Source organism: Parasteatoda tepidariorum, chromosome 6 (assembly GCF_982258835.1).
Source record: "Parasteatoda tepidariorum strain Cologne lab strain chromosome 6, Ptep-v5.0, whole genome shotgun sequence".
In the NCBI taxonomy this organism is placed as follows: domain Eukaryota; kingdom Metazoa; phylum Arthropoda; class Arachnida; order Araneae; family Theridiidae; genus Parasteatoda; species Parasteatoda tepidariorum.
The window spans coordinates 63,247,581-63,369,476 of record NC_141760.1 but is presented as its reverse complement, the minus strand read 5'-3'; the positions used below and the strand labels follow the sequence as shown (position 1 = coordinate 63,369,476).

Sequence of the window (121,896 nt, the reverse complement as noted above, 5' to 3'; positions counted from 1 at the left end):
GGAAATTTCGTTCTCTGAGCTTCGTATTAAAAAGCAAACTTAATGAAGAAAAGGTACTAATACGTTTAGAAGAAACGGGGGGGAAAATAGCCATACTATTATTGACTTCAGTTATGCCTAATTAATTTTGGTAATAGGCACTACTGGTATTATGGCAATTAATGCAGCTAATGATGAGCTAGGTAAAACTGCATCAATATTGTGCTATTTTAATATAAATATTGTGGAAAGAGGTTTTTTATGACTTTTCAAAAATGATACGTTCCAGCGAAGATTGCTTGATTGAATTGGCCTCGAGAAACAACATCATGCCGGTGTTTATTTTGATGTGATGAATTATTGAGACATGCTTTGCTTCGTCTAATAAAGTAAAGCCACCGGATAGAACACAAAAATAATAATAAATAAATGGAATTATTTTATTGTTACTAGTTGTATTAACATAAGTCTTTCAATTTTGCGCATGATTCCGTATCGTTATTCAATACAGATTTATTGATTATTTACTTTATTTTCACCCCGTACGAAGAACGGACAGTCAGCTGGTAGGAAATGAAATGCAACATGGCATAATTTAAAAGTGTTTATCGTTGATCTATTCCGTTTATTTCAAATAACAGCTGTTGTTTAGTTCTTGATGTGAAATAAAAGAAATTACAGTATTATTTTTATTATTTGTCATCATTATTGTCTAGGAAATATCATCTTCAAATCAGCAAAAAGAGTACCAAACAGCAAATTTTGCCGTCTTAACTACATTTTCCAATATTATATTATTAAAATAGGAAGAAACTTCAAGAAAAACTCAAAAAATTATTTTATTTTTATAAGATAGTAATACATTAAAAATATCTATACAGCTGAAATATAATATTATATTTCAGCTGGTAGGAAATAAAATGCAACATTGCATAATTTAAAAGTATTTTATTGTTGATTAATTCTGTTTATTTTAAATAATAGTTGTAATTTAGTTTTCGATATGAAATAAAAGAAATTACGTTATAATTTTTATTATTTGTCATCATTATTGTCTAGGAAATATCATCTTCAAATCAGCAAAAAGAGTACCAAACAGCAAATTTTGCCGTCTTAACTACATTTTCCAATATTATATTTATTAAAATAGGAAGAAACTTCAAGAAAAACTCAAAAAAATTATTTTATTTTTATAAGATAGTAATACATTAAAAATATCTATACAAACAAAAAAATTCAAACACTCTCAACATTTGTAAGTATGTGCTATTGTAAACGATTGAAAATACCACATTCTTTTATAGTTCTTATTATTATCTCAAAAATACACATATAAAACAAATTCATCAATAAAATAACAAAGAACAGATTTCGACAACAAAACTGGATTTTAGTCTTCCTACAAATAAAGAATTTAACATGTTCGTACTACTATTCCAATTACATAAATCACATTTGTTCAAAATTTATGGAGACAAAAACTAAGATCCCCACCGCTTCATCGGTGACCACTCACCAAATCCTTCATCAAATATATCACTATCAAAACCTCTTGAATCAACTTCAGAAAATTTTCGTTTTTTAATATTATTCCGCCTTGCAATGTCTCCATGATGGTTCGTTACTGCATTTGAAGATAAAAGTCGCAGGAATTTCGACATTTTCGGATTTGTAGTGATGCCGTTCTGCTTGAATTCTAGTTCTTTTGCCAATTCCAGAAGCTTAGGAAGAGAATAGTATGAACTTTTTTCATCCAAATATTCAGTAATTGAGTCCGGTGGTAATGAATCAGTTTGAATGTCTCCGACAGATGTCGCCACTAGATACAAAGCCGCTGTCACTAATGTTCCAAAAGGAAATTTAAAAAATAGCCTGCAAAAATATTTAAAACATTAGTAAAGAGTCAAAAAGCAAAACAATTCTAGTAACTAACTTGTAGGAATGAAAAAAAAACTAAAATTTGAAATAATACATATTTTATTTTGCAGGCTGAACTTATAGTAGTCGGAAACGCAGCATTATTTGTTTTTATTTCGACTTTATTTAGTTATTTATATTTAATAATTTTTTCATTTTATTTATACATTTTAAATATAGTTTTATAATATATAAAAAATACAACATACATAATACGAGCTAACATAAAATATATATCAAAAAAATAAAACAGAAATTGAAATCATATGGAATACATAATGAATGTGTTTATAAAAGATTTAAGAATGAAAAATTAAATACGTGACAATTTCATATTTTAACAGATTAAGAAACTTTTTTGAAATTTTTTTATTTAAATTATAACTTGCGCCTTCAGAAAAAGAAATAAGAATTTTATATTGAAAACAGAAGTATTGGGTTTACAAAAGACAGTTTATAAAAGTTTGTATTTAAAATAATGCGATTCATCGTAACAAATTATTCCACAAATAAGTGATCTCTCACTAAAATTTATGAATTGAGAATGTCAAATGCTTTCAAAATAAAAAAAAAATTAAAAATTTCATTTGCCGAAAAAATATGCTAAAATATCGAAAAAAAATTTATTATTTATATTACAAATTCAAACGATTCCAATCAGTCTGAAATAATTTATATCTTTATCGGCATTATTTAAACAGATTTGAACAATTTTATTCAAAAAAGCAGCGCCTTTTTTTTTCCCTAACTAAAACGAAATTTTTTCTTGCGAAAGATGCATTAATTTCTTTGTTTTATTTGTTATTGGAATTACTGTAGATATTTTCTTTTTAAATTAGATACTTTCTGTAGAATGATATTATATTTATAAAATTCTACACTAAAGAAGTACTTTAAAAATTACTGAAAATTTCACATCGTGTTATGATTGAGTCAGATTTCTTTTCTTTTTTTTTAATTTTCTTTTTCTAGAAATTTATAAGTGAGCAAATGAATACACAGTTTCATAGTGAGGATCATTGTAACCATTAAACAATAAATAAATAAAATATGCAAAACAAATTACACTTTTTTGAAAATAATTACTAATTTTTGAAAATAAATTATCGATTTTTAATTAAATACGTCTGGAAGGCCTCTAAAAATGTGCTTGTTATTAAATATTTGTTTTTAAATATCTGCTTTAAAAAAATTGTCTTGAAAATACTATGGCCCCTGAACAGAGATTAATGATTGCTATTGTCTTTTGAACATATATGGCAGTATTTTTACTTTCGTTACTTGTACCGCCGGTACAAGTAAAAAGTACGTACTTTTACTTGTACTACGTTACTTTTTAAATTTAGTACTTTTACTTGTACTTTCGTTTCTTTTTTAGAGAAAAAGTACAAGTATTTGTAACGGAAATGTCGAATGAAATCGTTACTTTTTTCTAAAACTCGGTAAGCTTTCTGAAAAAAACAAAAAAACAAAATGCTTTGGAAATGCAATTATTTTGCAAAATGAATAAAAATATTAATTAGCAAGTTATTTTCATTAATTTTCGAGTTTTATGCATTTGTTTAATACATTTTAAATAAAAAATTTTGTATTTTGTTATTACGTTTTTCAATTTTCTGTTCGAACTCACTAATAATACATTTTTTGTCTTAATACATTTTTTACTAAATACATTTTTACCTAGTGCATTTTTTACTAAAATTATGTTTATGCCCGACCTTGTCAAACAATGCCCAGTCAAATCTCTAAGAACTTCAGAACTATTTGTGCTACTGAAAACTATTATAAATACTATTTTAACTCTTGAAAACTCGAAGGTATTAATTTAGCCGCTGATACTAAAATTCGTTTACAAATTTTAATTATTCCGTTAGGCAGAAATGTTCGGAAAATGATTTTCTTGCATGACTTCAGCATTAGCCATTGCTACAAATAAAATTGTAGACTGTTCTGCTTCAACTTATACTGCACATTCAATTATTTTTTACTAGCTCAAAGATCACAAAGCTTTCTGAAACCCCATGTTTGCTTTGTTTATGTTTGTGCTTTTAAAACGCGTTTCTATAAAGTAAAACAATTTGAAATCAATGGTATTTTAAATAAATAAAAATAAACTCAAAATTAAAATAAATAGATAAAATTTCTTTCTTGAGCAAATCCATAAAAAGTTTGATATTAAAATTATATTATACGATTATATTATGAAATTATATTATAATATTCTTCCGAATTTAAAAATAAATAAATGTCCATAACTTTCAAAATTAAAAATAATTAAATAAATAACAACAATTTTGCAAAAACATTAAAGAACATAAGAATATTATTCAATAAAATTTTAGGTGACTTTGAATTTTCGATTTCCTAGAAATGTACTTTTAAATCGTTACTTTTTTTGTTTAGTACCTGTACTTTTACTTGTACTTTTTACTCGTTACTTTTTAAAATAAGAACTTTTTACTTTTTACTCGTTACCTTTTTAAAAAATGCTTGTACTTTTACTCGTTACTTTTTAAAAGTAACGTTGCCATGTATGCTTTTGAATCAAACATTTATGAATAATGTTATTACCTCTAATTCATTTTACAAAAGTAGGATTTCGATTGACAACATAAAAAAATAGTACTATTGCGTCGTAGTTTAAATTAAAAAATATTTTTGTTTAAAACTTTATTCTTTTAGTATAAATAAAGTTTTATTTTTGAAGTAACTCGTACAGTGTAAGGAAAAAAATTAATTTTACATAAGTAGGATTTTGATTGACAACATGAAAAAATAATACTTTGCGTCATAGTTTTTGTCAAAATAAAAATATTTGCATATGATTTCCTTGTTTTCTTTCATCCTAAATAAAGTTTTATTTTTGCAGTAATTGGTACAGTGTAAGAGAAAAAACGAAGCATTTTAAATAACTTATGATACAAAGATTGGATTTCTACATACTGTGAGATACAATATTTATGGTTCGTGGAGTAGAAAAGTTTGATAATTAACTAGTGAAGCACATGTTTTAAATTATGAAATCAGATACAAACACGAATTATGAATTCTATTATATGAATAACATTTACATCGTTGCAATACCCGCGACGCACTTTTTAAATTTTTAATACAATTTGAAATTTATAACTGCATTGAATTATAATAGCATTCTAGTCTGCAGCAACATTAATAATGTGAGGCTTTGAACCATGATATCGATCTTTTTAAAACTTTTTTTACTTTGATTACATGATATTATGGTTAAAAGACAGTTTATCAAAGTTATCAAAGTTGCAGCAATTTTGCTTGGTAATGTAGTTCAAAGTAAAGGTATAGTTGTTTAAGGCACCAAAATTATTGAGGTAGTACATGCATATTAAGAATCCGCTATGTTAGTCTCATCAAGTCACCGGTAAAAATTAAGTAATTAAGAAATTAGTAAGTAAATTAAGAAAGTAAATTAGGTAATTTCCTATTGCGAGTATAATGCTGAATTCTACGTATTAAAATAAGTTTATCAAATAAGTGAGAGAGGAAATACATCTATGAAAAGTATGTTTTTTAATTAAAAATACAATATATTTCTTAAAATTCTTTAATTTGTTTGAGGTTGACTCAAGCAAATGGAAGATAATTGAGCATTATGTAAGGGTTTTTACAGATTAAAGAAAAAAGTATTTAGTAATTACGTAATTAAATATCAAAAAAATGATACTTTTGATCCACGTACGTGCAGATATTATTTAAATTAAGCCACTTTTAGTGAACCAAGGCAATGTGATTATGCCTTTATCATTTATTTTTTTTAATGTTATCATGGATTTTAATGATCATAAAAGATTATTATTTTACTGCTATAGTTGAATGTTATAACAATTACTACTAAGATCAGATAAAAAAGTAATAATTACTATAAAATGATAAAATAATATAACTGCACACTTCATATAGAACAATGAGAGAAAAAAAATGTGGTCAAAACTACCGGAATATGATGACAGGGTGCGTTGCCGAAGTTTTCAACAAAAAGTAAGTACTTTTCAAGCACTCAAAAAATATATGTAATCACTTTGAAAAATATTATAATTAGACAGGGTTGGCAGGTTTTTGACAATTGATGGTTTTATCCGGTTTTGTTTACAATAACGAAGACGATAGCGCGTCACAAACGATGAAATTAACAAGAGAAATGAAATTTTCTATCGCTATTGGAGAAAAAAAAATGACAGTTGTTTAGTTGGTCCCCGTAATCAGCAAAAATTGGAAAGATTTTTCGATTCTATTACAGAGGGCGGAAAATGAAGTCTGAAATTGAGAATCTCTTGCAAAATGCAGCAGGGATGCACACGAGAGACAAAAATCCTTACCACTGAATCCATCTCAGTAAACGCAAGTGCGGACTCGCAAGTATTTCATCAAACATGTAAAACAAATGGTGTTTTCTACAGACCGATGGTACGCCGAAATAGATTGGGGTTGAATTAATTGTGAAAACGTTGAACAATGTCTTTTTGCATAATTTTCGGCGAAAATCAACATGGTAAAGAAAAATATTACATTTCAGAAAAGGGAAAATTAAGCACTTTTTAAGAACACCCATGGAAAAAGGCACCTTTAAGAGCTTTTAAAAAACAAAGATCAAAAATAAGCACCTTTAAGCACTTTTTAAAAACGCTACGCATCCTGGATGATATTTGCTTTGTTTCTGGCTCTATATGAATCTTGGTAAGTTTTACCAAAGTACTTTGGTAATGATTTTGAAAAAATTCACAATAAAACAAATGTGGTAAAATTTGATAATTTTATCATGATACGGCATAAAAGAAAAAACAATTATTCGGTTAAGCTCCCCTTATGTATTTTTTATTAAATGTGTGGTAATAAGAAATATAATTTTGAAAACCAGAATTTCCGGAAAACCGTTATCATAAGAACGAACGAATTACGTAATAAATGATTTAAATACCGCATATTTTGGTTTTTATTACAAGAATTATGGTTGGTTTTTACCAGAAATTTTATTACCATACAGTACGGTAATTTAACCAGAATCGTTTCCTCCCTATAGAATATCTGGACACATACTGCTGTTATATTTAGAAAAAAAAGGGAAAAAAACAGTATTTTAATTTCCATCAAGTATTCCATTCTTTTCTCAAAGCCACACGAAGAAACTAAAAAACCTTGCATTCAACAAATGAATAAAAATTTATTTACAAGAGGCATAAATTTTTGGGCTTTCTTTGTAGCTTTAATGAAAGAAAAAAAGGGGGGGAAATGTATAACAAGCTCTTTGAATACAAGCATACATACGAAAATACTTGAATATTACCTTATAGCATTTATATACATAGTTTCTTCATTTTCTGCTCAAGTTTGCTCAGTTCTAAAATTTTCAGTAAATTTAAATCCATGTGAATGATGGTTTTAAAAGATATATTATTAAAACTATTATATTCCCATTATATTTTGCTATTTATGCTGGATCGTGAACATTTAAATTCGCGGGAATAAACAATATAACGAATTGCATGTACATTTAATAAAACTGAATATATTTTGTTGATGTATGTTTTTTTTTAAAAAAGTTATTTGTTCACGTATTATAATTATTATATTCTAAAAACTAGGTAAAAGTAAAAATTTTATAAATAAATAAAGTAATTATTTTACACGCAAACGCACATACAAGTTGTTATTGTGTTAATTTTTTATTTATGTATGTATTAATTTTCAGTTTCACCTGACGTTTCTTTTTCTTTATATTCCCGTCCATGTATGGCCAAAGGTCAAATTTTTTTGAAAATTAATATAAACAATAGCTTTAAAATATATTTCTCAAAAACATAGCACCCAACTTATTTTGGTATTTATGAAGAATTGTGAATACTGAAATGCGAATGAATATAAAAAAGGCACCACATTTTCCGATACATGTTAGACTGCAAACATTTAGTGGAACACGTTAAAAGGGTTCTCTTTGCATAGTTTCATACAACAGGGGAAAAAATCAATTTTTCCCTCACTTTAGAAACATGCAGACTTGAAGCAGACTTTTCTCCTCTGCTTGCATGAATATTCTAGATAGGCATGTAAATTTATAATTTCTAAATAAGGAGTACTCAAATAATAACAAAAAGGGAAGCTCAACAAAAACTAATTTATTTCCTATGACAGAAAAATACCTCAAAAAATTCTATAATAAGATCAAACATGAACAGTCAAACATACAGACAAAAACAACTGATTACAGAATCTTCTCTGCTATTGTACTTAAGAAATTCATCAAAATCGTACGCACAATAAGCACTTTAAAAGGCTATTGCGATATCAATTTCCAAATTGAAAAGGAAATACATAGTAACGACTGGAAAAGATGGTTGAAATAATTATATTCGTTTTAAGAGCGCACATCTGAAGAAAAATGATTTTTTCAAAGTTATCACCATCGCTTCATCGGTGACCAGTCACCAAATCCTTCGTCAAAAATATCGCTGTCAAAACCTCGAGAGTCGACTTCCGGAAATTTCCTCTTTTTTATGCTGTCAGTCATTCGTTTTTTGGCATAATGATTCAGAGCACTATTAGAAGATAGAAACCGCCAAAATCTCTCAGTTTTTGGGTTCGGAATGTTGGACTTATATCCACTTTGCTTGAAATCCAACTCTTTGGCAAGTTTTAAAATAGCTGGGAGAGAATAGTGTGGATTCTTTTCATCCAAGTACTCAGTCATGGAATCCTCAGACATGGAATCGACGTGAATTTCTCCAAGGGATGCTGCTGCCATATATAAAGTCGCCGTCAAAAAAGTTCCAAGAGGAAATTTTAAGAACAACCTGGAAATAAAATACACAAATGAACTAACAGAAGTGCGAAAGTATCATATGCGCATTCGCTAAAAATAATAGTGCATAAGCACAATGAAATAATACATATGACAAAATAGTGCATAAGCACAATAAAAGAAAAGATATAATAAAACAGCGCATTCGCACAATGAGATAATAGGAATGGCATAATAATGCAGAAGCATAACGAAATAAAAGATATGGTATAGTAGTGCATAAACATAATGAAATATAAAACATGGTACAAAGGTGCATGAGCACAATGAAGTAAAATTACAATTTTTAATTCAATTAGATTTTTGATTATTTAGGACCAAGCCCGATCAGATTATCAAGCATTCGGATAATTGGAAAAATATTTATTTTACGCGGAATAAAGCAAAATCTGATTATGAAGTAATACTTTAATGACTACAATAACAATTGCTTTATTTGACATTTCTTTTTCAGATTTTTGTTATGGAATATGCTGGCCTTAATCATGTGGCTTTAGGGAAAGGTTTTGAGTCATTTAAATAATAGCACATAGGATAGATTAATAGTTTTAAATATCAATCTTTAAATAATTAAGAACTCTTTTCTTCAGTTAAGGTTGATACATATCCAAATTCTCGTTATAGAGATTATTTTTAAATTTAATGCGTAATAGTTCTTGGAAGTTAATTATTGATAGTTAAAGATTTTCCCCAAAAGATGTCTGGCACCCTTTAGCGAAACAGTGAAAACAGTTAAATTTTTCCTTTTTAAAGTAAATCTCTTGCAAACTACCACTTCCCTAAAGAAGTCAAGAATATAAAACTGTGGAACAAGCAGAATTGTATGCTTTTTTTCCGATACTATTACTTGATTAAGCACTTGAAATTCTGCCCTGTCTTCTACGCCAGCTTCAGAGCAAATAATACTTCGATCATTATAATGAAGAACTGTGGCGAAGTAATTTGTATTGAAATTATTTATTTAAATACTCTAAGATAATATGATCTTACAGAGTAAGTATGTTTTAAAGCTGTTTTTAAATCGCATTTAAGTGAATAATTTATGCAATATAAAATACTAATGACGAACCATCTTAAATTAAATCGTATTTTAAAAGTATTGAATAAAATACATGAGGGTAAAAAGAAGGTAAATAAAACAAAGGAATATAAACATAAATACATATTTAAGATAAGGAAAAAATACCATTATACACCGAAAGTAGTTTTCTAGCTTTTAAAATCAATATATATAATATTTAAATTTATCATACATTTATACTTACTGGTACGTACTTAAAAAAAAACTTTTAAAATCATTTTTATTTCCTATATAAATTTTGGTTCAAAAATATTTTAGAATTATTGACAATGATATTTTTGATGGATTGCGAAAAACAGCAGAAACAACATCTTAACAAACATAATAATTTATTTTGTCAGTACAACATGGATTAAAACTCAAATACTTTGAAGATATAATTTCAAGAAGTGGATAAATAATTCATTTCTATCGAAGTATTTTAATTATACTCTTCAAAATATTTCAAACATCTGAGCAAATTTTTGGATTTTCGATTAAAACAAAATTGCTTAATAAGTATATATTGTCAAGCAATTAATATCTTTAACATTTTCAAATCGAAAAGAGGATTAGAATAAAATCAAGTATGAGCTTATTAACTTAAGAGTTAATTACGCGTAGCAACTGCAAAATGTTAAACTTGGTTGTAGAGAGAAATTTAATAAACAAAGATTTTTACAAGACTATTCAGAGAAACTAAATTTAATTTTAAAATGAAACATTTTGCTCATTTTATTGAATTATTTTTATTGCCAGGGTAAGGTTTATATAGTTATTAAAACCCATAAATGTTGCGAAAAACTTCTGGGGGAGGTACGGCACATCATAAGGATTGTGTAGAATTGTATAGGAACTCATAACCGCAAAAGTTGTCTTAGGCCGCTGAAGGCGCTTTCCTATTATGAAGCAGATATGTTGAAGCAGATCTAGCTAGCTTAATGCAATATATTGATTCGACAAACTTGTCCAATTGGTCCTCTAGTCATTAAATTACGGATAAAAACCTAATACTAAATTAATTTAAATACAATATCCGTTTCTTAGGAAATAATGGAAATCTAAACTTGTTTTTTAGCCAGATAACATATCCATACTCTCTAGCACAAACGAACTAAAATCCGTTAAAGAACCTTGGGTAATTTTGATGAAAAAAAATATGCAAATAACTGTCAATGAAATAATAAGGATGAATTGCTACTAGCAATGTAGATTGCTTTGAGGAAAATAGATTTAGAAACCTTAAAAGGATTTTCTACTGTAGTATGTCAATAAAATTATTTCATGTAATTAATCGAAACGATGCATCATGCGATTGCACGGAGAGAAAAATTCTGATAAAATTACCGTACTGAATGTTAAAGACACTTCTGGTAAATAAAAACATATTTCTAGAAAACAAAATCAAAATATGCGGTATTTAAACCCTTCATTTCGTAATTTTTCCGCTTATATGGTCACGGTTTACCAGAAATTCTGGTTTTCAAAATTATAGTTCATGTTACCAAACATATAGTAAAAAATAGAAAACAGAAAATTAAATTTAACTAAATAAATGGTTTTAACGCCAGACTAAGGTGTCCATGCCATAAGACCACCATACTAAAATAAAAATTACCAAATTTTACTACATTTTTCCAAACATGTGTTAAATGCATACATTTTATAACTTGTGTTAAACACATGTTATAAAACCATATTTTTTCTACTAATTTTACCAAAATCAATACCAATGCACTTGTACGAAAATTGCCGAGCGCTTTGGACCTACAATAATGGAAGAGACACTTTCAGTTTTTTCAGTTTTTCAGTGATTATTTTATATTTTTAAAAGTGTAGTAGATTTTTCATACTTAGCAATAAGGTTTAAAACATTCAGAGGGTTGAAGGACCAACAATAAATTACAAAATGAATCAAGTAAAACACTCAATATCAGAAAATCAAGCAATAATCTTGTAACTTGTATCGATTACTTTATTTGTTATTTGCAATAACTACATAAAATTTGTAATCTAACTTAATTATTAATGGAGACATAGACATTTTTATAAAAAATTAATTTTCTGTCTAATATTTTTTCTGCTATAACGCCAAAAACATTCATTAATGTTTTAAAATATTATGCGAACAATTTAAAATAATTTACAAAATTTTTGTTTCAAAATTTGAAAACTATTCATGGAAGATATGAATATTTAAAGTTGCTCTTTTATACTGCACATGCATGAAAAAAGTGTAAAATAATATTTTCAAACTTTTGTGGTGAATCGTAATTGGCAACTAATGAAAAAAATCTTTGAATATCTTAAAAATTTTTAAAAATTCAAATAAGATATTTAAATCAGATTTTTTTTTCATCAGTTGCCAAATATGACTTCAAAATTATGAAAAAAAACTTTCACATTTTTTCGTGCAAGCGCAGTATAATAGAGCTAATTTAAATACTCAAATCTTGCGCAGTTTTAAATGATTTTTTTTCAAATTTTAAAACAATAATTTTGTTAATAATTTTAAATTGCTCCAGAAATATTAATAAATTTTATTGAATAATTTTTAAGTTATAGCAAAGTTATAGCAAAGTTATAACAAAGTCTATAATCTCCATAAATATTTAAGCTGGGTTTACAAAATTTTATGAAGTTATTGCATATAATTTACAAGTTACAAGCTTGTTGCTTGATTTCCTGGCAGAGGGTTCTCAAAAATACTTATCTTTTATACACTACCCTTTGTAACAACTTTTTAAATGTTTTTAAGGTGTCAATCTTTAGAACTATTTTTATACCTAACATTTTTACAAACGTTACGTATTTAATACCTAAATTTGATGGATTATGCTGCAAGAGAATGTTAAACTATATGTACCAGAATATGAAATTATTTTCTGTGTATATTTTATAAATATGTGCATACTGCATATGTTAACCAATTTTTAGAGGCTAACACAAGCAATAAATTTGTGCAGTGCAACGAGATATATCCGAAAAGCAGACGACATTTTTAGATTCCAGTTCATCAGATAATTACTAAAACTATTGCTTGCATATTTGGAAGATTAAAGCGGAGTTATAAACGTGTACCCGTTACGGGAAAATAAAAGTAGTGGGGATTACTCATTACGGGACTATAAGGTTAAAAAGTTTAAATATATTTCATTGCCTAAAGAGTTTTCTGCTGTTATAATTGATTTTATCTTCTAAACGATTGTGTAAAATCCGAATTCCGTAAAATAATAAAAAATTTTATGGTCTTGTTAAGTTAGAAAATCATAAGAGCTTCTTGATATATTTTACTTCAATGTCATTTTTGTATGAGCTGGTCCTTCACCTAAGCACCCGAAATATCTTTAGCGATACGGATACTCACTTTCTGAAAAGTAATTATCAAGACTCAACTCTTTTAGAAAACATAATCATCATATTTATAAAATTTAATTTATTTACATTTTATTCTTTCTTAATTGTTATGATATATAATAAAATTCAATGAGCTTGTTAAATAAACAAAATGGGGAATTCATTTAATATGCCAAAATGCATGAAAATTGCTATAATTAAATTAAAATTTTATTATACTACTTCACGCGTTTTAAAATTATACTATTACTATTGAAATAATACTATTACTGTTCGTTAATAACTACGTATTTCCTTTTTTCATAATTAATTAAATGAAAGTAGTTCTAATTTTCCTTACAGTGTATTTATTTCCTTTTATTAATTAAACAATTTAATCAAAGGCAGTAATAACGAATTCTTTTTTTAATATAAATTTTTCTAATAGAACTTTTAAAAAAAACTTTCTTGGATACGTGCTTTATTATATAAAAATAATCTTTTTCAATGTTTTTTTATTTAAATTAAAACTGCATTGTTTTGTGTTTAAGAGAGAAACAAACATTACACCTCTACTTTCAGTTAGACCAATTAAAATATGACTTATTTATTTTAGAGAAGAACTGAAAAGATTATTCTTCTTTGTTTACCGACTACAAAACAATTAACTTTTTCAACTGAATTGAAATTCTCTCTGGGTTTCCTTTTCTAAAGTTTTGTTTACATGAAAATGTGTTAGATATGACACGCATCTAAGTGATACAGATGAAGTTATTAAAAATAATTTGGACAACGCTTTTCAGTTTCGCATATAGTACAACTACAGATTTTATGCAAATTTAATATTAATGTCGATCATAGATTTTTATCTCTTTGACAAGACAAAGCTTCTTCAAAAGTAAAACTATTGATTTAAATTAATTAGTATAACTATAGAATTTATAATAGATCATTATTAAAGATTATTAAGAAAGGAATATTAGATTCTGAAGAGATTTTAATAACGTTTATTTCATATATACATTTTACTAATCTTATACATTATTATTGTTTACGAAATTTTAGATGACATGAAGACAATACTGTTTTACCTGTAAATATAAGTTTAATTTTATAGGTAAATTTTAAATTAATATTCATAATTAAGCTTAATCAAAATATACCAGAGAATAATAATATATTAAGAATAATAAAAATATTCGGATAAAATTACGATAGATAATTTTAGGTAAAAAGTACAAACGCTCAGTGTGCCGGTACTTTTTACTTAAAAAAATATTTTAAAAAAAGGATGCAAAGATTTTGAAAAGATGACTTTTGTTAAAACGTCGAAACTACCAATGACATAATTATTAATTCAAAAGAAATGGAAGTCAAATTATCAATTCAAATGTTTAGATGCAAATTTTGATTCCAAAGTTAAATACGTTTTCTTTTTTGTTGCACTAAATACTTGAAATTTTAAGCATAAACTTTTTAGCCTCAACAGTTAATACATTTTAAAACATTTTTTTCTTGTTTTTCGTTAAAGATTTTAAATTTTTAAGTATACTTTTTTTTCTCTGACTTATTTTAAAAAGATAAGTTTTGGCAAAACGTCGACAATCTTAATTATGTAATCGTTAATCCAAATGCATTATTTCCTAAACTATTTGGCATGAAGATTAGCTAATATAAAGTTGATTAACAAAATAATATTTATGTATAAAGCTAAATTGAGAAAAATATAAGTTATAACCATATTTCGAAACTATTCCAAATTTTGAAAAATCATGATTACAATAGCAAATGCATTTTTATATTTAAAGAATATTATTTTCTATTAATATGAATCAGCTTACGATAGATGTACATTAGAAACTTATCCTTATTAGGAACATAACTTTTCCCTAAGGTTGATTAACACTAAGTGTTATTAAAAATAATGAAGCCTTCCTTGGTTCAAAATGTTGTTAATGAACACTTATTTTAAATATTAATTTATAAAGCTTGCAGGAAACATTCATCTTAAGTGGCCTGTTTTATGTATAACCTGATTAGGTCATGTTTGGAAATTAAATAAGCTTTTTAATAGTAATTATAGATCCATATAATTCAATTAAACTTGATGCGATAATAATTGCACTTTAAAACACTTTATTAGAAGTGTTGAAGTCAATTTTAATGGATTAATTACATAGCTTTATATTTATAGTTTCTTGGATATTATATAATTTAACCATGAAATTACTGAACATTTTTTCAGCCATAGTTCCGGTGTTTCCCTAAAACATCTTTACACTTTATATTTTGTATATTTTGTAAGGCATAACTTATAAAATAGCTTGGGAAATTAGTGATTGAAATTTTATTTAGTATACTTAAAACGACTTTAGAAAAGTTTTAATAATTTATGTAATTTCACATTTATATCAGAACTATTAGAGGCAACATTTACATCAGAATTTCGTTATTAGCCTTTTCAAGTTTAAAAACGAAATGATTTTCAATTTATTTATAATGCAGCTTATATTATACTGCATATAGAACCTCAAACAAGGCAAGAAATTCTTTTAAAATGATTGTACTGCATGGTAATGACGTTTTTGGATTAAAAAAATAAACAATAATTCTGATTAATAAAGCTAAAATACACAGTATTTGAACCATTCGTTAGAAAAAAAATTTCATGCATACAGTAACGGTTAACCAGAAATCCTTTTTTTCAAAATTGCAATACTTATTACCACATATTTATTAAACAAATACAAAACTTAAAAGTAATTTGAACCGAATAAATGGTTTTTATGCCATTCTTTATGATATCCTGATAAAATTACCTAAATTTACAAATTTTGTCACACATTATAAAATTTATTGCTATATAAAATTTCACATTTTATTGTAAGTTTTACCGAAATCATTGCCAAAGCACTTCGACTAAATTTTCCGAGGTTTCAGTGCTTTTCCAAAGAGCTAAGAACTTGCTGTAAATTTTACCATATTCTGATAGTTTTAACAATACCTTTTCTCAACTTTAAAGCAGTGATTCTAAAATTTTGATCGAGAAACCAGAATAAATCAATAAGCAGTCTGATAAAAGCAGTGTAAGCAAGCAAAAGATACAGGTCTCTAGAATTTAAAAACAAATGTTTTAAATTTTAGAAAAAACACTGTTTGGAAATTAGAAAAAAATACTTTTAAAAATTGCTTACGACAAAACGCTGTGCATGTATTTTCTAAAAGAGCAATTTTTTAAGATTATATGTACATGTTATTTTTATTATATCCGTGATATGTATTTCCTATTATAAAGAAAATAAAAAATAAAAATATTTAAAAAAAACATTAAAAGAAAATAATACAAAAAAGAAAATTCATTAATTTTTCGCACCTTATTTATTTTGAAATTTCAAGTAATTCATGAAATTTTTAATTTAAACTAGATGTAAATATAGGTAAGATGTTGAATATAAATAGGGTGTTCAATATAAATGGTATAGGATAATATTCAGTAATCCTAAGGGGGTAATAACCCCCAAGGATTCTGGAAAGTGGTGCCTTCATATTTGCATATGGCATTTCAATATTTATTTCCTAATTGCATATAATTAAATTTTTAAAAAAAAACATACGCATTTATCTGTAGAATCTTAAAGTTTAGCAAAGTTCATTTAATGTTACAAAAAAAAAATAACTTCGATTCAATTAAAACTTCAAATTTTTAAATTTAACTTTATTTTCTAAGTAAGGTGCCTGATTTTATGACTTGAAAAATAGTTACTGTATAATTTTATAGTTTTAAAAGTTTAAAATTTAGTTAAAAATCTTCAGGGTATTAACCTTTGGATGATAACTAATTCCATATTCTGGAGTTTTTTTAAAAAATAAGATTATAGGAAAAGCAAGCAAGAACAGCCGTAAACATCATTAAATAACACGCTTGTTGCAATGAAGCTTAATTTAAATAACAATAAATTTTCAGAAAACATTGTCATTTTAATCATCTTTGATAAGCTACTAAATAATAATTTCAAAAACCCCATTTGAATAATGAATACGATGCACGCAACTTGGAAGTTTTTATTGTACTGGATGATATCTTTAAAATTCCTATGCCACATTTAATTTTTATTTGTCTTCAATATACTCTAGGAATATATTTTAAACTAGAGAAAATTACAGTTTTCTTTCATTAAACCTTAATATTTTAATTTTAAATGCAAAATTACCAACGACTTTTTAACAGATACGTTTATTTTGTATTTTATGCTTTTTTAAATATTTGATACACATGGTCGCTATAATTTTTCTTTAAGGGCATTAAATTTTTAGAACTTTTTCCATATGGAAAAAGTTCCAAAAATATAAGCATATTGCAAAAATTGGAAGAACCGTAAGTTAAATTAAAGGAAACGTAAAAAAAGTTTTTCAAAAAAAAGGAAAGCTTGAAAAACTGGTTGAAGTATTATCAAGTAGTAGACTTAAGTGAAATGGATATATTTTCGAGAATTCAACGAACTTAGAATAGTGATGATAGTAATGTAAAACTATGCAAGCTTAGAATGACAGGAATTTGACGAAGAACAGATACAAGAGAACACATTTAATTGCTACATTATATTCAACGTAGCACTTCTAAATAACGAAACAAGCCATGAATTCTGCAAAAATGCAGTTATTTAAAGGAAAAATGTTTTCGAACACAATTGAAAGTTTTTGTAATAGAAATAAAGTTGCATTTATAAATTAAAATTAATTAAAGATATCATGTGTAGAGTTAGTAGAGACATTAATTTCTGATACACTAAATATGATTTTAATTGAAATTTCTTGTTGCCAATTCTGCAAAACATTTAAAAATGGCTATAGAATATTAACTTTAAATTATTTTAATTAATTTCAAATTAATATTTAAATTATTTAAATTAATTATTTTTAGAAGATTTAAATTCACTAAAATACTAAAATATTTCATTGTAATAAGCAAGAAAAAAAATCGGAGTTCTTTTTAATTTAATTTTTAATATCGGAGGCGAAAATTTACAGTAGCAGCCACTGTGCAAATTTCAGTACACTAGAAAATTCGATAATAGAGTTAAGAGTGGCCCACAGATTAGAGACACACACAGATTTTTTCTTATAGATAGATATCCTTGATAATTGTAGTAAGCAGGAAAAATTAACGTCCTAAAAACTTTTTTCTAGCGAAATTGCAATTTTTCAAAAGCAATTCCAAATGCTTATATATTAAATAAAATTGAACCATTAAATTTAAAATTAAGTAAAGATAATATGCGTAGAGTTAGTGGATACTTCTATATAGTATGCCCTAAATCTGATTTTACACGTAGAAATTTTTTTACAATGCTTGCAGAAAAAAATAATAATAATATTAATCATTCCGTTAGAAGTAAAACCAAGTATACGGAATTTAAGCCATTCATTTCATAGTTTTTTTGTTCAGATGATAACGATTTACCAGAAATTCTGGTTTTCAAAATTATGGTTTTTATTACCACCAGATTTAGTAAAATATACAACACTGAAAACTAAATTTAACCGAATAAAGGGTCTTATGCCATGTTCTAAAGTATCATGATTCTAACTTTTACTAAATTTTATCACATTTGTAAAATTTTATCACATATTATTAAACCGCAATGTATTGTTAATTTTACCGAAATCACTACCAAAACTCTTCGGTAAAAATTACCGAACTTTTCAGTGTTTCCATAGAGCCAGAAACATGATAAACTTTATTATATTCTGATAGCTTCTTTTAACCAATAAGTTTTCAGTGGACATGCCTTTTCCTGTCTATGGGAAGATTTGGTACCGCTAAATTTTGTTTTTATAAACAATTAAGTTAACTTAATTTCAGTGTATGAAATTTAAATTAATCTTTTTGTATGAAACATATCGCTGAATTCCCCATACAAAAATAAAGAAGAAATTAGTTTCCTGAACAAATTAATAATAAGTTCAATAGCTGTACTTATTCGAAAAAAGTTAGACAATCGGAATATACCAGCAGGAAAATCATAAACAAACTTTTTAAATGTGTCTTTTTTTAAAAACTTGTAGATCAAGGGTTTACCCGAGAGTTTAAATAATAAATTATTGCATAAAAAAGGTCAATATTTCTTTGTAATTTTACTAGGTTTAAAATTAGTGTTTTGGTTATTTATTTGATTACTATCTTTGTACTCAATTCAATTGATAACGGAAAACTTTATAAAATATGATGTTACTATTGAAACCGATAAGTAATCAGTACAATGCAATTAAATATTTTTTAATCATTATTATCTGCATAGACCATAAAATATGCAATTACCACTGATAACATCAAGCAGAATTTAATTTTTATGTTGGCCTTAACAGCGACTTCATTTAATGTTGTTATTTTCTAATTATTTCTAGCTTGAGGTGAATGACTTTGGACATAGTCTTAAATCATAATTACTTTAAGGATAGTTTAAAAGGATCTGAACTGTCGTGTGAACTTAGGCTCATTCATTTAATGAAAATTAATGGAGAGCGTTTTTTACAAGACCTTTTTCTGAACAAAGATTTCACTAGATAAAAAAATTATTCTTAATTAATTTAAATATTTATTTTGTAGTGCGATTGAATTTTATGCTTATCCGCTAAATAGGATTTTTATTTCGAAACAATATAAACTGTACACATGCATTTTATATATTTGAAGATTTTTTTTTTCAATTTCGAAAGAGAGAGTTTTTTACCACTGTGTTCATTAAAATTATATGATTTTAATAAACTGATACTTTTTTGATAAAATATTATTGTCTCCACACATATTTAGTGTATAAGCATTCGGTGTATACTTATTTGAAGTATACGTGTTCTATGTATATGTATTCGGTGTCTTCATACACTACAAGACCCATTTTTCATTCGAAAAGTGTTATTATTACTAGTAGTAGTAGTATTTTAGATATTCATGGAGAATCTTTTTATATGAAGATAGATTACTTTTTTTACATTTTTCCCTTTTCCTTATAAAAATGTTTTGATTATATTGTTTTCAAAATATAGATAGTGCGGAAAAGGATTTTGTCTGGGACCAATTTTAAATTTTTATTTTTTTTTTATTCAGAAATAAGTAATTAAAATAAAGTTTTGTATGAAATACATTATAAGTAAGTCGATTAATACATTTTTTTTTCGAATTAAATGAAATTTATTCAAATAAAATTTGAAATGAATGATCAAAATCAATCCATAGTACGGTATATTTTACCTCAAACCACCCACCATATGCTATGCTACAACTACTAGATAGTATCTAGCAGTTACTCCTCCTTGGCTAACGCTCATTTTGATTTTTTCAATCCCTACTATTAGTTCACACTCTCCCTATATCTTGTTCAAAATTTCAATCGTTAACAAAATACTTTTTATTCATAAACTCAAGTTCAAATGCATTTTTTTCTCAAATTGTAGTTTATGACACTTGATGTTAATACAGATTTTTTTCAAATATTAATTCATTAATTAAATAGGGATGAGCAAAAAACGAAATTGAATCTTCTGATTGGTTGCAAAATTTTTTTTTTCTTATTTGATGATAGTTCTCTACAGAATGGTTTTTTACGTCTGATTAAGAACTATAAGAATAAAAAAAAGAAGCAATATGAATGCTCTTATTTCAGTATAAAGAATCTTTAAAATCGTATCCTAAGAATTCTTTATTTTACGTTTTTTAGTTTATAATTTTTTGATAAAAATTGTTGTCAAAATACTTTTTTTTTTAAATTAAATGGTATAACATTATGTGTTTATGAAGAAGGGAAGCCAAGGGTGCCAATTTAAGTAGTGATGATGAGTGGATCATTAAGGTGTGGTTGGAGTTTGTATTGGTATAGTGGGCCAGTTGAAGATATTGACAAATTAAAGATTGATGCTGAAATCAGGGGATGATGAAAACAATACTTGAACTGGATCAGATTTATTAAAAAGGCTTTTATTTTATGTATTTGTAGAGCTCGAGTTACAAAATATAAAAATCATTCATAAGAATTTCAGTTGAATCAATTTTGCATAATAATATTAATAAGGACAGGCCATGGGAGACAAAACCCCCACAACCTGCCTAATCAAAAGCCAAATTAAAAAGTACGTGTAATTTGTTCCGATCGGACACAGGAGAAGCATGGGTAGGAGATCCAAAATTGGCGATTTATTAAATTATAACATAGCCAAAACAAAGCCAACTAGCATATCCACATGGATGTAAAAGAATACCTTGGCGATCACGAGTCGCCAACAAATTTATGTGAATTATTATAACTAAGCAACCGAAACATTTAGCCGTTGGAAAATTAGAATAAAAAGTTATAAATAGATTTTTGTTTTCGATTAAAGGCGACAGTGAACATATAAGTCTGCATTAGTAATGAAATAAAAAAAGAAAGTATCCGTTACATTGATCTGGAAAAGAAGAAATAAATATTTTATGTTTGTTTAAAAAGATTAAGTTTGTGATTTATTTTAAATATAATTCTATTAATAAAAAAATCAGCTTAAGTAATGAAAGATATTTTAAAAGATAGAAAATAAATATGTGTATGCCAATTGTGGCATCACAGTGTTTATGTATACTTCTCGGATATTCTTATATTTGAAGTAATGTGATTCAGAAAAGTATGGAATAAAAATTCGGTACTTACGTATTAACGCCACCGCCACTACAGATTTGGTTGTTTTTAAGTGCCGCCAATCTACACTTAAAATTTTTGCGACAAATCATAAAATAAAACACTATATTCAAAATCAAAGTAGTCAATCAGATTTCGGTGGAAAATGGACCGATATAGAGTTTAGCATAGATTCAAAACAATCATATCGCCATATGAACTCTGATAAATAAGATTCCAAATGAAATAACCTTACCAAGATAAAGTTTCATGTCGTGGGAATTGGTACATTTTCGTTTTTTCGGTAAAATATTTCGCTCCTGAAAATATAAAATTACATCTTGTTTTGTTTTCGGCAAATCCCAAAGACGAATTTTCGTAACACTAAGAAATGGCGACAAAAAAAGAGTTGTTTTTTTGTTTCGTCAGCATTCTTTATTTTACGTTTTTTAGTTTCTAAATAATGATTATTATTGAAACTTGACATTTTTTGATAAAAATTGTTACCAAAAAACTTTTTTTACAAAATTAAATTTCATAAAATTATGAGGTTTATGTATACTTTTTGTTCATTTTAATTTTTGAAGTAATATGATTCTTAAAACTATGGAATGTTAAGTTTAAATGGGCCTTTCATGTTATATCATTAAATTTAGTAAAACTATTTCTCGGGCATTAGGTTTCAACTCTTATAAGAATATACATATTTTTTTCTGTTTATGAACAAATATTTTTCCGATGTGTTTTGGATGTTCCTTCTCTAAAAAAAAAAGAGATACCATTTTGTTTTCGTTTGCATAAGAAAGAATATCAAAATTTTTCTTTTTTAAATTTAATTAGCCACATTAAAGAAGGAACGTTGCAATGCTACACGCTACATTAAGGACGTCTCTAGAGTAACTGAATGACTGTTCATATAGAAATCGCAGGTATTCGTCTCATACAACAACGCCCCCTATAGTTCGTTGCGATCGCGAATAGTTAATAAAATATGCTTTATTCAGCGATTCAAGTTCAAATGCATTTTTTAAACTTGTAGTGGATGACATTTGATGTTAATACATTTTTTGAAATATTAATTCATTAATTAAATTTAATTAATTAATATTAGTTTTATATGGGAGAAATTTTTTTTAATTATTTAGTAAAAAGTAACTAAAATAAAATTTTTCTTTGTTGACCTAAGTAAGAATTGACTTTAAAAAATTATATTACTTGTTTTGCTTTAAACTTGTTCAATGACTAAATTTGGATATTCATGCAATTAAAATTTATATTTCTTATTGCCTAATTGACCTAAAGGAAATCAAGTCAGTCATAAACGTATTGAGAATGCCTCTAACAATATTGATTTTCTAAAAATAAAAAATAATTTTACATTTTATGAGCAGCATACTCCATTTTTGTCCTAACTGGACCAGTTGCTGATATGTTTGAACGATCCAAGGTACAATAGCAGAGACTAATCCAACTCTTGTTGCAAGTCCCATTTTATGATTTTGTTAGTCCCAACAAAAGTACACTGTTTTACAATTGCTAAGGAACAGTTAAACTTTTAAGAATAATTAATAATAGACGTTGATTAATGAGAGGAAACTAAGTACATATTTAGTAGAGACAATGTGCATTTATAACTGTGCAAAATAATTCAGATATCGACATTTCGGATAATAATAAAATTAAAAATAAGGAAGATGCTCATTGGGTGATTCCCAAACAGCCATGAAAAATCAATCTTCTTGCCAGAATGAAACAAACAGAAATGAGTACCTCAGTAAGATGCATGATTATCTTAGTATCTGCATGATTATCTTAGACACTAATGCACATTTTACGTCTGTTATACCTGTTGTCGACTAAACTATCGAAGAGTTCTAGGAGGATATTTTCCTACTCTTCTCTCAAGCCCGTTTTCTGCTCTTTGCACAGTTTGGAAAGGGCGTATTCTTTTCGAAACACGTCTTCCAAGGGCATCCTACGTATGCTCCATAAGATTTGGGTCCGAGGAGTACTCATGTCATATTATACGGTCAATATCTTTACTTCCTATCATGTCCGATACCTCAGCGCCATATATGGCAGTACTTTTACTTTCGTTACTTGTACCGCCGGAACAAGTAAAAAGTACGTACTTTTACTTGTACTTCGTTACTTTTTAAATTTAGTACTTTTACTTGTACTTTCGTTACTTTTTTAGGGAAAAAGTACAAGTATTTGTAACGGAAAAGTCAAATAACATCGTTACTTTTTCTAAAACTCGGTAAGCTTTCTAAAAAAAAAATTTATTAAAAAAAATGCTTATGTTTTTTTAATTTAAAATTAATGTGCAATATAGTATATGTATTCACAGCTAACTTCGTGTTTAAATACCTTGATCTTTTAAAATTGTCATTCCTGAAAGGGAAAAGACGGCTCTTTTGATCTTTTTTTGACTGCAACTATCATTGTGAATGTGGTGTTCTCCAGAATATTCATCTTCTGAAAATTGCCTGTGATAAAGGATGACATGAATAGCAAAAGTTTTGAATACCAGTGGTTATCGTCTCAAGGGGGGTTGGAATGAACAAATGCCCATATGAATACTGCAGGGACTAATATAGGGAATTTATATCTATGCAATACTGTTATCACCCCATGGGATGGAATGCTTTTTTTCCTCTTGAAAAATAGTTTTGTCTAAATAACAAATGAACTGTATCTTTGATGTCTTATTGACACAAAGATGATTTTTTTTTGGTTTTTGCTACTCCTCCAAAAAGTAACCATAAAGAAGAAAAGAAAAAAACGTTTCTCTTTTTATTCGCGGAGACCTATACTAATGTGCATAGTTTCTCTTTTCTAGTTTAATTAATTCCAATGGGTTATGAAATACACCGAAGATTTATCTAAACTATTAGTGAATTTATCATTTTTCTCGTTTTCTTGAGAAACAGGAAAACTACTCAATAACCACAAAGGGGTAAGTAACAACAAAAATATATTATAACATGTGATATACAGGACAAAAGGCTACATTCAAAATGCGTAGATATCTCTTTTTTTAACAATATCTTTTTACAGTTGCTGTTACTATTTAATTTACAATAAACGCTGCCATCTATCGGTGGTTCAACAAGTATTTCTACACATAGATTGAGAATTTTATTTTATGAAACTTTGCTTTAAGAAGACTCAGTAGCCCCCATCCCCCCCAAGCTCTTGGGCGCATTCTTGGGTAAATTCTAAATCCCCCCCCAAACTATTCGTTTTACTTAGTGTAAAAATCCCCCCCCCAAGCTTTAAGTGGGCGCATCGTGCTCCCACCTTCCCCCCTGATGGGGGCCCCTGAGAAGACTTCATCTATTTTGAAAAAAGTAAGTAATATTTTAATATCTAATTATTCTCTATTTATAAAATAACATTTAATATTAATTTGAATCATTTTTCATTCATTTAAATATGTTAATTAAAAATTTTGTTATCATTGTGTGCGCATTGGATGCTTTTTTAAATAATTTAAATAACTAATTTCATATTACTATTGCAAAAAATTTTGGCACAAGTTTTACATTTATCTTTTAATATCTTTTAACGTTAAAGTAATTAATTATAAAAACAATGCTTTATTTAATGGAAATGTAGTATGCATTAAAAAAAATCTAAAATATTATAATTTTTTTTATTTTGCAACAAAATATTTTTTTTGAATTATATTAAACGTAACATATATACTATTGCGTAAACGTATTAGTCATTCATACCATAAAATTTTAAAATCAAACTTTTGTTCATAATTTTTGATTATGAGTGGATTTAGTCTTGCACATCGTTATTACAAATCCGAAAATTGCCATTATGAAATATTTTAAAATAAAAAAAAATTATATTTAAAAACAAAATATAATTTGTAGTTTATTGGATTTATAGGGGTTTCCTGTATATGAATGTATTTTTTTAAAATTTATTTTCTAACATAAGTTATAATGTTTATCAAATTTGTCGAACAAGGTAATTTATTTATAAAATAAAGTTTCCGAAAATAAAAACAAAATGTTAAAAAAAAATTCTATAGTTCTAAAATTAACATAAATCTAAGCTCCTTGTTGATGCCAGAAGCACCATCTATGAAATTTTAGTGTGTGTTATGAATCCGAAGAGCTCGGATGGGAGAAATGAGTTATGTGAATAAAGTATTGTGACTAATAATTACGGTCCATTTTCTGAGTTTTGAGAACTTTTATTTTATCGAGAATTTATGTAAACTGAGCTATCGTCAGAGCCATTGTTGGTCCTGTCTATCAGAGCTATCAGTAGTGAAATTAGTGGATAATATACCTAATAAAAGGTACGTGATTTATTATTTAGTTATTGAAGTTCAATATGTTTAAAAGTGCTAAAAAAAGGACTATGTTCGGCTTGCTGTCGAGCTTAATGTAGACATTTCTAATATGAAAACTATTGTTGATCTAATTACAGCAATTCAGAGTTGTGATACGTATAAAAATAACATTGAGTTAGTTGAAGAGTTAGCAAATAACATAATCGAAGAAAGAAAAAGTGATGAAATCCGATTAATTGAAAAATTAAAAGCTGAAAGAGTGAAATCGGAACTTGAGCTCGCTAAATTGCGAATCGAATCTAAAAGTGAACTACCTGTTGATAGTGTGAAAAACGAAAGTGTAGAATCTTTTGACTCTCTCATTAAAAGTGTGAGGACTTTAACTCATAAAATCCCTAATAGACCAAAAGGACGGGGATATTTCTTTTCGTCTTAAGAAAGAGCTTTTATTTCAAAAAATGTCCCTGAGAAATTTAAGGCTGAAATTCTTCTAAAACTGTTAGGGGAAAAAGCCACAAATATAATTACATACATTAAAGATGACGAATTAGGAGATTATTCTAAAGTTAAAACTGTAGTTTTGAGAGAATTCGAGCCATCCCCCCCCCCAAAAAAAATCTGTTTAGAAAATTTTAGGAAAGCGTAAAAAATGACGAGTGAAACGTACGTGCAATTCGCGTCTAGATTAATAACGAGTTGGGAATATTATTTAAAGTTAAAAAATGTAACTGACTTCGAAACTTTAAAGCAATTAATAGTATCTGATAAAATTAATCAAACACTTGATAGAGAGGTTATGTGCTTTATAAATTTAAGAAGCAAGTTCTTGGTTTAAACCTGTAGAATTAGCTAGGGAGATTGATTTATTTTATACATCTAGGGGAAAACCCGTAGTTGATAATGAGTTATAAAAATAACTCGAAAACTATGTCAAAAGCGTTTCTAACGGATGTAAAAAATACTAAATGTATTTTATGTGATGAACTTCATCCTTTGTATAAATGTACTATTTATAAAAATATGTTCGTAAGTGATAGAGTTGAGTTCGTTAAATCAAAATATTTATGCTTTAACTGTTTAAATAATCATAACGTAAGTGAGTGTAGAAACAAAATCTTTTGTAGTATTTGCAGAAAAAGGCATCATATTTCTCTTCACTTTCCGCGAGAGCAAAAAATAAATAGTTTGGAATCAAATGAATAATGAAAATAGGAACATTCAATCGTCCTTGAATTCTTCGGCACCAATTTTCCAAATGCCTGTGTATTACGAGACGCTTGTCGTATGTGAGGGTGGGGAAAATATATTTTCTTCTACTACAATGGGAAAAGAATTAAAAACAATCTTACTCAGCACTTTTATTTGTTTAATTAAAGATGAATCAAATAAGTGTTTTGAAGTTCGAGGATTATTAGACGTGGGAGCGAATTCAAATTTTATGAATAAAAGGTTAGCAGATTCTCTTAATTTAAATAGGTCAAGTTCAAATATAACTGTATCGGGAATAAATAATATGTTTCTGAGCATAAAATCGAAAGTTAATGCTACTATTTTAAATAGAGATAATAGTTTTGATTTAAACTTAAATTTTGTAGTTATTCCTAAAATTACATAACTTACACCAGCTAATCCTCTTAATGTAAATATTCTATCGCTAAACAATATTTATTCCGAGTCCTATTGATTTGTTGTAAGGAGCAGAACACTTTTGTGAAATCTTAAAATCGGGTCACATTTTCCTTCAGGATACAAAATTTAAGATTGCAAAATAGCGTTTTCGGGTATATTGTCAGTGGGAGTCTTCCGACCAAAAACGAAAATAAAATATATTGTGGGCTCGTTACAGATAATTTTGAGTTGGAAAAAACATTAAAAACTTTTTGGGAAATAGAAAATGTAGAGAGAGAGAGAGAGTCTAAAATTTCTAAAACTAAAAAAGCTGAAATTTGTGAAGAGCATTTTCTTTAAAATTATTCAAGAACTGAGAGTGGAAAATATGTTGTTAAAATGCCCTTTAGACAAGATCCGTCGTGTCTGGGTGAATCTAAGAAAAAAGCTTGTGTATGTAAAAGTAAAGTGTTTGAATTCATTATGGAATCGCCTTGCTAGAGAACATCAATTTTGTGAACTTCACAAAGCATTTATGCTAGAGTATTTAAATATGGGTCATATGGAGGAAGTACAAGAGTCTGAAGAACCAGATGTGCAGTGCAGTACAGAACCCGTTATCCGGAAATCAGAAAACCGGAAAACCAAAAAACCGGAACGAAATTCCATAAATTTTCCCGCAATATTTAAAAAAAAAATTTTTTTTTTCCTCATAAGATTTTAGGATTTTTCTTTCTTTTTTTAAAGATGTTTACCTTACCATCATTTTGGAAATAATCATTAGTGTTCATTATTTTTTCTTCTTTTTAAGAATATTTCTAAACATTTTTTTAAATTGGGTTTAACAATAAAAAAAATGGCTCTTTGTAGCGATTCAGAAAACCGGAAAAATCAGTTATCCGGAATAACGATGGTCCCGATCGTTCCGGATAATCGGTTCCCTACTGTATTATATTCCTCGTCATTGTGTGTTTAGACCTGAATCCAAAAGTACCCCTTTGAGATTTGTGTTTAACGCAAGTGCATTAACTTCTACTGGAACATCATTAAATTGTTTACAGTACAGCGGAGGTATAATTCAGGATGATTTATTGTGCATCATGCCTAGGTTTAGAAAACATCAATCTGCCTTTGTTGCTGACATCAAAAAGACTCCTTTTTATATGTAAACAGATAATTTTGGCTTCTGGGTATTTTAAATGTTCACTATTGAAGGAGCTTTGTAACATCCGAATTAGATTTTATTCCGTAATAATATGATTTCTACCACTTTTATCTTTTTTTTACTTAAATAAATTAACAAATATATATTTTTTGAATTAGCAAATATAAATTTTTATTTAAATAAAAAAAAAGACTCTCTTTAAGTTAATATAAACTAGGGTATAGTTAATAAGACTAGGGAAAGAGTAAAGAACTGTCATTTCCGTAAATTTTGGTATTCGTTTCTCATTAATCAACAATATTGAGGTTTATTAATTACAATTGTGTACTATAAGTCGCGCCAACGATATTTTAAAGTTGAGGGACTTGCTTGTTTGTAAATATTTAATCAGTTCATTTCTTTTCTTTGAAGCACTTTTTAAATTTTAGATTCAATAGTTTTAATCTTTCTGATTAGCATTGATGGGGAAGATGAACCTTGTAAAAAATCAATGGATTTGGGATGGAGGTATTGTACTAGCGTCCATACTCAACCGATATTGCGCTATAGGATTTCCACTTTACTTTATTCCATATAGAATAGAAAATATGAGAGATGTCCAATATGTCATCTCAAGAAATTTTGCTTTAAAATAAATTGATTTTTATCAAACTGGCATTGAAAATTTATGCACTAGAATTGAAAAAGATTTTTAAATAACATGAGTGTAACACTGACTAAAGATGAAACTTATTAAATTTTTTTTGTTGAAATTTAACGTTAAAAAAAAGAAAGATATTTTTTCCAAGTTCCTCTAACGAAAAAGAAAACAAATGGATCAAAAGTAGAAATTAAAAAAATTTATTCGACTTCAATTTATAAAGAATACAGTTGTATTATGCTTTGAAAAAAAATACCATTTAAAAGAAATTAAGCATTTAAAATCGACGTATTCTTTTAAATAAAATTATTACTTTCCATTCTGGTTTATTGTGACAGATAATAATTCTTTCCATTTATCCAATCAAGTTCAAATACATTTTATTTAACTTGTAGTGGATGACAATTGATGTTAATAGATCTTTTCCAAATATAAGTTCATTATTTAATTTTAAATAATTAATTTTTAGTATTTATGGTGAATTTTTTTGGATTGTCAATAATTTTATTTTCTGATGAATTTGTTTGAGTTTCATTTCTAAATTAATTGGTTCTTTGTATTTCATGTTTTTTCCTGGACTTCTATACAAAACTGTGGTACTGAGGGTGTTACTTTAGACAATTGCCTCTCCCTCAATAGAAAAGGTTTTGTTTTATGGCTACCGGGGCCGGTACCCCCTGAAGACGTCGGCTTCGGTGGTCATATTTTTATTTTTATTTCCTTCATTTCCTTTATTGCTACAAGTTATTTTCATTCATTTTTGAGTTTTATGCATATATTTAATACATTTTAAATAAAAAATATTGGATTTTGTTATTACGTTTTTCAATTTTCGTTTTGAACTCACTAATAATACAATTTTGTCTTAATACATTTTTTACTAAATACATTTTTACCTAGTACATTTTTTACTAAAATTATGTTTATGCCCGACCTTGTCAAACAACGCCCAGTCAGATCTCTAAGAACTTAACTGTTTGTGCTATTGAAAACTATTATAATTACTATTTTATGATACTAAAATTCGTTTACAAATTTTAATTATTCCGTTGGGCAGAAATGTTCGGAAAATGATTTTCTCGCACGACTTCAGCATTAGCCATTGTTACAAATAAAACTTTAGACTGTTCTGTTTCAACTTATACTGCACATTCAATTATTTTTTACTAGCTCAAAGATCACAAAGCTCTCTGAAACCCCGCGTTTGCTTTGTTTATGTTTGTGCTTTTAAAACGCGTTTCTTTAGAGTAAAACAATTTTAAATCAATGGTAATTTAAATAAATAAGAATAATAAACTAAAAATTTAAATCAATAGATAAAATTTCTTTTTCGTGCAATTCCATAAAAAGTTTGATATTAAAATTATATTTGATTTTAAATTATATTATACGATTATATTATAAAATTATATTACAATATTCTTCCGAATTTAAAAATAAATTAATGTCCATAACTTTCAAAATTAAAAATAATTAAATAAATAACAACAATTTTGCAAAAACATTAAAGAACATAAGAATATTATTCAATAAAATTTTAGGTTACTTTGAATTTTCGATTTCCCAGAAATGTACTTTTAAATCGTTACTTTTTTGGTTTAGTACTTGTACTTGTACTTTTTACTCGTTACTTTTTAAAATAAGAACTTTTTACTTTTTACTCGTTACTTTTTTTAAAAATACTTGTACTTTTACTCGTTACTTTTTAAAAGTAACGTTGCCATATATGCTCAGCGCACCTGTGTGGATGTGCGTTGTCGTCTATAAACAGAAAATCTGAACCTACCACACCCCTAAAAAAAGAAAAATGATCCAGAATAATCTCTATGCAATGCCACAGCGATGTAACGCTAAAGATGTGAAGCGGTCTTCAGCCATGTGCATGATGCCTGCCCATAACTGCACATCTGGAACATACCGATCCCGTTTATGAACTTAGTCTTATGCGCAGCGTGTTTCCCTCTTTATCCAGACTGGTAGTCAGAATCCCTTGTCACTGAGAATTGGGATTCGCGGGTGAACATCACTCTGAACTACTGCTGATTACCCCAACCAATACATTTTTACACCAACATAATCTTTATCGACAATGGCATGGTTAAAGTGAGATGCATCGAACATTTTTCCTTACATGCAAACAAACTTGATTTTATCGACGTGAGATGCTTCTGACAGACACATGTGTGCCGGTAGTGGTTGCAAGGTCTGCAGCTATCTTAAAAGGAGTGACATTTCTGTTTCTTTTTCCACTAGGGATACATATTCATATTAAGTGCATACATACTAACATTGTGCACTGAATTATTGAAACACCACACTGAATTTTGTTTAAATACCTAACATTATGAATTTTCGCATGAAGGAAGAAATTATGTGCACTCTTTTTACACAAATAACAGGCACTGTTCCACCTCGACTTCTGCACTTGATTTTACTGTGTGACTGTCAAGAACTATACTTTACATAAATCAGTTGCTCCTAAGCAATCTTCAAGCAGTTTAAATTAGTTTTCTTACAAAATTAGTAAGTTATCTTAAAAAGAATGACACTTTGGTACTTATCTACTAAGTTCTGCATCCAAAAACAAGCAACATAGGGCTCTATTTCCCAATAAAATTTATTAAAATATTTACTCAGGAAATAAAATTTAAAAAAAGAACTCTCTAGTAGCAAACTTGTAAGCCTTGAAATGACCACCACTGCATTTCTGAATTCCTTAATTAGAGACATAAGTAATTGCATAGGTTCGAGATACACGCTATCTAACGTGCACAAAATAAATACACCCAGAATAACTTTTTATATATTGATGGGATCTTCACGTTCTAAGACTCTACCTTAATGGTTCCACGGGGTATCCTCAAATAAGCTAATTAAATACTACAGACGATATTTTGAGGGAGAAAATCGGTCACAAAGAAGTAGTTTTCTCGTATTTTGCGCATTTCATCATATCTCAAGAATTTTTTTAATGAATAAAAATTTGCATACATTTATATAATTCCCTTTTCCGAAGATAATTCCACACAAAAACTAATTTTTAGTAAACATTATATATTTTTTAACTTTATGCAACAATAGTTGAAAAAATTTGACTGTGCGGTTCAGAATTTTTAAATAATTTTAAAGAAAATAATTTTACATAACTAAATACAAAATTTGAGCAAAACTAATCTATTAGTTTTTGAGAAATCGTATTTTAAAAATACGATTTTCTTGAAAATTCGATTTTTCAGAGACTATTTGACAAATTTAAATCAAATTTTGTATTTTGTCATTTAAAATTTCATCCTTTAAAGTGATGTAAAAAATTTTATACCTTGCAATACCTTGCATACCTTTTTTACTAGTATTAAATAAAATCACAAAAAATAATAAAAACTAACTAAAAGTTATATTCTGCATGGAATTATCTTTGGATAAACGAATTTTGCAATTGTGTGCCAAAATTTCCAGTTCGATTACAAAGTTTTCTCTATACGGGGAAATACAAAAGAAAAGAATTAAAATTTTGGACTGCTCTCCTAATCAAACTATATTTCTCAGATTGCAGCCACACTTACTTTTACACTACTTTGGATGTTAGAAATCCGAATCTGTCAAAAGAAAAGTTATTTTTTAATAATTATTAAAACTTTTGCATGGGGTTATCTTTCAATAAACGAATTTTAAAATTGTATGCAAAAATTGTTAAATTAGTTTTGGAATTTCTCGAGATATGGCAAAATGCGCAAAAAGTCAATTTAACATTAAGGGGTCCAAACTTTAGACCGCACTCCTGACAAAATTATTGAGGCCATAATTCCCAAATTGCGGCTACCCCCTACGCTTTTGGGGTCTGAAATCGGAATCCGTTGGAAAAAGGATATGTTTACTCAGAGAAAGTACGGTTTTCTGTCTAATTTCGTAACTTAAAATATCGTCTACACTAATTAATTGATATATTTGAGAGCCCCTCGAACCTTTAAGATTGAGTCCTAGAACATCAGGTCCGATCATCAGATCAAAATTTATTTAGAGTTTTAGGGTAGTCCTATTTTTTTTTTTTTTTTTTTTTTTTTTTTGCACACTGTACAACACCATCTCCTTTATCCTTACAAAATTAAAGGAAGAGAATACGAGTTTCGGATAAGTACATCTTTCAATTTAGGATATTACATATATATATATATATATATATATATATATATATATATATATATATATATATATATATATATATATATATATATATATATATATATATATATATATATATATATATATATATATATATATATATATATATATATATATATATATATATATATGTATAATTTGGTTCAACGACACGGCAGACGGCAGTCCTTACTATATTTTATAACTGTCACTTTTGAGAGTATTATTTTTCTCCCTAACCCCTTTAACTAACATGAAATTTACTTTTGTTAAAAGGAAATTTAACATTTATACAGTGTCACTTTACAAATCACATTCTAAAAAAATAGTATTAATGCAAAAAGATAAATAAAAAAATTTGTTTTTATAAAAACGTTTGATTAATATTTAATTCACTTATGTTTCCTGTACATAAATAACTAGATAGATTATTTAAATATTCAGAGATGTTCCTTCTTTAGTTTTTATTCTTCGAAGTGAGGCAAACCCATGTAATAATCTCTGGAGAAATGAAATTATGGCTTGATATGATGTCAGGCAAGATGAGCAGAGTTTATTATAGCTGGATTAACTAATTCAGACATAAATTATTTTATCTAAAACTCTTTTTATTATATTTAAGTGTTTCAATTACGTTAAAAAAATTTAATAAATAAGATAAGTAGATATTCGCTTTGGTACTTACACAGTTTTTTAATTACTAGCAACAGACTTGCTTTGCGAGAATTATAATTTTGCTCTCCTGTGCTTACCGTTTTTTGAAACATGCTTTCTACCTATGTTCTGGAAAAGTTATAAAATAATGTCTTAAACTTAACGTACATTATAAATTTTGGAAATATTATTTTTTTTTAACAAAAGCAATTTTGAACTATAATGCTTTCTAATACAATAGGAGGTTCCACCACACTTCTGATTCGCTCATCAAGCCATGTAGTTGCTTCTCAGTCATCAATGAAGATCATTACCGATTAAAAGAATTGCACTTGGATTGAATTTTCAAAAAATAGCGCTTGAATTGCTACACGTTGCATTTTGAAGATTTTTAAGTTTTGGCGAATCAATGACATGGAAAATTAGTTCCCCCGAGAATTATTATATAGTGAAGATGGTCCATGATGTGGAAAACCAGTTTCCACGAATTCATTTTTTCTCAGAATTAGCTTTCATGGGCGTAAACTTTGATCTTTTTAAAGTCAATAAAAAATTCAACTTTTTATATAAATCGTGAAATTATTATGATTTTAAGCTAGAGCATTTCATTGATATATTAATCTTAGGAAATAAAAGAATAGCTGGATTTGAAAACTGATCAATTATACTTGAGAAAAAATGAAATTTAGGAATGCATAATGTGCAATACACTAAGAATTAAATTTACTTCTTATCAATATATTATAACGATAACTTTATATTATATAACAGCTCGCATTGGAAAAAGGTTTCAGTTAGCTTCACTATTCTTTTTTAAATTTTAAATGTTGAGATTTATATCCGGAAGCATCTAATCTCTCTCTTAGTTTTTATTTATTCATTTTGTTACGTTTAGCATCGTGTCAAAAGCGATTTTATAAAATGAAAATCAAGAGTGAAATAAATTTTCCTTTAACAATGAATAAATTATTATTATTTTAAAAAAAACTGCAAAAAGACCGTAAAAGTGCAATAACTTTCAAACAAATAAGAGTTCAAAAACAAAAAAAAATGAAAAAAAACTCTCATCAAGTTTATAATAATTCAGAATAGCAAATCCTATAAGCACGTCTGTAGTTGCATTTCAGCGGAAAGACAAAACCAACTTATGTTTTTTTTCCAGAATAGCAAATCCTATAAGCGCGTCTGCAGTTGCATTTTAGGGAAAAGACAAAACCAACTTACGTTTTCTTTTTTTTTTTTTTCTTTTCTTTTTTTTAACAATGCGTTTAAAAGTTTAACACTTTAAAATTATTGAACCATAAATTGAATCTTACTGATTTCATCGAACTCCTTGTACATTTTTCTACACACCCTTCTAATTTCTAAATCTAATAAATCTCAAGAAACAAAGCAAAATGTAATGTAAGTAAAAGAAAGTGAGAAAAAATCGTAAAAAAGCACTTAGAAATGCAATAACTTTTGAACAAATTGGGATTTTTAAAAAAAAATTCTATGCTGAGTTTATAAACAAATATGCCCCTTTCAGCATGCCAAATTTCAACTATGTAGTCGCATTCCTGCGACCTGTTGAGACGCCAGTTAGTTTAATAGTTAATACTTTTAAGTTTTTATAATTTTAAATTTTAACAGACAAGTTTAATAGTTAATAATTTACGAACTCAAATTACTTTAGACATTAATTTGACTAGAATTTTTTACAGTGTATAATATATACATGTGTAATCTCAAATAATTTTGTTTAGAATCAATTCTAAACAAAATAGAAATTAAAATAATTTACATTTCTAATGCTTTCCTGTGCCTAAAATGCAATACAGTAAAATTAAATCCGAGGCAAATTTTCCTCAAATATTATTCAAAACAAGAGAAATCTAAATAAAAATATTCCATTTGAGGAAATACAACTGCGGCAAAAAGCTTTTAAAATTTATTACAAACCCAGAAAGAGATGGGCTTATATTATTTATAAAAAAAAACATAACATTTCCAGGATTAAGTTGAGGGTTTTTCTGTTTCCAAAATTATTATATTCGCAAGTTTCTTACTCAGTACTCATGATTTTAAACAAGTTCTTAAAATATTTGTAAGAAATGAATAAAATATAGAAACTTTCAGGTTATGTACTAAAGATGTCTAATAAAACAATGGCTTAATTTAGAGAACTTAAAAACTTATCTTAGAGAATTTTTGCTTTTGTAAGAAAATTACTAACAGAGTTTTCGCTCTAAGAAAGAAATAGGTGAAAGAAAAATTCCGAAATAATACAAAAATTAGAGCAAAAAATAATTCCAAAATCGGTAAAATTCATTAATTTTTTTTAAAAAATCCGAAATTTATTATGATAGCTTAAACCAAATAAATTATTAAAATATTTTTCTTAAAATACACATAATCTAAGATATTTATAAAAAAGTATACATTTCTTAGAATAGATAAGTATAATAAAATATACATATCTTATTTGAGTTCTACACTGTAAAAAATTCCTGATTAAATTATGGTATAAGCACTCTGGGTGCAGTATCCATAACATTAATTTTTATCGCAAAACATTACACAGCAATTCTTATAGTAATATTTGTTTAATTATAGTATTTCGGTGATTTTACGGTAATTATTACAGTAAAAATTATTCTATATCATATTTCCTTCCACGTAACATGCTTCGGTAAAAATGAATTTTACACTAAAAAATGACAGTACTTTTGTTTTGTAATTTGATCGGAAATATTTTACAAAGTAGGTTAAGGAATAGCAAGCAATATGCATTGTCTCGAAAATTTTTGTCAATTCCTTTTTTAAAAAATCAAACAACAGACTATAAAAGTTTTTTTAAAAATCCATTAACTTTATTGGCTTAAATACTATTTCAGTTTTATTAACTGTCATAATCAATCTTTAATGCAAAGAAAATGAATGTTCAAATGCTCACATAATCAAGTCTATGCATTTTTATTATCAATCAACTAAGCAGTTTACATTAGAGCCGTAACTGCATTAAAAAATGTAAATATTTAAGAAAACAAACAAAACCGGAATACCAAGACTTATTGAATTTGTGCTCATAAATTACTATCCAAATTACCTTGAGTAAAATAAAGGATAAGGTAGGATTATTGAAGGAGAGAAGGAAGATATACAAAGATGATAAGAAAGATGCAACGGTGGGTAATAAAAGCTTTCATAAGCCTTTTACTCACTTAAGAAAATTGGAGTTTTGAAATTGTTTCTTACAAATGTGATTATAGAAAGATTAATAAACTGAAAACTCCTCTGAGAAAAAAAATGACTAGATACCCAGCTGCTATAGTTTTTATACTACCACCTTTATTATATTTTGTTTGTTATTATTTTTAACTTTTAAGTCTTTAAATATGCATGGTTATTCAAGCAGGCAATTATTACAGCTTTAAATGCATTTTATTCGTTTCAAAGTTTTATGAGTTTAAATAACATTGCTTTGTGTTTTCTTCCTTTAAGATATATAAAAAACATTATCAAGTTTAAGGTCGTAAATTTTGTTTTAAATGTCATATGCATATACAATGTAAAATGCCTCATAACTAATTTTACTTATAGTTAGAAAATAAAAATAAGTTACAGAAGATTATTATTTAATATCAGTCATATATGGCGAATGGTTAAAAATATGAAAAATGAGGCTTCAAGCAACTTCGCCAAAATTTCTTAAGGGGGGGGGGCATATTGAGTTTAAGCTGCCGTATATATAATCAAGTGAATGTACAAAAGCAATTTCCTATTTTAAAGCCGTGCAAATCAAAGTTTAATGGCCTAAAAAAATTACAGTTAGAGAATTTAAATAAAAGCAAAAATGATTAAAATACTGACTTTTGTTTATAGATAACAAATACTGGATGATGTCATAAATTTCCGAAATACTTTCCACTTTCGCAATTGCCAAAAGGTATAAATTTGACCATGCTTCTGAAAGCAAACTATAAAGCATTGCAAATTATGTATATGAATGCGTACGGATACCGATTTTGAATACCGATTGGCATACATTCGAAACAATCTGCATTGGAATATAACTGATGCAATTTTCTGAAACATTTTTGAGGAATTATTGTGATTAAAATTTGATAGACAAAATTTTTAATTAATCTTGTATTGCATAGTAACTGTGTTCCAGTTTTATATAACTATCTTTTTACTCGTAAAATTTGAATTTGTTTGCCAAAAATTAAAAACTATCCTTTTAGGAAGTCAGGTTGACTAACTTAGAAGTTGATAAGTAACCTAATAAAAAAAACTATTTACTTTTTATCTTTTGCCTAAATAAATTTTATATTTCCATTAAAAACAAAGATCTCAACCCCCTACTTGTTTCACTCACCAATACCCGTTACGACGAGCACTTTTTTTGAGAATTGTTACAACACAAATTAAAACTATTCAATAACAAATGCCAAAACTTGCATTTAAAATTGTTTATCAAAAAACCAATTTTAATGCGAAAGCATTTTTAAGGGTTTGCACAACTGCAAAAATTCCAAATCACATTACCGTACTAAGTACCATCCTTGAAATTCAATTTTACTGTAAAATATTATACTTTAATTTGTACAGTGATATTTTTTTAATTAGAGTGTTTCGGTAATTTTACGGTCATTATTGCTGTAAAAATTACAATATAGCAGATTTTTTGTTTAGTAAAATTTTTCAGGTAAAAATGAATTTTACTTTAAAAAGTACCGGTTCCCTGAGTGCCAGTATTTGTTACCGGAATTCGATCCGGTACTTTTGCAGTGCGTAGTGAGTACTTTTACAGTGCGTAGTAGTACTTTACAGTGCATAGTGAGTTGCCCCCACTAGTATTAGTACATTATTTAAACATTTCCTTTAATTTCGCATAATTTCCACACTCTAGTATTTCAACAGATTCTGAACTGTAAAACAAAATGAGATGAGTACCGTCTAACTGGTAGAAGTTATCGAGGAATGGGCCCATCCAATTATCTTAAGCGAGCTGCGAGAATGCAAAGGGGGCAAAAGTTAGAGCGTTAAAGTTGCCATAACAGCAGGAACAAATGCAACGGCATTTTAAAGTTGAAGTAAAGTGAAATTGACCAGATGGCTGCCAGTAGATAGGAGAGAGCATTGTTATATAGTCAGAAAACCCAGATTTTATAACAAACCATGAACGCATAACATTCCGAAAAAGATCATTAAAATATAGTGCTGATTTTATTTTGTATTCTTTCTTACATTTACTTGAAAAACCCATGCCATCTCATGATAATCTTTATTTTTCGGGAGAATTATTGCGAAAACTTCAAAAATAGTTTTGCAAAAATACGCCGCTTTAAAATTTTTATATAATGAGATATAAAGCTTTTGCTTTAAACTATCTCACATGTTATATAATAAGCCAATAAAATATATGCTTAAATGGTTAAACATGAGGTTACTGATTTTAGTTTACAGGGCAATAAACAATTTTCTCTTCAGAGAAGTTTTATACGTTGTTGATGTTGTACAATTTTCAAAGTTAGCACGGAATTAATAAGCAATTGCGGATTAAATATTCGACATGCATCTATTGATGAAGCGCACAGTGATACAAATGTATACTCTAAGAAAAACAATTCTGAAAAAATTATTGTACTGTATAATAATGACATTTCTAGAAAAAAATACTCATAATTCTTATATTGAAAACCAAAATATATAAGGTATTTAAACCATTCATTTGGTAATTTTTTCATTCAGATGGTAACGGTTTACCAGAAATTCTAGTTTTCAATATTATTGTTTTTATTACCCCACGTTTAGTAAAATATACAAAACTGAAAGTAAATTTAACAGAATAAATATTTTAATGTCCTACTCTAAGGTATCATGATAAAATTGGCTAACTTTACCATGTTAACCAAATTTTATTACATATTATAAACCATGTTTTATTCTTAATCTTACCAATGTCATTACCAAAGCACTTTGGTAAAAATTATCCAAATCAATCAATTCATTCGATATTTTTGGTGCTCACATAGAGAACAGAAACACGAAAAATTTTACCATATTCTGGTAGTTTTGACCACACTTTTTTTCCCAGTGTATAACATAAATAAAATGAATTTATTTCATTTTCTAACATTGCTAAATACAATAATTTTTTATCCAATTTATTAAACCTTATCAAAAATACAAACTAATTACATCAATACTATTTATAGAGTGTTTGTCAACTATCCAAATAAAATAGTTATAATCCATGGTATTCTGTAATTGATGCACACATAATTGATTAAAAATTTTAAACACTTGTTTAAATAGCTACGGAAGCATATGAATATTACGTACTGTTATTAATAATATTGTTTTTCTTAAATTTTTACAAAGACCAACTATTAAAAAGTCATAAGACAAGTGCACATGCGTAACTCGCATTATATTGCTTTATTTTCTCTGAATTTTTTTCCTCACTACTATCCCCGTTAACTTATTTACTATACTTCCTCCTTGTACTTTTTTCTGTACGTAGACAGGTACTGTTTTTTCCAAGAATCCAAGAATGGTCCTATTTCGCTATGTGATAACTCTCGGGGTGTTTTATATGTTTATATGTATATATATATATATATATATATATATATATATATATATATATATATATATATATATATATATATATATATATATATATATATATATATATATATATATATATATATATATATATATATATATATATATATATATATATATATATAGATAGATAGATAGATAGATAGATAGATAGATAGATAGATAGATAGATAGATACCCCATCTCCATTATGCTATAAATCAAATCTAAGGAAGAAGCGATTCGTATTGATTCATTAAAACTTAGTAAACCTCGAAATGCAATAGATGGTGGTCCAACCGTCGTCTGTGTGAAACTTAACTGTTTTTCCCTTTGCCCTTCATACATCAAGAAGCCCTTCAAAATGCCCTTCATACAATATTATTTCCAACAAAATCAGTTTAATCAAGAAGATAAAAGTTATACCCATATTTTAAAATGCTAGTGTTTAAATTAAATTTAAGTAAACCTAAATACCGATTAAAGAATGTGCCACAATACTTATAAAGCTTTTTTAGGCAACAGAATAACACTAACTAATCTTTAAATTCACTTTATTCTGTACAGTATTTCAATCTGTATTTTCGTTATACATTATGTTATATACTATATATTGTATTTATGCTGTAAATAAGTTTTTTATGCTATATATTATAGCACATTAAGAAGAGAAAAAGCCATACATTTAAAAACTTCTTTTTGAATAAATATATTCTTTACCAAAGAAAAAATATCACAAAACTGTAAAAATAATACTTTTAATCTGTGAAAATTTAATATTTTTAAACATTTCACTTGAATTTTAAATTTCATTATAGAATTGATAATTTTACAAATAAATTCATAATACAGTTATATAAGGCCTCTAAGTGATGTGCAGCTCCGATTCCGTGTCATAAAATATACTTAAAGTATTGCTGCTGAGGCATAAATTAAGAGAATTACTGAATAATATGTATAATGTATTAAATTGTGAGAAAAGTGCTGCTTTCTAGAAAAATATGCCGTATTTGATTTCAATATTCCCAGAAAATTCTGTTTCCATATCATAAACTGTGCTTAAAGTAATGCTGCTGCAAGGCAGAAACTAAAAGGATTACACAATAGTATGTATAATATATCAAATTAAGAGAAAACAGCTTCTTTATAGAAAAATATACCTTATTTGATTTCAATATTCCCAGAAAATTCTGTTTCCATACCATAAACTGTGCTTAAAGTAATGCTGCTGCAAGGCAGAAACTAAAAGGATTACACAATAGTATGTATAATATATCAAATTAAGAGAAAACAGCTTCTTTATAGAAAAATATACCTTATTTGATTTCAATATTCCCAGAAAATTCTGTTTCCATACCATAAACTGTGCTTAAAGTAATGCTGCTGCAAGGCAGAAACTAAAAGGATTACACAATAGTATGTATAATATATCAAATTAAGAGAAAACAGCTTCTTTATAGAAAAATATACCTTATTTGATTTCAATACTCATAGAAAATTTTGTTTCTGTTCCATAAAGTATTTTCAAAGCAAAGCTGCTGCAAGGCAGAAAATACCTCACTTGAGTTGAATAATCATAGAAAATTTTAATTGGTAAAGAGAAATAATATAAAAAAATATAGATCATTGCGTCTCATTCAATTAAATAAAATATACAACCAAAATGATATTTTAATAACATAAAGATTAAATTATTAATTGTATTTCCTTTATTTGTGCAACCTTTACAGATTTTTTTGTTATCCATTAATTAAATAGTTATAATTGATATTTTGTCAAATAGCATTTGAATATACAGCCAATGGCAAGTTTAATACGCAGCCATAAAAGAAAAATTAAAATTTAATCATCTTTAACTTTTAAGGTTTCTTTATAATAAAAAAATAATTTGCAATTTCTAATCTTTAAATGAAATAATTTTATTGAAACTTTCATAGTTAAAATTGGCCTACTTGGAAAGCAATAAAACTCACTTTAAAATGAAGATGGATTGCTCTGTTTATCTATGCTCTATTTATACGAAAAGATCCAGATGTATTTTTGAAATATTTCATCTTTAAGACATATTCTTTACTTTTTTCAAGATTTTATCAGAATATATTGGTGTCTGAAACTTTTTGGTTTCAATTTTTGTTTTGATATCAAAATGAAAGTATATTACTTTAAAAGGAAGAGACTACTTAAAAAGGCAATTTATTTAAAAAGTGTCAAATCATTTGAAAAGAACGAAGTAATTACAAGTATGTCTAAGAAAAATAATAGATTTCTTTTCAAACTGAAAAAGATAGATTAATATATAAATACTTCAAGACAAACTGTTGTTTTGGAAAATATCTAAAAGTCTGCTTCATGTAATGAAAATATGTAATTTCTAATATATGTGATGTTTTTTTACTAAAATAACAAAATATATCATTATCTTTGAAGAATAGTAAAATATATCTGTCTTATAACTATCTAAAAAATACTAAAAAATGGGTTTATTATAATTAAAAAATATATGTGCAGCAATATGTTCATAGGGCATTTATATCTTCTTTTTTCTTAAATGACTACGTGTTTATAACTGTTGTCAAAAATGAAGTGAAAAAGTGAAGATCAAGTCAATATTTAGGAAAGGAAAAAACATAAAAGCGTTATCAAAATCTTGTTAATCACTAGTGATAAATTTAGGATGAAAAGTATCGGAACCAATGATTCTCTTATGTATATATGTATCTACATGTATCTGCTTCTAATTCTCGTCTTTAGTCGCAACTCAGTATTCTCCGTTGGTAAAACGGGTCACTTTAATAGTCTTTAATCGAATTTCAAAAGCCTTCAATAGCAGTCCTTATTGACCATGTTTTGTATTACGTAATTTTTCAAGAAAATATATATCAAGTGAGATTACAGAACACCTTGCATAGATTTAATTTTAAGGGTATAAAAATCAATTTTTTTAAATCACTCCTTAATAAACAGCTGTAATACTGAAAATTTAGATTTTTTTTTAGTATTAATGCATATTTGCATAATATACACGTATTTATAACTTTAGTGTTGGATATAACTTTGATTAATACTTACGCATTAAAAAATAACAAATGAATGAGTTGCATAGCGCAATTTGTTTCATAAATACGTGCCTTCTTAGTACACATGATAAGACAAAATGCTAAGAAGTCAAAATTTGCCCTTTTAAGGTTGCGATATTAATTAAAGGTTAGTTTATAATTTTACCTTAATTCTTTTGAATGAATTAAATATTTTTAATAAAATTCAGTAACATTTAAGAAATAAAAATATCGTAGTGTTTTTTGCAGTTATGAAAATATTTTTTTTTACTAAGGCTAACTTCGTTAATGTATTCCTTAATTCGCAACTGGTAATGAATTTAAAACCAAATTATTATGTGATGATAAAACTTAATTCTTCCTTTACGTAAAAATTGTGCAAGAAAAATAATAAGGAATAGTTTAAAAAAATATTTATAAATCATATTTGACATGCTCAAACAAGATATAATTTGTGATCATACAACAAATGCGTTTTAAGCCTTTATAATTAAGTAATAAAATCACCGATATCCTTACCATATTTTCCACAAGATCATTTTAAGTATAAATAACATGCATATCTATAAAATTAATAAAATATTTAATGCAGATATTTACCCCATATGTTGTTACTATGCGTTTAATATATTTAAATAAGTATTTTTCTGTATTGACTATATAAACTGTACGATTACGAAATTAATTTGAATAATAACATAGTTCTACATTATTTAAACATTTCATAATTACGAAAGCTGTTCTAAGTCATTGTTTTAAAGTAGATACACAAGCCAAAAAGGTAGAAAGTCGTATTTGAAGTTAAGTTTTGTAAGAAAGAGATTAAGCCGATTTTGTATTTTTTTTTACTAATATATGAAATTAAATTATTTATTGCAAGCATATTTTTTCATAAAATTTAGAAACTCTTTTTCTTACTTTTTAAATGCCTTTTCAATTATGAATGAATAGGTTTGTAAGTAAATTTGAAATGTTTTTACCATCCATTAAATTTCATGATGATTACAATGCACTAAATATAATAAGAATAAAAAGTTTCTAAAACATGCAATCTCACGTTTTTGGGCTTAAATGCATTTTTGAACTGCATACAATGAAAAAATTTATGTATCAATTTCTTTGGTTATAAAGCTTTGAACCAATTATTTTTAATTGATAAATTCAAAAATATATTTACTAAAAGGCTAATTAGCATTAGCTCAACATTTAAATTTTTAATCACTATTACAGCTTCAAAATTGATCTGAATTATTGTTTAAATTACAAAAATAAAACATTAAATATGAAAATAAACTAAGCAATTAATTCAAAATCAATTTTATATATTAAGATACTTTATAAGCTTCTATTACCTAATTAAATTATTCATTTCAAGCATAACAAATTCAGATATTTATCATAATTGCACAACACAATAATGATGCATTTTAAATTCATTATAATCACGCGTCTAATTAGATAAGAATAAAACATATTTAAGGAATTCACTCAGATGGTAGTAAAAGGCATATGCTTTTTTACTACTGCTCTGAGTATAAAAAATTTATATTCCAATTTCTTTCGTTAGAAAGTTTTGAAGCAGAATCTATTTTAAGAGAAATCTACAACAGCCCCTTTTAGAGTTTTAAATAATCAAGGACAACCAAGTTATGTTACAAAAACGAAGCTAACTTGAGACCATAAATTACTTTAAGCATAACAACATTTGCGCCCCAAAACTAGATTTTCAATCTAAAGAAATAACTCCATGTTATAATTTTAGAAAAAGAATTCAAAGGTACAAAATTTAATGATAATAATAATAAATTTTCATTACGTCTAGAAACATGAGAAAAGAATAAACTAAATTTTGTAATTTTGTTTTGATCAAGTCTATGGATCAGAAATTCATAAATAATGTGAACCTTTCATAAAAAGTTACAGGAAACTAAATTTTAATTTTTTCTTCCCAAAATTTAATTTGATAACATGGAAATTATATAAATTATTATAGTTTGAAGCAAAAACTACTGAAAATTTGTAAGGAAACAGACTAATTGAATAGTTTTGTTTAGAAAAATTCAATTTCATTCCTCTTTTTCAGATCGGAGAACTTCTTTTAAGTCAGATACGAAAAGGATGATTTGGTTTTCTCTAAAAATCCTTTTAGGTTTTTAAAAATAATTTTAATTTCTTAAAAAAAAAACTTTGAACTGTCTTTTTTGAAATAACTTTAAGTTGATATGTAAAACTTTCCTGAACATATTTGGAGTTATTTAAAAAATTTCAAGAACCTCCTCCTTAAACATTTCTTACAACTCTTATAAGCATTCTTAAGTTTCATTAAAATAACTTTAAAAACCAATTTAAAGAAACTTTTATTTCCATTGAATTTGCCTACATCCATATATGAAAAAAATTTTGGAAAAATCTGATGTTAATAAAAAAATATTCTGAAATATACTTTATCTGAGTTTTGTTGTCTTTTTTACTTAAAGCACTGACGTTGGTTTTTATTTTCACAAGGAGAAAGATCTGAAAATACTCAACTATTAAAACATAAATTTCTTAAATGTTCACAAAATGAACTTTACAAAAGCGCGACATTATTTCATTGTATGCATATTTCGAAATACCAAAAAATAAATTAAATGGATAGCTTTCGACGTTTTCTTAATAAATAATAAAATTTTACTATTAAAAAAATATTTTGTTAGTTAAGAAATATTTCGGTTGCTACATTAAGAAAATTATTCGTTGGATTTTATTTATAAAAAGAGTAATGATTAGAATCAACCTATGAGTTTATTTACATTTTATAAATCCCTGGATTACTTGAATTTTGGAAAAACAATAAGCTTAATAAAACTTTATGTTTCAATAATAATTAAATTAATGTACTTAATAAAATTCAAATTGGAGATCTTTCACAATAGCTTTTTTTCCGCAGACTTATTTGTCGAGTTTCAAATTAAAATTAAATTACAAATACATAGATTTAAATTAGTCTAATCAATTAAAAATCTAGATGAAGTGAATTTATTAGCATTAAATTTTGGGGACTGAATCTTAATGCTTTTCTTTAAAAGCATCATAGTTTAATAATTTTATCATTTTTAATTTCAAATAAATATTAATAAATTGAATTATTTTCCTCTAATTTTTGGCGAATGAGCGTAAGGATATAGCTTAATATTTTTGAACCTGAATAAAATTGACCCAACAAGACTTCTTCCAGGGAACTCATTTACAAAATTACACAATTACATCATCAGTTATAATATAATTTATAATCAATTATATAATTAATGTATAATGGTTGCTCAAATGAAAACAGAATGCGTAGAGACAAAAACACAGTAAAGATAGTAACGTCACCATACTTGGTAATTAAGGAATGTAAGAAGAGTGCAAAGCAAACTAAATATGATCAATTTGTCTGATCAGATGAAGTCATTTCAAGTTATTGTAAAGTCGCACCAAAATAGATTCCTGTTACGAAGGATGCTCTTAAAACAAAATAAAGCGAAGTAGTATGATTTTTAGAGGTTGGTGGGGTTTATGTTAGATAAAGAGCTAAAAAGATATGAGGTTTTTTAATCATAATCTTAAATCTTAATCTCTTTAATTTTTTCAGGAACACCAAATATGCATTTATATAAGAGCACTGAATATGCTTTACTTGGTCTTGACGGAGCTACTATTGGTGTACAGTCCGCAAAAAAAAAGACATCACTCTGAATAACTTTCGTTCTAATGATCGGATTTTCACGAACTAAGTGTTAATCTTAATGGTTCTTGGGGGTGACCTCAAATATGCTAATTAATCAGTGCTAACTATTAATTAAGTTACGAAATCAGACACAAAAACGTACTTTCTCTGAATAAACATATATTTTTTCTTACATAATTGGATTCTTAACCTTCAAAATATAGGGGGTAGCCGCAATCTGGGAAATATGGTCCCCATAGTTTGGTCAGGAGAGCGATCCAAAGTTCGTACCCCTTAATGTTAATTTCACTTTTTACGTTTTTAGTCATATTTTAAAAACTAATAAAGCAATTCGAAGAAAATTTCACCCAGTCATAAAACTCATTTACCCAAAGATAATTTCACGAAAAAAATAATTTTTAATAATTGTTAATTATTTTTTATTATTTAATTAAATTAAGGATAAAAAATATTTGAATTATAAGGTATGAATTTTTTTATACCATATTAATCTACATATTTTTCAATTGAAAAATCTAAAGTTTCAACTGTTTTTATTTATTAGAAGTTGAGAAAAATTAAAATTAATTATTTTTAAAAAAATAATTTGGCGACAATGAAGAAATGATTAAATGAGGCGATTAATATTAAAATGTGATAAACTTACGAGGAACTTGACTTCGCGAGCTTAGCATAAAATTTCATTCATATTTTTTTCGCTAATAATCGTTTGCTTATCTTTTCATTTTTATTTTTTTAAGCTATAAAATACGATGTTTCTTTTTTAGTCGTCTAAAATTCTACTTGCAATTTAGTAAAGAAATTTGAAAAAACATTTTATTGAATAAAATACATTTTATTCAGAGAATGTGGAGTTTTATAAAAGCATGCTTCTGATAGAATATGATTATACTTCTTTAATGTGATTATTTTTTATTTTTTAGTTTTTTTTTTCTCAATAACTGATAAAATTTCAATAATATACATACAAATGAATAAATTTGGAATAAAATATTCATCAATTTCTTGAATATATATTTTATAAATATTAATAAAAATACGTAGTCAACATTTTTAAGCATCTCTCACAACATCGCAAATTTCTCAAAATCTTATAGGGTAAACTAACCAGTGATGGAATACTTAAGCTTAGCTTGTCTTTAAAAAAAAATCATAAAAATTTCAAAATTTGTAATTTTAGCTAAATGACGTATTTGTTATTAAATGCATGTCGACATATTTGTTATTAAATGCAAATTATGTAAAAAAAAATTTAGATAACTTACATAATATTGTTTTAAGCTTTAGATGGTTTAAATAATAAGTAGTAAGATAACCAAGTGAAGGAACAGTTCTTAAATTGAATAAACACTAAATTTTCCAGTGAATGAACACTTAATTTTGAGAATGTTTGATGCTCGTTAGGAATCCTTAGGCCACACAGATATCTGTCGCCCTGTAGATGCCTGAATTGACGGATGTTAACACAGGCGGGCATTAGGAAAAAAAATCTTTTAAGTTTTCGTGCCCCCATTTCAGTATCTTAAGGGCCTTACGAGCTCTGTTTAAAAAGAGAGTATCATATCAGATATATATATATATATATATATATAAGAAAACAAAAATAATCATAGTAGCAGTATTTGGTGGTAAATGTAGCTTATCGTAATTGAAGAATATGCTGTGCGACATTTTATGGTGAATTTGCGAACGTAAGTTTCAGAATGCATCGAAACATGTGGATGCTATTTGCTAATCATCTTTATCCAAAAAAAACATGCAACGTAAATATCTAGCAAAATGAAGCAGTTTTTTAAACAATGAATCATACAATATGCAACATATTATTTCAATATCTTATTCTTAAACATAAAATATTTCAATGTTTTTAAAATGTCACTAAACATTCAGCAATTCATTGAGTTATAGAAAAAAGAAATATCGTAAATTATAGAAAACCTTGTGAATGTGCATTAGAATTACTATACAATCTACATTTTATTTTTCAAGCACTTTTTTTTTCTTCAAACTTTCATGCCTAGAAGACTCGATTAAAGCTGTAAAAATCATTATCCCTAAAATTTTGTATATAGCTAATTTTGTATATAGCTAAAATTTTGTATAAGTTATGTTAATTTGATTTTAGTATGAAATCCTCGAATAAACATAGCAAAAATAGCATAATCTAAATAATATCAGATAAAAAGTTCATGTATTTAAATTCTAAAAACTTATAAATCGATTCAAATTTTCTTTTCAAAGGAGAATAAAATAATTTTTTTTTTTTTTTTTTGCTTTTTTGGACATAAATGAACTTAAAAATTGTTTATTGCCTAGAAACTTCGAAATGTTTTCTATTAACTATTAATTAAACCTCTCAGAGCAATCACAAAACATTATTTCAATTTTTTTACAGTCAGAAATTGGTTGCCTAGCAACCTAGTAAAATTAAGCATTTCTCTTTTGAATCAGTCAATGGGTTATCTTAAAATATTTATTTGCGCAGGCGACTTTTTTTGGCGGTTTTCTGGACTATCGCCAAATATATAAACCTTTATTGCAACCCAATTTACGACCCAATTGTTTTAAAATTTTGTCTACCCCCCCTGATTCAAGTGTCTAGATTCCAAATATGTGAAAAAAAATATATGTTTATTCAGAGAAAGTACGTTTTTGTGTCTGATTTCGTAACTTAATTAATAGTTAGCACTAATTAATTAGCCTATTTGAGGTCACCCCCAGGAACCATTAAGATTGACACTTAGTTCGTGAAAATCGGATCATTAGAACGAAAGTTATTCAGGGTGATATCTTTTTTTTTTTGCGGACTGTACGGTGTACATAATAAAAACGAAAAATTTCGATAAATTTTGTTCAATAATTTATTTGTCATAAACTAAAAAGCACTTTTCATAATTCGAGAGTTTTATCTTAAAGATGCTAAAATATCTGTGCCGACATTTTTTTCAAAAATTTCGAAAGCAGAGACTTTCTCTGAATAAATGTGATTTTTTGACGCAGTTTAATTCTAAACCCTCAAAATATAAGGTTGCGGTATTTTTAAAAAGTTGAAATTTTTTTTAATTACAGTAACACAAATTTTTACATAATTTTTAATTGAATAATTTTAAAAAATATCAAAAGTTGAAGGGAAAAGGTCACAAAGTTCTCGAAGAATGAAAATTTTAAAATATGACAATTTTAGTATTATTCAGAGTGAAAAACTGAAATTAACATTAATTTTCAAAATTTTTAACTTCTCTGACTTATTTTCCAAATTGCGGCTATCCCCACATTTTGAGAATTAAAACTCTAAATCCATTGAAAAAAAGATATGTTTATTCAGATGAAATACGCTTTTGTGTCAGATTTTGAAACTTAAAATATCGTCGGCATAAATATGTTCGAATAATTTTGATCCCTTGGACCATTGAAATTTTATGAAAATCCAATCATTAGGTCAGAAGTTAAGTATGCGCTCTTTTTTCTTCATTTTGTGCACTGTAAGACCTTTAACTTTTATACTATTTCCAGAAATTATATCGCACTACAGTCTTGTTCTATCATGAATGCATGCGTAATACATGCGTATAATATTACATATTTATTAATATCATATGGTTTTTTTGATGTAACTCAATCATTATATTAGGAGTCGCGATGGCTCAGGGGATCGAGCGGTTGTCTTCCAATGACGGTTATAAAATATAAAAAAATTATAAAATCATAATATTATCAGGCATTTTTATGTGTTTACAAACTACATTTGTTTTTCTGTTATCTGAACAGTAAACAACTATGGATATCTTAAGATCTGCGTATGACACACTCTTATCCATAAATGATATACTGTTTCTGTAAAAGAGTAAGCAAAAGTGAAAGTACACAAACATAGTCTCATTTTTGATTAATTATTTGAAACATAAGATTTCAATTCTAATTCAAATTTCTACCCTAGTTATTGATTAAAAAAGCATGCAGAAAATTAATGATCCATTTATCATAGATTATCTAAGACAGATTATCTTTATAATTTTTTTGAGCAAAAAATGTTAAACAATCAATCGAGTTAAAAGCACCAATAAGTGTGTTACTTCAAAAGATATTGATTGATTAAACAGTATTGAATAGTTAAAATACTACAATTCAAAAACTACAAATGGATTTTGAAGAATATCAATAAATCAAAATATAAGGTGTATTTTCTGTCGGCAGAAGATAGTATTTAACATTTGGGACTAGCAAAAATATAAAGTTGTTTTATTTCCTTCGGTATTTTTTATTCTTTCCAAAATTCCAGAAATGCTTTTTAATCATGTTTGATTGCTGGTTATAATGTGAACTATTGGTTGATGTTTCATGTAACGATTTCAGAAAACCTGTATATTATGCTAAGATAATGTTTGTGAATTTGAAAGAACATTATATTATTCAAAATATCAAAATTTTAGAACATCTATTTGAAATAATATTAATCGTGTAAGTAGGGGATAAATGAGCATACACCCACTTTTAGGATTGATGACCTCCCTTACTATAGTGCTATGGGATGAAAGCTTCACAAAACTTTGGATCAATAATCTTTCATCCATAGGATGAGTATTACGCCCACTTCTTCAGTCAGGATTAGAGTTCAACCCTTCTGATACGCTCTTAGTAGGGATGACATTGTATGGCTCTTTATGTAGCATTATTTGAACTAAACAAATGCTTCTTAAAAATTTTGAGTATTTCTTTCTTCACAACTATGGGTATATTTAAAAATTTTGACGCTAACTTTTAAATCTGAAGCAAGTTTCAAATGAATTTTTCATTGCAAATAATTATAAAAACTTTGCAAAGTGTCATCCAATATGTTAATCGCATCTATGCTCTTAACGTCACATTGTTTGGACTAAAAAATACTTCTTAGCAAATTTTTAGTATTTCTTTCTTCACATCTATGGATTTTTTGTAAAACTTTGGCGCTTACTTTGTAATCTGGAACAAGTTTAAAAAGAATTTCCCTTTGGAAAAAAAAATTTAAATATTACGCATCCATTTCATACAGTGCGTTAATATTTTTTTTTGTTAATTAATTTATTTTAAATTTATTTCAACTTTGAGAACATAGAATTATTTATTTCTATTTATTTCAATTATTGCAAACATCGTACACAAACCTCAATAAGACTTAGATTTATTATGAAATCGTTAACTAGTCTAAACTATGGACTAGTTAAAATCTTTATTTCAGAAGTACAATGTCATTGAATGAGTTACAACGTAATCATTAGTTATAACTATTACATGAGAAATTCTCCATTTCTTTTCCTTTTCACAATTTTCGGTGATGGATTAGTAATTTTAAATAAGGTTAGGGTGACAGAAAGTTTTCTTAATTTTACTCAAATAACGCGATTTAAGCAATTGTGAATAAATTACTAAAGTAAAAGCTTTGTAAAACTTTGCAGAGCGATTTGAATATATAAGAAAAATAATCGCCTAAATATGTCGCTATTTTACGAAATTTTAGCAGCTATTGCTGCTTTTATCCCATCTAAAAATGATTATCTCAATCTGTGCAGAAGAGGCTTCTTAAAACAAGAGGGAACTTATTTTGAAAAGCAATTCAACATAAAGGTCTGATTCTAATAATTCAAGTCATGATTCATTAGTATGGATCATTGAGGCTTTAGGTCTCTCATTGCTATCATAGAGAATACATACACAAAACAGTTTAGATCATATCCTCTCATAGTCAATGATTTATAGGCAATGTCGTTAGTCAGTAGTTCTATCTGAATATTTTACATTCTCTTTTATTATGATCCTATAAACATGATGAATTATTTTGATGCAAGGATGAGTGGTTATATTTTTTCCTACTTGTATATAAGTTAGAGGAGACTGAAAATAATATTTAAGTGATAGAAATACATTTTGACAAGCATATATTGTATTTATGCACTTTATGAGTATATTTATTTAGAATATTAAAAAAACTTGTTTTAAATAACACTGTTTACAATAAAAGAATTACTTTTATTAAATGAAATCATTTTTGGTTTATTGGGCTACATTTTAAATGCCCATATATATCTCAAATTAATATTTTCTAATACAACTTAATCCCCAAATTTTTGGAAAAAAAACTCTAATCTATCCTATTTTTGGTTCCAAGGTAGTACAATGTTTATAATTTTCAAACTCATTTTATATTTGTCATTGTTGTAATTTTAACACAAAAAAGTTTAGACAAAATTTTGGGCCCTTAACTTGAACCAAATGGTAAATAAAAAAAATAAGAAAACAATAGTGCATGTCTAACTCTACTTAAAAGAAAAATTACTGTAAATAATACATAACTAAATTTAACCAAATACAATCTATAACTAAAAAAACACTTTCACATAACTGGTTTCAAATTGAAAAAATTGGAAAACTCTATAAGATTCTTTTTAAAGTTTTAAAACTCATATTTGATCAATAGATAGTTTAGCAAAAATAACAAATTCAAAAGATGTTTTATTGGTCCTCAATATAAATATTTGATAAGGAGACCACAAATAGTGATTATTTTTTTCTTCAACATACAGGATGTCTTCTAAACACTATAACACTAAAAAAAATTATTTCATTTTAATTCGTCTGGTAAAACAAATTTTCACTCACTATCCCAGTGATTAGAGCTTTCTATAAGTGTAGACGACTTTTGCTTAAACCAAAACATTTAGAACAAATTTAAAGATGAAATCGAAAAAGTTGATAGTTTCGATCGAGGATTTTCCGTAGGTAGAATCTTTAAGCGATTAAAATCTCTTGGGTTTTTTAGAACATTTATATATAGATCTATAAATCGATTATTGGGTACTTAGAGCAGTGAAGATCACTCCAGGTCTGGTCGTCCACGCTCTGTTCGTACAAAGAGCATTAAAAGAATTTGAGAAAAAATACGAAAAAATCCACAGCGCTCTGCTTATAAAATAGCTTCAGAAGAAAATGTGAGTCGAAGAACTGTGCAAGTTATATTAAATGAAAACCTGGGTCTTCGCCGCTATCGCAGAGGAAAGTTCAAGGTTTGACAACTGTACAAAGATAAAAAAGTTTATAACGATGCAAGAAATTACTGAACCGGCACGGTAACAAAAGTGTTGACAGAATAATCTTTTCTGATGCGAAAATATTTTGCACAGGACAAAGTTATAATGCTAAAAATAATGTTGTATATTTAGCAACCTTCGATGATATACCTGAAAGTGTAAGAACTGTGCAACGCTTTCAGAACAAGAATTCTGTAATGGTTTGTGTTGTAGTGTCAAATAACGGAAAATTTCCTCTGAAATTCATCGATGAAGGGGTAAAAATCAATGCTGATTATTAAAAAAAAGGAAGTATTGACTGCACATTTATTGCCGCATGCTGACAGATTATATCCCAAAAAGGATTGGATATTTCAGCTAGTTTCTGCACCCTCACACTGAGCCAAAACTACACAGGCTCGGCTTTATGTCATTGTCCGAAATCTATTAAGCAAGAAGAGTGGCCCCTTTCTTCACCGATCTAAATCCTTTACACAATTCTGTTTGGGGTATTCTAGAATCTAAAACCAGTGCAAAACAGCACAGAAGAAAAATTAAAGTTACGGAAGAAGTAATACAAGATTAGGTTTAGTAAAGAATTTTTAGTTATAAAATGTTAAATACTAGTTAAAGGAACTGACTGGTAAAATCCTTGAAAAAGTTAGTTCCAAAAATTGTGGACTGAGCTACTTTTCAAACTCAAATCAATCCATATATCAATTGGATGATGCGTACTAAAATATAATTGTAAGAAATATTCGATGCTATGAAATATAAACGAAGTAAAACACAATTTCTGACTCGATGATAAATTTCTTATAAAAATAATTTAGTTATTGAATATTCTGCAACTTTATTGGCTAAAAGTTACATAAACGTTTAATTTTTTTACACATATTTATCAATGTACCAAACATATTTCCCATATTTAAAAATTTTTGCAATTATATTTCCGCTTACGCTGCGAATAAAATTTTGGTAAAATTAACATACTGAATGGTAATTACATTTCTGGTAAAAACGTAATTTTGCTTAATAGTATATGGTCAAACCATTCATTTGATAATTTTCCTGTTTGTATGGTAAAGGTTTATCAGAAATTCTGATTTATTGTCATTATTACCATCTATTTGGTTAAAAATACAAAACTGAAAAGAAAGTTTTACTAATTTAATGGTTTTTATGCCATGCTCTAAGATATCATTATGCCATGCATTTAAGTAGCAAACATTTACCGATTTTAGCAGATTTTATCACATATCATAAAATTACATTTTATTAATACTTTTACCAAAATCGTAAAATCGCTAATAAAGTGCATGCAAAGTCCCATGGAACCAGAAGCACGTTAAATTTTACTATGTTCTGGTAGTTGTGACCATACTTCTTTTCCCAGTTCTAATTTTTTTTAAATTTCTCCATTACATTTGTTCAGTACAAATATATGTATTTAAAAAACTTTGATTACCCATGTACAAAAAACGTTTTTTTCGCAATAGATTTTCAAGAGAGATATCACAACTCGAAGCGGTAAAAAAATATAAAATGCCATATTTCGATTCATTCGTTTTTGTTCACGGTTTCAAGAAATACCTAACGCATTTATAGGTTCCGTATACCTGATTGTAATAAAACCTTCTCAAAAATTGTGTTAATGTACTGTTCGCATCATTTCTAAATGTTGGATATCACGCGATTTCATCTCAAAATCAATAGCACATTTTTGAAATAGGTATGTATTTTTCGTACAGTTTTTGATTCAGACAAGCTTTGATTTATATTGTAAAAGTTCTTTACTGTGTTTCAATTTTCGTATTTAAAAATAAACATTTTTTTTAAATATTTCAGGAAAAATATTTCCTCAAAACGTAGCTGACACTTCATTTCATAATGTAACCTAAAGGGGAAATTTTTTTGATATTTTCCCAATTTACCATTTCTTCTCGCATTCAACGTAAATTATAATGTGAAAACTGTATGAAATATTTTCAATATTCAGAATATTTCCGAAAATTAAATTAATGTTTTTATTTACTTCCTAAAATCTTCCTAAGGATCTGTTTTTCTACTAATACAATTAAACTTGTGCACGACTAAAATATCTAATGAGCATTGCAAAAGTGTTTTGCGATAGTTTCGAGTAATATAATGCTAAAATATTGTGGCGTAAGTGATGCGGAATACATTAAAATATGATTCGTAATCTACTAAAACGTTATTTAAACATCAGATTACTATTAGTTAGATTATTAGCGTCTCACCAGTACTACATTCATGGACATTTAGCAACGATCAGAAATACATTCCTGCTGATGATCCAAAGACAATACTGGCTCATGAGCTCACTGCACTACCACCTCTTAAACAAAGAGCAGAGCATGGTAGCAATCACCAGACCTCCGCACCACGCTCACCAATCACCCAAATATGCTTGCACTTTTCCGAAATAACCAAGCACATTACGTTAGAATGAATTCCGAACTACTAAGACACGATAAGGGAATTTGTGGTCTTTTCTGGCATCTAATGGGGAAACGAACCCTGTTCCATGAAGCAGTAAGAAAAGAGTGAACCCACTACACCAATCCAACTTTGCAGCCATCAGAAATTAATTTGATAACATCAAGAAAACATCTTCGATATCATAGAGAAATTATGATATATATTGTATGCCTAAAAATTTTTAATCTTCCTCTCCTACGTTTGAAAAGATAGCTGAAAAGCTAAGGAAAACACATGAAAAATTAAGACTACAACAATGCATAATACTGTTACTTTTAAAAACAAATTATTTACAAAATTAGGTATTGATAATATGCAATTTTGAAAAAAAATTAACATAGAGCAATGTTTGATAGCAGTTTTACTTAAATTCTAAGAAACTGTCTCTATTTAAACTAGTAAACTTTTTTTTTACTATTTTAGGTAAAAAATGATATGAAAAGTAAATATAGTTTTACCTTATTATTAAAAAAAGGGTTGTTTTATAATTTCACCGAAGAAATTTTATTACCTAACAAAAAAATTTCTAAAAATCATTTTAATACAACTTATGATTAAAACTATTTTATTCAATTTCAAAGAAATAAATTAAGGCACTTATAATTCTTAAAAAATTTTTCATTTAAAGCTAAATCTGTTCAGAGAAGCGATATATAATAATAAGCAACTAATGTATAATTTAAAATCGAAACTATCTTTTTTTTCCAAAAATGCAAGATAAAGAAAGTTTACATCATAATTTCTCAATTTTAAAAATAAAACGAAATTTTAACAATCTGTACTAACGAAGATTCTTTACACATTTCTCAACTTCAATATCCAAAATTCTTTTTATTGACTGTTAAAAATTTTACGCATCAACTGTTTATTGTGCTGTATTAAGTAAGAAAAATCAGTCAAGCAATAACTTCGAACAATTGAAAAAAATCTTTGATGCATTTTCCATTGACTTATTATTTACAAGTATCCTTAGTTTGTTGTGTTTAATGTTTATATAGAGGGAATATTCATGAGACTGATTTTATTTTTCCTCTTTAAATTAAGTTTTTTTTTAAATAAAAATTATTATACATTTTCTCCCTTTTAAATACGGAATATAAAAGTCTTTAAAATAGTGTTTATTTTTATTTTCCAAAACTGTAATTAAATTAAATACGACTACAAGAAGATAAACTATTGAAGGAATAAGACTTTATATTTATGTTCTTCAAATCAAATTATGTTGAAAAATTTATTTATTTTTTAACCCGCGTTGAACAATTGACCTAACTCTGAGTTTAGGCCTGTCAATGTTCAACTTCGTTGCCTTGTAATTTTGACAAAGGAACTCTTAGATCGAATATTGGGACAAACTAGTCTTGGTGGAGAATTTTTTGAGGGAACTAACCCACATTTGTGTCATGGGCAGGAAAACCGAGAAAACCTCCCACGATTAGCCCTAAGGCAAGGAGACTGTAACCCGTGATCCATCTACCACCGAGGCAAATTTACGTCAGCACTGTGGTTGGTGCGAGCCGGGAGCAGAATTCGTATCAATCAGCCACTAATTCGAGCTTGGATCACCGATGGTTATTCGATGGGATTCGAACTTGTGTCACCTCATTTGGAAACAAACGCTCTTTCTTTTGAGCTACGATGGCTCATCGAATCATTAATGAAAAAAATAATATGCAATTTTAAACACTTAACTTATGTTTAACTTTAACTTATGTTTAACTTTAACTTACGTTTTATGTTTCTTCTAGTAGATTTTTTGCAAGTCATTTACTGCACACTAATACTCAAAACAAAAGTTTTCAAAAAATGAATTATGTAGGAAAATAGAAAATGAATTATTTAGGAAAAGATGGTGTTAATGAAACAGCTGAAATCAAATTTTATTAAGACCACCATTTTCATAAACTGAAGATTAAATTTTTGAATATTGTTCCTGCCTTTAAAATTCTAATAATAATACATTTTTTTTGAAAAATGTTTTATATCTAATAAAAAAGTTCCTAAGCAATGTAGATTTTAAGCATTGTAATGATATAGTTATATTTAAAAAGTAAAAGGGTCTGCTAACATATTTCACTTTTAAAAAATAATTGATAATTTATACAATGATAAACAGTTTAAATTATGATCTTTTTTGAATATATGTGTGTGATAATGTCCCTCAAATACCTACAATACTATATATGAAGTTTATTACCTTATTAAAAAATATTTAGCTGTTTAAATGTTATTACAAACAAATATGAGACTTCTAAATTTAGACATACAACAAAAATGCATTTTTAAGACAATATGTAAGTGCATTTCTATACACTGTTTTGTAGCTTTTAAATATATTTGACATTTAACAATAAAAAACTTTTTACAGTATATCTTTATAAAACTGTTATAAAATGGTTTAAACTACCATTAGGAACATAAATAATTTAAAGAAATATGTAGGATTCCTATTATCCATTCGAATCCAATTTTAAATTAAAATGATTTAAAATTAGTTTTGTTTATTTAATTTTTATACCGAAGATTTTTGCTGTTTTATTTTAAACTGGCTGTACTACTTGCAAGTGTTATAAAGTTCATATGAAATTCTTATTTTAATATAGTCTTCGTGAAATGATTTTGACTACCATTGAATGTATATATATATATATATATATATATATATATATATATATATATATGCACATGTATAATAGTGTTCTAATCAATATGAAATATTTTAGCTAACTTGGTGAAAAGCAAGAAAGCGCGTCAAAATAAATTCACAGTACTTTTTAAAATATTTTCAGTACTGGAAATTTGTCTTTTCCTACAGACTTAGCACTAACAGTGAAAAATAGAATGGAATGAGTGATGTATATTCCCCTCGAATAATACAGCCTACAGGTGAAAATGGGATTTGCTGTAAGTGCAGAAAAACTTATCTACTCATCTTCTAGGCGTTGGCCACAAAAAATAAATATAAAATGTACACAATTCAATATTCTCTATCGAATTCTTACTATAAACTTGAATATTTTTCTTTTAAAAAAACTCTCTATTTCTTATATCGTATACAAAACAATATTACATAAAAATGGAAAGGCGAAAATATGCATTATGAAAAAGAACTTACGTAGTATAAACGTTGATTTAAATTCGATTTATATTCGCGAATAAGGCATGATTCTCTTGTCGACGTAAAGTGAATGTTAGAGTTTTTGACTTCGGTTAAAATAAAATTCCAACACTTCATTGCAAAAGCTTTTTATAGCGTATAATAAATAAGTTTTATTCAGTGTTTAAAACTTTGCTGTGTCATGTCTTATAAAGCTCTAAGGCATCAATTCAAACAATTTTGTCAAAAGCCGTTAAGGCATGTGTTATCGAAAAGAATAATATACTTTTTGTAAAGAATTTGCTGAGCAAACATATTATGAAAACATAGAAGTTAAAATATTTTTTTTTGTTTTTGAAAACAGCATTTCCACAAATGATTTGAAAGAACTTGCTTCTTCAATTTTTCAAAACGCATTAGCATATTACATTTATAAAACTAACTTCGAACTTACTAACTTTTGGAACCTACAGGAAAAGTAACTTTTGGAACGGACAAGAAAACTTACTTTTGGAACCTACAAGCTACATTATTAGAAAAAAAGTTGAATAACTATCAAAAATGAAATGAATTACATGGTAGTGAATTAATTACTCCAGATTCGAACCCGACAATAAAATACATGATGTCCCAAGATTATTGGAATAAACTTTACGGGGAAATAAGGGACATCACAAGGATTCCTATTTGCATAGCAATCTGTGATCGGAAACGTTTTTATTCACCCCTATTTGGTGTTGTCCACAAAATGGGTTCGGCGTGGTTACCGGTTTCCTGGCCATCATGCTCTCCTGATTTAAGCAGCATAGATTTCTTTCTTTGAGATGCACTGAAGAGTGCTACGTACAAACACATGTGGGCGTCTGATTGCAAAATATTCTGTACCGCTGTGGATATCCCACAAAATCCAGATGTGTTTGAGTGATTCGGTCAATCCATCCCTCGACGGTGTAATGCGTGCATCGCTATCAATGGTGGAAACTTCGAACATTTTTGTGACATTCTCTCATATGACCTACCAGAGCGCATGCAATATCTTTGATCAATCGATATTTCAAATGATCTCAGTCTTGTGCCTCTTGTTTCTTGTGCCTCTTGTTTTCCAGTCATACCAGTTTCCCATGATGTCTATGATAATGGGTAGCTATGCAATTCTGTCCCCTACCTTAAAGTGGGTGTCCCAATTACCCAAGAACACCCTACAAATAAAAATACATCATAATCACCAGCTTTTCAATCTGACTGTGCTGAAATAAAGATTAATATGGAATCTCCAATAATGTTATGCCAATAATGTCTCTAAAAATAATGTAAAATTTAATTTCAGTAATATTCAGAAAAAGGGTATGTAAGGGTTAGGTGTTAATCCTTGATTTCTTGATATACAGAAAAGGTACAACGGGCAAAATGCCTAGAAATAAGTATTTTTTTTTAAAGTAATGATATTTATTAGCTTCTAAGTGATAAAAATCAGTAAATTTATTATTTAATATCAAAATTGTAATCAAAAAACTATTTTTTTTTATTTTACGCTTTAAAAAATTTTAAGAAGATGGCATTAATAAGCATGCATTTTTTTAATCAAATTTTCATGCAATTCATGTAAAGCAATTGAAATGATAGAACATTATAAACAAGAACTCATACCCTTATATCGCATTTATTTCGTCTTATAATTATTAGTATTTATCTGGTGTAACACTGGATGAATATGAAACCATATGTTAAGACAGAAATATCATTGAGTAAATAAATAATTGAAAGCGAAACTAAATCAGACCTACTATCGAAGGGATTAAAAACTATTTCATCATAAAGAAATAAATGGGATATTTTTAATTTTTTACAGAAATCCGACTGAGTGAAGACAGAATATAAGCGTTGTTTGGCTACCAACTATGTTAAAAACCTAAACGCAAAACTTACATTTTCTTAAATCTTTATATCTTTCGAAAGTGAAGACTGGTTTAAATTTTAGCATCTTTACATTTCAGATTGAGCTAAATTATTTAACCCAACTTGGACTTCGAAGAAAATTTCTTCTACCTTGATAACTGAAACAAGAAACGTATTTAATAAATATAATTAAACAATAAAATAATCATAAAAACTAACTATTAGTGCTTAAAAAAGGATGATATAAAGGTTTTTTTTTTCATTTTTATACCGTTTATTTTTAAAGTTTTCCTGTTGATAATGCCTTCATGTTTTTTCCAGGTGCGGAGGGCGTTTAGTTGGATTAATGATCTTTTATATTCTTCGTCTCAAATCAAACTTTATTTACTCTGCCGTTATAAATTGTAAACATGATTTTTAAATCGCGTTTTATATACTAACTTTCATTGAAACAAGATACATTTCAATTGTGAACATGATTTTTAAATCATATTTTATATGCTTTCTTTCATTGAAACAAGATACATTTGAAGTATAAACATGATTTTTAAATCATGTACTATTTTCTTTAAAAACATGTTACATTTTAATTGTGAACATCATTTTTATTTAATATACTATTTCCCCTTATTGAAACAAGATACATTTCAAGCTCTTATCTTTTGAACTCTAAAACCTCTTTTTTTCTCTTCAAAATTTCGATAAACTCCATGTTCATTCTTTATTGTAATAAAAAACTATTACTGATATTTTTTTACTTATTTTGTAAAGACTTTAAAACAAAAATATTAAGCTACTCTTTCATAAAAGTAAAAGTCTCACTGAAACTGAATATTAATTAAAATATTTCTCCTAAAGTTAATTCAAGAAGTTAAAATATTTAGTAAAGTTCTTCGATGAAAGCAAGAAACTTCTTGAACATCAATCTGTAATAAAATTTTAACTATGAAGTTTTGATATTTATAACAGCGTTTTAATAAAATAAATATTGAATTAATTCCATATTATTTTACAAAATTACGTTAGTCTGCAATTTTTATTATAATTTTTATCAACTACATTATAATTTTTTTCAACTCATCAGTTATATCTATTTTTCCGAGAAACATAACAATACAATACTTTGAACCGTGGTTGCTCAGGGGATCGAGAGTTTGCTTTCCAATGAGGTGCACCGGGTTGATCCCAGCGATGTCCGGTCGATACGAATTTTGCATCCGGCTTTCACTGACTACAGTGCTGATGCAAAATACCATCAAAGGTAAACGGATTATGGGTTAGAGCCACATTGCTGTCAGGCTAACCATGAGAGGTTTTCGTGGTTTTCCACTGCATGTAACGCAAATGCGTATAAATTCCTTCAAAAAGTCCTCCACATCGGCGAATTTCTCTCAGTACTTGATCCAGGAGTTCCCTTGTATTTCGGATTGGGCTCAAAATTTGAGGGCTATGAAATGGAATATCAGTAGACGTAAGCCGAAAATTGGGTAGGCTGCTCAACGACAGTTATAAAATACAATGCTTAAAAATTTGGGATTTGAAAAACTTACAGCATTATTAGTTTTAATAGCATATTTGGTGCGCAAATATACGTTCAATATTCTAAAAATGAATTTTTGCCGACATGAAGAGTATTGAAAAAGAGCTAATTTGTGTAAAAGGAAAAAACATTATTAGAAATTTTTTATGTTTCGTATATAAATTTTGATTTAAGGTAGCAATTTGGGAGTGCAATTTTCTAAAGATTAAATCTTTTACTAACAAGTTTGCTTCGTATGGAGTATAAACTAAATTATAATTTCAACTGAAACATATAACGAATTTATCATAACACATTTGTAAAAGGTCTTTCGTTAAAAGTTTTAAATTAAGTTTATGTATTTATACTAAAATTAATACTTATCTTTTAGACATTATTTACACTCGCTATTTTCCAAGCATTAATTAGTAACAAAAACATTGAAATTAATTAAGACAAGTGCCAAAAATTGTGTAAAAGCTTTCAAAACAATTACACTCTTTTAATATTTTCTGATACTTGGAAACATTTTTATCAAACTAATATTGATATATTTACTTACATGCATATGGAACTTATTAAATAATAAGAATATTTATTTCTGAGCATTTTTTGCATGAAATTTGTTAAAACGAAGGGATAAACAGATTTTTGCTTACAATTTTGTAGATTCAAAAAATATTTAAAAAGAATAAATATATATTTCTAAGACCGGTCATCAAAATAATATACACCAATCATTCTCTGATCAATTAAAATTTGAATGTAAAGAATAAGAGTAAAAAGGTAAAACTTTACTGAATAAGATATTTATCATATTTCTGAAAATAAGAGTTTTTTGAGAACATGATCACCATTGAAGCTTAGAAGAAGTATAAATATTTCGATAATTTACATCATTTTATGTACCTTTATCGTTATATAATAGTTGCGTATTTCTTTTATTTTCAACTATAATATATTTAATATTAAAATTTATATTGCACTTTTAGCAACTTAAGAGTTCATAAAATCTCTTTTTTGTAATTTTAAATTTTACCTTTAACGAGTGTCACTAAACTCCTTTGAGCGCACTTTGATTATATTAAATTATTTAATCAATAATTTTTATCTTGAAACTGAGACTTAAGTCAAACAATTGAAAATTGATACTTAATACTTCATCAATGAGTTAGAATTAGAAAAAGAAGTATTATAATAAAAAAAAGAAAACTCACAGAGTTTGTTGAAATTCTATAATAACAATTATCGAATCAAAAATACAAAAAAAAATTTAAACTTTTTTTCTTTAGAATTTTTAAATATTGTTTAATATTAAAAATATTATTTTAAGAAATATACAAAAAGATAATATTACTTTCAGTAGAATTTTTTTTAAAAATATTGAAAAAACAATAAAAAATAAGATTAATTGATAAGAATGTAAATTACATACTCTTGCATGTTCTTTAACAATTTTATTTATGACTTTAAATTGAAACTTTTATTTCTCAGTATTTTTTTTTTTGTTAACATGATAAATGGCAAAATAAAAAAATAGCTCCATTGTCCTGTTTTATGTTTATTCAAGATAGTTTATTTCTTATTCGTCGTTCAAAAGTTTTCTATTTCGAAACCTTCTTTCCTTATGACAACATATCTTATTTTCAGATTCACATTTACGTATGCATTATTTTGGTTCAAAGTTGCAAACATAATATAATTATGCCAATTACTGAGACCAAGTGGCCATTTTGAAATTCTCTACTTCAAATGCTACCCCTAAATTAGTTGAAAATCAGTTATACGAAGTTGCTAAATTGCACAGATTAGAATTTCAGGCTAATCTATTCATGAAACTTAAAATGCTTACTGTATGAAATCTGTTTTCTACAAAAAAAACACTTGTTTTTTTTCTTTTAATATAAAAAACAAATACTCCCATAAAATATATTTTTACTCACTTACAGTAGAACTAAAACGCAGTCTTTTATCTTTAGTTAAAACTTTAGAGCTCTAAATCAGAAGCCTTAAGAAAAATAAAATTAATTTTATGTATTCATAGAAAAAAATACCCTAGAAAAACCCATCCACTGCTCGCTGTCCTCTCCAAATAACAATTCACAGCTTCGTAGTTTGACCTAGCTGTGGCTCCCTATTTGGATTTTTATGTATTTTAGTCTACCTTTGTATAAAAAGTGATATTCTAGACGTTTTTTCTAGTATAACGTTATAAAAATATGTATACCTCTTCTAAAGTGTGTTTGTAATTTGATTTATAAATATTTCCATTAATTTATGCCCATTAGGATTTTTTATATGCATTTTAATGAAACTTGTAAATAATATTTAAAACAAATAATTCAAAGAACTTCTCTGTGTACTCACTTATTAATATCGATAATTGAAGACACAACAGTTAAGTCTTTATTGCAATTTAAGTTACTATTCTAGCATAAATCCTTAAAATCTATAAAAATCGTAAAGAAAACTGAAGAGAAAGTATCATTCGCGTTAAAGAAGCAACACTTAAACTAAAATGTAGCCCTAAATTATTATTGAACTTTCGTTAATTAATAAATATAACTAAAACCAAAATATTACTTATTGATTCACATCAACTTTTCATTTTTGTCCAACTTAAGGCTCAGTTAGTTTCAGCATTTTGTTTCGGATTTTTAGTAAAAATTACATAGCAGAAAAGTAATTTTAACCGAATAAAGGATTTTTATGCCATGCTCTTAGATACCATAGTCCCGCAGGGGACTGATCGTTAAGACACGGTTCCCAGCTGATCACCGAAGTCAAGCATCACTGACTGCGGTCAGCGTGCGGATGGGTGACCACTTGGATCAGTCTGCGTAGGAACCGAGGGTGTGCGGTATTGGTCCTCGTTAAACTGTTCCACTGTAAGGTGCTCGACTTCACGTGCAGGTCGTTGGGCTACCGAAGCAGGGGTGCCATCCCCTCTGCAGAGGATCAAAATTGTGATGGTTGTCTTCGGATCATCCTCAGATATGTTTCCCAGACCGTCGCCAAAAGCCTATTGTGCAGCTCTTGTGCGACGTAAATTAACTACAGCAACAGCTTAGATATCATAAAAAATTAATAAAGTTTGCCACAATCGCAAATTTTATCACATATTATAAAACTCTATTTTGTTGTTATTTTTCCAAAATCATTACTAAAGCACTTCGATAAAAAATTTCCTGGCTTTTTAAAATTCCAATAGAGTCAAAAACACAATAACTTTTACCATACTCTAGTAGTTTTGACCTCAATTTTTTCTCAGTGTAACGTCAATAAGCAAGACTTTTTTTACAATCATTAAATTTAATTCAAAAAACTATTGCATGTGACTTAAATTGATTATTGCGAAATATTTTATTGCGCAGAAAATTTTTTCCAAACATTCCGATTCGTAAATGAGCCCAAAAGTTGATCTTTTTTTTCATGAGTGGTAAAATGTCATGGAAATTGCACGTACTCAAACACTCGAATTCAATAATTCCAATCTTTTTCTTGTTAAGAACAATGATGTGGTTTATTGCAGCAATGAAGCACTTAAGAATGGATATGACTTTGGCTTGAATTAAAAAGCGTTTAAGTATTTTGACTTTTCAGTATTAAAAAGAAATCAATGCAATCTATTGAAAATACAGACTTAACGCCTACTCTCCAAGCAGTGTGCTCGAATAGTGTTCTGCGTTTTGCAATAAACAAAGAAAACAACACAATTATTTTCTTTTTATACAGAATTAACATTTTTGACATCTAAAATTCGACATTTAACTTTTTCTTCTTTTTAAAATAATAAAGCATGCTCGCTTATTGTGGTAATCCAGTCTAGATTTTTCATTTATGGTTATTGAAGATACATTTAAAGATTTTTGATATCAAAATTATGAAAGGATTTTTAATGTTAATCATCTATCCTCTTTAATTTCATATTTTCATTAAAAATAGAGGAAACAACGTCATTTTAACATTCCAAATATTATTGAAAAGATTTATTTAAAGTTTGCATTTCACAAAGAGTCTTACCTACTTGTTAACATAATTACAACAATTCCTGAAAATAGTTTTCCAGAAGCGAATATATTTTCTGAACCATACATTTCTAAGATTAAAATCTCCTCTTTAGAACTAATTTTCATATTTTTATAAGCATGAGATAAATTTTTCTAACTAAGGCTTCTATTTTATTTAAAAAATTTCTCCACGAGATTGATGCGCTGCCAAATATTGAATAAATAATCGTTTTTAAGGAAAAAAACTGCTGCTGACTTAAAAATCTCTTAAACCTAATGAGAATATACATCAAACAGATTTCTTTTTTTATGTCTAAAATAACACTGTGTTTGAATTTTAATGTCAAATGACGGAAATTGCAGAATTCTGCATGTATCCCTGTTTAATATTTTTACAAAAATATATTGTTTAAATAGTTGCTACATCCAGTAGTAACTTTTATTGTAGTTCAAAAAATTTATTTCCTTTGACTTCTTTGACAAACAAGATATCTTTGTCTAGTGTCACTAGCAAATTATGAGAAATGACTCAGTAGTATCTTTTGATGTTTTGGGTAAACTCTACAAACAATGTTTCAATTCCCAAATATTTTTCCACTAAAATGAGCGTTTTGTTTTATTATATTTTTTTTTTCTCTGTTGATAAAAGAACTTTGCTAAGTTGCTCGTAACTTTTTTTTATTGCCAATGGATATTAAAATATTCATAGATCTCATTTACGAGTTTATTTTTTACAATAAAAAAATAAGCTTGTCAAACTCTTTTTAATAAAAGTAAAATGAATTTTTTCGTAGTTTAACTTTTCTCTTTTAAGCACTAAGTAAAAATGTATGGTTAAAACTACCAGAATATGGTAAATTTTACCGTGTTTCTAGTTCTATGGAAATTCCATTCGCTATGGGAATCTAAATGATTTGGTAAAATTAACAATAAAATATGGTTTTATAATATGAAATGAATTCTGATAAACGCTGGGAATATTTAGTAATTTCAACATGACACATTAGAATATGTCATAAAAACATTTATTTAGTTAGAATTGCTTTTCAGTTTCGTATTTTTTACTAAATGTGTGGTAATAAGAACTATAATTTCAAAAATCGGAATTTCCACCGTTACCTTATAAACGGAAAAATTACAAAATTAAGAGATTAAATACTATATATTTTGGTATTTATAACCAGAATTATTGGTTTTTTAACAGAGATGTCATTATCATACTGTGCAATAATTTTACCAGATTGTTTTGTCTCCGTATATAAACTTATTTTTCAAGTAAACAGAATTTAATTTGAATGTAAATAAAAGTCCAAAGAATTACTCATTGCTTGACATGAATATAATAGAAATAAAATATAAAATATGTGACCGGCAGATAATTATCTTAAGTTTAATTGTTATCAAACAGATCTTCATATAATTGCCACAAAATACGCAATAAATGCAAGAAGAAAAATTTTTGTGCTAATTAAATATTTTTTATAAAGGAAATAAAAATATAACAAAATAATTAAGTTGATTCTCGGAGAAAATAGAGAAAAAGGCATTCTATCTTTCTATTCCTTGTGTAACAATACAATTAACTAAAACTATTTCTTGCTGAGTCGTTAGTTCATTGTCATTATAGTTTAGTGGTTAATTTCTCCTAAAAAGTCTCCCTTCATTAATTATTTTTATATATTTTACTTCTTTAATAACTGTTGTCTGGTACCAAAATGCACACCCGTCACTTCTTTCAAATATCAAAACAGCCAGAGATGCTTTTCTAATTTAAGATCTGTAATTCACATTTCATTTAGCTGTTTCATTTTCGATGTTAATGACAATGTTGCATTTTTATAACTTATTCAGTAATAACTCAAAATCCCTTAGCTCAACACTTTTTGCTTTTGCTTAGTATTAAGTATATACATAAAAATGAATTAGTTTCTTCATAAAATTATACATTAAGGAACATTCAGCCACTTATAACTATTTAAATTAATTAAGAAAAATTTCCCTTTTTTTTACTTACGATAGTATATCAAACAAAGTGTATCTCTCTTGATTGCGCAGTCAAATTAATATTTTATCTGTCTCTATATAATTCCTGTTTCGTCTATATTTCATATAGGCATGGGATAAATTTGGTGAAATTCAGAAAAATTCTGTAGAAAATGTGGTGTTAGAAACAGATATTGTTGAATAAGATCCAAAGATGAGAGTCTTGTGCATTGTGGGATATGCCAGTATCTAAAGAAATTTGCTAAATTTCAATTTCTGTGGTACGGAATATAGTTATTAAAAAAAGTAAACTCAAGGAAAACCAACTTCTCCCTATGGATTTAAAAAAAGTGAAGAATTACTTACTAAGATCCTGCTGTTACTGTTAAGATTAGTTATATTATAAAATACTCACTAACCGGGTATTTTTATAAATGTTGGTTATATTTAAATTAATTTACTGTTTCTAAATGGATCATTACTATTCAAAACATTGACTATTTTTCATGTATTTTTTTTTTTAATTGAAGTATTGTATTAATTTTTGTTGTCTCTTTTACTGAAGTAATGAAATATACATTTTATTTGGAAGCAAAATGAATTTTTGACTAACTTTAAATTAATGTTTCCTATTTTAAATTTTTTTTTAATAAACTTCTGTCTTAGACCTAAATTAACAGTCACCGCATGGCACATAATTATAACAAATGGCAATTTAAATATCGTCAGCCAGTCTCAGCCTGATAGCCGAAATGCGCACTTTTTGGAAAATGCACCCTATGTGTATTTTATTATTTTTTAATAAAAAATCAAATTTTGAATATTTTACAATAATTTGAAAATTATTTTATTTCGTGCTTGTTTTTTCAGTTTTTTCTTCATTTTAAAACCATACCATACTTTGAGGTTTGTGTTTACCATATTTTGAGATTTGCTTTTACCCATTGACAAAATGGGTCTTGGTTTGTATTTCATGGCGTCCTCACTTTTCAACAATAATAATCAAGAGTAATAGTAAACTGTGAGCATGCGTTGCTATGGCGACCGCTGCTGTTTGATAAGTTTTTTTTTAATTCTTTTTTTCACTTTTAATTTTGTTATGCATTAAATTGGTGAGTTCATTTCTGAGATATATGCAACCTGCGAGATCCCATAAATACTTCTTGAGTTGTGAATGAAAGAGAATTTCATCATTTGAACGTTATTTTTGTTTTTATTGTTTTAATTAAGAATCAGAAATTCTGACCTACAGTTCAAACTGGATCGTTTTCAATACTAATTCAGGTGAATATCACAAATAAAGAGGATCCAAATTTATTGACGCGGTCCCAAAAGTTAGAATTGAAGCAAGAAAAAAACGATGACGAGGCCTAAACTTACCAAGGCTGAAAAAGTCAAAGAACGTACGAAAGGATTCCGTTCGCAAACGCAAGCATGAAGCCCATCCCTCACAAAAGAGCCAAAGTGGTTGAGGGAATTGAACCCTACCGAAGAGTGAATGATGACTATCCGAACCCCTTTGATGCAAGTACGAGAACTGGGTGTTGATCCCCAGTTAGGGGTAAAAGGATCCATTGTAAAAGGATCCATTGTGCTACTCCTGAACATATACTTCAATACCTAAATATCTCTAAAGTGGACCTCTTTTCAGATCCACTTTTTGTTACAGACTTGCTCAGAGTCTCTGGAGTCATGGACTTGGTTTAGCTCCGCTAACCGTGTGGGCCAGCAACAACAACAACAGGATCCATTGTCAACGTACCCAATAACTTGCACATGACCGTAGACTGTCTTCCACGCAATATAAATGATTCATTTACTATTCATATAAAGTTTAAAAAAAACTCAGCTTTCAAATCATATTTCATGTATGAACTTGTGAATCTGAAACAGGTGCATGATGCAGCTTACAATCTCCATCAAACATCATTGTACCAATCCGAGAATGCTAATATTGATCTCGATTGGCTGTTCAATGTCTATTCAGTCATCAAAAGAATTTCCAAGAATCCAAGATGAAAACACAATAAAGTTTCTTCTCCAAAAAAAAAAAAATAGACAGCAACCATTTTGCCAGTGGGTAACCTATGATCGCCTTACGGTTATCACAATTTTCTTCATTTTATAGTGAATCGTATTTTTTTATTTTGCATTTTTTTCAAAATTCTCCAACCTTGCTATTTAAACTCTATCCGCTGCAATATGTATTTGTTTGGTCAAAATATTGACATTTTTTATGTTTTTAACAATTAACATACATAGTTAAAGAAATTAACATTTTTAAAGATTTGAAATCATTTTTTCAAAGAGCTCATCTCTAACAAAACTTTGGCGAATCATAAAAAAATAATTTAGCACAATTTATGAGTTAGTTTATCCTTGACACACTCCCACCGGCAATTTAAAATTCGGTGATATAACTGGTGAGTTTTTGTAAAAAGAAACTGTTACGAGCCAACTGAAATAAAAGAACTGAGAGGAAAAGATACATTAAAGTTTTCTACACTGCACTAAATAAATTATTTATATTAAATAATTAAAATATAAATTTACAAAACATTAATTTTATTTTACCTAAAATTTTTTAAGTTAACAGTTTAAAGTTTTAAATTTTTGAAAAAGTTGCACCATGTTTTAAAAAGTGGCTACTGTTGAAAATGCTACAAATAGTCAATAATATTTTTATACTATTTTCAGTTTTTCATACTATTTTTAGTATACTATTTTCAGGATGATAGTTTATACAATCTTAAAATATTCGAAGACCATAATTATTCTAACATCAATGTACTATTTTCTTTCTCACCCTGTCCTGTATGAATTATCTCTGTGTGTATATGAGTTTCGGCAGCTTGCATCTACAAACGTTCTTGTGTTCTTCTTGGAAATATTAATTAGTAATAGTTGGTGGTAAGCCACGGGGGTGTGGAGCTAAATATTCTTTGTTTTATGAATTTGGATCTTTGGTATCCCTTTTATATAGAACACGTTTCTTCTCTTAAAAAATAGGTTTTTAAGCAACCAATTCAATTTGATGTCTTATTGTTGTATTTTAATTTATGCTACGCCCATAAAAAGAGAAAAAGACCATAATTTCCTTTTTTTTTAACGCGAAGTCCTAAACCAATAAGCTTAGGTTGAGATTCGCAGTTTATCTTATATTTTTTTATAGTTTGGTTTGAGATGAATAACGAGAGTAGAGTGAATCTAAGTTAAAAAGGTCCCAGTGAAAAAAGTATTTTTTTTTTTTTTTTTTGTCGTATGCCTGCTTTAGACAGTGGGGGTGCGATTGTTCCTGTTTTTCAGTGGCGCCATCTATGGCCAGGAATTCAACTTCTGCCACGCCATTCACACAACCACAACTCGTTTACAGGGCGGGTCACATTTACACATAAAGGAGAGAAACATCCATGCCTGGCCCGGTATTCGAACACAGGACCTTTCTGATGCAAGGACAGTTCCCTGCCCCCTACACAGGCCGGTCGGCAAAAAAAGTACCTGAGTAGGGAAAAACATTTAAATGAGAAGATGAGATTGAAGTACCTTTTTGCTGTATTATTCAAGATCGAGTTCTTGTTGTGACGCTGACTCATTGTGTAATTTTCCTTTAATTTTTTGCTTCCTAATTGTGACATTCATTCATTTAAAATTTATTAATGTTTGATGTGAAAAAAATAATTAAAAATTTATTCTCAAATTAATAAAATTTAAAAATTGAATTTTATTAATAACACATCTTTTTCTCAAAAAAATTGTTCTTCTCTTTTAAAAGAATTACAAAAGAACTAAAATAATCCTCTCCTATTAAAAAAAAGAACGAAAAGAATGCGTCCCACCCAAAAACCTCTCTACCCTTACCTCAATCATTGAATCTAAGTAAATGAATCAGTAAATCTGTTCAAATAGTGAGAAAAGCTTTCACGATGCTGGGAATACCTAACAGGAAATTTCCCTACAGTTTTTTACCGTTGAGGCGCCTTTTTTACCAGGACTTTTTTACTTGGGACACTTTTTACAGGGACATTTTTTTCGAAAGGAAATTTATGTTTATTTTTAATTCCTTGAAATGTACATTATTATCTCTTCTCTTTTTTGTTTTGTATTTGTACTTTTTACTCGTTGCTTTTTGAAATCAAAATTTTTTCTTTTTACTTTTGCTAAGAGTACTAGTACTTATACTCGTTCCTTTTCAAAAGTAGCAGTCCTATGAATGCTAATGTAAAAAGAATAAAAACATTTTGTTATTTTCAACTCTTTATAGTTTGAAAATTATTTTTTCCTCCTAATTATTTGAATATTCTATTAAAATAGTGATAAATGCTTTTTTATTTTTAACTTCGTCTTCTCTTGATAGGAAGTGGGACAAGTTCCTTCTATATTTTGGAAAAAGTGAGATATTTTTAGATGCAGTAGAAAAAAGAAAAATCCACGATTATTGGTCAGTAAAACAAATGCCAGTTATTCCTAATTTTTGGTCGAAATCATAGAATCACATTGATAATAATTCTGTAATTCATGAACTACCAGTTGATAAAAATTTTATCCTCTTAATTTATTTGGTTATGACAATTGCTTTAAATTGTAAAATATGTAATTCAACACTATAATTTTACTCTGACATTTAATGAATCATTAAATTAGTAAGAGTTAATATAGTAATATAATTAGTAATAGTTAAATTTAAATTTTTAAATTATTTTTGAAACTCAATAAAGTTTTATTTGTTTGTCTGTTTCTAAGAAATTAAGTTGTTATTTGCTTCACAAGTCAGATTTTTATCTGCATCTTAAAATATTTAAATTAATATGTATTATTAAAGATATTGCACAATGCTTAGTATTCCTACAAATCCATATAATTAAACTTCAAAATCCTTCATCCATCATTTTTTGTTAAATTTTCTACTCATTTTAAACGCAGCAAAAGTCGACAATTTCTTTCAAAAATAATAACATTTATTTTATTTCAATCTACGTAAGTATGCTCTACCACGTAATATGCTCTTTTATATAAATATTATGGAAACAAATTACACAAATTAAATCGACGCACCAAGAACGCACTTAGACGCGCAAAATCGACGCTCGATCAGGCTGGAATGATGCCGACTGGGGACGTATAGTGCCACACCGGCCCTCAACAAGGCATTATGGTCTGGGGTGCCATTTTCTTTGACAGCCAGACCCCTTTGGTCGTCATTAGAGGTACACTTACTGCACAGCGGTACGTCGACGACATCCTAAGACCTGTTTTGCTACCGTTCCTTTTGCAGCGCCCTGGGCTGGTTTTTCAGCAGGACAATGCAAGACCACATACGGCACGTGTTGCTATGAACTGTCTGCAAGCTTGTCAAACACTTCCTTGGCCTGCCAGATCACTAGATCTCTCTCCCATCGAGCATGTCTGGGATATGATGGGAAGGCGATTGCATCTGGCACGGAATGTTGATGACCTCGTTCGACAATTGGATCGAATTTTGCAGGAAATACAGCAAGAGACCGTCCGGAAGCTTTATCGGTCTATGCCACGCCGTGTGGCAGCTTGTATCCAGGTTAGAGGTGCGTCAACACCTTATTGAACTTGTTACTGTAACTCTGCCATAAATTATTCAATTGCTCTGAAATTTTAATCATTTACTATTCTGTACATTGTCTTCCTATCCACTAATTTTCGTTTCAATCGGATAACTTCTTCTTGGTGCGTCGATTTTTTTGTTATAGAGTGTATTTCAACTGCCACAACGATACAAATATTCTTCTATTTACTTGACTCATATTCGGTAAAAACTGCTAAAACGCACCATGTATAGAAATATTTTTTATTGTAACTGTGATGAATATATTTCACTAAATTTATTTTTCTGCTATTTTCAGGGGCTCTGAAACCACCTAGAAAATATTAGCAATTGAATTGGAATAAACACTTTATGATGAGGAGTTTTCAAATTATGCTAGTTTTTAATTTAAAGTGGTTTTTGACTACCTGGACTTTTGGAAAAGACATAATTTTTACCCTTTGAAATTAATCATATTTTTAAGATAGATTAAAGTTATAAGTTCTGTACAAAAAAAAATAAAAAAATTTATAGAAAACTAGTGTTCAACTAATTAATTTGTCCATCATTGATTTGACAATTTTATTCCTTAAACTAAATATCATTTTTCATGCATGAACTTTTTATTACTTAATAAATGTAATTTAAGCATATTTCAATGGAAATAGTGCCACATTTTATAAAATGTCTATGCTTAGCCTAAACTGGGTGAACTTCAGCCATCCTGAAATTAAGACTTTCATGTTTAATAATAAAACTAAATAAATATCATATTTTAATGTTCCCAGAAATTCATGTTGGACAACTTATTCCTGTTCCGTCATTTGTGATTGTAATTTAAATAAGAATTATTCATTAATAACATAAAATTTATTGATATTCTTTATATATTACAAAAAATTACACTTTAAAGTGTTAAGAGAAAGCAGTTTTTTTTTTGTTAAGCATCTTATTTCTGAAAACATTTCCTACTTTTTGGTTTAAAATAAATCGAATTTAAATATTGTTGTCGAATATAAAATGTAATTTTAGGCAGAAAACTATTATGATAATTAAATATTGATTAATTAAATTTAAGATATATTGTCAGCCATGTCAACATTCGCATCATTTTACATTTTAAAATGCATCTCATAGAATGCAGAAGAGTCTCTGAATTAATATAAAACAGAACAGCATTTAAGTTTGATACCTCAAAAAAGTACATTCTATTTAGTTCACTGTTGTTTAGAAACTCGCGATGGCCTTTTCCAGATGAGCAGAGTTTAACACCATGGCAACAATGTCGAAGAGAATGTGAAAATTTCATTAGCGTTTCATATAATAAATACTCAATTACATAACTGTATTGAAATTACTGCGGACCCTGCAATTTTGTGAAAATTACGAGCCTGTGTACCAAATGAATAAATGACTTTTATACATTTGGTATTTTATTAAAGGATTTCGAATTACTGCTGACTTTTATGAACAGTATTTTTCGTAGAGTGAATCCATGCAATTAGTCACCTAATTTAATTATATTTGAATTGATATGAAATCAACTTATTCTCACTACAACGAAACAACTATTTTTATCTTAATGAGGTCTTATGAAACATTTCATTAATTTTTAGGGAAATTTGTTAAGCAAACATTTTAAATGTGTGCTGTATTCATCTTGGCAGAAAATGATGATTGACTATTGTACTACATGAGGAGCATATCTCTTATGCTTTTATTAAAATTAAGAACTATTTTAATCGAACAGCCATTAGGCTGGGCTATAATTCTTTAATATCAATCATACCATTTCAGAATACCATTATCAAATATTATTTTTATGAGTATAATTAATCGAATCAGATTGTAAGCTTTTTAAATTTTTTTTAACTTAAAAATTAATCCATCAGGATTAAAATTAGAAACGGTCTCTATTGTCTCTAATATCTCTCTCCGTAAACTAGTTTAATTAACTATATTTTAATGTTAAAAATAAAATGAAAATCTTATTTAAATTCTGAAAGACTATTAGGACTCGTTAATTTGCATTTTATTCAATACATTAACAATTTACACAAATCTACAATCTTATTCAACATCCTTTATTAATCTAGGAAGGAAAATTAAGTAATCTATTTATTCTATTTAGTTAGCATCCCACTTATTGCTAGTTTTGGAGGAGAGAAATATAAACACAAATACTTCTCTTCAATCATTATGAAACCATACCAATAGAGAATTCACGAATTTAGTCTATCATATTTTGCAGACATCATGCATTTATCACTTTTACGTTCAGTAGAAACATCCCTTCCAAACGAGTTTCAAACAGAAATTTCCTTTGTGAACGCAATAGAATTCACGAACTAACTACTTGGCTTTACCACCGTAGAAACGGTTGAAATCCTTATGATTCAATCGTTTGAAACATTTTAAATGATATTCATTCATTAAATTCCTTCTCTGAATTTTAGGTACACAAGTGAATTGGTTTGAAATCAGTATGAGATCTTCATAAAGTTATTTTATAGTAAACCAGCACATTTAAATTGTAATGTAAATATTTGGTGACAACATTTTTAAGCATCTACTAATTTCATTAAAAAAAATTCCCACCTCTGTTCTTTACAACAAAAATTGGAAGATATATTACAAATATAAAGAAAACTAAAACAAAAAATATTTTCTAAGAAAAATTTTCATTTTCTGATTTATTTACCTTTGATGATGAGTTTTATGAAGAAAAAAAAACGGGAAAGATGGAGAAATTAGCATATTAAAGGAGATATTAAAATTAAACTAACAATTAACTAATTATGTCTTTATCTCCGTTACTGATCATGTATAAGGTAGGCATTCTATAAAATGTCTGGCTTTTGAAGAGCAAATTATGAAACATTAGAATAATAATTGTCATACTATTAAATGCATTAATTCCTAGCTTTTTAATTCCACTTATTTCTTAAATTTATGTTATTCAATTCTTTTCTCAAAAAGCAATTGAACTTTTTTATTAAATTCTATCAAAGAAAAGTGGATGTCAATTATTTATGGTTTTCATCCAAATCATTTAAGATAAAAAATTATTTTTCAGTGTTTTGGATATTGGTCTGCGTATTAATCATCTTAATTTTCAATATAGGTCAATTTTGTAAATTGATAATAATATATCTCAGCCTTAATTGGGTGGCTTTCTATTATTTTTATGCAAATTCCCTCTAATTAATTTTTATACTACAATTATGAAATTTGAACTAAGTTTATTAAAATACTTTTGTTTATAAAAGCACTGTTCACGAAGCATTCCGCTTATTCAATTTTTTATATTTTCTCAAAAGAATGATATGTCTCTGTATTTCAATTTGAAGAATAAAATTAAATAATTATATATAGGTTTTAAATAAAGCTTCCTGATTCATCAATTTTTTTCTTAGAAAATTCATTTTTAGACTCAAAGTTATGGTTTTAATGATTGAGGACAAACTGGATATCAGATAATATATTTAATCCCTCATTAATCATCAGTCTATCATAAAGAAATCATCACAAGGTGAAAACACAACGTTCAAATAAGTATGTAAGTATTTTTTTTTAATATTGTTCAAGGGATATATATATATATATATATATATATATATATATATATATATATATATATATATATATATATATATATATATATATATATATATACATAGAGAGAGAGAGAAAGAGAGCGCCGATTATCCGAACTGGTTGGGACTGAACGTGGTTCGGATAACGAAAAGTTCGGATAATTGAAAATTTGTTTAAAATCTAGTTTAAATGATTATTATTTATGCACTAACTTCCCTTTGCACTTTTTCCAGAGTTAGGACTGGCAGTACTATCTAAAATAACTCTGACGTGTTCAAAAGTTTTTTTTTTCATTTTTGAATATTTTTTATTTTTTTTTTTTACTTTTTTTTTATTGTGAATTTTTTTTTAATTATATTTCAGCTTTTTATAATTTTTTTGTGAATTACAGATTTTACCACATTTTTCTTTATTTTCAATACAATTTTCTAAAATAAGTACGTTAAATTAATTTAAATATTTAAAAATAAGGTAAGATAAAAAATTTTTTTTTGAAAAATTATATTGGTTCTACAAATTAGACTTAGACTATTAACAGTTTATATATATATATATATATATATATATATATATATATATATATATATATATATATATATATATATATATATATATATATATATATAAACTGTTAATAGTCTAAGTCTAATTTGTAGAACCAATATAATTTTTCAAAAAAAAATTTTTATCTTACCTTATTTTTAAATATTTAAATTAATTTAACGTACCTATTTTAGAAAATTGTAGTTACGACAAAGTTTATTGTTGGAGAAGGTAAAAAATATTTTGCTATTTACTTTAAGTAGCTATATCTTTAGTTTTTATAATCATTTATGGAATGCCTAAATGTAAAAACGTGTTTTCAAATTTACACTGCGTCGTTTTTTATCATTATTCTACATAAGATGGCGAAGAGAAGGGATGTCTTTAATAAAAGCTGATTTAATGAATTTTTAAAATAGAAAGTAGAAAAAAAATAATAACTGCAATTATTTATTAATTTTGTCAGTTTGAAACAGTGAATGAATGAGGCTTGCGTTAATGAAACTAAAAACTTTAGCAGTGAAGCGTCATATAACCGAAATTATTAACCATTAGCACATTAGCATTTATTATTAATTATAACTATAGTCAAGATAAAATGGACAGCTGTTTTAAAATATGTCGAAAGTTAAAAGTCTTGTTAAAAAAATTTTTAAAAAATAGTTATTAAACTATTATTATTTTTATTTTAATATTGGTTCTTTTAATTTCTCCTCTTTATATCATTGTCAAAATTCTTCAGATAAGTATAAGCGTATTATTTGAAAACTTTTGTAACATTAATGTGATAAGTGCTATATACTAGATTCAAAATAGTATGGAAATGGTCAAATCAGTTGAAAAAATGAAAATTGATGCATTCCTTAATTTTTAAAAACTGTTCAAATATACTAACTCTCTTTCATCCTACCCCTCAGCATGGGAAGGTAACTTTGGAATCTTAAACATGAATTTCTATTATTTATTGCAAATTTGAATTCGGAAAAGTTAACCCAATTCAACTAAGCGCTGACGTAAAATATCTTCAGTGGTAGATGGATCATAAGTTAGTCTTCTCCATGTAACCCAAATGTGGGTTAGGTCTATCAAAAAGTCCTCCAAGAAGGAAACTTTCTTCCAATACTTGATCCAGGAGTTTCCTTATCTTCTGGATTGGGTTCAAAATTACACGCCTACGGCGTTGAACATTGCTAGTCGTAAACTGATAAATGGGTCAGCTGTTCTACTATGCTTATAAAATAAAATAAAATAGGTCTGAGTATTTTTCTTACCTGTAACCAACAACAATTAAAATTAGGTACAAGCTTAAGTAAAACAGCAATATTTTGATACCCATCAGATTGTAAAAAAAAATGAAGAAGAAATGCTTTGAAATTTCTTTATTTCGAAAAAAAATGGAGAAAAATATTGAAATGTGTCTATTTTAATGCTCTTCATCCATGGGCTTCGAGAAATTGCCGTTTTAAACAGTTTGTAGGCTGTAAAAAATTCTGAATCAAATTATAGTAAAGTATACCCAACCGACACTCAGGGTGCCGATACTTTTTACTGTAAAATCTATCTTTGCCGGAAATTGTTATGGAACAAATAAATATTACTGTAAAAATTACGGTATAATATTTTACGGCAAAAAATTGATTTTACAGATGAAGCGCCCAAAATTTTGTACCTTTATTAGTTACAGCCCATCAGTAAAGCAAAATGCATAAACTTTCCAATTGGATTAATTTTTCTGAAGAATCCAAATCTGCTATAAAAATGAGGGTTTACTTTTAAATGTTGTTTTCTTCTACTCCCAGCGGATGTGGGTGCCATCTTTGAATAGTTTTAAAAATTAATAAATGTTTTTTTTCATTTTTTCGTTCTGATACATATTTTTCGAGATATTCAACAGTTTTTTTGCTTTTTCACACCCAGTATACAGCAATTTTTAAAGAGAGTGAATTGTAGTTTAATTCAAAGTAATATGAATTTTAAATAGTAAATATGGAATATGTTTTTCAATTAATCGCTTCATTAAAATGCAATAACGCGTCAAAATTCAAGACCTAAAATGCATTTTTCTTTATTACCTTGATTTAATTTTAATCCAGCTTCATGAGAAACAGATTTATTTGAGAAAAATAATGGGAAAATATTGACTTGCACACACATTATTATTCGAATTTGAATAAATTAACATTAATCTAATTATCTAATTCAATTAGAAAACTGAATATAGTTTTGCAGTCACGAAAAAAATAGTTTTTTAACTCTTAAAAATGCTTCCCTTTTAAGGTGACTGTCGACAACTATGTGTACTTAAAATTCAAAAGTTTTTTAGTCTTTGCATTTACATTTATTATAGAACTGACAAAGAAGCTCCGGAAGTAATACTAAGTTGCATTTTGTTCTTGATAATGCATATTGTTTAATCAATAATATCAATTTATAATTTGCAAAAAATAGTAATGTATGAATAAATAAAACAAAACGAAGGAATTCTACTTAAACTATATATTAAAATAAATAAATTAAATTAGAATTCAAGGCAAACTAATGTTTTCCATGAATTTAGAGCAAATAAGCAGAAAGCAGAACCTTAATAACCCTCATTAAAATTCAAAAATATTATTTGTGTTTCTTAATCGATAATGTTTCTTACTTTTCCTTACAATGAAGCTTTTAATAAAACCGACTTAATTAAAAATTATGTTGTTGGCACGTAATAATAAACATAAAATTAAATATTTTTATGTAATATTCATTTATCTTTTTAAATAATAACTTAAACCGAAAGAGTTTGTAGCAAATTTGAAGCAACATAGCTTAAAGATATTTTTTGTTTATCAAGATGATACAGTGTTTGTCATAATTCTGTTGATTGTTCTATTGATTCTGTTTTAAAATCCACATCCATTAATTCTGTTTTGAATATCATCCCCTCACTGAGTATAACGTTCAGGACACACGGAGAAAAGAATTCTGGTAAAATTAACGCATTGTATGGCAATGACATTTCTGGTATAAAAAACATAATTCTGGTTAATAAAACCAATATACACGGTAAACCATTCATTTGGTAATTATTCCGTTCATATAGAAATGGTTTAGCAGGAATTCTCGTTTTCAAACTTTTTAATTCTTAGAACCACATATTTAGTAAACAATACAAAACTGAAAAGTAAATTTAACCAAATAAATGGTACCATATTTATACCATTATTAAGATAATATTATTACATTTTACCAGATTTATTAAATTTTATCACAATTAATAAGCCCTATTTTATTGTTGATTTTACCAGAATCATTACTAAAGCTCTTCGGTAATAATTATCGAGCCTTTTAATGCTTTCATAGAGCCAGAAACACGGAAAATTTTATCATTTTCTGATAGTTTTGACCATACTTTTTTTTCTTGCATAAACTACTTATTACTTAAAATCTCAAAACACAAATGCATGTCATTGTCTCATAACTGAGGCTCACTACATTTATTAAATTTTTATCACAATTAATAAGCCCTATTTTATTGTTGATTTTACCAGAATCATTACCAAAGCTTTTCGGTAATAATTATCTAGCTTTTTAGTGTTTTCATAGAGCCAGAAACACGGTAAATCTTACCATATTCTGATAGTTTTGACCATACTTTTTTTTCTTGTATAAACTACTTATTATTTAAAATCTCGAAACAAAAATGCGTGTCATTATCTCATAACTGAGGCTTAAATAATAAAATATGAGATCTTCTTCCAATGCCTAATTTAAGCAAGTATAAAAAATAAAAATTATGGATACTATAATACCGACCTAAAAGTCAAAATCCATCATTTTTAAGCATAGAAAAAAAATACATAAACTAGAAAAATCAAAGAAAACTAAGACAAACACTTATACAGTTGTTGAATTGAAGAAACTTTTAACTTAACAAATAAAACATTTTCAATAAAACTTATCTAAAGAATTTAATTTAATTACAGTTCATAAAAACAATTTCCAAACTTCATTTCTTACTAAATTAGTACTTATTTAGTATTAGTTTTCAGGGAAATTACGTTTAATATTAATACTAAAGAATCGTAATTGAATGTTTATTTTAATTTTGAACCGTCATTATTAGTTTTCTTATATAAATAATTTATTATGTCTTAATTATGAAAGAGACTTATAAAGTGATTGAAATTCAGCTCTCTGATTAAGTGGATTTGAAAAAATTATTTCTGTTTCGAATAAATAATATCAATTTGTTTTATTTCCTTACCTTATTAAAAGTATCATCCTTAGAGCGAGAATAATTTTTCTCTCATTAATGTAATTTAAAAAAATTAAAAATATTAATGTATTTCAGTCATTATTGTTTCAATATAACGAAAACATGGTAATTTAATGAATATTAAAACAAGGTAAATGATGTTTTCACGATTGTTTGAAATTTAAAAAACTCAAGCTAGAAAACTTTGAATCTTTCATAATCTTGGTTGCTCGAAGCCATTAGTCTAATTAGTATTTATGCCTGTTGGTTTGATATAAGAAAACACAATGTGTGAGACTGACAAATTTAATAATAGCTGAATTCCGAAAAGAAAGTGACAATTATCTCACTTTTCTGTAGGTCTAAATTGCAAAAAAACTCAACTTCTGTCATAAAGTAAAGCTGCTAAATTTTTAAATACATTCGTAAAAAATAAAGACATGGGAAAGGATATAATTTTAATTAAGATACAGTGATTTATTCATATCAAACATTTAAAATTCTAAAAATTCTAAATTAGTAAAACTCTAAAATAGTAAAAATATTTTTCCACTTTGTTAAAAATAAAACCAGACTAGTATAGGCCTCATTATTTTATAGAGTATTTTTTTAAAAGAAGCAATCGAAATCAGAAAAAATGACACAAATGACGCTTCTTAAACGCGTTTTTCTCGTAGCAAGATCTCCATTCAGACTTAATTATTCTATGTAATTTTTTTTCAACTAATTGAAGAATATTTATTTATTTATTTTTAGCAATATGTAAATGTTAAGTAATAGTTATATATTTAGTAATAGTTAAATATTTAGTAATATTTAATGACTTAGTAATATTCAAATATTTAGTATCTTTAAAATATTTACAACTATATGCATTTACACATATTTGAATAGTTACTTACATTAAATATTAACAATTATTTCAAGGAGGTAAAAATGGACGAATGTTTTTGTTTTAACCCAGTGACGAAATGGACGGTTACTGATATTGACTAAAAGTATATGTTTATTTTTTATTCCAAAATATTTAAATATTACTTGCACACCTATTATTATCAGTCTTGGGAGTCAAAGCTTCAATGCATCAACTAAAAGTTATGAAATTTTCATGTTGCAATTTAATAAAAAACCCAAAAAATGTCTAAATTAAGATTTTTCGATACCCAATCTTTTTTAAATTTCAAATTTTTTAAAAAAAAATCAGTTCCTTTCTTTATATTTTAAACTTTGATATTTTCACTAATACATACTTTACATATACTTTAATATTTTAAAAAATAAAATTTTAAATCACAAATATTTATAATGTTAACCAGCAAATACAATATGTCAATCCAATATGTCAGTTCTTAAAATTCCCTCACTTCATTCCCATTCTATCAATATTTTATTGGTTAAACTTTATGGTAATTTTTAACTGAAACTTCACCAAATTACGTTAAATATTTTATTTGTGAAGACATGATTCTATCTCTAGATTTTTATATCATAAGAGTGTGACATAGATAATAATTTCAATGTTCCAACTTGCCTCTTGATAAGTATGCTTTACACAGCAAATACAAAATAATTAACCATAAAAGAAATTAAAGTCGTTTATTTTGATTAAACTTAGTTGTAAGAGAACAAACACAACTAATATTATCATTTAAAAATTAAAGAGAAGAATTGCTTGCAGCTTTATATTTAACAATATTGTATGCAAAAACAATAAGAAAAATAAATTCCTCTTGAAATGACTTAATGAAATTTAAATTTTTAAACGATTTTTAATATCGGGGACAAAAATTTCCAGTACTGGAGTAAAAAGAGATTGGCAGATTAGAGAGAGAGAGAGAGACCCACAATCTTTTTCTTATAAATAGATATCCCTGATAATTTTAATAAGTAGGAAAAAAAAGTAGTAGTAAAAGTATAAATAAAAAAAGTAAAAGTATAAGTAGAGTCCTTAAAATTTTTTTCAAGCAAAATTGAAATTTTTTAAACGCAATTACAAATGTTTATATATAAAATAAAATTGGACAAATAAACTAAAAATTTAAATTAATTAAAGATATTTTGCTTTAAAGTTACTGGAAACTTTAATTTCAGATGCACTAAATATGATTTTAATTGCACTGAAAACTCAGCAAAATCACGATTTTTAAAACGCTATTGCAAATGTTTGTACATAAATTTAAATTGCATTTATAAATTAAAAATTCTATTTAATTAAAAACATTATGCGTAGAGTACGTAGAGACATTATTTTGAGACACACTAAAACTGATTTTACACGGAGAAAAACGTTTTTAGTAAATTTGCTGACTGTATGGTATTGAAATTTCTGGTAAAAGAGAACCATAATTCTGGCAATAATACCAAAACTACGGTATTTAAGTACGGTACCATTCATTTGGTAATTTTCCCTTTAATGTAGTAACGGTTTACGGAAAATTCTGATTTTAAAAATTGTACTTCTTATTATCACACATTTAAAACTACGAAACATTTAAACTCTAACTTCTTTTTCAGCACTGTACATATAAAACTAACCTTGATACTTGGATCTTCTCATTTTTTATTAATGTTACCTTTAAGTGTGTGCTAGATGATCAACACTATGCAGTCCCCTTAATGATTGAATTTTACAATTTTTGTTTCACACGAAAATCGAAAATTATCATAAAATAAATTTTGAACAAGAAATTTCATAATTTTACTTGTCTGAATCTGCAAAAATTCCATGAAAATGTTTCCATATAAATACAACCGTAAATGCAGTAATTAAAAAAAATTGTAAGAGTCACCGGAATTGCGTTTCAAACTTCAAAGTATTGATTCAATTTTATTACTTGTTACGGCATTTGTTATATCAAATTCTTTTTCCTACTACATAAAGGAAAAAGCATTCATAAAATTTTAAAGCTTTTTTGTGTTTGAAAAAATCGCTTTTTGGAACCAGGCAACAAGAGAATATAACGAATTCAGTGCCAGCAAATACCACGAACGTATGCACATTGTTGTCTCACATTAACAAAGCACGCAATACTTTATTTATAAACTCTTACTTTATAAACAACAATCAGTCAGTTTCAGTTTTGCTTGCTCATAAGTTAAACATAAACGAGGAGATATTATAAGCAATTAGAAAAATAAATGTTTAATTCTCTGAGACTAAGCTTTTTGAAAAACTATTGAATTCTACGCATCAAACAAATATTACAAATTTATAAACTTTAATACTGCTGTGGAAAACAATAGTTTCTGTCACTTATAATTTTGTAATTAAACGTCTTGATTAATTAAAAATTTTACTGTTTTTTAATATTTTCATTTTTGATATTTTCCTGAAGAATTTCTAATTTCAAATTTTGCACGAGTTAAAATATTCTAGCTCAAAATATTCTAACTTAACTAATTTATCTGTTCAATTTTAAAATTATTTTACTCTTTCATGCCTACAGTGTCGAAAATTCTTGATAATATTGCAATTAAAAGTACAGACATTCTGGGTACTTAATAACGTTAAATCCATTTTTACCGGAACATATTACGGAACAAAGAAATCTAGTATGCCATAATTTTTACAGTAATAAATACCGTACAACCATTGAATAACTTTAATTAAATAAATATTGCTGTTAAAAATACGGTATAATACTTTACGATAAAAACGGATTTTACAGTAAAATGGATTTTACAGTAAAATGGATTTTACAGTAAAATGGATTTTACGGATGATGCACCAAAGTGCTGGTAATTTATACCGTAATTTGATTGATTTTTTTAAAGGTGTAAAGTTGCTTTTAAACAATACAATTCTGATAAAATTTCCTTTTTACTTTAAATGATTTTTTTATTTGAACTGTAACTAAAAACGAAATGCCTTTCTAACAATTCAATAACATTTTAATGCTGCTTTTTCTTTTAACTATTGAGATTTTCTGTTCACTCTATCATTTAATAAAAAACATTGCGCTTTTGGAAAGGAATTAGTATCAACTAAATTGGTGTCTTCTTTTCACAAAAACATCAACATGTTATAGAACAAATTCGTAAGACAGGTAAAAAAAAAGTTATCTTACCATTTATCTCTATAATAGAAATGTCTATTATTGACATATGACTCATAATCTAATTTTCTTTTAAATTTAGTACTTCTGATAATACTTTTATGTTATTAAATGTAAAAAGTTCATTCAAGTTTAGAAAAAATTCCATTTTATTTCGTTATTTCTCTGTTGATAAATCTTTTTTTTAAGTTAGAATAGTTTAATAATCTTATTTAGGATATTTAATGCGTAACACTTCGATCTTAGTTACAGTAATAGTAAAAATATTAAAGACATCAAAATGTGCACACTAGCAGCAACAGTTTATGTGACATGCTTTACAAACATCATATACTATTTTGCAATACACATACCCACTTAGATTTCTAAGATATTGCACCAAATATTTCATACATTTTTAATTAAAAATGCCCAAGTTCTTTTGACGAAATTTAAATGCATTTCATATCATAAAAACCAATTAATATTGACAACAAAGAAAAATTCCACAATGTACAAATATTTGCCATATTTTACGACTTCCATAATTTTGCCTCTTCCATTACAATAATGAAAACTTATATAAAAACTTGTATGAAATATTAAATTAAAAAATTAGTAATCTTATTGGTGCAATTAAGGCAAGTATTTTCCGGGATAGTTCCAAGAATAGAGGGCTTGCTTCCCAGTAAGACAATCTAAGTTTGAATCCTGATTATAGCTGGTTGATTTAAAAACTTTTCCGGCTCACACTGGTCATACTGTTAATGTAAAGTTTTGCAAGTGGAAAAGGAATAATAGGTTGGAATCCCCTTGTAATTACTCTAACTACGAGATATTTATGTTGTTTAACTCACTATGTAACGCAAATGCACTTCATTTTTATCAAAATTCCCCCTATGCAGACAAATTTGACTTAATGCTTTATCTTCACCGTAATAATTCCGAATCAAATTATAGTATAAAGTACCGTCACTTGGATGCATCAATTCGAAAATTCCATTTTTGCTGTAAAATATTATACTGTATTATTTATAGTAATATTTAATTCATTAGAGTTATTCAGTAATTATTACGATAATAACTGCGGTACATCAGATTTTTTCGTTCCGTAACATTTTCCGGTAAAAATTAATCTTACAGTAAAAAAAATCCAGTTCGTTTTATCGTAATTTGATCCAGAATTTTTTACCGTGCAAAATTATCTATGTCTTCTGAATTAGATTAAGGATTACAACTGATACGGGGTACGCAAAATGATAATGTCAAATCTAAAATTTATTTGCGTGCGAAGCCAGTTATAAAGTAAAATAAAAAATATTTAAGCACACCAGCTAAGGCAGACCCAGTATATACCTAAACTAAAAAGCAATGTAATTTATGAATTTTATTTCTATAATTTATTTACCTTATTTTCGTGTTTTGTTTTATAAACAGTCATTTATAAAACACAATACACAAAAAACAATACAATACACTTTTGTTCAAATAGTTTTGAATTGATGTTAATCATTAGTTTAGTTTTTAATCATTAGTTTGATGTTAATCAGTTTGGTGTCAATCATTCAAGTTTCTTCTAAGCATCAAATGAGTAGGGGAGAGTGGGGTCAATTGTAACATTTTTTACTTAACTATTTTTAACTAACAAAAAATCCAATATATTATTAGTATTAATTGACAGACGAGTAAAGTAGACTATCCTCTACTAGAAAAAATAATAAATACCTAATTTTAAATGTTATTATATTAGTTATTAACAATTTTTGACAGTCGAGCACTTGTTACAATTGTCCCCACTTACGGGGTCAATTGTAACAGTTCATAATTTCAACTAAAACATAGTTAATTATACATAGTATCATAGTTGTGATATATTTCTTTATTGATCAAAATAGTAGTGATATTTTAGGAGTAAAAATAATAATGAGCAGAGACCTAAAGGGTTAAGCTTTTAACTTTAAGGGGTTAAAAATTTTAATTTATGCTGTGAAAGGTGACAAATAAAATAATGCACATGTAACATAATATAAATGATATAGGAAACTATTGGTGGTTCTTAAAGACTTAAGTAATGGTTTGTAAACATAAGATTATTTATTTTCAGCTGTTACAATCGTCCCTTTACTTATTGTTACAATTGTCCCCAAGACGCCACTTCAGCTTCATTTGTTAAAAACAATGCTAGTTAATTAGCAAAACTAATCTTTTTTTTATTGAAATGTTAATTAAGGTGTCCACTTACATATTCGGTTACTAATTTTTATTTGTTTAAACAAAATTACTTTGTTACAGTATAATATTCTAATACCAAAAAAAGTACTTGCGTGGCGTGAAAATATCTTTTGTGATCTAACTCTTTCAAAAGTACATTAAAATGATTGCCATCAGGGGTGTACATGTAGATTTATTAAATACACCTTGTGCGCCACCTAGGAACCAAATATAGAACCCGACACTCGAAATTTTTGCTCTGTTACAATCGTACCCTGTTACAATTCACCCCACTCTCCCCTAATGTTCATGTTAATTCGAGAACTTTGGGAATTTTTTTAATATCTGAGAATTATCTTTTAAAAAACCAAGTACCACATTTGAGCTATTAAGAGCGGGGAAACTACACTGCATTTATTTGTCAGAAAAAAATAGTGGAATGAATTAGGTTATAAATCATCCATTAAAATTTGAAAGAAATCCGTTTAGAACTTCGATTATACTCCAAACATATGTCCATGATATGTGATCAAAGACAAGAAAAAACATTTCATACGATTTTAATATCCTTCGTAAAATAACATTCAATGTCAATCAAAACAACCTAGATATATTTTCATATCTTTCTCTCTAGCTACTATAAGCTTTCATATATTCGAAATCTTTCTGCAATTGTAATCAAAATTTTTTCTTTATCCAAAACATTTAATGTGTTAGATAACTATTAGTTCTTTAAATCAGAAGTTCTTAAACCACTTTTCGTAATGATATTAATGCAATGTTTTTGAAAAAAGAAATATATATAATAAATATGTTTGAAATTCCCTTCAAATCTTTGGTAATCCTTGCATTTTCAAATTCGTTGAAAATAAACCGAAAGTTGAATTGTTTGTTTATGAATAAATAAAGATTAAATTTTTTTATGATTTTAGATTGGAAAACAAAAATAAAGTATGCAAAAATTGCACGCTAATAAAACTAAGACAATGGTTGCAAAAGATGACGATGAAAAATAAGAAATGGTATTGAAAATGATTTTCCTAAAAGGACGAAAACACGTTCGCACACTTATTTTTAAGCTTATTGTTCTTTAATGCTTAAAAAATAATAAAAATCATCTAAGTATTGATTATAATTTTAAATTACTTGGTAAAGAAAATATTTCAAATTTTGCATTTCCTATTATGATATTTTTTTGTGTGCTTCCTATTTGGGTAGCTAAAAACCTCTTACTAATTCATTAATTATAAAAATATAATAATTTATTCCATGTTTCTAAGAGATACTCACTCAACATAAATGAAGCCAGAAAAAACGTTGATAAATTTTTAAAAAATATACTTTTAAAATGCACAAACATGTCTTGAAACATTTTAGAAACCTAAAATTATTTGTTCTTCTCTAAATGAAATTAAATCACACATGTTTTTCTGCAAATACGTTTCTAATATTTTAAAGTGCTGATATGATGTTTATAGTATAAAAAAGAGAGTGTAAGAAAAGCATAAGTAGAATAGTATAGTGCAAGAAAATAACACTTTCTAAGTTCTAAATGTTTTCGAAGTGTCGACAGCTTTTATATTCCAGTTGGTCAAGAAGGTACAGTCATTTGTATACTGCTGTTTTACTTTCTTTATCACTGCGTTGCGTCCCCATTATTTGCTCTAAAAATATGGTTCTCTATTTACTTTAAGCTTTTCATTCAGCAACATAGGAAGAAAATAAGATGGTGAAATATGTTTTCAAATTTTAAAACTGGAACCTATGAAAAACGTATAATAATTTTTAACACAATTTTTAACACACACCTTTCCTTTCCTATTTTTCCTATGTAGAAAATTACTGTACCCTCGAATGTTACGCTTTGTCATACATAACACAGCATATATATATATACTAGGAGGCTTCGCCCCCTGCTCGCTGGTGCTCACCAACCCCCGGAACTGCCTTCGCAGTTCATTTCGGATTGCTTCGCAATCCGATGCTCGCTTTACTCGCTCATTGGATACATTCTTAACGTCTAGCTTTTGTATACTTTTTTGAACACTGAAGTTCCGAAAACTTTTCACTGTAGCAAATTCTAAACCTGTGCATTTCAATATTAATTTGAAATTGCAAACAGTTCACATATTTTTTTTTAATCACACTATTTTAAATTTCAGTTGTTGAGAAAAGTAACTGTTGTAAGTTTTGTTTTAAAATCTTTCCCACCAGAGGGCTAAAACCATATGTTGTAAAACAATATGAAACAGTACTGAACGCCGGATGTAAAGCATCGGCTTCGATGAAGATAATTTTGTGAGAATGTTTTTGATAATTCGGTGAGAATTCCCCCGATTAGACATATGATGCTCACTACGTGCTCTTGCGCGCCGAAGCCTATCAATTAAAACGTATTAGCGTTTTATATAATATAGATTAGCCATATAATGCTCACTACATGCTCTTGCGCGCCGAAGCCTATCAATTAAAAATGAAAACTGTTGCCAACGCGAGAAAAGAAATATCATCAGTTTTATTGATACATACGTATTAGCGTTTTATATAATATAGATATTAAATATTCTTTGTGACAAATTGTTATTTATTGTTCCAATCTCATAAATCTTCTTCGCCATTTTAATTTAAAAGGTTTTCTTTTCACGTTCATTCTTAACATTTCTTCATTTACCTGTATTCTTTCTTAAAAATTATATGTAAATGTATTTAAAAATGCTTATTTAATTTTAAAAAATCAGTTTTTCAATCACAAAACCATAAATTTATGGACAGTCTCATATAAGCAATTTAAATATCTTAGTTACAAATTCGAGATTCGAACAATAGAATTCATGGTAGTAATTAAACGATAAAAATCAAGAAGAAAACAACGGTAAAAATCAAGAGCAATAAAAATCAAAAAGAATCAGTAGATAAAGTTTTTATAACAACTATTGAAAGTGTGCTTGATATTATATAAAGTGTGCATTGTATTATTCTTTAATTTAAATTACCCAATCACTCATGAATAAGTTTTAAAAAAATTAAGAGATTGATACAAATATCTATAAACTTATTCTCTTATCATCTAATGTCATAAAAACCTAACAGTATTGCACCAAAACTTCTTTGATTTTTTTTCTATAATACCCGTAGTGTAAAAGTTGGAACAAAAAGATATCCGTAGTTTTCCAATATTTTTGTAATCAAAATCAAGTTTAAACCCAATGAATATCATTTTCTAACATTGCGGCATCGAAAACATATTTAAAATAATGACCGCTTCTTGCCATGAAGCATTGTAAAGATATGTAAACGTTACGGGATTCCGTTTAAGCCGATTTAGATAGCATACTAGTCAATTATTTTCGTGTAAAATTGTTTTGATTGCTTCCCTATTTATCACGCTATCTTTTAACAAAAATTTCATGGAATAAAAGTTTGTTACGTAATCCATACTTTAATAGAAATCTTCTCCTATCTCCATTAACTGTTCTTAATCTTTTAACTGTAGTCTTACCCATAAACCTCAACACATGCTTAATGATAAAATCTAAAGAAATTTCGGTACAAATTACGTTTCATTTGTAAAATAATAAATTCCTATTAGTCAAAATTGCATAATTTATTTAAGTTTCAGAGTTTCTCACAAGCAGTTGCAATAATCATAAGAGAATTTTCAGCACATGAGCTATCCATTTATGTTGCAAAAGTGTTGCAGCGTTAGAGCGAATTAGCATATTAGTTAGTGATAACCATCAATTATGGTATTAAGTCAAATAGAACTATTTTTCACAGAAATTGCATTTAAATTACGTTACATTTTATTTCGCATAATAATAAATTCCTAATACCCAGAATTATGTAATTTAAGTCTAAGTTTCAGAGTTTTTCGCAAAAAGTTGCTATAAACGTAAGAAGACTCTTAGCATATGATAATAAGAGTGCTATTCATGAATGTTGCAAAAGTATATTCCACGATTGGGTCTAATTAACATATTAGTTAGTGATAGCCATTAATTAAGTTATTAAGTCAGATAAAACTATTTTAGCGGAAATTTCTGGACAATTACGTTACATTTTATTTTATATAATAATAGATTTCTAACAGCCAGAATTACTTAACTTATTTAAGTGTCAGAGTTTACAAAACAAACTAACTGTAAGTAGTGACAACCATTAATTAAGGTATTTAAGTCAGAGAAAAATATTTTCATGGAAAAAAAATTTGTATTCAATTATATTAAAAATTTTGTTCTAGTGAATCTAGTTCCGATAAATTAGTTATTAAACTAATTTACTGTTTTTACATTTTAAGTCTTTAGCAATCCATATCTAACCGACTCTAATGAAATATAGAATTTGCTTATTTCAAGATAATTGCATGCAAAAAAATACTTCTTAGAATTTAATTAAATAGCTTAACTTAATTTTTTCACAACATTTTACACAATTATATTTTTATTTTTACATTTTAAATTTTTAACTACCCATCTTTAACTAGCAGTTAAACATCTTAGAATTTTACTTTCATTTTTTTTAAAATATAAATTGAATTAACGAATAACATGTATAATTTTTTCACCATTTATTATTTTTAACTCTAAATTTATTTGGAATAACATTTTAATTCAACAATTTCAAAGGAAAAATGTTTTCGCAACTCTTACCATTATACATGTACTTTAATACAAAGAGAAATAAATAGCACATCTGTGAAGATTTGAATAGTTTTTCTTCAGAAAAGTTTACCTCAGACAGCCATGCTTGTGCCTTAACTCTTTATTTTTTTAGGTGCAATGATCCTCATAAAAAAAATTCTTTTCAGTTACTTCTATATTTTATGCATGTTTCTTCAAGGGAAAATTATTCACTTCAACAAGAGAATCATAAAAATTCTTTGAATCACGTACTAAGTTTTCATATGTATATCACGTTATTTTATATTTATGCTCATTTTTGTGGATGTTTTATTGAGATGTGTAGAATAGCGTATTTTTCTATTATTCATATTACTTTTGACGTATTTTAAACTACTCAATTAATATTTTACAAAAAAAGTGGTCTCAAAATTATCGGTCTTCGTATGATTAATTTAGCGTAGAATAATGACAAAAAATATAATATTTAATTAAAATAAGCTGCGTAAAAGAAAACAAAAAAATTCTACAGCTCTTCAATCTCCCCTATAAGCTTATGATGAAAAAATTTATCTATACAGCATTGCTTGGATACTATTCATTACAAATTTGATCATAATAGCAAGATCTTGATTAAGTAGTCTCAATTAAATAGTTTTAATATCTTAGTTAAAAATTCGAGATTTAAATAATAAAAATCTTTTTAAGCAAATAAGTGTCAAAAGGTGCAAATTTCGAAAAAATCACGGAGTGTGAAGCATTTTCTCACTATATTCTTATTAAAAACAATACAATAAAATTTTCCTTCTTTCTATTAAAAATGTTGACTGGTTTCTTTTTCTTCTTTTTCTTTGTAAATGAATGTAGTTTTGTAATTAAATGTAACTAGCTTTTCAATATGTTTGAAATGAAATAAAATAATTAATGATAATAATTAGCAGTAAGCAAGTTATAAGAAATATGGGAAAAATAATCTTATGTCCTATAATCTCAAACTGTTGGTTTATGTTCAAACAATTTTAGTCACAGTCAAGACATAAAATTTAATACAGTAGAAAAGGTTTAAAAACAACAAATTGAATACTAAGTATTAAATACAAATTGAACATTAAGTAAAAATAAAATCTTATAAAATATATTAAGCGCGAGAAAACAAACTGAAATTCAATATCAAAAGTAGAATATGGCATTTTTCTACTTTACTTCGTTCATAAAGTTTGGGGCAAAACTTTGGTTACGCAACATTGAATAATTTATTACTTGGTAAAGAATATAGCCCTTGAATTGGACGGGCCGACTTATAATTTTTTTTGGAGCAAAGAGCTAACATAAGCACATAACATAACTAATACTAGCATAACGTTAACTTGCGAGCTTGTTTGCTCCAATATTGCTTGATAGGTCAGCTCTGATAGTATAGGAGCCTTAGTAAAGAATAATTCTCTTTCATTAGAAAAATTGTGGTATTATTGCGTAATACAGAGTAACACAAAGCTGTTTGACAGAAAGAGTATTATCCTTATTTTCCCTTTTTAATATTTTTAGATTTCTCAAAACACATTACATATAATTGTCTTTAACTCTGTAATGTGACTTATTTGCGTAATTTTGAAATAATCACGTTATTAAACCAAAATATTCTATCAGAAAAATAATTTTAGTTTTATAATAAACATATTAGAAACATTATAAATCCGATGTTTTTAAAAATAATTATATTTTTATAGTATTAATTTGAGTTAGATAGATATGAGGCTTCAGCGCAGGGGAATTTAATGTTACGGGAAATATGTTAAGGGTCATCAAAAAAATTTAAAAATATATAACATCACCTTTTCAGTATTTGGAATTAGTTATATAGTTATGCAGCCATGAAAATCGATTTTAAAGCAACTTTCAGGGAGTTAAACATAATTAAAAAGTTTTAAAATATGCAACATTATTTTTTTGTTATTTGAAATTAGTGATATAGTCTTACAGCAATGAAAGTCAATTTTAAGGGAACTATTAAAAATTTAAGAATAATTAGGAAGGTTTTAAAATATATAACATCATCTTTTAGAATTTGTAATTAGAGATATGGTCATACAACAATGAACATCTATTTTAAAAAAATTATGCTACCTATTTTCAAACTTCCCTAATTATTCTTAATTTTTTTTTGGTATTTGGAATTCGTGATATTGTCGTACAATAATGAAGCAAGATTTTTAAGGGAAAATAGATTTTCATGAAAATGTATAATCAAAATGTAATTGAAGTAAGGTCAAATATTAAAAAGGGATCATGCATAAAAAATACCAATTTTCAACAACTTCTGTAAACTTTGAGGGCAAATATCTTTATAACCAGAATAAAGTACGCACAATATCATTTTTGCAAACTGACTCTACAGTTTTATCTTTATTTAACAAACATGTGTTTAAAATTTATAATTATTGAAACTGTGAGTTAGTCAACGTAAAAGATATAACTTTTCATCCAACGTCAAATATTTTTATAACACGAAAAAATTGACAAGAATATTTTTATCTCAAATTTTATACATAAAAAACAATAGTTTTTATCAACTGTTCCATAAACGTAATAATTTATTTGCTTTGTGTATTTTTATAACTAAAAAGTAATTCAAGTACATTTAGGTAGTGTAAAATTGCCATGAATAAAAAAAAACAAATTTCAGCTAATATTGCAAAATTTGATGCCTAATAACTTATTATATTTGACATAAAATATTTAGATTGTATAAAATGCTCTTATATCAAATACCTAGTAAGTAAACTTTTTTTTCCTTTTTCATAAATTTATAATTGATGTACATTAAGCATATACATTAAGCAATTAACAATGCATTAAGCGTAATTCATATTTTTAAGTTCAAATTATCTGCTTTTGGATTCAGAAACTTTACTTACATTAATTTCAATTAAATCATATTTTATTAAAGCGAACTCCACGGAGGAAGTTTGCATTATTAATTATCTCAAATATGCTTGATTTAAAAAAAAAATTTAATTCAAACTACATCAAAGTTTTAAGCATGTGTAGAGTAATTTTTCATTATAAATTTAAATAAATTGCTAGTACATAAAAATCAAATTTGCGTTAACTACTGAAAAAAAAATTTTTTACTAGCTATAATAAGTGATTAAAATTATTTATCTTCTTTATGTTTAAGTAAACTAGAATAATGCATACCATAATAATGCTTGTTGTGGATAAAGAAAAACTTTATCCACAACATTATTAATTATCTTAGTTATTAATTTATTATTATTAGTTATTATTAATTTATTATTAATTTATTATTATTAGTTATTTATGAATTGTTAATTTATCTTAGTTTTAACGTTTTATAAAATTTAGATTAAAAATTCGTATATTTTAAAGAATTATGAAGACAATGGAAGAGTTTGAAAAGCGTTAAATTGTACAAATGGAATTTTTTTACGAATGGAGAATTTTTAAAAATAAATTAAGTTCAAAGACTCACAAGCAGTGACTTTAAGAATAATGAAGAATTGTTTTCAACTCTGTAAGAATTTTTTTAATAAGCACATTTTGTGACAAACACTTTGTTAAAAATGACTTAATAGAAATTTATTTTAAACAAGCAAAAATTTTTCGTTAATTATCATTATCTTTGATAAACAATTCTTGTGTTCCTAATAAATGAAACATAGAACCAAGAATAATATATATTTAGAATATTTTTAAGCTCTTCGTTCAGTACATTAATCTCTTTGCATTCTCTGTTTTTTCGAGTTACTTTTTTCGAAATAGTGTAGAAAGAATATTTATGAATTCAACAAATCCATTTATTTAGAAGGTTGTCAGAATTACCGCAATGGATTGTTAGTTCTATAACAACTTGAAATTATTCAAATCATAATATATTTTTATTTAAAACCCACTAACGGTTCTGCATGTAAAAAGTCGTATTTTAACCTATAGTCTCTTCGTCATTTCAAAACCGGTTTTTCCATGTTAATAGATAGGGGAATAATGCATAGGGGAGGAACAGTCTCTCAATTTTACCCAATTGCTAAACCGCCAGTGGGTTAAAATCATGAACACCGCCTGCCACAAATCCAAAATATTCAGAATTTTGCAGTCCTATTTTTAAAAAAATTTCTTTTCATCAAAATAAAAGTGAGTTTCATATCGTTAATAATTAGATATAATTTAACAAAAACATTATATTGTTGACTTCATTTCTTTTAAAGCTTGAATAAATTCTGAATTCTGATAATTCTGAAAATTATTTCAGAAATTGAGAGAAAAGTTTTTAAAATATACAATTTGATAAAAAAAAATGCTTCCTGAAAAGGAAATTTCTTAAATCTGGCTTTAACATCGATTTTAAATTATTGATTTGAATTATTTTAGCATTTGAATAGTTTATGCTAAACATTTATATGTATTTTTTTCTAAATTCACTTATACTACTAAAAATTTTAATTAATTTAATTAATTTCGATACTAAAAACTCCGTAAAACGTATCAGTTGTAAACTCATTTTAAAAGTTACAATTTTATTATACTAGATAAACTTCCTTGATTTTCATGTAATAAATATTAAATACCTGCTTGGACATAAGTTTTTGTTGTCCTTTTCCCTTGAAATGTAAATTGGAAATAATAAACAAAAAATATGCAATGATGATTTCAAATTTATGAGTGGCTTTTCATTAGAGGAGGTAACAACATTTTTTTTAAATTTCAATGAATACCAATATAATAATGAGAAATAATTTTCTTAATTTTCACAAAACGTAATAAATATGTTTTCAAATATGAACAGAACTATTTCATCTTTTCAACTCAAACATTTCTTAAAAGTTAATTGTCGCATTAAGTACTATTGATGTTATTATTTTAATTAAATGGTAAAACTGTTTAACATCAACTCTTATTTAAACATGTAAGAATGCATTTTATATGGGATTGTGCATAATATCTCTAATTATTATTTCAAAATTTCTCTAATAATCTGCAAAAAACATTTGTAATATATCTATTTGAAAATTATTTTCTTTCATTTAATTTAATTTTATTTTTTAGTTATTTTATTTTACTTTACTTTATTTTATTTAGTTTTATTTTATTATTAAAAATAATTCCTGTTTTACACCACCCCATATTAATACACTTAAAAATGAATAAAACTATTACTGTTAAATCTCAATAAATATAATGATATTTTTTGTTAACTTTCTAGTATTTAAAATACATTAAAAATTTCCCACTTATGTTTATTTTTTTATTTATTTATTATATATTTTGACATTTATAATAATTTTCTATGGAGCATACATTAAATGAACCAGTTTGTTCTAGTGACAATTTGAAAACACCCTGTGCTTAAATAAGTTTTTAATAAATTTTTTTGTTGATTTTCTATAAGAAATTACATTTAGTTTAAAATTATCTAGAATATGGGCTGTAATAATACAATACAGCTTTTTTTAATTCATTTACTAAAAAAAAACTATTTTTGGAGCACATATACAAAAATACAAACTTATCAAAAAATTATATGAACTTTGGAAACGAAACATAAATATTTTACTTTCAAAATTTAAAATTTGAAATAGTATAGTAAATGCGAAAACATAACCATTTGTAAGGTGGAACTTTTGTAAATAAAATAAATAATTTCATTGATAAAATAATACTAAGCATCAGAACAGACACGAAAAGTATAATGCATTTTTCGTTCAAACTAAAATAAATATATCCTACTTGATTATGATATTCTTCTGAGTTATTATCTTAATAAATGCTTGACAGTACAATCTTCAATTTAGCAAAACTAAAGTTAGAGGTAATCGGTTAAAGTTATCGAACAAACACAAGAATGTTATACTATGTACTACTTTTGTATTAAACCTATGAAAGTAGAATGCTAGTATATAAAAAGAGCTACAGTTCTAAACCACTGCAGCATTTTAAGAATCATTTTGTTGTTTTAGAAACCAGTCCAATCAACCAGTTTGTTCCAGAAACAAGCTGAAATCCCCATGTTTTTAAATTAAATTTATTTATTTATGTATTTTATTTTTATTTCATTATTTTATTTTATTTTATTTTATTTTATTTTATTTTATTTTATTTTATTTTATTTTTATTTTTATTTTTATTTTTATTTTATTTCATTTTATTTTATTTTATTTTTATTTTTACATTTATTTTATTTTTATATTTATTTTATTTTTATATTTATTTTATTTTTATATTTATTTTATTTTTATATTTATTTTATTTTTATATTTATTTTATTTTTATATTTATTTTATTTTTATTTTATTTTATTATAATTTTTTATTTACTTAGGCAATTTCTGCTTAAAATTATATTAACAATGCGCTGAATTAATATAATACGTAGTTGCTTTTTTTTATTCATTCCAAAAAAAACTATTTTTAACGGACATATACGCAAATACAAATCTTTCAAAAAATTACATGAACCTTGAAAACAAAACATAAATATTTTAGTTGCAAAATGCAAAATTAAAAATGCTACAGCAAATACAAAAATATATCCACTTCGTTGCGTGGAACTTTTACAAGTAAAATAAGCCATTTAATTTATAAAATGGTATAAAACATCGGAACAAACAAGGCAACTAATGCTAATTTTGTTTAAATTGAAATAAACATATCTTACTTGATCATGATATTCTTCAGAATTATTATCTTAATCAATGCTTGACAATGCAATCTTCAATTTAACAAAACCAATGTTAAAGAGGATCTATTAAAGTTATGGAACAAACACAAGAATGTTATACTTTGTAGTATCTTTGTATTGAACCAGTGAAAGTAAAGTACTAGTATACAAGAAGAGCTACAGTTCTAAAACCACTGCCGCTCTTTTAGAATCATTTAGTTGACAGCGCCACACGCGAACTACATCCATTTGTTGCGCTCTTTCTAAGCCCCACCCCCTGCGAAATGTGCGCCTGTGTAGAAGTTTTCCCTAAAAGACAGTTTGTGCTTTCTTTTAATAAAATGATGAATATTCACTTGTAAGAAGATAGTTTTCAGGTAATATGTCATCTTGCCAATAAAACTATTAGCTGAATTCTGAAATTTATGATCAGAAGCTGAGCTTGTATAATATAAAATATAAACGGTACACTAAAGCATTAATTTTAGATGAATTAGTATTTTAAGGAGTAAAATCGTCTAATGTCTTTACTTTACCGAACTTTTAATGTCATTATTTTATAGTTATCTTAATTATATGGTTATTCGAGAAATATTTTTAAAAACATTTTAGATAACACAAGATTTTTTTTAAAAAAGAATTAGAGATGCTATGATAGGTTAGGAATAGGAGATAGGTTATGAAAAAGGTGATATAAAATTCATTGATAAATTGAGTCAGCAATGCGTAAAATGTGGAAAATGACCACAGTCTGACGCAAATCACGCTGACAAAAAATTTCTGTTGTATTCATGCAAATAATTAATATTGCCTAATTCATATGTGGGGATTTTAAATCTGAAAATAGTTTTGCACCTAACGCTACAGATTTTTTTTAAAAAAGACATTTTTAAACTATTTTTTGTCTAAAAATATGCGTGTTTCAAAACGTTATATATGACAGGAAGTTGCGTAAATGTTGCGTAAAACTTCTAGCACATTATCAGGATTAAAACTACATAGAAACCCATGCCCAGAAACGTTGTCATACGCGGTTTTGAGGCACTTCCTCAATTGCGACCTTTTCAGAAACACACAAAGAAACAATTCTTAATAGAAAAGCACCTCTAGAGGCGTATTTTATTTTAGGAGATATTTCAGGACATGAGTTTTATTCTTGATGATGAGTCCTAACTCCAGTAGAAGTTTGTTGCAACATTTATGCTTCACCCTGTTATATGAAAACGTTCTTAAACTTGACATTTTCGACGAGAAATAGACTAAAAATGCCATTTAAAAAATTTGAAGTTTGGAGGGAAAAAAACCGATTGCAGATTTGAAATCAGTGACATACAAAAACATCTGATGCATTAGAAAACAAACAAAAAAATGTTTCCCGGGGTCATCATAAGTAGTTTTTGATCGCTTGGTCAAAGGACTGGGTTACAGATTTGGAAATGCCTCGTTCATTATCAAATTTATAGTAGTTAAATAATTAAAGAAAATCTTACAATAATCTAATTTAAAAGTAAAATGAGATTTAAAAAAACATATAACATTCATCACATTTATCTCAAATATATCACTTAGCTGAACTTGTTATATAAAATATAAACGAAACACCAAAGCATTATATGAAGTAAATTCATAAGTAAAATCGCTTAATGACTTTATTTTACTAAATATTTAATACAATTTTTTATAGTACTTTTAATACCATTATTTTTTATTATACCATTATTTCATTGCCTTATAGTATAATGTTCAGAAACTACTAAAGTTCCAAATGGTGAGCATTTCTTATTTTTGGAACTTCTTATCGATTAAATTTCTTGGGTTTGGTTGTTTACTCGTATTACTTAATTTTTAAGATTTATATATATTTTAAAATTTAAATTAGAATAATTTGATCCCTATAAATTTCTTTATTATTTTATAGTTTTCTTCTTAATTTTAAAATCATACGAAACTTTATTTCTATATGGTTTAAAGATTGCTTAGTTGGCAAAATGTAAATAATAAAAATCCTAAAAAATGCATTTTGAAAATAGTTTATGGGACAAAAACAGCAGCTAACTTTCACTATAATCTGCTTCATACTTACCTCATATGAATGTATCTTAAGAAAAACAGTTTTATTAAACTTGTCTACTTTTTAATTAAATACTCTTTTTTCTTTATTTACCCTCAAACAGTAAGTAATAAGGCAATGGGTATTTAACAGTAAAAATACTAATCCGGGTGTATAAAATACTAGCTTATACCCCAAAAATTAGGTATAATAATGAAATAATGAGAAGAGATTAAAACAATACAGCAGAAGATTAACATACTTGACCAATAAGGCCCAATTACACCAAGCATTGAGGAAAACTGAGTGTGTTTTGTCACTGAGAAAGCTAAATTATGGAACCAAAATTTTAGTATGTCTCTTTTGTTGCATTATGTGTACTTCACTCATATTTTTTAGCTTTAATCAGCAGCTTATGATGTTTTAAATGTAACCAAAATGACATGTTTTATAATGAATAAATGTAATATTTTAATGTTTTGCATATTAAACCTTTAAAAGCAGTTTTCCTGTTTAACACTTTAAACCATTAAGAGAACAAGTTTGTCCACTTCTTTAGTGTAATCGTTTCATCATTTATGAAAACCAATTAATTTATGTTTGTAGGACATTAATACCTGGAAAAAATAATAACTAGATGTAACAAAGTATGCAGAGTTCTTAGTTATTAACATTGCTAATTTTATGACATCCACTACTTACATTTTTTTTAGTCATAAATAATGGCTCTGCGTCATTAAATTTTAATCTTTTTGGTAATTTTTTTCCATCCTTCTTTAAATTTTAAATCTCCTTTGAGAAACTCCTTGAGAAAGTATGTTTATATTTAAAAATAGGCATATAACGTGAATTTTTAACGAGAGGAAAAGACATTTCATAAATATATATACATATAAATATATATATATATATATATATATATATATATATATATATATATATATATATATATATATATATATATATATATATATATATATATATATATATATATATATATATATATATATATATATATATATATATATATATATATATATATATATATATATATATATATATATATATATATATATATATATATATATATATATATATATATATATATATATATATATATATATATATATATATATATATATATATATATATATATATATATATATATATATATATATATATATATATATATATATATATATATATATTCAAAAATTTAATAAAGAGGGAATTATTAAGTTATACGATTATATCCGAAAAAAGTGCTTTCTAATATTTAATAAATACAGTCAAAGCAAAATAAACCAATACAATGAAGAGAGCATGACAATACAAAAATCCAAGTGGGAAAAGAAATAAAACACAAAAAAGAACATATAAAGAGAGAAAGGCGCCATGTACTTGCGATCCTTCTCTAAATTATCAGATTACAAAATATGTATATAAGTATGTACGAATGTAAGAAAAAAAAACTCCACAAAAAAAAACAATTTAATTTATTATTAAAATGCTTTCAATTAAAACTCTTCTCTGATTCTCTTGAGAAATGTTATGTACAGTTATCGTCTTTTATTGTGATGAACTTTTAATTAAAAACATATTTGTTATTCTTGTTCTTAAAATGAAATTTCATTGTGGCATTTGGATCTGTACAAAATATTAAATAATGAAGTTTGAAGTTTCATTTAAACTGTTAAATTTATTCGTAACCGCTTTTGTTACTGAAATAGCATAGATTTTTATTTCAGGTCATTCAAATTTTGGATCTGTAAATTTAAATTACTTTAAAGAATAAAAAGAGAAGATATTTTAAAGAAAATTAATATGCAACAGCATTCCGTGTAACACACAAATTGCTTTTCGTTTCTAAAACTTTTATACTATTTTCACTCTCTACAGTAAAAACATGTTGCAGTGGAACCTGCCAAGTTGACCACCCTTGTAAGTTGACCATCTGCATAAGTTAACCTCAGTTATCAAGAACGGAATTTTTCCTATATAATATAAAGAAGCAAAACCTTTGTAACTTGACCACCGGTCTATCTTGTATGTTGACCACTGAAATAAGTCAATTTAGCCTAGGAGTATTATGAAATTCTATTCTAAAACCCTTATAAGTTGACCAGAAAAAAATTCTGAAAATTTTCTGTCATTTTGCAATATATGTTAAAATTTCGTTTGCTTGGTGAAATAGCATAAAAAGCTAATCTAAACCCTTCTGTGAGTTGACCATCTTGGGAAACTGCAGGGGGTCAGCTTTTGACCATTTCTTTCGTTCAAAACATTGGGGTGATGTAAAGTCTAAACAGCAGCCCCAAGCAACAATGAGGGAATATTTTTGTAACAAATAGGTTTGTAAGTGTAGTAGTGATAACAATAAATTTTAAAGTGTTCAAATATTTTTGTTTTGTTAAAGTTTTCAAATTACATGTTTTCGGGTTCTGATATTTTAAGAAATTATTTTTATTAAACACTTCACATGCATAACTAACGAAATAATTTTTTTTAAAAAAAGTTAGTTAAATATTAGAATTACATGTAACAAATTGTAGCCCATTCAGGTTTAAGCACATTTCTTAAGCTATTTGCTAAATAAAATTTTTAAGTCAAGTAAAAAATTTTTTTAAATATATAGCAACATGATATAGGAAGCGAAAAAGTAAACAATGACCCACCCCTCTATAAGTTGATCACTTGTCTAAGTTGACCACTAAATCAATGCACCATAAATGGTCAACTTACACAAATTTTACTGTATATGTATAATACGTTTATGTATACGGTTATGTACAGTCCGCAAAAAAAAAAAAACGAATCACCCTGAATAACTTTCGTTCTAATGATCGGATTTTCACGAACTAAGTGTCAATCTTAATGGTTCCTGGGGGTGACCTCAAATATGCTAATTAATTAGTGCTAACTGTTAATTAAGTTACGAAATCAGACACAAAAACGTACTTTCTCTGAATAAACATGCATTTTTTTTTACATATTTGGATTTCTTATCTTCAAAATATAGGGGGTAGCCGCAATCTGGGAAATGTGGTCTCCATAGTTTGGTCAGGAGAGCGATTCAAAGTTCGTACCCCTTAATGTTAATTTTGCTTTTTGCGTTTTCAGTCATATTTTCAAAACTAATGAAGCAATTCAAAAAAAATTGCACCCACTCATAAAACTCATTTACCCAAAGATAATTTCATGCAAAAAATAATTTTTAATGATTATTTATTATTTTTTATTATTTAATTAAAGTGAGGATGAAAAAATATTGAATTATAAGGTATGAATTTTTTTATACCATATTAATCTACATATTTTTCAATTGAAAAATCTAAAGTTTCAACTGTTTTTATTTATTAGAAGCTGAGAAAAATTAAAATTAATTACTTTTAAAAAAATAATTTGGCGACAATAAGGAAATAACTAATTGGGGCGATTAATATTAAAATGTGATAAACTTGCGAGGAACTTGACTTCGCGCGCGTAGCGTAAAATTTCATTCATATTTTTTTCGCTAATAATCGTTTGCTAATCTTTTTATCTTTATTTCTTTCACACTATAAAATACGATGTTTCTTTTTTAGTCATTTAATAATTTATTTGCAATTTAGTAAAGAATTTTGAATAAAAAACACTTTATTCAACAAATGTCTAGTTTTAAAAAAGCGTGCTTCTGATAGAATACATCAGATTGTGCTTATTTAATGTGATTATTATTTTTTTTTATTTTGTTTTTCAATAACTGATACAATTTCAATAATATACATACGTATGCATAGATTTGGAATAATATATTTATCAATTTCTTGAATATATATTTTATAAATATTAATAAAAATACGTAGTCAACATTTTTAAACATCTCTCACAACATCGCAAATTTCTCAACATCTTATAGGGTAAACTAAACAATGAAGGAACACTTAAGCTTAGATTGCCTTTAAAAAAAAATCATAAAAATTTCAAAATTTGTAATTTTAGCTAAATGATGGTGTCGACATATTTGTTATTAAATGCAAATTATGTAAAAAAAAGTTAGATAACTTACATAATATTGTTTTAAGCATTTGGTGGTTTAAATAATAAGTAGTAAGATGACCAAGTGAAGGAACACTTCTTACTAGTGAATAAACACTAAATTTTCCAATGAATGAACACTTAATTTTGAGAATGTTTGATGCTCGTTAGGAATCCATAGGCCACACAAATGTCTAAAAACAAGATTTTTTTTGGAATTACGACATATAACCATAGTTAATGTGGAAAATATTACTTTTTTTCAGTCATGGAATGGAAAGTAAAATATGTTTGAATACATAATTTTAAAAAAATGTTTTTCATTTTTTTCTCACAGTTTAATAGTCCGTTCTAAATTATGAATGTTTATCATTGTGTAATCCGATGATGTTTTTATTATTATTATAATTCGATTATTTTTTTGTTTACTCTTTCCCCCATATTTTTTAAGCTTTTTTTAAAATCTTTTTAAGTATTTTTTTTTCTCTTCGTCATGAGTAATTTATTTCTTTTTCTTTTGATTTAACCTTCCTCTTTTTTCCAAATTTTTGGCCAATGTAAATGTATCTTCGAAAATTTCTTTTGATTTTCCAGTTCCATTTCCAGAATTCCTCACTTTATATTAAATGAGAAAAAGGAGTTTCGAAGTTTGAGTAAAACCCATCTCTCATTGACTTATATCTAGTAGTTACTTATGAAACAAATTGTTTTTGCAACTAACAATGCCTCAAGAGGACTTATCTCAAAATCAGTTTTCAAGATACTTTCATTATTAATGTTAGTTGTCTCAGCTTCAGAGCCAAAATTTGATTATACAATTGTTCTTTTTGAAATAAATTCTTCAATATTGAGAAAAGCACAGGCTATTGGATATTTGGGAGATTAAACTTTTCTGTCAATGTTCCTTATCCTTTAAAAATTTGCAACATAACTTGTGAGATTTCCTTCTCAAGCTTCTTTAGAAATAGCGCATCGTTACTCTCGAAGCATGTGTTTTGTTGATAAGTTGTCTTGCTCATTAACTCTTGGTGTCTGTTTTGCATGCATTTGTTACAGTCAACGTTTTCTACATCGAATGGAAAAATATCGCATTTCATAAAAGCATTTTAACTTCATCAGTTGATGCCTCAAATCTTATTTAAGAATTGATGTAAAATTTTCTAGACATATTGTTTTACAATTCTTTTGTTTTCAAGATCTAACGAGAGATTTCCTTGAATTAGGTAGAAAACTAAGCCAGAAAATTTGTTTTGAGGAACAAAACTTGATCAGTTTCAAATTGATATGAGATTTATACCTATCCAGAAGAAGCAAAATATGGAATTTGATTGCATTTTTAATTAGCCATGGGTAGAAACATTTGCAATATATTTGTAAAATGTTGCTGCGGTCATCGTTTCATTTCATGAATAGCTTTTTCCAATGAAATATGTAGCAGGGACTGATTCTGTAATATCTCAACGAATTCTTCTGTAAGGAAAAACTACCAATGGAGGTACTTTTTCTTTCCTAGGTACTTTAGAATATAAATCCTTATAATTTTTAAGGCCGAAGATTTTTCCCGTTTAAGGGCAGTATTCAACTCTTGTTTTATTCGCATTGTAAATGCAATCACTTTATAAAAGGATGCCAGGGCTACTTCCCGCTTAAAGATTCTTCTGAAGTTCTTAAAACCAGTATTTCGAATATTATTCTCTAAGGGAAGTTTTGCCTTTTGAAAATATCTTCGCATTGCACTGAGTCATTGGTGGATGTCGCCTTAAAAAAACTTCACCCATTTTTCACCTAGATAATTGTCCTTAAATGGATTTTTCCTACCAGTTCCCGTTAGGACATTAAAGACGGCAATAAGATAATAATTTAGCTAATTATTGGCACAAAATCCTGCAAAGAAATTTTCCATTCAAGCTTTTATCATTATATTTAGTTGTTATATTTAGTTAATAAACATAGTTTATTAAGGTGTCTAAGGTATGATGTAATAACTAATCACTACATTTATAAAGATAAATAATTAATTAATTATTATTATAATTCTTTAAATAAATTTAGCAATTAAATTTGCATATTTAAATGTAATTGTTACAGGAATTATTCATACAACATTTAACTAAATTTTAGGAGTCCTCTATGTCGCTGAACTACTAATTATCCATGTGAAATCATATTTCACACACACTATTCATTCACTGGGAAATCTATTCTCAGTGAAGGAACATGCCTGTTCCTTCACTGGTTAGAAGTTGTTTTTTTAATTTCTAACATAATTTTGATTTATAATATGACAAAAGGTACAAGAAATTTAAAATTTTTCTTTTATTTTCATTAACTTGAAAAAATCCCAATAAAGGAACACTTGTTTATTCATTGGTTTTTCATCGTTTGGTAATCCAGTTAATAAGCACCCCCTAATCTCAGTACCTGCTTATGTTATAATGCTTGAAATAAATAAAACGTAACTTCAATAACCATATTTTGAACAACTTTTTCACAATGAGAAAAAAAGCATTATTATATGCAATTAATTTTCTTTATACGGATAACTAGCACCACTGACCTTATAATTGTGTCAAAGAAACAAGGCGTTGAGCAGATACTAACAAATTCAAAACTTTTTCCAGAGAAGACTCTAAGACCAGGTAACTCAATGCATTGTTAGATAACTTCCTATTGTTAGGTAGTAAGCTACTGTTACCAATCAATCTAAATTAAAACGTTTAAAATCTTATTTTAAAAAAATATCTATGAAATGTTCCTTCACTGGGGTGTGTTCCATCACTGGTTGGCTTACCTTATATCGCCTTAATCTTAATAGAAATTTCTGGAAGTGTTTCACAAATGTTTCGCAGAACTATTTTACCAGTTATTTAAGTAAATTTTGACATTTTTAAGAATCTTATTCTTTACCCTTTTACGTTTATTATTTCTTTATTAATATACTAATCAATTTTTTTAGTTCTTTAACTTAGGTTTTCTTTAAAGTAAAGTTCCTTTCTAAATTATAGTCAAGTTTTCTTAAAAAGAATTATTGTCTGCTAGCTAAGAATAAAACCTTGTTAAGAAATTAAAAACATTCCGCTGTTTAAAATTATTTAATGCAAAACAGCTGATTATTTACTAAGCATACTATTTTTTTTGAAGAAAGAGTATAAATTATTAATTGTCTTTTTTTTTGTTGTTTCTTTTGACTTCAACATAGATTATCTAAAATAGTTTTGATGTTTTATAAGTCACTACAAAGAGTTTAAAGATACAGAACATAAAAAGCTGTCGAATACGCAGCCAAATTTTTAGGCGTCTTAAAATATCTCATTATCTTAAATGTCGTCCTAACATCCTAGTTGTGAAATTAAATTTTTAATTATCTGATCACGCGTGATTCCCTAATTATTTCATTACATCTTTTACTCTTTCTTTATGATACCAAGTAGATTTTTTTCCTGATAATATACTAAACTATTTTGTTTATTTTTTTTACTTTAGCATGATTCCCAATATATTATTGTAGTATAATTTGTTATCAGGAAAATGCCTTATTTTGTTAAGTAGGAAATACTAAAAATTGAAATTTGTAAGAAGGTTCCGAAGCCGTGCCAATTTTAGAGTCATCTGATTTTAAAAAATTGCTATAAAAAATACGCAATTTCCGAACTTATTTTAATAAAAAAATAAATAAAAGAAACCATGGCAAGAAGGCTAACATACTTTTTACAGAAACTGTGAAAACTAATTTTTCCTATATTTCGTCAAAAGAGGTCCTTGATATTGCTCCAAGGGACCTACTCAATAATTTCGCTATTTTCAGAATGAAATCTGTTTGATCGAGACATATTATTCCTTGAAAACTAAAACGAGGAAAAAATTAGCTTTTATTATTTATCTAAGCTTATTCCATTTATTTAATGAAAGCAGTATTAAGGTTAAGAATATGCGATGGAAGCCCCGTTTACTATTATACTACAAATGCATTAAATCATATAGCTTGAATAATTTATTTTAAGCAAATTATTTAATAATTTTAAGCAAATAAGGGTGTAAAAATAAACTCGATCAAAATACTCCGAAAGCATACCCTAAAATATATATAGAATAAACTTTGGCATCGATACATAAAAAATACCTTTTCAAAACTTATTTTAATATCGAGTGAAATAATTTAATATGTTGTGTAACTAGATGGATAATCCCAAGAAACATGAAAACTTCATTGCTTTAAAAAAATAATAGATGATAATAAAAGTAGACATGTTTTGAGAGTCCAATAATGAAAGTCACAAGTTATTCAACACAACAAGCCTGACAAGTCTTGAGAATGGGCGATTATATTTGAACGCTCGAAACATGTCGACTTTTACTTCCCTCTTCATATGTTTTGAAGCCAGTTGAGCTTTTATCGTCAATTATACTGTTTTACATTTGGGTCTTGATCATTATTTTGATAAGGATTTTACACTCGTTAAAGTAAACATATGCATTTTAATATTTTAACAGGATTCATGTGGTCTTAAAAAACGTAAGAGCATCAATATTGTAAAAGTTATATTTAACTAAAAAATTAAAATTTTGACACCGGATATTTTGAGTTAATGAAATAAAATATTTTATCTTTTAAGTTTTTGGGCCCCATTTCAGTAACTTAAAGATCTTACTAGCTCTGTTTAAAAGCAGAGTATCAGATATATATAAGAAAACATAAATAATCATAGTAGCAGTATTTGGTGGTAAATGTAGCTTATCGTAATTGAAGAATATGCTGTGCGACATTGTATGGTGAATTTGCGAACGTAAGTTTCAGAATGCATCGAAACACGAGGATGCTATTTGCTAATCATCTTTATCCAAAGAAAACCATGTAACCTAAATATCTAGCAGAATGAATCGATTTTATAAACAACGAATCATACAATATGCAGCATATTATTTCAATATCTTATTCTTAAACAAAACATATTTCAATGTCTTTAAAATGCCACTAAACATTCAGCAATTCCTTGAGTTATAGAAAAAAGAAATATCGTAAATTATAGAAAACCTTGTAAATGTGCATTAGAATTACTATACAATCTACATTTTATTTTTCAAGTACTTTTCTTTTCTTCAAACTTTCTTGCTAAGAAGACTCGATTAAAACTGTAAAAATGATTATCCCTAAAATTTTGTATATAGCTATAATAAGTTATGCTCATTTTATTTTAGTATAAAATCCTCGAATAAATATAGTAAAAACAGTGTAATCTAAACAATATCAGATAAAAAGTTCATGTATTTAAATTCTAAAAACTATCATAAATAATTTATAAATCAATTCAAATTTACTTTTCAAAGGAGATTAAAATAATATTTTTTTTGCTTTTTGGACAGAAATACCCTAAAAAAATTGTTTATGGCCTGGAAACTTCGAGATATTTTCTATTAACAATAAATTAAGCCCCTCCGAGCAATCACTGAACATTATTTCAATTTTTTTTACTATCAGAGTTTGGTTGCGTAGCAACCTAGTAAAATTAAGCACTCCTCTTTTGAATTAGTCAATGGGTTATCTTAAAATATTTATTTGCGCAGGCGACTTTTTTTGGCGGTTTTCTGGACTATCGCCAAATATATAAACATTTATTGCGGCCCAATTTACCACCCAATTTTTTTAAAATTTTGTCTACCCCCTCTAATTCAAGGGTCTAGATTCCAAATATGTAAAAAAAAATTATATGTTTATTCAGAGAAAGTACGTTTTTGTGTCTGATTTCGTAACTTAATTAATAGTTAGCACTAATTAATTAACATATTTGAGGTCACCCCCAGGAACCATTAAGATTGACACTTAGTTCGTGAAAATCCGATCATTAGAACGAAAGTTATTCAGGGTGATTCGTTTTTTTTTTTGCGGACTGTACGTATAGTATGCTACATTATGTGTATAGTACAAAAAGTGTGATTTAGTCCTTATCCGTAAAAAAAATTATATCTATTAAAGGAAAAAGGAATTACTACATACATTAATGATACACAAGCCCTCACCTGATTGACACTCGTCATTCAGATATCAGTATTGCAGAATTGTTGGCCACCCTTTCAAGAGTCCCATATTAGGTGGACCAACGTTGCTACCACAGTAAGAACAGATAATGAAATCGTGTGTATATAAATGTGGATAGTGTATATAGAATGATAGAACATCAATGCCTTGTCCAGGACATAAATCCAGGATCTTTCTAATGTGAGGTCAGTTCCTTGACCACTACAAAGTCCAGTAGGTCTGTAAATGTATATATATATATATATATATATATATATATATATATATATATATATATATATATATATATATATATATATATATATATATATATATATATATATATATATATATATATATATATATATATATATATATATATATATATATATATATATATATATATATTACGTTGAGTAAAAAGCTTTCCGCCCAAAAAAACTATCTTGTAAAATTATATCTTGTAAAAGAATTGCAAGCGTCAAGCTCTAACGCAATGGTTCGTGTTGAAGCATTTTTGTCTTGATCAATTACTTGATTTAACTGGTCACAATCAGCCTCAATAGGGTGAACAGAACATGGTTCATGTTTAATGTCGAAATTACTAGCTTTAAACTTTCGAAACCAAACTTTTACTGTATCATAAAAAACAGTATTGTAACCAAAAGCTTTCGCGTTTTTTTTTTTGTGGCATTCAGTTGCACTGAGTTTATTTCGGAACTCATAGTACATAATCGTTCTGATCTGTTGACACAATAGCTCCAATTTAAACACTTTTTGGTGCACAAGATAGTAAAGTTTCGACAAACAAATTGCACAGTTGTGTAGTTCCAGCTTTCAGCTTTAAAATGTAAAAAACAGTTTGGAGAAAGGTTAAATACCACGGGAATGGTTGCTGTTGGCGCGGAGGTATCTCCCCTCACAATAAAGACAAATAGGATTAAAAGAAAAAGAGAAAAACGAAGAAAATTAATAAGTTTCATTTACTGCACATAAGCTGCAAGTATATAGAACTTATAAAATAAGTTAAAAGTATAGAGAAAATATGGAAAATAATAAAGATTGATGAAAAGGGAAGAAATATTATTAAGAGATTTTTTTTTAATATTTTTTAAAAAAAAATTTAAATATATATTAAAAAGACAGAAAACGAAAAAATGAAAAGATATAATCTCTTCATCAGCTTACACGGTAATATTCGCAATAAGGTGTGCATTCCAATATTGTATCCATATAGCCGAAGAGAAAAAAATATATAAATGCAACAGTGTAAGGAGCACTCAAAAAAATTTAAACAAAATATGATACATTAGGTAAAAATATGTTACACAAAATACAGAAAATAAAACTCAAACAAAAAACAGAATAAAACACAAAATGAAGTCTATAAAGCAAGTAGTGAATTCAAATGAACTCACATTTACCGGAATCTTTAAGAATGATTTAAATATTTTCGCAATTAGATTGCCAGATTATAAAATAAGGAAACAGAAGAGCAAATGGAGTTAAAAGAGAAAATGGAGGGATTTTGTTTTATGGCACGTTCTTAGTGCAGTACTGCAGCGCATTTGATTTGTTAGTTACGAAGAATTGGCTAAAAAATAGATGTGCACAAGGTAATAATATTATACTAGATAATTTAAAGAAATTTATAATTAATAAGGTTGATATTTAATTATAAATAAATGCTAAAAGTTAGCTATTTAAAAGTTATTTTTACAAATTTTATTAAATTAACATTATTATTAGTTATATATTATTATATATCATATAATATAATATTATATATTATATTATATATTATTATATATATATAGTTATATATCATATATTATTAAGTTATATTAACAAATTTTTTTTAAATTCTTTCATTTACTAAATACTCAACTATTTCTTCTGTAAGCATGACAAGGTTTGACAGAAATTTATTTGAGTGAGAGCCGTTTCATGGAGTGTTGTTGAATAAATGTATAACATCGCAGATTTACATTTTTATGATTATTTTTACAACACAAAAAGGCTTCCATCTTCCAGCACAGAGCCTATCAATTTTTAAAGTTGTTTTTTTTTTTTGAAATTTTTCGGGAGTATTTCTTAAAATTTTACAGTACAAGAGTATAAAATCTACATTGATATTTTAAAAGCAGTTTAAATTTGAAAGTTAAAGATTCATATAAAATATTTTTAAATAAAAAGACCAATCAATTAGAAACAAAATGATGAAAAGAAACAAAGCAAGTGTGCAAAATATACAATAAATTATTCTTTTTTTCTGTTATAAAAAGAGAAATAGTCTAGTTGAGAGAGCTTTCTTTATACCTACAGCTACAAACCAAAATTTATTGCTAATATATACAATATTTTTTCATATATTCTGCAGTATCCAATTAGCTATCAACACTAAAAAAATTTTTAAAAAAACCTTAGCATTGCGTGTTATTTAATGGACTAATTGCCCTCAAGTTTGGTTCAGATTTGCCACATTTGCATTTTTATAAAGTTGGCTACATTTAAAAGAAAACATTTATAATCATTACATCCTGAAAGAAAATCACATTAAACTATTTTTTTTTTCATTTAGAGCAATAACAACACTTTTGTAATAACACTGAAATGAAAAATAAGAAGAAAAAAACAAAAACAAATATATAAATGCAGTTTTTATTAAATTTTATTAACTTTCACAAAGTTCAAACAATTATTTGGATTTAATTAATTCAAAAAGATTAGATGAAATATAAAAAAGGTAATAAATTTTACTTTAAGTAGTAAGAAGGGCAAAATTTTGTATTTAATACTTGAAAAATAATTGCGAGAATCAATCTTCCGATTACACTTAAACATATAACAATGGAATAAATATTGCAGTTAAAATGATTTTTTCCAAAAACTAATAAATCATTTAGCGTAATTGTGTTGCACTGATGTCTTTCGAAAAAACTGATATAAATTCTGAAATAAAGGTGTTTTTTTAGCATTTTTTATCAAAGAAATTAGGCACCATAATTTTAATTTGAACTTCACACTTTTCCATTCAAGCTTAAAAAGCAAAATAATGATAATCATATTTGCATTATTAAAATAATTATTGAATCAGAGCATAACTATGATATTCTAGAAATAAAAATGGCAATATCAGCTAATTGAAGTTATCACTGATTAATAAAATAATTTTTAAGATTATTGATCAATACATAAAGTAATTTAACTCACTTGCAAAATGCTACTACGAAATGTTATAAATATAATTATCAAATAAAATTATCAAATATATATGTCATTTATTATCAAACATAACTATAATTTTTTCTCCTTCCATATAAGGAAAATAAAAAAGATATATTTTCACATTTAATTTAAAATGTTACGGAATAAGATAAAAATACTAAAAATATGAACCACAAATCTCGATAAATATAATGTATGTATGTGTGTACGGATATATGAATGGTACACTAATAACTTGAGAACGGAAACATTGATGTGGAATATATATTTCTCTGCAGTTTGCAAACTTTAATGGAGGGGTATAAAAACAATCGCCACTTTCCGGAAGTTTATTTTTCGCAGAATATTAAAAATACTGAAATTCATTGTTAAAACCCATTGTTATATAGATTAAGCTTTCCTTAACAACTTTCAAAAGGCATCGTTGACTGGCACAGAATTTTTTCCTACAGATTACTTATATTGTCTTAATTATTTTGTAATGAATATCCTTCCACTACGTTGAATTGTTTGTTAGCAATATTGAAAAAACGCAATTTTGTTATTCTAACGTCTGTTATTATTGCATCATAACGGAATGTTTCGAAAGTAATAGTAGCAGGTAAAATCTAAAAAAGAATTAAGTACCAACTTTAAATTTGCTAAACTCATTGAGTACGGAAGAAAAACCACAAGCTAGAAGCAAAAACACCAGCAGACCAACATTAACAACAGTAGTTTCTCCAAAAAAATGCGTTAGACATAAATTTAAAAATAATTATATTTCTAAGATGAGAATTTGATTTCGGGATTTTTTATTAATTACAATAGCATTTTTAAGGGGCTGAAATGTAATATTTATTTACATTAGATTCGAATTTTAAAATTGTTTTCAATCAATTACTCTCTTCCAATTTAAAATGCCAGCATATTTCAAAAGCATTGTAAATTTTAAAATATTAATTATTTTTGAAAAATATTGCAATTTGTTTTTACTTTTACTTTTCAAATTCTTTTAACAATACATTTTTAATAAATTGCAGGTAATTAAAATTTTTATAAAATTTAGAGGGACACCTTGCGACTTATAAGTTTATTTGTGAAATTTTCTTTCTATCTTAAGGCCTGGTTTCTTAGGACAGGACGCCGTCAGTTGGAAATCAGCGCTAACCTCTGATTGGTCCATTTGTGAGTTTGATAGTATGCGTCATCGAACGCTCATCTTGAACTTCAATTGCCGTCCAACTCAACTGCAGTTGGATTACAACTTGACGTTAACCACAGAAGCAATGGCGGACAACATCCAACAGCACATTGAAATCAGCCAAGATTCTGATTTTGACATTAAACATAGCTTCTTCATTAATCATAGCACTCTTCATTTAGCTCAGCTATAATGTGTTTTTTCTTGGACAAAGTCATTATTTGTTCTCTAAAACACTGGTCGACAAAAACAAAATCAATACAAATTCAAAATAAATATTTGTTTACGTTATTAACGCATGCGCAATGAGAGATAATGTCTGCGTTGGACGGACTGCTCACGCAGAGCTAACAAAAACGTATTTTTTTTGGCGTCAGCTCTACATCAACTTTCCGCTGACGCCCAGATAAGGCGCTTGTCCTAAGAAACCAGACCTTTAGAACAGATACTCCTTTTTTTCTAATAAAATATTTTAAAGCTACTTTGTGATGAAATGTCATTAAAACTATTTATAATGCAAAGTTTTAAATTTCTCCTATCCTTTATTCTCAAAACGTGGAATATTGAATCAAATTTAGCATTATTAAATACATTTTTCCTAAGTATTAAACCCATACATTTTATCTCATTCATTCAGAAGATCAATTGAGTCAATTTCTATAAAATTTTTAAGCAAAAGAATGCATTTATGATTTTTTTTCCAATAGCATTACATTTATTCATATCTTGAGTGTCTTCCTTCCATACATCAATTTTACGTGTAAAAATTGTATCAATTTCATTTAATAATTGTATTTAAAAGCATTATACAATGCTTTGAGAGGAAAGAGCAGTTTTTTTAATCCCTTTGCTTACGCTGTACTATTTATAACATTACATGAGGTCCACATGTTGTACCAACCATAAGTAAAAGATAAAATTTTTAAAAAAATAATAATAATACCAATGAAAATAAATAAAATTATATTTATTAACATTGTTTGGATTGGTTCTGCGGGAAAAAATCTTAAAAACATGAGCATCAATACATGAAGAAACCTAGCGTCTAATCGCGCCAGAGAGAAACTAGACTTCTTGCGATGGTTCTGCTCTGTTCTAGGCTTCCATTCTGATGGAAGAAAAAGAATCAAAAACAGAAAAAGCCATTCAGAGAAGTATAAATGATAAAACGTTTAAAAAAATGTACTACACCGAAGAGCCATTACATTATCACCACCCTCCACCTATAACAATGGGCTCGCCCAGGTTTTCATGGTTTCTCGCCCAGGAACAATGTTTTCATGTGGCACATTAGAACCCATAATCCTCATAGAACAATCCCTGAAGTCTGTAAGCTACTTGAACATAGTTGCAGACCAGGTTCACCCATTCATGGCAACAGTTTTTCCTGCGAGGGATGGTGTTTACCAACAGAATAATGCACCATATCATACCGGTCGAATCGTCGAAGAACATTCCAGTGACCTTCAAGTCATGTCTTGGCCCCCAAATTCACCTGACATTAATCCAATAAAGCATTTGCGCTCCTACTTGGTTACCAAATTCGTGCTGCCACGCTACCCCCTCTGAATGTGAGGGAATTGCAGGACCAGTTGGTGAGCGCTTGGTACCAGGTACCTCAGACTACCTATCAGCACCTTGTGGAATCAATGCCACTGCGGGTGCTAGCAGTTTTGCAGGCTGAAAGTGGTCCAACATGTTATTAGCAGGGTGTTTATAATGTAATGGCTCTTCGGTGTAGATTTATTATTACTTGAAAACTCCCTTTTTCTTCTTTCTTTTCTTATCCTATTAGAACTGATATTATTTCAAACAAGTACTATTAAAAGCTAAATAATTTATTTCAAGCCTTTAAACCAGATAAAAATTGAGATTATTCCAAACACGTATTACTAAAAACTAAATAATTTGTTTCAAAACAGTAATCCATAACATTTCATAAAACCATTAAATTTGACTAAGTTCCTTAATTTGATTTATGTCTCAAAGGTAACTTAAGAATACAAACTCTTGTTGAGATAACATTTTTTTACCTGTTAACTAGAATAAACTTGTATATAGTCCCCCGACCCCAAACATCCCTTTAATTCTAATTTGTCAACAAAAAGCCCGTTTCCAGCGACGTTTCATTCTAAGGTCTCTTCCGCCGTCTGCTGACCAGTTAATCACGATGAAGTGTCACATACTCTAGGGACGGGAGTTCTTGAACTGTCACCACCTCCACACTTTCTCGAGAGAAATTCTATCCGACTAAGGAAGAGACACCATGATCTAATTTAATTTACCACAGCAACTGCTTAAATTGATATTCCCCACAAAGTAAAATGAAAAAAGAAGTCGAGAGAGTAGCCAGGTTAAGTGGTATTTGGTATCACTGGGGAACAATTAATTTTAAAAAACTCGTTTTTATACATTCTGACTAGAATGGAAAATTTAGTCATTCAAATGCACTATGGAAGTTACTTCAGTTTTAATTATTTAAAAAGTTTAATTTTCTTAAAAAGTTAAATATTCTTATAAAAAATTTCATTTTGTTTTTTTATGAAGAAAATTACAAGTAATTAGTGCACTATATGGTTGAAAGTTTTATAATTATTATGCTAGCGTCAAATAATCATTTAGGCCTTGTCTTGCAATTTTGCTAAATGCAATTTTCAAAAAAAAAAAACAATCCTACTCGTACTTTCTTGCCAAACTTTTCTTTGTTTGATATCATTTATTTCATAATTTAGTCATAAAAACACCTCTCAAGGTTACTTCAGTTTTTAAAAATTTGATTTTCTTTGTATTATTTAAAATATCAGCCCGGTTTCAAAGCATTTGTTTTTGAAAAAAGGCTTAATTAAATATTTTAATTTCATTTCTGGTACGCAGAGGTGCTTAAATTATAAATTTAAAGTAAAGTTTAAGAATTAATTAAATAATTTTTTTCAAAATAAAGGCAAGTTTGAGTTAAAAAATCCACAAATTTTTTATGCCACGTTAACAGATCAACAATAATTTGTAATGCATATATTTGCATATACAACAAAAAAATATCTAAATCAATCACGTGGTTATCTGTGTTTTGAAATAAAATATTTAAAAAAATTCTTTTAAATGAGGTAGATCTAAATATATTTTTTTTTAATATTTAATTTCTAAAGAAAAATTTTAAATATTTACTTGAAACTAGATAAAAATAACAAATTCACACCTCAGACTATAGCTTTCAGTTCAAAACAACATATTACAAAATTTAAAAGAATTCTATAACAAACATTTCTTGTTATGTTTGTTGAGAATCTTTTCCAAAGCCATAATTATTCAAAAAATGCCTTTAAAATGTAAGAAAATTGTGAAATGAAAGAAAATTTTGAGAAAAAAATATCAATTATTCAAAAATTAATTTCTGAAAAGGAATTTAATTTTCTTACAAATATAATTTATTCAATTAATAAAAAGATAAAATTCTCAACTTATAACAAAAAACATTTTAGTTTCGTTTTCGGGAGTTTACCTTCGGTTTCGTTTTTGTTTGTAAACATACGAAAAAACTACTATATCTTCGTGTTTATTAATTAAATAAATTAAAAGTAAAAATTAATTTCTTTTTCATAATTTTTACAAGACTAAGCTTTTTAAACTATTTTAAGTTACATTATTAAAATATCATTTTTTACATGCTGAGAAAATTAAGAAAACGAAAATATCGATGGTTTTTACTATCCATATTTGAACTTTAGTTCATTAGCTTTCTTTATCAAATTAACTCAGATTTTTGGAAAAGTTTCTCAGCATGTAAAAAATGATATTTTTACAATGTAAGTTAAAATAGTTTAAAAAGCTTAATCTTGTAAAATTTATGCAAGCGAAATTTATTTTTACTTTTAATTCACTTAATTAAAAAACATGTGACTAGATTTTTCCTTTTTTTCACTCTCATTGCTCATTAAAGTTGTAAACCCACTGTAAAATTTTCCGGATCAAATTACTGTCAATAGTATTTACACCCTGAGTACAGCATCCATAAAATCCATTTTAATGAAAAATCTATTTTAATGTAAAATCGATTTATACCGTGAAATTTTATACCTTAGTTTTTGCAATAATATTTATTTAATTACAGTGATTCAGTGATTTATAGTAAATATTACTTTAAAAAGTACGATATATCAGATTTTTTGTTCCATGAAACGTTGTAGTAAAAAGTACTGTCACTAAGAATGCTGCTACTTTTCACC

General features: G+C 26.9%; 1 protein-coding gene across 2 annotated transcripts; it reads right to left on the bottom strand.

The window, feature by feature from the left end:
- Nucleotides 1–1,143: 1,143 nt before the first annotated feature.
- On the bottom strand, nt 1,144–101,374 carry LOC107450130 (uncharacterized). 2 transcript variants are annotated; one of them, XM_043050223.3, is made up of 2 exons: nt 101,180–101,370; nt 1,144–1,851 (listed from the first exon to the last, which is right to left on the bottom strand). In XM_043050223.3, exons 1-2 carry the CDS (start codon nt 101,185–101,187, stop codon nt 1,461–1,463), a joined length of 399 nt encoding a protein of 132 aa, XP_042906157.2. In that variant the 5' UTR covers nt 101,188–101,370; the 3' UTR covers nt 1,144–1,460. The 2 variants fall into 2 exon arrangements, with proteins under 2 accessions (XP_042906157.2, XP_015921354.1); XM_016065868.5 differs by lacking the exon at nt 1,144–1,851 and adding an exon at nt 8,020–8,714 and having other exon boundaries at nt 101,180–101,374.
- Between the last annotated feature and the right edge of the window lie 20,522 nt (nt 101,375–121,896).